The sequence below is a fragment of the Elephas maximus genome, chromosome 1, assembly GCF_024166365.1.
Source record: "Elephas maximus indicus isolate mEleMax1 chromosome 1, mEleMax1 primary haplotype, whole genome shotgun sequence".
Classification (NCBI taxonomy): domain Eukaryota; kingdom Metazoa; phylum Chordata; class Mammalia; order Proboscidea; family Elephantidae; genus Elephas; species Elephas maximus.
This window is the reverse complement of record NC_064819.1, coordinates 189,097,892-189,242,070: the sequence shown is the minus strand read 5'-3', so window position 1 is coordinate 189,242,070 and position 144,179 is coordinate 189,097,892. Positions and strand designations below refer to the sequence as shown.

General features: G+C 38.2%; 2 long non-coding RNA genes across 2 annotated transcripts; one reads left to right on the top strand and one right to left on the bottom strand.

The window, feature by feature from the left end:
- Nucleotides 1–32,707: 32,707 nt before the first annotated feature.
- On the bottom strand, nucleotides 32,708–87,383 carry LOC126085078 (uncharacterized). The gene is made up of 4 exons (XR_007519168.1): nucleotides 87,327–87,383; nucleotides 85,657–85,773; nucleotides 85,125–85,252; nucleotides 32,708–33,037 (listed from the first exon to the last, which is right to left on the bottom strand). It is a non-coding gene; the product is annotated as an uncharacterized LOC126085078 (long non-coding RNA).
- A 16,050-nt stretch (nucleotides 87,384–103,433) lies between these two features.
- On the top strand, nucleotides 103,434–106,220 carry LOC126085075 (uncharacterized). The gene is made up of 3 exons (XR_007519167.1): nucleotides 103,434–103,470; nucleotides 103,881–103,936; nucleotides 104,964–106,220. It is a non-coding gene; the product is annotated as an uncharacterized LOC126085075 (long non-coding RNA).
- The last annotated feature ends 37,959 nt before the right edge of the window (nucleotides 106,221–144,179 follow it).

Sequence of the window (144,179 nt, the reverse complement as noted above, 5' to 3'; positions counted from 1 at the left end):
ACTATGGAAAATCATTAACCAAGCCGTTTGCAACTTTTTAAGATAGAATTTAAATGCAGTTTTAGGCACGCTCATAAAAACAACCTTTATCTGTTTCTGACTGTGACCGATTTTGACTCTGCTACAAAAATCTCAGGGCAGAAATTTCCTGAGCAGACACCAGGTCGTGCTAAATTAGAGCCATCACTCCTGAGGGGTGGCAGGAGTTAAGGAATGTAAATGGATTTATTTCTCATTAGTTATATATCCATAAAGCATTGAAGAGTAACGTTCTAATTTCCCTGTTTTAAAAATAGTGGATCAATTTTTCCACTCAGCTTCTCATAGCAGGACGGAAGCAAATAGCCAAAATGTAGCTTCCACTCTCAGCACGATTGAGAAATGCTTTGGCTTTTTTTAAATAGGAGAAGCAAGTTGTCTTTTTCTTTAATATTTTTCCCAAATCCTTGTGATCTTTTCCATGGTATGTGATCAGGATGTCAAAAGCAGATATATCGTACCCTATAAATGGAATCTAACATTTAGACCTAATTGAGATGCACACAGAATTTCACTGGAAAAAGGGATTTATGCAGACTGAACCACAGCCATCTGTGCCGACCCTTCTTCTCGCCATTTACCCTTGTTTAAGAAAACTAAGCTATTCCTTGGCTGTCTTTTTTTTTTTTTTTTTTCACTACTCACATCAGTGGACATCCTAAAAACTAAAATTTTAATATGGGGAATAACAATCCCTTTAATCTAGGGCTTGAGAGGAGGCCAATGATCAAAGGCAAGGGGTTCTTTTTTTTTTTTAAATGACTCTCATGCTTCTCTCATCTTTTAAAAAGGAAAGTTCTCTTTTGTGCTCCTTTCGTGACATCACTCTTAACTTTCCTTTTTCACCTGCCTTCTTTTTGACATTTTTTTTTTTCCTCCAATCCAATGTAACTACATTCATCAGCTGATGCTGCATAACAAACTACTCAAAGTTCAATGCCTGATAACCTCAGCATTTATTTTCTCTCTCTCTCATTAGTGGTTTGTCTCAGGTGGCTCTGGATTGGCTGGGCTTGGCCCCAGACTTCGGGGTGGCTGCAAGTGGGTTCTGTATATTTCCACATTTTCTTAGGACCAGGAGTTTACCAAGGTTGATCACAGGCAGCCAAGAGGGCAAGCAGGAAACTTGTGATGCCTCTGAAAACCTGGACTCAGAATTCCACACCCATTAGCCAAAAAAGCTACATGACCAAGCCCAGAATCTGTAAGGAGGGGAAATATACCTCACCTATTCTCACGCTTTTTTTTTTTTTTTTATTTATTCTCATGCACTCCCAGGCACATGGCAGGAGAGAGGATAGAGAATGATACTCAGATACTCAGATACACAGTGGCCAATAGGAAGTGATATGGTTGGGTTAAACAACCCAGTGTTTCTTAACTCCACCACAGGCTATGCACTAACCTGATGTTACTTGCCGCTGGTTTTATACATTACTATGGATATCATTCAAACGAAATCAATGCTATATTTAATTTACGAAAATTATTTGCATACATTTTATTAGCTCCAGCTCATAATGGCAATCACAGATAAACACATAGGATTTCGTAGTCATCAACACAATTGGACAAACATTTACACAAACGTTTGTCTTTCACATTCATTCAAACATACTTTACAACTCCCAGTACATCCTTGGGTATTGCAATGACTTTCCTCTTTTCCATCTACTTCACTATTTTTTTAGGTAAAGAATGGAATGAGGCAAGCTTTGCAAAAGAACAGCTGAAAATTCAAGGAAAGAGAAAAGGAGAATGCATAAAAATGGGTGCCAAGTACAATAAGATGAGTCAGCTCAGGTGACGCCCACTGTGAGCCTGTGTAGGCTGGATAGACCAGAATCTGATGTCTCCACTCAGTCTTCAGTGACTCCAAAAAAACCATCACAGTGAAATAGATTCCTGCCATCATCCTAAATCCGGAATTTTTAAATGTGTAGGCAAAACTGGTAATGACAAAGTCCTTATCTGGAGCCAACTCTAGTGAACGAAACAATAATTTGACCCAATATATATCCTGTGCCTGGAACATAGTAAGTGCTCATAAATATTACCCATTATTATTTTTGTTGGTATTATTTTTGTTATGTGCCAGATATTGTGTTAGGCACACAGGTACAGTGGTGTGCAAAACAGGTACAGTTACACTTATGCAAATTGTACAGTAGCTAAGCTCAAATTTTGTTTCCAAAATATCAACTGGACATGTATATAATAAATTTTATTTAAGGGCAGTTTTTGTGGAAGCTACTCAATGGTTTTAGTTCCCTGTGTGGTCAGTTTGAATCAATAACAGGATGTAACTACAAAGAATAATTGCTTTTAATTACAGATGCATTAATACAGATGTATTTCCCAAAACAAGGGCTACAACTATCCTACTTTATTCTTGAGAAGCCAACTGACATGTGGAATACTATATTAAGTTAAGGTCTTCAGGTTTCAACATTAAAAGAAATATTGAATAATTGGACTATGGACAGAGGAGAATACCCAGAAGAGTAACATAGTTGGAAATCAGTTTATATGAGAAAAAAACCGAAGAAACCAGTGGCCTTTATCTTAAATAAGAGAAATTATATAATAAAAAGTCTCTTCATAGATAGTGCTTCAAAGATTTCTGTGGTCAAAATATCTTGGTTTTTATATAGAGGTCAAAATTTAAATAAAAATAGAACTGACTGTCTTTAGTATAACTGTAATCATTGATGTATTCAAGCAAGGGAATGAACACCTATGCAGTTTGATATTTCCTTTCCAAGGAAAGCTGGGGTGGTATTGAGGATTATTTGCAAATTTAATATTCAAGATGTAATTCTATACTTCCAGTTTTCCAAGGGGATATGCTTATATCTTGACCCACACATTTGTTCATTTACTTGTTCATTCAACAAATATTCTTTGAGAATCTACTAAATGTTGTATTCTAATGCTGGTACCAGAAAAACAACAGTAAACAAGGCAAACAAAATTCTTGCCCTCCTGAATGTTACATTACAATAAGGGAAACAGATGATAAACTTGTAAATTTATTACAGTTCTGGCTGTAATAAATTCCATTAAGAAAATAAAACATATGTCTTTAAAATTCTTGTTTTAAGAATGTCAAAAGTGCATATGCTTTCTTTGTGCCATATTCCTCACCCCCACATCACTTTCCATTCTCCTCTCTTTCCATGACCAGATCTAAATATTTAAGTTTTTTATATAGTGTAGTAGAAGAAGGAATATAAATATGCACGAGACAGATCTGGGTTCTTCCTCGGCATGGCCATTTACTAGCTATGTGATCTTAAGTTACTTAGCCACTGTGATCTTCAGTTTTCTTATTTGTAAAATGTTGGGTAAAGGAGGCAGCATTAGTACAAGGACAAAATGAGATGACATGTGAGATAGCTACCCTTTCTGATTATTATTCATTTGTACTCCCACTTCCAGAAGATACAGATTCTCCCTTTCTCTGCCCTACTCTGTGGCCAGGGGTCTGACTTCTCCTGCGTATACTGGGTTACCTTGCTGAGTGGCTTCCAGTTCTGGCAGCTTGAAAAGTCTCTAGTAGTTTCCTGAGGAGCCCTGGTGGTGCAATGGTTAAGTGGTAGGCTGCTAACCGAAAGGTCAGGAGTTCAAACTCACCAGTAGCCCCTAGGGAAAAAGACCTGGAGATCGGTTCCTATAAACAACCTATGAAACCCCCTAGGGCGGCTCTACTGTGTTCCACAGGGTTGTTAATGAGTTGAAATGGACTTGATGGCACACAACAACAACAGCAGTTTCCTTGGTTGGCTGCTAGAGTCTGAATTCAATGAAAATCAGTATTTCATGACCTCAAGATGTCATCCTAATGTGGAGGAAAGAATCCAAAAGTTTAGAGATTTGAGACGTTTGAAGTAGATTTATTACACACATCCTACACGCTTTCTTTCTATGTCCTTCAGAAGGTGCTAGAGGACATTCCTTCTATCAACACAATAAGAAATTTTAAAAATTCACTAAGGGGAGAACAGCATGCTTGAAAAGCTCTGTTGTGACTGTCCTTGACAAACTGAAAATAGTGGAAGATTCTTCCATTGTATTGGAACCTCTCACTTCTTGGGATCTTGCATTTCAATGGGAATCATGCAATCCTGGTGTGGCAAGGCCATGTGGTAGTGTTTAACCCTCAGAGACAAGGTGGTTGCAATTACCATAACTGGCCACAGAGACAGAGTGGTAATTAGAGTGTTTTGAGCTGCAGAGATCTGTGGCTATGGCTATTGATTACAATGTTCCCTGAAATAAAATGGATGGGAAACCAATGAGGTATTACTTGATCTATAAATTGGAAAAAGAGTAGCTCCCATGAGTAAAATCCTGACTTGCGTTTCCATACAGGGAATTCGTGACTCCTTATAGCCCCCCATTCAGTTTTCAGAACTACGATATTCACACATCCAGAACTCCTTAATTGAAGAAAAAAAAAAAAAAAGGGACCTCGAAAATCATCCTCAAGTGAATGCTGTAAATCTTCCCCCAAACACTACCCAGAAGAATCTATGGTCAACTCATCTGGGTGACTCTGCCCTGGTAAAAGGAAATACCTAGACCTTTAGAGGCTTTTTTTTTTTTTTTTTTTAGAGGCTTATTAGATACTGGCTTTAGTTGGTGCTGATCTCCAAGAATCCAAACATACTGGGTCCACCAACCAGATTAGAACTGATGGAAAGTAGGTGATAGATAATTGAGTTTTTATGTGAGACCATTTCATGATGGGTCTGGTAGATCTGAGGATTTATCTTGTCATTATTTTTTCATTCCAGAATATACCATGGGAATTGATCTCAGTTATTGGAATGTTCCCTATAGCGACTGCCTGCCTATGGAATGAGAGTCACTTTGGTAAAAAAGAACAAGTGGAAACCCTTGGAATTGACTTTCCCACATCATTCCTGGATGAATTTTAGGGACTGTCATTATCAAAGACTTGAAAGATGCAGGGGTAGTGATTCCACTCATGAGAACATGGGTGGAAGGGTTTTAGAGAAATTGTGGATTTTCAAAATGTAATTCAATTACAGATGCTTCTCCAAAAGTGGTATCTTTATTAGAGAAAATTAACACAATTCAGCCTCCTAGGATGGCATTTCTTCATGTGACAAGCATTTTTTTCTCAATTCCTAGTGATGCTGTATGAAGCCAATGACAAGCCTAATAGAAGCATCACAGGACAGACCCATAGAATTTTGGGGCAAAGCGACTATTTCTCCACTTGAGAAGCATCTCTTGGGAGTGTCATTATCACAGTGAGAAAATTGCTAAAATCTACTATTTTTGTTTTTGAGCACATGGATATCTCGCTAGAGACCATATATCCCAGCTGTCTATCATCTGTCTATCATACATATACACACAGATACAGAATAAATTGATTGATTGATAGATAACTTACAAATTCTGGAAGAAAACAACACCAAATTCTTAAAAGAGGTTGAGAGAGTTTCACTTTTAACTCTTTATACATCTACATTGCTTGAATTTTTATAGTTATATAACAATTTAAACAAAAAATAAACTATTAAATTTGAGTGAGCTTAAAGGGTGGAGCCCTAGGTCCTGTTCTGGGAAAAGTCATTCTATATCCAATAATGCATTTCATTAAATATTTTAATAATATAAAATTTTATAATAAATTTTTATATCAATTTATAATATATTGCCTGAATACTTTTGTACTTTTTAGGGAAACTTTATTATTATCATTGGCTAACTTACCCTAAAATTTCCAAATACAAATGATATTTTCTTAAGGTAAGGTGTTAATTCCTCTAAAAATAACAACCAAAAGAAGACCTATGTTTTTAGCTCTGAAAGGATATTTTATATATAATATCTAATGGATTTAGTAAATCATTCTGAATAAATGCCTGAATAAATGCAATGAACATTAGCAACAAAAACAACTAAAACCACCCAAAAGCTTATTTATGTTCACTGCCAAGAATTACATCTATACAGGCCAAATAAAGAAATTATTTGGTATTAACAGAAATATACATTTGCTTTGCCTTATTTGTACGTTTAGACGTTTTCGTCCTTTTTTTTTTTTAATGCTTAAGGCAGAGCCCTGGTGGTGCAATGGTTAAGTGTTCAGCTGCTAACCAAAAGATCAGCAGTTCAAATCCACCAGCTGCTCCTTAGAAATCCTATAAGACAGTTCTACTCTGTCCTATAGGGTTGCTAAGAGTTGGAATCCACTGGACAGCAATGAGTTTGTTTTTTTGTTTTAATGCTTGAGGAAACTAAGAAGGTTACAGAATTCTTATTCTCTACTTCCTGTATTACATAAAGGTTCCACTTAAACCTGGAGTATTTCATCTGAACAGATGAAAATCAAGGGAACAGTCATGAAATGTCTTAATATGGGTATGTATCAGCTGTTTTTCCTCTTGCAGTTAGCATGATAGGTCCTTATCAAGTGTTTAAGAGCAATGCTTAACACACTTTATGAATCAGTGTTTCTCTTGCTTCAGAGGGTGACTAAGATCTTTTTTTTTTTTTTTTCTGTTTCACATATCCACTGTTCTCAGCTTGGATGTAGGACATTTTCCAGGGTGTGCCTTTGGCTTCGAAGTTGCTTTTCCAATCTTATTTCCTTTTTCTTCTGGGAAGATTGAGAGGACCTGCTTTTCTAGTTTGACTTATTCAAATAGGAAAAATATTTCCTTTGTATGTGTTTGAACTTTTTGCTTTTTGTCACTTGGTATTTGCATGAGATTGTTTTGGTTTTCTTGCACATAAACTATTTAATAAGAGAGTGGTTTCCAAAGTGTGGTCCACGGTATGCGGCATCATTATCACTTGGGAACTTGCTAGAAGGGCAAATTCTCAGGCCCATCTCACACTTACTAAATTGGAATCTCTGAATGTTGGGCCCAACAATCTGTGTTTTAATAAGTAAGCTCTCTAGTTAATTCTGATGCACTGCCAAATTTGTGAACTCCTGGCATAAAATAATGTGAAAAGTGGCTTAGTATTTGAATATGTTGCAGTAAAACTATCCTGGGTAATGTGTATCTGAAAGATGGGGCAATGAATTGAACTGAATTCTGAGGCTCAGTATGGGGCCAACAGAAAACATAGTCCTAGTCTTAAATGTTATTGGTCACTGATGGAGAGAGGTGAGTCTGGAAACCAAAGAAGCCAGTTTCTTACCCTCTTGTTTAAAGTACTCCTTTAGCAGGAAGTGCTTGAGCTTTGCTACTTCTAGTGTGATCTGTGGCATAGCACCACCAAATTTACTTGCGAACTTGTTAGAAATTCACCCCAACAGTTTATCTGACTTTTAAGTAGATTTCCTCGTGGTTTATACGCACACTGAAATGAGAAAAGCCATTGACTTGGTGAGAACCTGGTGGCCATAGGATCAGAGGTCAAGGTGCCTCTTCCTGTAAGTGTGTTGATTTTGTTCACACTCCTCTGATACCTAGACAGCCTTGCTGGATTCTGGACTTGTTGCATTCATTGATTTTTCTCACCTGAGATTCATAAAAGTGGAAAAGTTAGGTCAAAGGCTATGTGCCTTTTAACTTTGATAAAAAATAAAAATAGATACTCTAAAATTGTTCTCTATAGAGCTTGTGCTCCTTTATCCTTTCACCAACAGTTTGTGGGAGTTCTAGTTTTTTCTTACCCTCTTCTGTACTAAATATTTTAAAAAGATTTCATCTTTTTTCAAACTAAAGGTGAAAAATGTCATTACATTTTTGTATAAATTTATATTATTAGATTATTAGGTTGAATTTTTTATATACTGTATCATATGTATATATACATATATATTGTCCATTTCTATTTTTTCTTCAACTGCTCATTGTTTATACTCCTCATCCATTTTTCTACTAGTTTGGTTGTCATTCTCTTTTTGATTTACAGGGATTCCTTATATATAATGACTTGGAAGCTTTTGAGTATTATATGTTGGGAATATTTATTGCTTCCAGTTTGCTGTTTTGTCTTTAAGGTTAAGGGAATCTTACTGGATGGCACCAAATTTCTCAAAGAAGTAGAAGGTAAATTCATTTGGTAGGAGTTGGGGCCTTTGTTTTATCCTCAGCCTGGAACATTCTTCTTTCAGACCTTTATAAGGATACAAGGATAGCTGTCTTAAATGTCGCATTCTATCACTTTTCCATCCCTTACTAATTATTTAATTTTGTCTTCATAGCATTTATTACTCACTACCTGATGTTGGGGTCTGGTGGGGTAGTGGTTAAGAGCTACTGCTGCTAACCAAAAGGTCAGCAGTTCGAATCCACCAGGTGCTCCTTGGAAACCCTTTGGAGCAGTTCTACTCTGTCCTATGGTGTTGGTATGGGTCAGGATAGACTCGAAGGCAATAGGTCTCTCTCATACTAGATGTTATGTATCTGTTTGTTTTTGATCATGAGTATACAAAATGTGCTTGATTTAGTCATTGCTGTATTTGCCTCAAGGAGGCCTGGTGATGCAGTGGTTAAAGTGCTCGGCTGCTAACCAAAAGTCAGCAGTTGCAACCTACCAGACACTCCATGGGAGAGAGATGTGGCAGTCTGTTTCAGTAAAGATTTACAGCCTTGGAAACCCAATGGCTCTGTTCTATTCTGTCCTATAGGGTCCCTGTGAGTCAGAATCAACTCCATGGCAGTGGGTTTGGTTTGGTTTGGCATCTGCCTCACCTGGAATAATGCTTGGTACATTGAGTGTTTCTCAATAAATATTTCTTAAGTGAATACCCAAAGGTTTTGATGAGTTAAAAATTTGGACTACCCACTCAGGTGAATGAAAACACTGGTGATGTAGTGGCTAAGAGCTATGACTGCTAATCAAGAGGTTGGCAGTTCAAAACCAGCAGGTGCTCCTTGGAAATCCTATGGGGCAGTCTACTCTGTCTGATGGGGTCACTATGAGTTGGGATCGAATGCGCAGCAATGCATTTGGTTTTGGGTTGGGTACTCAGATGAATAGAAGAGAGAGCTGACAATAGACCCAGGTTTGCCCAGAAATACTCTGGGCTCAGCTAAGATTGTGGTGGATAATGTGGTGGGAATCAGAAAAATTTCATTTTAATAATTAAAACAAGGCTTAATTGTCATTAGAATAGCTAGTCAGATTAATAAAACTAATAAGTAAGCTCAAAAAATTCCCAAGAATATAAACAAAAATTAATTTTAAATAATAAAAATTCCAAAGAGTATAAGTATAGTGTACTTCGGTGTTTTATGTGAAGAAAATACTGTATTGCACAGGATGAACTATCTAGGCATTTAGAAATTCTACGTTTCATACCAGATTTGAACTGCCAACCTTTTGGTTAGCGGGCAAGTGCTTAACCACTGGAACACCTGGGCTGCAATCACTTCTAGAAAGTTTAAATATGTAATAGTAAAAATGAAATATAGCAAAGTATAAAATATGCAGAAAAATAGTTTTAAATTTTAGAGCTGGAATAATTTATTTAAGCTAACGTCAAAGACTAAAATCATAAAGAAAAAAATTAGATATGTCTACATATAAATTTAAATATTTAAACTAAAATATATCATTTTTCTCACATATTTATAAAACTGGGAAATATTTTTAATACATATAACTAACAAAGTTTCTTAATATATAAATATAACTTACTTGTTTTTCTTTCTAAACTATAAATTGTTTGAGAACAGGGGTCCATACTATTTGACATTGGATAAAGTTGCCAATACCTCTTGTTCATAAATGAGTGAATAAACGTCAGAAAGGTCAATATAGATAAATAGTGAAACATTTTGATAGGTTTCTTTGGCTAAAGAGATTTTATTTAAACTGCAAACTATTGGCAAATATACTTGGTTTCATATAAGACTGAGTATATATTCAGTGACATACACATGAAATATTTTTTTAAAGTTGTGCAAACAAACACCTTTAACAGCATCTAAAGAACAATTGTGGGTTTGGGCCTTGATGATATTTTGGTTTACAATTTTCAGAGGCAGGTTTCTTACAATTAAATAGCTACATAAAACCCAAGTGTCATGAATGGGCATGTCATCTTATGAAAGTAAATGGTTTTCATATGCTGAACATTTGGAGTTTTTTTTACATTTCATTATGTCGAGCTTTGGGATTAAGTGTAAGTAGCAAGTCATAAATAACTTCGCTGCTCATGCCATTTTGGTGGTGAACCATCTTCCCATCTATGCCATAAATCATGCTTTTTATTGGGTTTAAGCTTAGTCTTTTATCCTCAGAAATACAAACCCATCCATTGCTCTGATCATAAATAGTATTAATGACTGACGGCACTGCTCCAGCTTGCTGCGTAACTTTGGGCAAGAGACTCTATTTCTTGTAATCTCATGTTTGCCACATATAAAAGTTTATTTTTAAAATAAGTTTATAACACATTATTCTTGAATTGTTAATCTACTCACAAATCCTTAAAGTCGATACAACAACATAGAAAGAGGCCAATAGAGAATCTTCTCTAAATTACAGCCTTTTCTCTCCAGAAGATTTATTTCCACTCACCAACTAGAAATCTTTAAAATTCTCTCAACTATCTTTATTAACAAACTCAAAAATATAAAAACTAGTTACTCAGAGCATTTAAAGTACTGGTATTTTGACCATGAATTCTGCTTTCTGGTGTTCAGAAAGTAAATGTGGAAATGGCCAAATATGGTATAACTTACCACAGCTTTGCCAATTCCTTTCTGTCCATAGATTTTGATAAAGGTTCTTTATAAACTTGTTTAGTTCTCCAGTCTGCCATTGCCTTAAGGGATCCACTCTATTTGGCAAGACCTAAATTAGAACTAAGGAGCCCTGGTGATGCAATCATTTAAGCGTTCAGCTGCTAACCAAAAGGTCGGTGGTTGGAATCCACCAGCAGCTCCACAGGAGAAAAGACCTGGCGCTCTGCTCCTGTAAAGATTAAAAAAAAAGAAGGAAACCCTGTGGGGCAGTTCTACTCTGTCTTATAGGGTCACTGTCAGTTGGAATCAATTTGACAGCACATAATGACAACAACAAACTAGATCTGTGGGGTCCCTGGGTGCTGAAAATGGTTAAACACTTGGCTACTAACCTAAATGTTGGCTGTTTGCACTTTGAGCCCACCCAGCGGTGCCTTGGAAGAAAGGCCTAGTGATCTATCTGAAAGATCACAGCCACTGAAAACCCTATGGAGTAGCTTCACTCTGAAACACATGGGGTCACCGTGAGTCAGAAATGACTTGATGGCACCCGCTTTAGTTTTAGTTTAAATTAGATCTGTCATTTTGGGCAGTGTCTGCTCTCATATTCCCATAGATTTAAGAGTTTCAAAGTTCTCGTGTCCTGAGGCTGCTTAGGCAAGGAAGTGAATTCTGGTTTCTGTTGTCATGAGTCAACCTTATACTCCCCTGTACATGGTCTCAACTTTGTGACCCCAGTACTGAGATATACCCCTGCTCATGCATCCAGACATATACATTCACACACACACACACACACACACACACACACACACATACCCCTAAAGTAAATTCAGGAAAATCTATAACCACAATGACAATAGTAGTAATGCTCTCTATTCCTTCTCCTTCCCTACTGGGGAGGCCACATAGTAGGTCCACTGTGTTGATTTTTCTAAAACAAAGGACGTTTCTTAGCTATGGTCACAAGGTGAGGGAACAGAAGATGAATATCAAAAAGATGCTTGAAGGAGAGCACCAAGTCAAGTCAGAAGGAATAAGAGGTTGCTTACCTTTCTCTCCCTTTCTATTCTTACTGCTTTTTATCCAATCTGCACTGCAGCCTGAGTTAGCACTGCAGTCTGAATCTAGACAACTAGTTCCCCAGTTTAAAACACTTTAATAATGCCTTCTTCTTGGTCTTGTAATAAAGTTCAAACATTAAAGGAACCTAATCAGAACCTGCATGATTTGTCCTCCTAAATGTTCTCACCACCTTCACTCTTTGCCCTCCAGTTCTGAAGCAAACTTCAGATTACATCACTGCCTGGCTAAAAAATCTTCAGCAGTTCCCTATTACGTGCAGAATTCAAAGTCCAACTTCCCTGCCTTACCTAATCTCAAATTTATTCCCCATTGTTTCCTTTCATATCCTTTGCTTTGGTGAACCACCCTCACCTGCCTACTTGTTCTCTTTTTTTTTCCTTATTCTCCCCTTACCCCAAACTTTGCATGTCCAGAACCTGTCTGGTAGAGCTTAAATCCTATTTCATTCATGTGTCTTTTTTAACTCTTCCTGTCAAGAAATAATCTCTTCACTGTTTGTATTGTTATAACATTTACCATGGCACTTTACCAGTTGCTTTTTTGAGTTGTAGTATGTATATATTTGCCTTTGTCTCATCTCCCCTTCTTGCCTGAACACTGCTTCTACATCTGATTCATCAGTTGTTGCAAAGCACCCGGTTTGGTGTCAGGAACCTTAGTTGGCACTCACTCATTAAAACTTTGTGCAAAGCATGACTGTCTACAAGGATCAGAAATTAATCTCTTCAAGAATCTACACAATCAAACTACTGCTCACTTCTTTTGTCTATTGCTGGGTTAGTGGAGATAGCCAAACAGTCCTGAAATAAATGAATTACGTTCCAGAAGATGAAGAAGCACAAAACAAGGAGAACAAGAGGGAGATGATCACACAACGTGCTGACTGTTTTGCCCAGAAGGCTTCATGGCCTTTAATTAAACAGTTTAACCATGGGAGGCAAAAGATGGAATGTGCTCCTAATTAATGGTTTGACCTCATTATGCTTCCAGGCCAGGGACTATAATAACTGCATAAGAATTTGGAAATTATTTCTGCAGAGATCGTGGCAGGTTTTTTGTTTTTTTTTTGCTGTGAATCTCAGTCACTAAGCTTCAGAGAAGCCTGTGCTATTAGCTGAGCTGATGTCATGAAACAAAACGAGGCAAGACTTAAAGATGGGATTAGTATTTAGATATATTTAGATGAAAAACATCACCTCCCTCAAATTTCCTTTTTTTCTATCTTAAAATTTCATAAAAATAGTGCATAGACACAGACACAGACACAAACACACACACACACATATACACACACCAGTTATCATGGAGTTGATTCTGACTCATAGTAACCCCATGTGTGTCAGAGTAGAACTGTACTCACAGGGTTCTCAGTGGCTGATTTTTCAGAAGTAGATCACTAGGCCTTTCTTCTGAGGTGCCTCTGGGTGGACTCGAGCCACAAAAGTCTTGATTAGCAGCCAAGTGCTTAGCCATTTATCCCACCCAGGGACTCCAATAGTGTAGAGCATTGCTGTAATATATTCAATGATTTGGTTTTAAAGATATTTATAGGGGAAAAATGGTTATGTCAAAGTTACCCTTTAAATTGTACGTAAAGTATAGTAAAGATGGTTTTGGGACTTCTGCCATCTCTTAGGAAGTTCACTACAGTAAATTATTCCTCCTTAGTGTAGAGATATCTTGAACACATCCCACCTGATTTAGAGACCATCTCAAGGATAGATATGATGCACTAAACACTAATGACTGAAGACCAGGACAGTTGTGGGATGACATCAAGGACATCATGCACAAAGAAAGCAAAAAACCAAACCAAACTAAACCCACTGCCATCCAGTCGATTCTGACCCATAACTACGCTATAGGACAGAGTAGAACTGCTCTGTAGGGTTTCCAAGGCTGTAAATCTTTATGGAAGCAGGCTGCTACATCTTCCTCTCACGGAGCAGCTGGTAGGTTCAAACCACCAACCTTTTGGTTAGCAGCTGAGTGCTTTAACCACTGTGTCACCAGGGCTTCTCAAAAAAAGAAGAAAGCAAAAGGTCATTAGGAAGACAGGAAAGAATGAAAAGACTAAAAAAGATGCCAGAAGATATTATGAAACTTGCTCTTAAGAGCGGAGTAGCTAAAGTGAATGGAAGAAACAATGCAGTAAAGGAGCTGAGCAGAAGATTTTGAAGGGCAGCTCAAGAAGCAAAAGTAAAGTATTATGATGAAATGTGCAATGGCCTGGAGTTAGAAAACCAAAAGAGAGGAACAAGATGGGCATTTCTCAAGTTGAAGTGAACTGAAGAAAAAATTCAAGCCTCAAGTTGTACTAGTGAAGGTTTCTGTGGGCAAAAAATTGAATGACACAGGAGGCATTAAAAGAAGATAGAAAGAATACACGGAGTCTCTGTAGCAAAAAGAACTGGTCTATATTCAACCATTTCAGGAGGTAGCATATGACCAAGAACAACTGATAGAGAAGAAAGAAGTTCAAGCCGCACTGAAGGCATTAGAGAAAAACAAGACTCCTGGAATCGTTGGAATAACAATTGAGATGCTTCAGCAAATGGATGCAATGATGGAAGTGCTTGTGCATCTATGTCAAGAAAACTGGAAGATAGTTACCAGGACAACTGACTGGAAGAGATCCATATTCGTGCCCATTCCAAAGAAAGGCGAGGAAGTGGAATGCAAATTTTGCTGATGTCAGATGAATCTTCACCAAAAGCAGAGAATATCAAAAAGATGGTTACCTGTGTTTTACTGACTACATGAAGACATTTGACTATGTGGATCATAACAAATTATGGATAACATTACAAAGAATGGGAATTCCAGAACACTTAATTGTGCTCATGAGGAATCTGTATATGGATGAAGAGGCAATTGTTTGAACAGAACAAGGGAATACTGAATGGCTCGGAAGGGGAAAAGGTATGAGGCAGGGTTGTATCATTTCACCTTACTTACTCAATCTGTATGTTGAACAAATAATCTGAGAAGCTGAACTATAAGAAGAAGAACATGGATGGCATCATGTTTGGAGGAAGACTCATTAACAACCTGAGCTATGCAGGTGATACAACCGTGCTTGCCTAAAATGAAGACAACTTGAAGTACTTACTGTCGAAGGTCAAAGACTACAGCCTTCAGTATGGATTACACTTGACTATGAAGAAAACAATCTTCACAACTGGACTGATAAACAACACCATGATCAATGAAGAAGAAACGGAAGTTGTCAATAATTTCATTATATTTGGATCAACAATGAAAGCCCGCAGAGAAAGCAGCCAAGAAATTGAACAATACATTGCATTGGGCAAACCTGCTGCAAAAGACCTCTTTAAAGTTTGAAAAAGCAGAGATGTTACTCTGATGGCTAAGGTGAACTGGATCCAAGCCATGGTGTTTTCAGTTGTCTCATATACATGTAAAACCTGGACAGTGAAAAAGGAAGACATAGGAGGATTGCTGCATTCTAACTGTGATGTTGGTGAAAAATATTAAATCTGTCATGGACTGCCAGAAAAATTAATGAATCAGTTTTAGAAGAAATACAACTGGAATATTCCTTAGAAGCAAGGGTGGTGAGACTTCAGCTAGATTATTTGAACATATCATCAGAAAAGACCAGTCACTAGAAAAGGACATCATGGTTGGTAGAGGATTGGCTAACATGAGGAAAAACCTCAATGAGATGGATTGACAGAACAGCCAAATCACTAGACTCAGATATACCAATGATCATGAAGATGGTGCAGGACCTGGCAACATTTCCTTCTGTTATACATAAGGTCACCACGTGTTAGACCTGACTTGGTAGTTACTAATAACTAACAAAAACGTGTAAGGATAGATTATTGTTTCTTTGAAACAATATTTGGAGAGGAACTGAGACCTCCCTCCAGCAGCAGCACCAGCACCAGCAGCAGCACCAGCACCAGCACCAGCACCAGCACCAGCACCATCTCACTAGTCATGTGAGTGAGTCAATTCTAAGTGGATCATCTAATCCCAGTAAAACCTTCAGATGCCTACAGTCAGAGCAGATATCTAACTGCAACCTCATAAGAGAGCCCGAGCCAAAACCACCCAGCCAACCCTTTTCTGCATTACTGACTTACAGAAATTCTGAGAGATAGTAAATGAGTATTGTAAAGGTATTTTAAGCCACTAAATTTTGGGGTAATTTGTTATGCAACAACGGATAACTTATACAAGAGTTAAGAAAATGAACTCAAATAGACATACGAGAAGTACAAAAACATGTTATGAAGGGTCAAAAGAGAAAGTTCAAATAAAATTTCAAGAAATTTAGCACAGACTGTGGGCTAAGCACTGTGCTAAGTACTTTTTGTATATATGACATAAATATATGACATATATTATGATCTTCCAAACAATTATATGAGGCGGATATTATTATCAATAAGGGAAGATTTCAGTTAAGAGGTAGTCTTTTTGATGATCGTTGAAGGATATATTATGTTACTGTCGATATACATTTTGAAAATAATTCACCATTTATGCATGTTGTATTTTCAGAAGGTAAATTATGATTTTCTATATAAAGTATAGTTCCCTATTTTATAATTATGAACAAATAACATCTTTAAAAAAATTAAACTACTGAGAGAGAAAGATAAAGAACTTTTGTTTTAGCTGCCTTTTATTAACAAGTGGCTTTTAGCCACCAGTTGCCAGTAACTCGATTTCTACTCATAGCAACCCCATATGTGTCAGAGTAGAACTGTGCTCCACAGGGTTTCCAATGGCTGAGTTTTCAGCAGATTGCCAGGCCTTTCTTCTGAGGTACCTCTGATGGACTTGAGCCACCAACCTTTTGGTTAGTGGCTGATCATATTAAGCATTTGCACTACTCAGGGACTTCGAGTGGCTTTTAGATGAACGTCAAAGAAAAATGTGATTGGAAATAATATTTTCAGTGTTAGTTTCCTGGAGGGTTAAATTACACTGTCCTATTTTTTTTTTTTATAGTGGTGGATATCTAGTATTATGGTTAGGGAAGAAGACTCAGCCAAAGTCGGATGGAGGAAGTTCCCCAGGAGATGTGTGTTGAGGCAAAGGAGAACGATCACTAGGATACAAGAGAAATACCAGGTGCCAAAATAATACACCACTGTTAGGGGAACAGGCTTAAAAATTTATTTTCACGGGCAAGTATTTTTCTATCTTCAATGATGATCCTTCTTACTTTGCAAAGTTCTAAATAACAACAACTAAACACTTGGCCAAAAAGACTCAACAAGCTCCAGAGATGCCAACTTTAATTTGGCAGTGATATTAAGCGGGTCTGGAAGCTAACTACCTTGGACTGATTGAAATGATGAATAATTTGGAAGTCGATGCAAAAGTTTCTGAACTCTTCTTTAATCACCTGCCGCTATAGTCAACAATTATAAACCTTTCAAAGTCTGCTGAAATATGCTCTGCTTTAAATTTTGTGATTTTATTTCTAACGATTAAAATTAAACAAAACAGTCATAAAGTGAATCCATTTTCGAACATAACAAGTACGTTTTGAATGCTTGATTTAATGAACACTTCTAAAATTTTCTTTATTTGTGATCCAAATACTTAAGAAATAACATAGCTTGTATGCACACACACATACACACACCACACACAAACAGAATTAAAAAAAGAAATTATTGAAAAAATTGTAGCAGTAGTTTTCTTTCTTATTTTGGTTTTGTAGGAATACTTGTCTTTGGAAAGATGTCAACTGCTAGCAAAATAAATCAAAAAGGAAATCAAAACGATTAAATTAATGGGGGAAGGAATGTTACATATTGCTTAGGAATTGAGCTTTTGGTTCTGTTCAAAACAGAGCAAAATGTTGTTTTCACTCTACACTTATTTAAAGTGCTCAGTGTGGTGTTTCTGAGCTCAGAAGAGGCACTGCCCCTATTTGCTAAGAAAGGTTGGTTTGATATCTACTCTAGTCTCCTCAGCCCAAATCTAGATACCTCTCCTTTTTGAATTCTACATGCCAGAGACAGTGATACGGCTGGGAGACAAGCTCGTCACCCCAGAAGCTGCATTAAACACGCCGTAGTGCAGTGCAGTGCGCACAGGGGCTAGCTGCTGGGAAAACGGAGTCTTGACAAAGCTGTGCCCGCAACTTGCTGTGCAGTCACTTGATATCTTTGAGCATAAGTTTCTTCATCTAGAAAGTAATATGATTGAATTGTGTGATCTAAATTCCCTTCAATTCAACTAGTCTGTGACTCTGAAAGTTCCTGCCCTTGAGATGACTATACCCTAATATAAAATTACAAAGTCTGGATTTACTGAGCAGTAGCAGTTGTAGATAATTTTTTTCCTCAGTTTTTTTTTTTTTTATTTTAAATCATGGTATATTTTCCCACGAAGGCAGTCGTGGTTCAGTGGTAGAATTCTCACCTTCCGTGAGGGAGACCTGGGATTGATTCCTGGCCGATGCACCTCAGGCACAGCTACCCGCCATCTGTCAGTGGAGGTTTTCATGTTGCTATGATGCTGAACAGGTGTCAGTGGAGCTTCCAGACTAAGACAGTCTAGGAAGAAAGGCCTGGTGACCTACCTCTGAAAATCAGCTAATGAAAGCCATATGGGTCATAATGGTTTGATCCTGTTGTGCATGGGGTCCCCCTGAGTTGAGGGCTAATAGATAACAGCTAACAACAATATATTTTCCCACGAAGTTAATATCCAATGATACTGAAAGCTAACCACTGTTTGAAGTGAACCATAAGTCACTATAATTTAATGACATTGTCTGAGAGTAGTGAAAAACTCTATGACCTTTGTATTGTTGACAAGGTCTTGGTTTTAAGTTACTATATATGTGTGATGAGTTGTTTGACATCCTTGTCACAAAAATATAAGCTTGTGAAACTATGCATGAAGGTAAATTTTCATGAACGTTCATTTCTGTCACTTAGCATATGTTACTTCACCAGATACTCTCCTTTGATTAATTATTTCAATCACAAGTCATGATAGAGCTGGCATAACAAAGGGTATCTGTTTGTATTCAGAGGATCACCTCTTTGAATGAAAATATAATTTGTATTTTGTGTCAGATGGTTTTCTGCTCTAACAGAAGATAGTAAAAAGCAAAACAGTCATGAGGCTGGCTTCTGGCTTTCTTCTAAGACCAAACATATTTGTCAGCTGATAATTTCACAGCCCAGGGAGGCATACAACTCTTTTAAATACACTAGAATAAAATAGGGTTTAGATTCACACACTTTAAAGGCATTCAGCCTACTGTAGGGGTGGAAAAACAATTGTATATGAATAAAATTATTTTTATATTGAAAAAGGTTTTTCTGTGGCTTTTCTTAAAAAGAAAAGCTTCTTTTGAAAATATCAGATTAGCTGTCTTAATAGGTCAGAACTCCTCAGATATTCTTATTGGTTTTCTGGCTTTTTAAATAACTTTTTTTTTTTTTCCAGTGTTTCCTAAAAAGAAAACAAAAGTGAGCAAGTTTTCTGAAGTGGAACATTTGAACAAGTGTATACTACTTTTATAGCCTTCTCCCTTTTTATCCTTAACTTACAAAAGAATCAGGTTTTTAAAAACCCTTCCAAGTAAACAAAGTTGACTAAGAAATCTAAAACATCTGAACAGGAGCCAGACATGTAGGTAAAATGCATCTTAAGCCATTTGATTCACACATGTTCTTTCTCTGACAAGACAAGACAAGCCAAACAGCATCCAGCAGCATTCCTCCGTTTTCCCTGTTGTTGTTTGCCAGTTAATTTTTATTCACTCGAAATGCCAATTTTCCACATGCTATTCAATGTGGTGTGCTTGTTTGAAAAGAAGCAAAGAAAAAGAACTAACGATGCTGAGGACTTAACTAATTCCTTCCTTCTCTTCCCTCCTTCTCCCCATCAAGTCTCCTTTCTTCTGGGCTTAATGAGAAACAAAAGCCGGCTCATTTAACCTCAAAATTTGAACACACACCAGGTGAAATATTTTAGTGGGAGTTATCCTCAACTCGGCCGTACTGTATAGGTGGGCCTAGTTAAATGGTTTTTGTTGGCTACTCTCATTATGATTTTACAGTCACACCCTCTGTGCCAAAGAACAACTCAGCGAAGCATCTGCCTGGGTGGGGGTATGTATGTGCTTTGTTCCAGAATGTAGAGCTAAAGAAAATATAAAGTGTTAGAAATTGAGGAAACTCATTATTTCAGAATACATTTCACCTACAAGGAACCTTTACTAACATTTCATCTTTAATTTATACACCTAAGAATCAGCAGCCTTTAGGCTTCCATATTATTTTTTTCCTAGTTAAGTAAACTGGAAAAGAAAAAAAAAAAAAATGTGTTGAATCACTTGCTTCAAGTCAGGTTGAGAATTAGGATAAAAAACAACAGTACAAAACAGAACTTTCACCTTGAATTCTTTTGCCTGCATGACCAGACAAGCCTCTCCCTTTGGAAGAATAAGGCAAAGTTATGCAAATGCTGTGATCCAAAAAAATCTTGTATACCTCTGGAGTGATCTCACATACTCCCTTAGTCAGAGTTGGCATGGAATATGGACAGTTACCAGCACACATTTAAAAAAAAAAAAAAAAAAATTCTGCATGTTAATGAAAAGAGCCTAAAGAAAAGTGTAGAATCCAAACCTTCTTGAATGATCAGTAGTGATGAAATGTAAATTAATACATTTTTTTGTAAACATGTTCCATAGATTCCTAGCAGTGTTATGTTAATGGAGATAACTAATGCGTGGATATTGCAACGATATCTTCTGTAGCATTTTAGAGATGGGGTAAGCCTTCAAGATCAGCTGGTTCAACCCCTTCATTTCACAGATACAGAAACTGGGGCCCAGCAAGATTAAGTGATGCATCAAATGTCTCATGGCTAGTTAGTGCAGGATTGGGATAATGATGTGGTTCTCCTGACAGCTGGCCAATTCAACTCACCCAAATGTTGGACCCATCTTTTATGTGGTAGATCCATTTCTTACCGACTCAAGAAATGCAAATCTATATAAGCCACAGTCCCTGCCTTCAAAGAGAGAATAATGGAAGAATAAAACAAGTATGGAGCCCTGGTGGCACAGTGGTTAAGAGCTTGGGTACTAACCAAAGAGTCAGCAGTTCAAATCCACCAGCCACTCCTTGGAAACCCTATGGGGCAGGTCTACTCTGTCCTATAGGGTCACTATAAGTCGAAATCAACTCAAGGTCAACAGAAAACAAACATAAAACTAACTGTAATGCAAAGCAAATGAAGATGTAAATAAATGTCTATAGCGTTCAAAGGATGAACAGGGTAAACTTTTCACAATTTCTCACTACCCTATAGAGTGTACAGAGTAATGATTCATTTTCCACCACTATTTTTTTTTATAATAAAACAGTTATCTGAAGAAGACCTCAGAAAATCTACTGAATTCATTAGGTGGCTCTCCAAACTAATGGTGACCAACTTGTGGTTCTAGGATGTACAACTCTTCAGAGTTTGGGGTATACTCATTGAAGCAGGAGGGGTAAAACTGATATTACAATGAAGTAACACTAATTTTAAAGTTTTATATGCATTTTTTAAATAGACCTCAAAGCAATAACAATGTAAGGAAATATCACTATCTCCAAATAACCAATATTACTTTTTTTCTCTTAGCAATAAAAAATACTATATGCTATTGCCCTTGTTGATTCTGTACTCTAGTATAATACTGATCACCTTTGGACAAAATCTTCTAGAACATGTAATCATGGGTACAAGAGTCCTCACCATTTTTTCCACTAAATTTCTCTTTTAATATCAACCTTTTTTTTTTTTTTTTTATTGTTTGGCCTTTCTTCTTATGATTTATGCTTTTAAAACAAAAACAAATAATCCTGTTGTAAATTGGGTTGCTGTGAGTTGTAGCTGACTCAATGGCACCTGACAACAACAATATAATTCAATATAATGAACTTCATTAGATTTTTATAGAATTTTGCAAAGTATTAAGACCAAGTTTATATCTAAACTTGTAGTTAGAATTGGCTACAAATTTTATAAGCAAATTCCTAATTCCATATTAAAGTCATCAATAGAGATGTCAAATAGATATTATCTTTATAGGAAAGTAACCTTTCCTGTGAAGTTCATCACTGGCGGGTCCAACATAATCATCTAATTAAGAGGATGTCATGGATTGAATTATGTTCCCCCCAAAATGTGTGTATCAACTTGATTAGGCCATGATTCCCAGTATTCTGTGGTGGACCTCCATTTTGTGATTGTAATTTTATGTTAAAAGGATTCAGGTGGGATTGTAACACCCTTACCAGGTCACTTCCCTGATCTAATGTAAAGGGAGTTTCCTTGGGGTGTGGCCTGCACCACTTTTTATCTCTCAAGAGATAAAAGGAAAGGCAAGCAAGCAGAGAGTTGGGGACCCCGTACCACCAAGAAAGCAGCACCAGGAGCAGAGCGTGTCCTTTGGACCTGGGGTCCTTGCATCTGAGAAGCTCCTCCACCAGGGGAAGATTGAGGACAAGGACCTTCCTCCAGAGCCGACAGAGAAAGAAGGCCTTCCCCTGGAGCCAACGCCCTGACCTTGGACTTGTAACCTACTTGTTAAAGCCATCCACTTGTATTTCTGTTACGGCAGTACTAGATGACTAAGACAGAGGACTGTGGTTAAGATCGTGTTTCCTAACTTTTAAGAGTGTATGTGTGTGTGTGTATTAGGTGAAAGTTTACAGTGCAAACTAGTTTCTCATTCAAAAATTTATACAGATATTGTTTTGTGACATTCACAGCAGTCCCCGCAATGTGTGAGTACTCTCCCCCTTTCCACCCTAGGTTCTCCCTGTCCATTCGTCCAATTTTCCTGTCCCTTCCTGCCTTCTCATCTTTGCTTTTGGGCAGGTGTTGCCCATTTGGTCTCATATACTTGACTGAACTAAGAACCAGTTTCCTCATGTGTGTTATTGTTTGTTTTATAGGCATGTCTAATCTTTGGCTGAAAGTTGGACTTCAAGAGTAGCTTCAGCTCTGAGTTAGCAGGATGTCTGGGGGCCATAGTCTAGGGGGTTCCTCCAGTCTCTGTCAGACCAGTAAATCTTGTCTTTTTGTGTGAAGTTGAATCTTGTTTTACATTTTCTCTCTTTGTCTGGAACCTTCTATTTTATCCCTTTCAGAGCTGTCAGTAGTAGTAGCTGGGTACCATCTAGTTCTTCTGGGCTCAGGTTGGTGGAGGCTATGGTTCATGTGATCCATTAGTCCTTTGCACTAATATTTTCCTTGTGTCTTTTGTTTTCTTCATTCTCCTTTGCTCTGAATGTGATAGGACCAAAAGATGTATTTTAGATGGCCTCTCCCAAGCTTAACAGTCTTCAGATGATACTCACCAAAGTAGGATGCAGAACATTTTATAAACTATGTTATGCCAATTAATCTAAATGTCCCCTGAGACCATAGTCCCTGGCTCTTAGCCCCACTAACTCCACCCCTCAAGGTGTTTGGATGTGTCTTTTGAATGTGTCTAGGAAGCTTCTATGGCTTTTCCTTCATCAAGCTGTGCTAACTTCCTCTGCATTTGGTGGTGTTTTTCCCTTCACCAAAGTTAACACTTATCTACTATCTAGTTAATGATTTCCCCTCTCCATCCCTCCCCTCCCATGTAACCACCAAAAATTGTTTTTGTTTTTGTTTTCCTATGTTTAAACCTTTTCCTGGGTTTTTATAATAGTGGTCTCATACAATATTTGTCCTTTTGTGATTGACTTATTTCACTCAACATAATGCCCTCCAGACTCATCCATGTTGTGAGATGTTTCACAGGTTCATCATTGTTCTTTATCACTGAGTAGTATTCCATTGTGTGTATGTAACAAAATTTGTTTATCCATTCTCCTGTTGATGGGCATTCAGGTTGTTTCCATCTTTTTGCTATTGTGAATAGTGCTGCAGTGAACATGGGTGTGCATATGTCTATTCCTGTGATGGCTCTTGTTTCTCTAGGATATATCTCTAGGAGTGAGATTGCTAGATCATATGGTACCCTGGTGGCGTCGTGGTTAAGAGCTATGGCTGCTAACCAAAAGGTCAACAGTTCAAATCCACCAGGCGCCCTTGGAAACCCTATGGGGCAGTTCTACCCTGTCCTATAGGGTCGCTATGAGTCAGAATGGACTCAACAGCAATGGGTTGGCAATAGGTTGGTTTTATGGTATTTCTATTTCTAGCTTTTTAAGGAGACGCCATACTATTTTCTGTGGTGGTTGTACCATTTTACATCCACACCAGCAGTGCATAAGAGTTCCAATCTCCATTCAGCCTCTACAACATTTGCTATTTTCTGTTTTTTTTTTTTTCCTGATTCATGCCAGCAATGTTTGGGTGAGATAATATCTCACTGTAGTTTTGATTTGTGTTTCTCTATTTTTTTTTTTAATGTCTAATGATCACAAGCATTTTCTCATGCGTCTATTAGCTGCCTGAATGTCTTCTTTGGCGAAGTGTCTGTTCATATGCCTTTGCCCATTTTTTAATTGGATTATTTGTCTTTTTGTTGTAGAGGTGCTGGATTTTCCTTACAGATTTTAGAGATTAGTCCTTTGCTGGATTTGTTATAGCAAAAAAAATTTTACCACTCTGTAGGCTTTCTTTTTACTCTTTTGGTGAAGTCTTTTGATGACCTTAAGTGTTTAATTTTTAGGAGCTCCCAGTTATCTAGTTTCTCTTCTGGTGTTCATGCATTGTTAGTTATGGTTTGTATTGTATTTGTGCCATACATTAAGGGCTTAGTGTTGTCCCTGTTTTTTCTTCCATGATCTTCATCATTTTAAGTTTTATTTAGGTCTTTGACCCATTTTAATTTAATTTATGTGTATGTGTATGGATCCTGTTTCATTTTTTTTTACAGATGGCCATCCAGTTTTTCCAGCACCATTTGTTAAAAAGAGTGTCTTTTCCCCCTTTAATGGACTTTGGTCCTTTGTCAAAGATCAGCCAACTGCAGGTGGATGGATTTACATCTTGGTTCTCGATTCTGTGTCATTGGTCTATGTGCCTGTCATTGTACTAGTACCAGGCTGTTTTGACTACTGTGACTATATAGTAGGTTCTAAGATCACATAATGTGAGGCCTCTTACTTTGTTCTTTTTCTTCAATAATACTTTGTTTATCTTGGGCCTCTTTCCTTTCCATATAAAGTTGGCGATTAGTTTTTTCATCTCATTAAAGAATGCTGTTGGTATTTGGATTGGGATTGCATTATATCTGTAGATTGCTTTGGCTTCCTAACTTGTTTTTGAAAGTATGTCTTAATTATCGCTTATATATTGAATACTCATTGAAGGCCTAGCCCTTTAAGCACTAGAAGGTATGTAAAATAATGGAGTAAGGAAAACACTCATCTAAATATATTATCTAATGGAGAAAATTATATAATTAATGTATAATCAATATGAGTCATGTGCGAAATTTGACCCTAATGCTGTCAGAAATTAGACAGTACCTGGGAGCAGGCTTATCTGTCCTGTCCAGATGCTGATCAACATTAAGGACCAAAGCCAAAAGAAACTAGTTTGAAAGGGAAGAAAAAAATCTAGTTGTATTAATATAAATAAGAAACGAACTTTAATAAGCATCAGGGTTGCTATGAATCAGAACTGACTCGATGACACCTAACAACAAAAACATGGATAATCACAAAATAAATTAGTAGGTAGAGTCATATCCTACCCAATATTGGACATTCAGTAACGCTCAATATATCTTTGTCTATGTGTGCTTAATAGTTTTTTTTTTTTTTTCTTGAAATGTCAGGGTGCCGTGATTAACTAAATCTTCTAACAAAAGTGACTTGTCAAAAAAAAGGGGCTTAAAATGCATCTGTCACCCTTGAGATGAGAGTAAATAGATTACCCCAGAGAGCATGCAGTCTTCAATGGGAATGTATGGAATAAGCAACGCTGTGCAAAGCATATGAGGGAAGCAAACTCTTCTGAGAAGACAAAGGACAAGGATTTCAGCTTCAAAGACTGCACAGTGAAGACATAAAAAAAAGAAAAAAAAAAACCAAACCCAGTACCTTCGAGTTGATCCTGACTCATGAAGACCCTATAGGACAGAGTAGAACTGCTCCATAGAGTTTCCATAGAGTGCCTGGTGGATTCGAACTGCTGACCCTTTGGTTAGCAGCTGTAGCACTTAACCAGTAAAGACATACCTAGGCTAAAAGTCAGAATTCGGTAATAGATGCCGGAAGCAAAGTTTTGATATCTCAGCTTAGACTAGTCAACATAGAACATGTACAACCCACATTCAGAGAATCCACACTAGACTCTGGCACACTTCTTGGCCATACTTGTACTGGTTAAAAGTTCTCACCTATTCTTCAGAAAAGAAGAAAAGGCATTGACATTCTGGTGTCCACAGCTAATGATTCACAATATCTTGCACATAACTCTGTAAAACCCTCTTAAACTTTCTCATTATACAATATGGATCAAGTATTTCTCAACAGGTCTTTTGTCTCCTTTTTATTCTTATTACTATAATATGGAAAGCTTGATTTGTGCATGATAATGTAATTAGGAGACTCAAATTCTCACTTCTAAAATTGAACAATTCACAAAATAACTAAATATGGGCAATAAATAAATAAAGTGTCACTTTGAGTCGGAATCAACTCGACAGCACTGGGTTTGGTTTTGGTTCGGTATGATGAAATATGATGAAATTCTAATTGGTTTATAATATATCACTCGTTTCATGAGTAGTTCTACTCTGTCCTATAGGGTCACTATGAGTTGGAATTGACTCAACGGCAATGGGTTCTTTTCACGCAGATTTATTAGCATTTGAGCATGGTGACTTACTATATTGAAAATAAGTAAACGTTCCCATTAGTTGACATTTTAGTAAAATATATATTGTTCAAAAGAGGATAGTTCCTTTACTTGTGAAATGCTTAAGTTTGAAAATTTGACATATGTGCCTTCTGGGAAATTATCTCCACATCCAAAATTGAGCCCTGGTTGGTTTAAGTGTGGTCATGTGAACTAAAATCTTTCAGTATGGATGACTCTCAGTACTCTTGCTTCAAATGTAGAGATAGAACCTTCTTTCCTTCTGGTTTTTGTGGTGTACACATGTGATTCCAAGGACTGTGGCAGTTATTTTACTTCCATGGGGCATTTTCACAGCCTAAGATTCTACCCAACACACAGAGCAAATCAGACCCCAGGGAATCATCCACAGAGCTCCTGCATTTAGCTAACCCTGAAGCCTAACCTTCCCTGGACTTATAGTTAAAGAAGTTAGTGCATTTCCTTATCTTTAAGCCATTTACCATAAGATGTTCTGATCCTTGCAACCAAAGCATTAAAAAAAAAGTCCCTATAAATTTCTGCATGAACTGTAAACTTAGCTTTGCTCCAAGCTTTGTGACCTGGTTCCTGACTACTTCTCTTTCTTCATGACTAGTTACTTTCCTATACTTACTCAGTCATAAAGTACCACTTGCAGACCCCCGAACACATAATGCTATTTCAGATCTCTACACCCTTGTATGCGCCATTCCTTCTCCTAACAATGTCCTTGTCTACTTTCTTGGCCTAGCTAATTCTATTTATCCTCCAAACTATTCTCCTGTGCAATGTCATTGAGAAAATTTTCTGCCTTCTCCCATCAGACTTAGTTGCCCTTCCTATGTGTGTCCCTGGCATAACTTACCACAATACTTAACCCATTGTATTATCATTACTTCTTCCAAACTGGATTGGAAACTCCTCAAAAGGAGTATTTATTTCTTATTTTGTTTTTGCATCACCGGTACCTAAACTAACACTTAGCACATAGCTGGTGTTCAAATGTTGACTTATTAATGAATGTGTTCGATAACAAGAGAAAGACAACAAACCTTAATTCCAGGTTAGGTCAGTGTTTTATTTTGTTTGTTTTAGCATTTAAGGTAAGAGCCAGAAAATCTGGTATATTTTAATTATTATGAATGTGTTTCCACAGTTTGGCAGGGTTTATTAACCCATTAGTAGATAGGTATCCAGATAGGAAACTTAATTGCCCATGAGTTACCTTCTCAGATTATTTGTCATTAGTCACCAGAGGGAACAAATGGATCAGTCAAAATCCATCACAGCTATTTGAAAATACTCAAAGCACATGACTTAAATGATGGTGTCATGCTTATTTAGACTGCATATATAAATGTAAAATGAGAAAAGAGGAAGAATTTGGAGGATAACTGTGGTAAATTGTTTTGTATTAATTGGGAAGTATTTTAATTAGAAGTTTTTTAAGATTTCAAAAAGAGGTTATCTTCACTAACAGGGGTATATTCGTAGATAATAGAGAAGCAAAGCAGCGTAAGACACTGTTTCTCCAAAGTGTTACTGTAGATTCCAGCCTTTCCTTGACTCTCATGGAGATTGGCAGTAGCAGCCCAGCATTATTTCAGAAACCATTTGAGCTCAAAACCTGTGTTATCTTAGATGGCCATGTTGATATCTTTTTTTAGAAAAAAACAATACAGGAAAATTTTTAACAAATTTTATTATTATTATCATTTTTTTACAGTGAAGCTTTCCAAATTTGTCTTCACATATTCCAAAGTTGAGTTTGGCATATTTATTAACAGTTTTCTAAGTATCAGTTGGAGTCATCACAGGAAACAGACGGCCAGCTCATATATCAAAGTAACTTGCAAAGGGTTTATTTACAAAGGGACTAATGACCAAGGGTGTGGATGGAGTATAGGAAACAATAAGGATTGCTCAGGGACCTGGGACTAGCAGCAATGGGGTTCTTATTACCTTCTCCCAATCTCTTTCCTCTTTCCATCCCCTATCCAGAGCAGTGAGAGGAGTAGCTCACCAGGAAAGAGGTGAGAGAAAAGAAGGCTACTTAGAGAGGGGCAGAGGTTTTCCATGGAGGGCACAGCCAGCCCTAGGTAACTTTGCCAGAAAGGAGCGAAGGGAATAAATTTCCTGACTTGATACTCTTCTCTCCTTCCTACCTTCTAATGGACTCCCTGTTGGCCCAAAGCCAGAGGACAGTGGTGGCCTTCTGTTGTAGAGCAAAGCAAGATGATTCAACCATGTTTGCCCTTCAGTGTCCATTCTTGTCTTTGTCTATGTCCCCAATCAGGGAATGAGCAAAGTCTCATCAGCTACCATATCATCAATCTGGGTTGATATCAATTCAGTCATATTCCCTCCTGAAGCCTAAAATGCTAGCTATACTGCTATCCTTCATGTAAGGGGGGAAAGGAAGAAAAAATAGAGTGTTATAAAATATAGCTTCTAAGTGACCCCTCCTCATGTAGCTAGCTGACCACTAGCATAAACTGGTAATCATAACCACCAGCTTCCACCTTCCAATTCCATGTTTCCCTTACCCTCTGCCTTCATCCTGCTGAATGAGTTTTTGTTCATTGTTTTGACCTTGTGCAGTGACTAGAATCTGCATTCTTCTTTTTGTGAATAGGAATTATACCCCAGGCTATTCTGGACTCTAACTCTTATTGTACATTATGCCCCATCCTTACTTATCGATTATCTCATTGTCTGACATTTCACACTGATGATAATAGTAAAAAGTATACTCTTCAACTATATTTTAAATTAATGAAATACATCTATTAATAGTAAATGCCAAGGTGAAGGTGAGAATAACACTGGCTGCGATGGTTAAGGTTATGTGTCAACTTGGCTGGTCCATGATTCTCAGTGGTTTGGCAGTTATGTAGTGATGTAATATGGCAGTTATGTAGTCATCCTCCATTTTATGATCTGATGTGATCTTTCTCCATTTTTGCATAATGCCAATTTTTGTATAACAACCCGGTCTTTGGAACCTAAACACGTTGATAAGTGAGGAGAGGGTGTATACATACTAGGTATTACCTGAGTATATTGTTGGTGGATGTGGATCTGAAGATTATCAATATTAGCTTGTGAGGCAAAAGAGGGTCAGGGGTATTCAGAAACTTAGTTCTTAGCTCCATCCATATCTATCAAAATGTCACCATCCAATGTGGCAGCGTTTCATCACCGCCCCATAATTGTCCTTCCCTTAGTTAAGAGATCTGGCAGGTGGGTTTTAAATTAGTGCTACAACTCTACGACCCTTACATTCATACCCTGAGCTTCGTTGTCAGCTATATCTTCCTTGCAACTATAGGAGATGAGGGGCTCCTTCAAAGTTACTCGGGAGACTTTCTAGCTCTCTGTGCACATTCTTAATTCCATGTTCATAGTTTTAATTCTCTTTTTCTTATGTGTAATACCTAGGGCTTTAAGAAAATGTGACTATACAACCTTAGTTGTTATAGCAGCTAGGTACTGCAGGCACTTGATCTCTGTGAGTATATCATTCCACATGACCACCAGTCTTAAGTATGTATGATGCCATAGTATGCCAAGGATTACTCATGACTGATTACCCTCCCCCAGAAAAGAGGCTGTTCCTGTAATCCTCAAATATACGTTCTATCAATCCCAGAATCTCATTTCAAGGATCTGTTTCCTGGGACCACATCTGGTAACAACTAACGTATCAGCCAAGATCCCAGCAGAAACAAATACATTGGTTAATTAGAGGAATTTTTATTTACAAAGTGACAAGTCAAAAATGTTTGGGTGGGGTGGAGGTGAATCACTGGGGTAGGGCAGGAACTAGGACTAGCAGCATTGAGAATGTACCATTCTTAATCTCAAAGCGATGAGGAAAGGAAAAGTTAACAGAATCTGGAAGGAAAAAAAGTTCCAAACTCATCTAGAAACCAGAGTACATGGGGGCCCTGTTGATGTAGTTACTGTAGGTCCATCTCCAAGGCAGAGAGCAGGTAGAGAAGGAGAGAATGTGACTCTGGAAGGTCACAAAGAGGTATCCAGCATACTCCTTTGCCTCCTCTGCAAAGACACCTTCTTATGCTCCTTTTAAACATTTTCTTTGAACTATCTGGTTTAATGAATCCATTCCCTTCAATTTCTCTTTTATTCTCACAGTTCCATGCCAATGTATTAAAATGCACTATTATTCTTTCATTTCTCAAAATGTGATCTAATATTTGCATTTCACCATCATACTGTTATACATGCTAGCATGTCAGTAGTTAAATAATCAACAAAGGACCCACTGATAGCTTTAGAACTAAATATGTGTCTTCCCGGCCAAAAAAATAATTAGCATTAACCTAAGTAGATAAAACAGTGATTTTCAAACACATATCACTTTTCTCTCCCATTTGAATATAAACTTGACCATGTCTTGTCTGTCATTTGAATCATATCATAGAAATGTGCACAATTTATATGGCACAAATATTAATGACTGCTTGAGTTTAAAAAGTGAGAATTTGTAACCGTATTTGGAATTGAGTATGGTTTGAAGAATTGTATCTTTCCTTTCCTTCTTCTCCTTTAATCTAACCATTTTACTTTTGATTTAAAACTTACAGTTTTCGATGCATTTCATCATCTGTATGAAGTGCTGGCTTTGTGAAAATGCAATTTACACAAGTATGGCTTTTTATAAAAAAGGTGGCAAGAGATATTTTTAGATTTAAGAGAATTCCGTGAGTCTTTTTTTAAATCTTGTTTCCATAATACTTTCTGATTTTCTCAATAGAAATTAGAGTTGTATTGTAAAAGTTCCTTTTAATTACCTCAAAAATTTATATGAAACAGAATTCTTCTCCAAATAGAATCCTTCTAAAAAAGAGAGATTATAGGAGGCCCATGACCAAGTTCGTTGAAAAGCTAGGAAAATATATATTCACCATCTTGATATCCGTTTCCAGACAATTTCACCTCTGAACATTTTAAGTGTAAGGATGGAAAACATCAATTTTGTAAACATCATTTTATATTTGCGAAATATTACTGATATAAAGCATGAGGGAGAAATTCAGAGTAATGGTGTTCTAAGTCCATTGTCATTTGTAACAATTTAAAACTTAGATGGCGATGATATAATCACGGATTCCAGACTCTTAAATCACCATAGGCATTTCCACCACTGTTTAATGCTTATTTTCCAAAGATCTCAAATTGATTCACAGATAGGCTGTTAGTGTTTGGGATATAGAGTACTTTTTCATTTTCCAATATGAAAAGGAAAATAAGAACACATTTTTGATATAATTTATCTCAAGTCATATCTATGAGAAAGAAATAAATAGAAACTTAGAAATTGTGATTCTTGATTCTCTACTTTGGCCACTTAGGCTTCCCATATTCCTAGTTCATCCTTTACTGGAATGCCTTATTGATACTTCTACTGGAGGACTCTACTCAGTCCTCCTCACTGGCTTGGCATGTTATAACAGACTTGCCCTGTATGCACTAATTAGGTTTCGTTGAGCATGGTTTAAATAATGCTGGTTTAAAATCTACATGATTATGCGTATGGGATGGCAGGTTTCCATTATTCTCTAGAAACCCAGATAAAAAGCACCGAGTATGTGAAAGCTTATGCTCACTCCTCTTTCCAGTTTTGATAAGTGAGAGCAGATGGGTAGAATGATTTCATTTTCCCTAAATAAAAAAAAAGAAAGAAATCTTACTAACTTGCCAGTAGTTAAATTATCAATGTGGAACCCATCAATAGCTTCAGAACCAAATCTTTTTCTTTCTGGGCAAAAAAATCATAGGTATAAGACTCAGGAGATACAAAAGCGATTTTCAAAATCTCTGCATAAAGCTCGATGTAAGATGATTTTAAATAGAAAGAACATATCTGTTGTTAAAATGACCTAAATCTGAGTTGGAATTTTCTAGTGACAAAGGGCATTTTAATGATGTATTTCTACAGGAAATGGCCATTTAAAATACAATCATATGCTTTTAATTGTGATGTAGTAACACATTCAGTGCTTAACAGACAATGTGGCCAACTAAAATGAGATTGAGCAATAGAGAGATGGAAAAAGAATTAATAGCAGACAAGACAATTTGGAAACTCTTTGAGGAATTTTAGAAGAAAACATCTTTTAACCTGTTTTTGTACTCTTAAGCTGAAGGAACACTGATAGAAATTTGATGAAGTAAAAATGTGGCAGAAATGGTTCCAGAAGTGATTAGAAAGAGGATATAAGGAGATGGCATTGCCTACCATGCTGACCCAAACATAGGTCCAGAAAAGATGCCTCACATTCCGCAGATCCTCCGTTGACTCCCTGTCTCAGACGTTCTCCACTACACCATGCATGTCCAGTAAGTATTGCCTAAGAAAACATTGGGTAAAAGGCCATTTGGATTAGAAAAGGGTTTGTCTGAAGCTTGAGTTCAGTTGTCACCACATCATTCCCATTTGCTCAAAAATCCTTCAGTGGCTTTCCTTTTAAGTGTGATGTGTTAACAAAGCACATCATTCTTTTGGCATTCCTTTTAGATTCTCTTGGTCTTGCTAGTTTTCTCTCCCACTGGAAGACTGCTTGCTGCAGCCAAATCAGTCCATTGCTTAGCCTTTGTGCTCTTCTACCGCATTATGTTAGATCAGCCTGTTCCTCCCACTTGGAACACTCCCTTCTTTCCTCAGGTTATTTCAACTTTGTCCAACATTCAATGCTGGATCAAAACCTGCCCCTTTGTAGATATTTCCTGAAGAACCCAGCCAGCCCCTAGTTTTCCCTTTGTTCTCTGGACTCCTAAAGTGCATACCCCAAGACCCCTTGTTTGGCCTTTATCAGATGCTATCTAGTGTTGTGTGCTGTTTTTTCTGGAAAGCCTTTGCAATGTTGTAAAACCCCAGATCATAGCATAGTGCTTCCACCATGAGGGATTAAATGCATAAGCTCTCTTACAAAGTGATGTATACATTTGTGCTATACAGCTTAGAGAGGGCTTTCACTTATCTCACACCATGAGGGATTAAATAAACAAACTCCCATACTCTCAGAAAAAAAATAGAGGTTACAGAAGGCTTTCATATATAATCTCTTGTTTCACAATGCCTTGGGATGAAGGCCTGACAGATATTTTAATCTTCATTTTACAGATGAGGAAGCTGAACCAGAGAATCATGAGTTACTGGCCTGAGGTTGCACACCCAAGAAAGGGTAGCACAGTGATATAGAACCATCTCTTCTGATTCTGCAATGCTTATTTGGCCCATCGGTTTTCCAGTGCCTCCCAAAACTACGATGTTTTGTAGTTTTAAACATTGTGATTTGGAGTTTAAATGCTAGATAAAGCATTGAAATGATAGATTAAAAACACACTTGATGTTAAGAAAGCATAGGGATAGCAAACTGATAAACATAATAAAGAGGTATGGTTAGCATTTTAAATAACTTGGTAACTGATGAAAAACAGGAAAGAAAGCATCAGAAGGCTCTTAATGTTGAATTAAGTCATGAAGACTAAGCAAATCTGTCATAAAGAACAATGAGATGAAATTCTAGGAATAATGTTTTTGAATTAAATCTGCTTAGAGGGTTTTTGAGGAGCCCTGGTGGTGCAGTGGTTAAGTGATATGGCTGCTAACCAAAAGGTCAGCATGTCAAATCCACCAGCTGCTCCTTGGAAACCCTATGGGCAGTTCTACCATGCCCACTAGGGTCGCTATGGGTTGGAATCAACTCGATGGCAACAGGTTTTGTTTTAGAGAGTTTTTAGTTTGTTTTGTTTTTGTTTTTAAATCACGTATTACAAGAGGAAAATAAATATTATACAAAAATCCATTAAAAATCAGAATATATTCACGACTTGTAGATTCCATTGACTAACCTGCTCTAGTGTTGAATTACTACCATTTTTAAAATGCAAACTGTGTCAGGCACAGTTCTGAGTGCTTTATATGTCTTACCCACCATTCCACAAAACAATGCAAGGTGAGGTGTTATCCTCACCTTACAAAGGAGCTCAGGCAAAAACAGATGTTCGTACAGGTGAGATTTTCAACATTGGTCACCTAAACTGTGTATAATCACCCTTGATTTTCTACTAAACTGTGTATAATCACCCTTGTGGTCAGGAAAATCTTAATCCAATGATTCTAGTCCATTTTAAGTCAAACTAAATATGTTTGGCCTGCATCTTGTTTCATAATGTCCATATGTTAAAAAAAAAAACAACTATTAAGACCCCTTCAGCTAGCTCTTCTTCAGATTCCATATACTTCCCCAGAAAACTTGAATGTCAAGTATGGGACAAAATAATCTCCAGCACAGGGCCCTCTGTGCTTTTCAGTGTCTGTACATCTGTTTGCTGCTACACATGCAAGAAATGAACACATGTGGCTGTGGCTCATTAAGGTTGCCAAACGTCTTTGGCTGTGAAGTGGGACATTTGCTTTAGGAGGACACCTAGATCTAAGTGGTCTCCAGCCTTGCTCAATTTAAACATAAATGCACAGGTTAGCAGTTTGCAGTGATTGCAAACCAGTTTTTTTCCCCCTTAAAAAGGTAATTGTTTCCATTGTGGATGATCCCTCCTTCAGCATTTTTTGTGTTTGTGATCTTCTTTGCAGTAACAGGATACAGTAATAACAGACAGACCTCGGTGTGAACCTCAGCCTTACCTTTACTGTGTGATATGGGGCTTTTACCCAACTTCTCCGAACTTCAGTTTCCTCATCTACAAACTATAGTACTTAGTTCATAGGATTTGGGTGAGGATAAAATGATACAATAAGTGGGAGATTTAGAGATCATGGCTAACACATGATTCCCAGCCCCACCCAGTTGCCATTCAGTTGATTGTAACTCATGGTGACGGCATGTGGGTCAGAGTAAAACTGTGCTCCATAAAGTTTTCAATGGCTGATTTTTCAAAGTAGATCACCAGGCCTTTCTTCCAAGGCACCTCTGGGTAGACTTGAATCTCCAACCTTTTGACTGGCAACCAAGCATGTTAACCATTTGTACCACTCAGGTTGTATGACTCCAACACATGGTAAGTACTCCACAAATATTAACTTAGCAAATAACTACGGAGAAAACAAAACAAAACACAGAGCACATAGATGGCAAATGGATTTTGCTAGACAGACAAATATAAACATACCAATAGAGCTTTTGGAGAATATAACATTATGAGTGCTTTCTTTTTCTTTTTCATTCTAATTTCCCATATCTTCTAAATTTTTCATTAAAAGATAAAATGGGATTTTTGCCACAGTCAATGGCTAAGAAAGACACCATCTTATCAGAAGTAGCAAGAAATCTCAGTACACAAAGGTTGACATTGGTATCCACCTCAGTTCTCCTTAAGGTTTTATATTAAATTCATTTCAGCACCTCATACTCTCCTAAACTCAGTTTTTGTAAGTGTAAAAACATTAGGTATTTCAATGAAAAAAAGTAGTTAAGTGTAAAGAATTTAAGAGGTTAAGTTGGCACAATGAAAATACTGAATTTGAAAAATGTCTGTAGCAGAGTCCAAGGAAACTCTGAGCCTGTAATTTTGAACAGGCTGCCCAGGGCCTTTGGTAAAGCAGTGGTCTAGGATAAGGAAGGCTATTTTACCTGGCAACACCCATGCACAAGAATTGTCAGTCTAGCTGGTAGCATCTGCTTTCCTTGTGGTTGCTAATCTTCTTTTAGGGGAGCATGGCTCTCTTCAGCAGGAAATCCACTCACAGCACCTGCTGTAGCACTCTGTGAACGGCAGCTATGAATTTTTCATATTGTTAAAATAACCCTTAACACAGATAGGTCTTTTCTATGTGGAACTATCTAGCAAGAAATAATGATCTGGAAAAATGAGCAAAAGTCCACTTCTCCACCAGCTGAACCCTCAAGAAAAATTCATGAAATGGATACTCTGAATCATGTTTTGGCATTCTCTCCAGCAATTAGCCCAGTGCAGTTCATTAGATGCAGAAGATGCTTAAAAATTCTTCAGTGGTAGAATAATTGATTCTGGTGTAACCCAAATTGTGTGGGTTGAACCCAAGTGGGACAATTGTTTCCCTGTCCCCTAGAGAGCTGACTATTGAAGTTATAGACTTTTAAAATTGAGGCACAAAGAGATAAGAGAGTTAGCAACTGTGCTAAGCTTGTGATGAGTCTACAAAAAAGTGCATGCTAGATTGCATTAAACTGAAGGATTAATCACAATCACCTTCTCTTTCATTCTTTTCCCCTTGCCCCTTCAATTCTGCATCTGCTACTTATAAACTTTGTGAACCAGCACAGAGCTGGGAGCTGCACTTTTTTGATTGATGCTTCCCATGGTAATTCTAGTTAACAAAGGTGCAACTCAAGACAGCTGTCCTTGAGCGGGAACAGGACAGCTGGTAATATGGAACTCAGGGTTGAGAAGGGATGGTGTGACATATCTTGGGGTTGTTAACCAATGTCACAGAACAATGTGTGTATTAACTGTTTGATGAGAAACTACTTTGTTCTGTAAACCTTCATCTAAAGTACAATTAAAAAAAAAAAAAAAGCTCTCCTTCAGCTGCTTTTCATGCTTCCCTTCTTCTCTCAGTGACTGTTGTGGTTACCAGTGATTTCTCTCTAGGCAGAAGCTCCTGTGACAGTCCTTTCCCAGTAGAGTTCTCTACATATCTGATGTTATGGATTGAATCGTGTCCCCGAAAATGTGTATCAACTTGGCTAGGCCATGATCCCCAGTATTATGTGGTTGTCCACCATTTTGTGATCTGATGTGATTATCCTATGTGTCGTAAATCCTAATCTCTATGAGGTTAAGGAGGCAGGATTAGAGGCAGTTGTTTTAATGAGGCAGGACTCAATCTACAGAATTAGGTTGTATTATGAGTCAATCTCTCTGGGATATGAAAGAAATAAGGGAGCAGAGAGAAGAGGGACCTCCTTCCACCCAGAAAGAAGAGCAGGGAACAGAGCACATCCTTTGGACCTGGGGTCCCGGCACTGAGAATCTTCTAGACCAGGGGAAGATTGATGACAAGAACCTTCCCCCAGAGCTGACAGAGAGAGAAAGCCTTGCCCTGGAGCTGGTGTTCTGAATTCGGACTTGTAGCCTTCTAAACTGTGAGAGAATAAATTTCTGTTTGTTAAAGCTATCCTCTTGTGGTATTTCTGTTATAGGAGCACTAGATAACTAAGACATGTGATATCCCCCAAAATCCTCAGATTGGTCCTGGGTTCCTTTGAAGTTGGAATTCTCACTGCAACTGTCCCTATGGGGCAGTTTATGCTATTTATAATATTCCCTATATCCTCTAAGCATTCACTGAGCACATGCAACATTGTAAGCACTGTGGGTACAGTAGTGAACATTACAGACATGGACTTTGCTACAGGGAGCATACGGTGTGGTAGGAGAGGCTCTTTCCCCTTGAAGTCCAACTGTGTTCAAAAGCTCTCTCTAGTAGCACCAGGAATTTGACCACTGCAATGTCACAGAGCGTTATGTTTTCTTCAGTGCCCTTCATAGCCCAGAAGCAGATTACACTGCCCTAGACTCCACTTTCCCTTATGGTGAGTTCCCATGACCGCTAATGATGCCAGGATGCTCATGCCTTGGGTGTTCCAGGATAGTCATTTATTCCCTCTTAGCCAAGTCAAAACTCATGTCTCCAGCAAGTTGCTGATTTTTTTTCATGTGCCTCAGGATACATGATATATACAGAAAAGGAATGCTGATGTATCTTTGACTTTATTCCTTCAAGGTGGTTATGCGAAATGAACTTGAATGACCCTGGCCATTAAAAAATGGCCTTCCAGATATGATGGGTATTTAACCTGTGTTTCAACCTTCTCCATGAGTCCTGTCCACTGTAACCAAAAGTAAAGAGCTGTGAAAGAAGTAATTAATTAATTTTTCCCCCTGTTGCTTGGCAATTTACGTGTTGAATAAAGAGAGGCAAACAAAGTGAGGAGAGGATGCTATCCAACTCTCTTTTGTTTAATTCTATTTCAATCAGTTTACTATAGATGCTATACCCATACCTTAAGCACGGATTAATCAGTAGTCAAGCACAAAACCATTTGCACCACCCAGGGATCTTAAATATGGGTTGTTTGGGTCAAAGTAGTATTGTTGTTAATTGCCTCCATATAAACAAAATTGGTGTTGTTAGCTGCCATCAAGTTGGCCCTCAACTCATGGTGACCCATGCATAATGGGATAAAAGGCTCCCAAGTCCTGTATCATCCCCATGGTTCGTTGTGGATCGGACCATTGTGATCCATAGGATTTTTGTTGACAAATTTTCAGAAGTAGATCGCTAGGTCTTTCTTCTTAGTTTGTCTTTGTCTGGAAGCTCCACTGAAACATACTCAGCATCATAGCAACATGGAAGCCTCCAGTGACAGAGTGGTGGGTGAGCATGAGGGGCATTGACTGGGAATCCCACCTGAGCCTCCCACCTCGAAGACAAGAGTCCTACAACTGAACATGCAATGTTCCCTTTATAAACAAAATTAATGGGCTGTAATTGTATTATCATATTACTTGCCTTCTTCTAATCCTTTTAGGAGTTATCTAAGTAATTTGCATATCCAAAGTCAAGCACATAAATCCAAATGTATTATAACTCCACATGGAGTACTAGTACAATCTCCTTCATCTTACATTGGCCATCACTGCTTAGATCATTCTAGTTTTATTTGTGCCCAATATATGGTTTTTTTATATACCTCTATTTTATTTTATTGTCTTATATAAACAAACAAACAAAAATGCCCTCGAGTTGATTCCAATACATAGCTAAAACTCTAGGACAGAGTAGAACTGTCCCAAGAGTTTCCAAGAAGCCGCTGGTGGATTCGAACTGCCAACATTTTGGTTAGCAGCCATAGCTCTTAACCACTGCACCATCAGGTCTCCATTATTTTATACGGAGAGCTTATTTTACAGAAGGCAATAGATGATAGATTAGATAGACAGATAGATAAATAGATATAAAGAGAGGTAAATAGATACATAGGCACATGCATCGTGCTACATTCTGCAGAACATCTTTACCCACCACTTTCTAAAGTAGTAATTCCAAGAAAGACATCCCAACTAAGTAGGGGAGCCTACATTATGCTGACATCAAAAAGCGATTAAATAAAATTTTCCAAAGCTTTTAGTTTTGGAACTCTGAAATGCGGTCAACTAAAAATGATTTCCTGTTTCCAAAAAGCTTTCTTTCAGCAAGAAAATCCTCTCTTTGGAAGTATCAGATGTCCTCAGAGTTATTTGATATTACTGCCCAGAAGAATCTGGGGAGCAAAAAGAGAAGAAAGTGGGAAAGGCCAGCAGAGCACAGGAAACCTCTCTTGGAATTTCAAAGGGAGCGAAATGTGGAATAAGTTAGCTACGCCAAGATATTTTATATAGAAAGCCTGAAAAACTGAGTAAAGAAAAGAAACATTTGTACGACGAGCCATGTAAACATTATACACGTGGCTTCATATTATATAAATTAAACTGAAAAAGAAAAAAAAAACTTCTTTCAGAGACGTTTAATAAATATTTAATAAAAAAAATCAATGGATGAATGATTAGAGTGAGAGAAGTATGGAGAAGTCACTTAAACATATTCCTAGAATGCTACGGCTGTTGCTCTTGCTGCTTTTCTTAATTTAAGGAGGCTAGTTGTTATTTTTTAATATGTTGTTATTTTTTAATATGTATCATCTTTTATGTAAAAGAATTAACAGATAATTTTAGAGAAAAAAATCTTTTATGACTCCCAGTTTGTGTTTTCACTTCTGCCATTTTTCATTGATGTTACAAAGGAGAGGCAACTTCCAAGGCAGGTATCAACATAATCATGACAACACCATAGCCCAAAATTGTGCCACCTTCTAGGGTCGCTAGGAGTCAGAATCGACTCGACGGCAATGGGTTTGGTTTGGGTTTTTTTTTTTTTTTTGGTATTTTTAGCCAATAATGGATGTTTCAACAAGCATACTTGGTAGCAAACTTGCTGAAAGTGAGGTATATACTAGAACACTTATTCTTTTCAAACTGGTACTTAACTGTAAGAAACAGTGGTTACTGACTGGAGAAAAACAGCAAATGAAAAATTTTAAATAGAATCTCTTATCTATCTTGTACTTCACCTAAGATTAAAATGTTGAAGAGACATTACCTAAGAAAGAAGAGTTATACCAGAGCTAACAGCTGTGTCAAGATAAATCACTTTGTAGAGTATGTGGCACATAGTAGCTACTCAGTATGGGTTGTTTGGTGTTTAGTTGATGGAATTTGAAGTCCGTGTAAAGTCTATTCAATATTTTGCTAGCAGTTTACATACAGTTCAAATATTTACTTTCTAATTTTTTTCAACATTTTTTATTTCCTTAAGAATAATTTTTTGGAAAGAGATGTGAAAAAGAATAGTGAAAACACTTCTGCTCCATTATATTATTAAAATATACAATTTAAAAAATTTTGAAGCGCAATGATGCTAGAACAGAGGCAAATCATTGTAATATTATGGAAGATCCATATAGAAGTATGGAAGTACTTCCATATGGAAGTACATGTAAGAATGTAATACATGATAGAGGCACCATTTCAAATGAATAAGAAAACAAGTTTTGTTAATAAATGAGCTAGCTAACCCCTTGGGTGGGGGGAGCTGGATCCCTACCTCATGCCATGTAGCAAAATAAATTTCCAAATGGACTAAAATTTATATACAAAAATTGAAACCCTGAAATACTAAAGAAATAACCCACTGCCGTGGAGCCGATTCCGACTCATAGAGACCCTATAGGACAGGGTAGAACTGCCTGATAGAGTTTCCAAGGAGTGCCTGGCGGATTCGAACTGCTGACCTCTTGGTTAAGAGTGGTACTACTTTAAATCAAAACATAATGTATTTGTGAAAATAAGCCATATTTCCAAAACACACAGATTTTAGTGAGAAGAGTGGCATTGCTTTACATTTTTGCAAATCTCTTTAATCTCTGGTTTAATAAAAGGCAGCTGGATTCTCATTCTGCATTCATCTGTGGTGATATCATATGTCACGTAGCTTCCGGAAAACTCCACTGTAAACTTGTGAGAGAATAACAGTGAAAAACAAGCCAGATATATCTTAATATTTTTTATGAAAATAGTTTGACTTTTTAGAACTCCAGAAAGGATCTTTTGACACCAAGGGAACTCTGAACTACACTTCGAAAACCACTGTTATGGAACAATGAAATGTCACTTTTTAAATTGGTTATATTTCTAAGGAATAGAACATATTTTTTTTGCTATGGAGAATACCCATTTGCATTACCTGTAGTTTCCTACAAGTTATCCCTTTCCTACCCCTATAGAGTTGTAAAATAGCCTAGTCAATCAAAGACAAAGGTGCACACTTAAAGAATTTAATAATCCCCAAAAAATGTCTAACAGAAATCACCCAGCACTCTACGGAAAGGACCATATAATCTCTTCTGTCCATTTACAAATTTGTCCTTTCCCCCTGGCAACCTTGCGTCACCAGCCTTTACCATATTAAAAACCAAATATGCAAAGCTTATGAAGAGTCGTGAAAATCTGAGGATGGTAATATAATGAGAAAAAATGGAAATTGAAACTCCTTCCAATGTAGTTTGTCTTGGAAGAAGTACAAGAAGAATGCTCCTTGGAAGCAAGAATGGCAAGACTACGTCTCATATACTTTGGACATGTTGTCAGGAGGGATCAGTGTCTGCAGAAGGACATCATCCTTCATAAAGTAGAGGGTCAGCAAAAAAGAGGAAGAACCTCAACAAGATTGACTGACACAGTGGCTGCAACAATGGGCTCAAGCACAAGAACAATTGTGAGGATGGCACGGGACTGGGCAGTGTTTTGTTCTGTTGTGCATAGGGTGCTTATGAGTTGGAACTGACTCAATGGCACCTAACAACAACAACAAATGTAGTTAATGTAACCAGTCCATTCTGACTTATAAGCCAGCCCACGTGTGTCAGAGTAGAACTGTGCTCCACAGGGTTTTCAAAGGCTGAGTTTTTGGAATTAGATTGCCAGGTCTTTCTTCTGAGTTGCCTTTGGGTGGACTTGAATCTCCAGTCTTTCAGATAGGAGTCAAGTGCATTAACCGTTTACAGCACCAGGGGCTCCAATGAAATGCTGCCCAGTCCTGTGCCATCCACATGATCGGTTGTGGCTTGGGCCATTGTGATCCATAAAGTTTTTCATTGGCTGATTTTTAGAAACAGATTGCTAGGATTTTCTTCTTATTCTGTCTTGGTTTGCAAGCTCTGCTGAAAACTGTTCAGCATCGTAGCAACACGCAAGCCTCCACTGACAGATGGGAGTGACGACAGTGCATGAGATGCATTGACTGGGAATCCAACCTAGGTCTCCCTCATGGAAGGCAAGAATTCTACCACTGAACCACCCCTACCCCCACTACTTCTCATTGGTAGAACTGTATTACAATATATTGTACTCAGCTTTATTCTATTTCAATTTCATTAATTTAAAAATGTGTTGAAATTTGTTTTCTCTCTTGTTAAAACAAAACAAACCTATTGCCGTTGTCATTATCTCATTATAATACGGTGCTTTGTCTTCTCAAGCAGCCCTTTGAAATCTCCTGTTCAGTTCTTTTACTTCATCATTTATTCCTTTTGCTTTAGCTGCTCATCCTTTGAGAGCAAGCCTTTTCAATGACCTCTTGCTTTCTCCGTGTATGATGTCCTTAAGGGAAGAACACACTCAGTGTTTCCCAAGCTAAAAGAACTGAAGAAAAAATTTAGGCCTTGAGTTGCAATAGTGAAGGACTCTATGGGGAAAATATCAAATGACGCAGAAAGCATCAAAAGAAGATGGAAGGAATACATAGAGTCATTATACCAAAAAGAATTAGTCGATGTTCAACTATTTCAAGAGATGGCATATGATCAGGAACTGATGGTACTGAAGGAAGAAGTCTAAGCTGCACCGAGGGCATTGTTGAAAAACAAGGCTCCAGGAATTGATGGAATATCAGTTGAGATGTTTCAACAAACAGTTGCAGCACTGGAAGTGCACACTCATCTATGCCAAGAAATATGGAAGACAGCTACCTGGCCAACCGACAGGAAGACATCCATTTTTATGCCTATTCCCAAGAAAGGTGATCTAACTGAATGAGGAAATTATAGAACAATATTAGTATCAGACTCAAGCAAAATTTTGCTGAAGATCATTCAAAAGCGGCTGCAGCAGTATATCGACAGGGAACTGCCAGAAATTCAGGCTGGTTTCAGAGGAGGGTGTGGAACCCGGGATACCATTGCTGATGTCAGATGGCCCCTGGCTGAAAGCAGAGAATACCAGAAGGATGTTTACCTGTGTTTTATTGACTATGCAAAGGCATTCAACTTGGTGGACCATAACAAATTACAGACAACATTGCGAAGAAGAATGGGAATTCCAGAACACCTAATTGTGTTCAGGAGGAAACTGTACATAGATCAAGAGACAGTTGTTTGGACAGAACAAGGGAATACTGAGTGGTTTAAAGTCAGAAGAGGTGTGCGTCAGGGTTGTATCCTTCCACCACACCTATTCAATCTGTATGCTGAGCAAACAATCCCAGAAGTTGGGCTATATGAAGAAGAAGGGGGCATCAAGATTGGAGGAAGGCTCATTAACAACCTGTGTTATACAGATGACACAACCTTGTTTGTTGAAAGTGAAGAGAACTTGAAGCACTTACTAATGAAGATCAAAGACCACAGCCTTCAGTATGGATTACACTTCAGCATAAAGAAAACAAAAATCCGCACAACTGGACCAATAATCAGCATCATGATAAATGGAGAGAAGACTGAATTCGTCAAGGATTTCATTCTACTTGAATCCATAATCAACACCCATTGCAAAAGTACTCAAGAAATCAAAAGACACATTTTATTGGACAAATCTGCTGCAAAGGACCTCTTTAAAGTGTTGAAAAGCAAAGATGTCACCGTGAAGACTAGGGTACGCCTGACCCAAGCCATGGTATTTTCAATCGCATCATATGCATGTGAAAGCAAGGACAATGAATAAAGAAGACCGAAGAAGAATTGACGCCTTTGAATTGTGGTGTTGGGGAACAATATTGACTATACCATGGACTGCCAAAAGAATGAACAAACTGTCTTGGAAGAAGTACAACCAGAATGGTCCTTGGAAGCAAGAATGGCGAGACCACGTCTTACGTACTTGGGACATGTTGTCAGGAGTGGTCAGTGCCTGGAGAAGGACGTCATGCTTGGTAATGCACAGGGTCAGCAGAAAAGAGGAAGACCCTCAAGGAGGTGGATTGACACAGTGGCTGCAACAATGGGCTCAAACATAAGAATTATAAGGATGGCACAGGACCAAGCAGTCTTTCGTTCTGTTGTGCATAGGGTCTCTATGAGTCGGAACTGACTGGACAGCACCTAACAACAACATTGCTGTTGACTCGATTCTGACCTGTATCGAACCTAGAGGACAGAGTAGAATAGCCCTATAGGATTTCCAAGGAGCCGCTGATGGATTTCAACTGCTGACCTTCTGGTTAGCACCCATATCACTTTAACCATTGCGCCACCAGGGCTCTCTTGTTACATAAATACCTTGTTGTATAAGTACCTACATAATATCCTTGATTTTGCCATTTGGCCCACAAAGCTTAAAATATTTACTATTTTGACCTTTACGGAAAAATATTACTGATCCCTATGCTTAAGGAAGTAAATTTGTATTCTGATTTCACCAGCAGAGTGTGTAGGTAGAAAGAAGGCAGAAAGAATGTGCTGGAGGCCACAGACCAGTGCAGGTAGGGTGGGAGCTGTTTCAAGGACTTCAGGGAAATAGACAGGCTGGAAGTTTCTCACATCTGAGGAACTCTTCACCCAGAAGATGGCAGAGGCCACCACAGGAATTGATTTCAGAATTAGCTAAGGATATGGGGGAAACTTTAACCAAAGATCCCTTAGGAAAGACTAGACCAAAGTTAAGTCCGTTAAACTGCACATGTAAGGAAATGTAATACTACTTCATTTTCAAAGTTTTTATAACCTGACACTGATTTACACATACATGAAAAAATTCTGAAGGGTACACACAAACATGTTAATGTTGGTTATGTCTGGGTGGTGGGTTATTTTGCTTTTTTTTCCCTTTTCTCTCATTTCCCCTCCACTTTTTCGACAGTGAATTTTCCCTATTTTACTCCTTTTTTAATTTTATTGTGTTGATAATATACCTAAAAAATATATACCATCTCAACAATTTTTTGAGTCATTTCAGTAACATCGATTATATTCAAGTTATACAACATTCTCGCAATCCTTTCCCAAATAATTCCATCACCATTTACATAAACTCAGTGCCCCCCAACAAAAAATCTCCCTTTCCCCCTCCTTCCCACCCTTGGTGTTGGTGGTGATGGTGCCATACAATTGGTTCCAACTCATAGCGACCCCGTGTACAACAGAATGAAACACTGCCTGGTCCTATGCCATCCTCACAATCGTTATGCTTGAGCTCATTGTTGCAGCCACTGTGCCAGTCCAACACATCCAGGGTCTTCCTCTTTTCCACTGACCCTCTACTTTATCAAGCCTGATGTCCTTCTTCAGGGACTGGCCCTTCCTGATAACATGCCCAAAGTACTTGAGACAAAGTCTCGTCATCCTTGTTTCTAAGGAGAACCCTTGAAATACTTCTTGCAAGGCAGATTTGCTTGTACTTCTGGCAGTCCATGGTGTATTCAATATTCTTCACCAACACCATAATTCAAAGGTGTCAATTTTTCCATCTTCCTTATTCATTGTCCAGCTTTCACATGCATATGAGGTAATTGAAAATTACCATGGTTTGGGTCAGGCGTACCTTAGTCCCCAAAGTGGCATCTTTGCTTTTTAACACTTTAAAGAAGCCTTTTGCAGCAGATTTGCCCAATGTAGTACATCATTTGAATGCTTGACTGTTGCATCCATGGGCAATGATTTTGGATCAAAGTAAAATGAAATCTTTGACAACTTCAATATTTTCTCCATTTGTCATGATGTTGCTTATTGGTGCAGTTCTGAGGATTTTTGTTTTCTTTATGTTGGTGTGCAATCCATACTTATGGCTGTAGTCTTTGATCTTCATAATGAAATGCTTCAAGTCCTCTTCACTTGCAGTAAGCAAAGTTATGTTATCTGAATATCACGGGTTGTTAATAAGTCTTCCTCCAATCCTGATGCTGCATTCTACTTCATATAGTCCAGCTTCTCAGATTATTTGCTCAGCATACAGGTTGAATAAGTATGGTAAAAGGATACAACCCTGATGCACACCTTTAGTGACTTTAAACCACACAATATTCCTTTGTTCTATTTGAATCACAGCCTCATGGTCTATGTTCAGGTTCTTCATGAGCACAATTAAGTGTTCTAAAATTCCCATTCTTCAAAATGTTGTGCATAATTTGTTATGATCCACACAGTCAAATGCCTTTGCATAGTCAATAAAACACAGGTAAACATCTTTCTGATATTCTCTGCTTTCAGCCAAGATCCATCTGACATCAGCAACGATATCCCTCATTCCACATCCTCTTCAAAATCTGGCTTTAACTTCTGGCAGTTCCCTGTTGATGCACTGCTGCAACCGCTTTTGAATGATCTTCAGCAAAATTTTACTTGTGTGTGATATTAATGATACTGCTCAATAAGTTCCACATTCTGTTGTATCATCTTTCTTTGAAATGGGCACAGATGTGGATGTCTTTCAGTCAGTTGGTCAGGAAGCTGTTTTCCAAGTTTCTTGACATAACCAAGTAAGCACTTCCATCACAGCATCCGTTTGTTGAAACATCTCAATTGGTATTCCGTAAACTCCTAGAGCCTTGTTTTTCACCATTCCCTTTAGTGCATCTTGGATTTCTTCCTTCAGTATCATCGTTCCTGATCATATGCTACTTCTTGAAATGGTTGAACATCGACCATTTCTTTTTGGTACACTGAATCTGTGTATTCCCTCCATCTTTTTTTGATGCTTCCTGTGGCGTTCAGCATTTTCTCCATAGAAACCTTCAACATTGCAACTCGTGTCTTGAATTTTTTCTTCCGTTCTTTCAGCTTGAGAAATGCTGAGAATGTTCTTCCCTTTTGGTTTTCTATCTACAGGTCTTTGCACATTTCATTATAATACTTTACTTTGATTTCTTGAGCTGCCTATTGAAATCTTCTGTTCAGCTCTTTTACTTCACCATCTATTGTTTGCTTTAGCTTTTTTTTTTTTTTTTTTTTAGCTACTCTACCTTCAAAAGCAAGGTTCAGAGTCTCTCCTGACATCCATTTTGGTCTTTTCTTTCTTTCCTGTCTTTTAAATAATCTTTTGTTTTCTTTATGTATGATGTCCTTGATGTCATTCCACAACTTGTCTGGTCTTCAGTCATTAGTGTTCAATGGATAAAATCTCTTCTTGAGATGGTCTCCAAATTCAGGTGGGATATACTCATATTTTGGCTCTGTGGACTTGCTCTAAATTTCTTTAGCTTCCTTGTGAACTTGCTTATGAGCAATTGATGGTCTGTTCCACTGTCAGTCCCCGGCTTTGTTCTGACTAAAGATATCAAGCTCCTCCATCTTCTCATTTTACAGATATAATTGATTTGATTTCTGTGTATTCCATCTGGCAGGACCCATGTGTATAGTCACTCTTTAGGTTGAAAAAAAGGTATTTTTAATGAAGAAGTTGTTGGCCTTGCAAAGTTCTATCATGTCATCTCCTACGTCATTTCTACCACCAAGGCCATATTTTTCCAACTACCAATCCTTCTTCTTTGTTTCCAGCTTGCACACTCCAAACACTAGTAATTATCAATGCATTTTGCCAACACTTTTGATCAATTTCAGACTGCAGAAGTTGGTAAAAATCCTCAATTTCTTCATCTTTGACACTAGTGGCTGGTGCGTAAGTTTGAATAATAGTCATATTAACTGTCTTTCTTATAGGCATATGGATATTATCTTATCACTGACAGCATAGTACCTCAGGATAGATTGTCTTAGGCTGGGTTCTCTAGAGAAGCAAAACCAATGAAGTTTTACACACACACACACACACACACACACAGATTTGAGATTTATATGAATGAATTGGCTCCTGTGGTTGTAGAAGCTGGAAAGTCCCCAGTCTGTGGGTCAGGTTGAAGGCTTCTCCTGACTCATGGAGCTACAGAGGCTGGCAAACCCAAGATCCAGACCATGGAGACTGACAAATCCCAAGTTTGGCAGGCAAGCTGCTAGCTCAAATCCTAAGAACCAGTGGTCAGATGAACAGGAGCCAGTTGCAGGATTTAGAGCGAGCAAAAACCTGTGAGCCTTGACAGAAAGTCCATCTATGTTGGATCCAGGCCACACCCCCAATGAAATTCCCTTTCAACTGATTGGCTACTCACAGCAATTCCATCATGGAGGTGATCACATTATATCAGATCTCATCATGGGGGTGATTACATCATTATATGACTGCCAAACTCCACCGTAACTGCCAAACCACTGAGAATCATGGCCCAGACAATTTGACACACAACCTTACTGATCTCAGTCTACCCCTTGTCAACTTGGCACCTGTACACATCTCCTTAAACCATACATAAAATCTCTGAATAAAGATAATTGTAAAGTTGTACTTGCATCTAACATGATACAACTAACACGTGTACAACCAAAAATGCACTAGCCTTGTTTACATCTTATATTTTATAAGTGAAGAAAACAAAAGCATCTGATACAAACATGCAAGGAAGAAATACTCATAACAACTACAGCCCTTGCTTCTGCAACTGGTCGCATGATCATTACTGGTATTTAAAACTACCTTCTCCCATCACCCACTCTGTATTCCCTTTGCACTCATCAAGCACCTCACCTGGTCATGGTTCTTTGCCTGGTGGAGTGACCCAAACCTTCATTCCTAAAGGGTTTAGGCCATTAGTAGTCATGCCAGAATTGGTTGCTGCAGTTTTCTGTTGGCTTTAATCGCAGGGCATGGTGGTACTAAGAGATGCCATATAGGATGTCCTGCATTCCAGACATACTCCTCTTTACCGCCATTATGTAATATCAATCTGATTTCCTCTTGGTAATCAGGATCAATCACACCAGACAATATGGCAACTCTCTTCTTAGCCTACTTATCTAGAGGCATAAGGAGCCCAAAGTGGCCAGACGGCATTCTTAACTTCCAGTTCAATGGTATCATTGATGTGTCTCCAGGTGGGAGCATTCCACTCTTTGGAACCAAGACTTCTAGACCCGCCAAACATAATAAGGCCGTGGGGACAGGAAGCAAAATCTTCTCAGTGGGTCACTGGGGGTAATAGTGAGCGGTGCCACTGCCGTTTCCACCCCTTGATTCCTGGACCCATGAATCCTGGCTATGGGAGAAATAGCAACATATATTGAACACTGGTTTAGAGCATATACAGCCTCCTGGAGAACATTGCCCCAAGCCTGCATGGTATTGGCACCTAGCTCGCACAGTAATTGTATCCCTAGGAGGCCATTCCATCATTTTGTCAAGTCAGCTGCTTCAGGATGATGGGAAACATGGTAACACCAGTGAATTCCATGAGGATGGGCCCACTGCTGCACTTCATTTGCTGTGAAGTGAGTTCCTTTATCAGAGGCAATGCTGTGTGGGATACCATGACAGTGCATAAGGCATTCTGTAAGTCCATGGATGGTAGTTTAAGTAGAAGCATTGCCTGTAGGGAAGGCAAAACCATATACAGTGTAAGTGTCTATTCCATTAAGAACAAAATGCTGCCCATTCCTTGATGGAAGCAGTCCAATGTAATCAAACTGCTGCCAGGTTGCTGGCCAGGTTTATCACCTCGAGAAGTGGTGCCATATTGGGGTCTCTGTGTTGGTCTCTGATGCTGGCAGATTGGGCATTCAGCAGTGGCTGTAGCCAAGTCAGCCTTGGTGAGTAGAAGTCCATGTTGCTGACCAATCAATAACCTCCAACCCGCCACCATGACCACTTTATTCATGAGCCCATCGGGCAATGGCATGAGTAGTGGGGAAAAAAGATGACTAGTTTCCACAGAATATGTCATGCTATCCACTTGATTATTAAAATCCTCCTCTGCCAAGGTCATCCTTTTGTGAGCATTTGTACAAGACACAAATATCTTCACTTCTTTGGCCCATTCAGAAAAATCTATCAACATACCTCTTCCCCATACCTCCTTATCTCCAATATTCCAATCATGTTCCTTCCAAGTCCCTGACTATCCAGCCAAACCATTGGCCACAGCCCATGAATCGGTATACAATATCACATCTGGCCATTTGTCCTTCTAAGCAAAGTGAACAACCAGGTGCACTGCTTGAAGTCCTGTCCTTTGGGAGGATTTCCTTTCACCACTGTCCTTCAGGAAGTTTCCAGAAAGGGGCTGTAGTACTGCCACTCTCCACTTTTGAGTGGTGCCTGCCTATCATGCAGAGCCATCTGTAAACCAGGCATGAGTTTTCCTTTCCTCACTGAACTGATCATAAGAAACTAACCATGAGGCTATAAGTGCGGACTGGGAGATGGAAGGTAATGTGACAGCAGTGGAGACCAGGAGTATTTTGGCCACATCCTCATGCAACTTACTTGGGCCTTCAGGTCCTGCTCAGGCCCGATCTGGTATATACCACTTTCATTTAATGATGGAGTGCTGCTGTGCATGTTCAACTTTATGAGTCTGTGAGTCAGACAACACCCAATTCATGATGGGTATCTCAGGCCACGTGGCAACTTCATTGCTCATAGTTAAGAATTTGGTCTCTACTAAGGCCCAGTAACAAGCCAAAAGCTGTTTCTCAAAAGGAGATTAGTTGTCTGCAGAGGATGGCAGGGCTTTGCTCAGAAATCCTGAAGGTCTACTCTGTGATTCACCAATAGGGGCCTGCCAAGGATTACAAATGGCATCTCTATCTGCCACTGACACTGAAGTCGCACACCCAAATGAAGGATATGTTCCCTCCAAAATCTAAAGAAGCCCACTAGGTGTTGTGGCTCCTTTTTAGTTGTGGGAGGAGCCAGATGTAATAACTTATTCTTCACTTTAGAAGGAATATCTCCACATGCCCCACACCACTGGATCCCTAGAAATTTCACTGAGGTGGAAGGTGCCTGAATTTTTGTGGGATTAATTTCCCAGCATTCAGCACACGGACAGTTTACAACTAAGCCCAGAGTCATTGACTCTTCTTCCTTAATAGGTCCAATTAGCATAATATCACCAATGTAATGGACTGGTGTGACATCTCATGGAAGGGAAAAGCACTCGAAGTCCCTACTGATTAAATTATGACATACGGCTGGATAGTTGATATACTTTGAGGTAGGCAACTGAAGGTTCATTGCTGGCCTTGCCAGCTGAAGGCAAACTGCTTCTGGTGATCCTTGGAAACAGATATGGAGAAAAAGGCATTAATCAGATCAACAGCTGCATACCAGGGACTGGCAAACCCAAGATCCAGTCCATGGAGGCTGACGAATCCCAACATTGGCAGGCAAGCTGCTAGCTCAAGTCCCAAGAACCAGAGGTCAGATAAACAGGAGCCAGTTGCAGGATCCAGAATAAGCAAAAGCCCATGAGCCTTGACAGAAAATCCATCTACGCTGGATGAAGGCCACACCCCCAGTGAAATTTCCTTTCAACTGATTGTCTGCTCACGGCAAATTCCATCATGGAGGAGATGATTACCTCATTATACAACTGCCAAATTACATCATAACTACAAAACAACCAAGAATCATGGCCCACCCAAGTTGACACACCAACTTAATGATCACGTAAATATTGAAATGTTCTTTTTGATGGTGAATGTGATGCCATTCCTCTTCAATTTGTCATTCCAGGCATAGTAGACCGTATGATTGTTCAATTCAGAATGGCCAGTACTAGTCTGTTTCAGCTCACTAATGCCTCAGATATCAATTTTTAAGTGGTCCATTTCATTTTTGACAATTTCCAGTTTTCCTAGATTCATGCTTCATACATTCCATGTTCTGATTATTAACAGATGTTTGCAGCTGTTTCTTCTCATTTTGAATCACGCCACATCAGCAAATGAAGGTCCTGAAAGCTTGACTCTGTCCATTCATGTCATTAAGGTTGACTATAATATGAGGAAGTAGTTCTTCCCCAGTCATATTTTGATTGCCTTCCAACCTGACGGGCTCATCTTCTGGCACTATATCAGACAATATCCCACTGCTATTTGTAAGGTTTTCACTGACCAATTTTTTTCCTAAACAGACAGCCAGATCCTTCTTCCTAGTCTGTCTTTGACTGGAATCTCTACTGAAACCTGTCCACCATGGATGACCCTACTGGTATTTGAAATACTGGTGCCATGGCTTCTAGTATCACAGCAACATGCAAGCCACCACAATACAACAAAATGACAGATGTGGGCCTCACTTTTGATAATCACTTATAATCTTTCTTTTCTATATATTTGCTTATTTCATATAAGTGAGATCATACAATAGTTGTTCTTTTGTGACTGACTTATTTCACTCAGCATGTTGCTTTCAAGTTTCATCCATGTTGTGGCTTGCATCAGGACTTAATTTTTCTTTATGGCTGAGTAGTATTCCATTGTGCATATATACAGCATTTTGTTTATCAACTCATCTGTTGCTGGACATTTCAGTTGTTTCCACTTGTTGACTATTGTAAAAAGTGCTGCAGTGAACATTGGTGTACAGGTTTCTGTTTGCATTCTTGCCTTCACTTCTTGGTATATACCTGGAACTAGGATTGCTGGGTCATAGGATAATTCTATGTTTGACTTTTTGAGGAACTGCCAAATTCTTTTCCACAGTGGCTGTACCATTTTACATTCCAACCAGCAATGGATGAAGGTTCCATTTTCTCCACAATATCACCAATAACTGTTTTTGTTTTGTTTTTTGATACTTGTCTTTCTAATAGGATTGAGGTGGTATCTCATTGTGATTTTGGTTTGCATCTCATTAATGGCTAATGATGCTAAGCATCTTTTCATGTTCTTGTTGGCCATTTGAATATCCTCTTTGGTGAAACTTACTTTTATTTTTATCTCACTTTTCTGATTTTTCCCAAGTGAGTAAATTTTACTTATTTTAAAGTTCATACTTTTAAAAACTACTCCATTTTAAAAGCTATTGTCTTATTGATTAATGTCCCAAAATCATCATAGGTGAGGACAAATGTCTACTATTCATTTTCAGATTTCTTGTAATGAAACAAGATTGTAGTTGAGAACAAGAGACTTGTTTTCTCTGCAAACGTTTCTAACATTTTACTTCTTCAAGAAAATAGGGCCAGATTTGAGAGGTGGAGCCAAGATGGCGGAATAGACAAATGCTTCCAGCAAGCCCTCTTTACAAAACAGACCCTTGAAAACAAGTGAAATGAGTATATTTACGACAAGCTAAGAGCCCTGATCATCAAAGGTAATCTTAAAAAAATGAACAGAGGGGAAGGGGGAGGAAGAGACAGCTCAGAAGCAGAGAAGAGTTACCAGACCTGAATCGCAGGGACCCCTCAGGCACCGTTCCCGAGGGCAGCAATGGTGGGCTGGAACTAGCCTTTGGCTGCAGTTTCCTCAGGTAGAAGCAGCCAGCCACACAGCCTACTCACACATCTGAAACCAGAAAAAAGCTGAGTACTTGTGTACATTTTACTGTGGCACCCCTGCCCCCACTCCCAAGCTTCCCTCAGTGGCTGTTGATACCCTGGGCCTGAGATAGGCCCTGCTGAGCACCTAGAGCCGTCCTCTTGGGCTTGGAGAAGGAATGAATTTGCAGGGGGGAAAAGATAATTTGCCAGCTCCACTAACTGGGGGAGCTCAGGACAGAAGCGGCTCATGTCCAGTCATAAACAGTCTGTGGCCTTTGAGTACCTTTCCCCTCTGCATGGACCTGTGTGGGCCTATTTCAGGAGAATAGGCACCTTGTTGGCAGACTTCAACCATTTCAGCTGTGCAGTGGAGAGGTGGGTGTTTGATGTTTGACATTGCTTTGCCTATTAAATAGGGTCCTCACCCACCCACATCATGGACCTAAGGATTGGTGGCTCCATTCAGGTCACCCAGCCACCCATGAAAGGGGTCCAAGGATAACTGGTACCTCCCAGTCCTTACAACCAAAAACATTGGGTGTCCATGGTCTGTCTGCAGAATCCACCCACCTGTATGCTCTAGGAAAGAGGGAGATGATTTCCTCAGAGACACATGGGGATGATTCTCAGCCCCCTGCCTTGTTCAGAGTGCGACCCCCTGCTGCAAACAGATACCAGTACTTACACCAATCACCCCTGCCCCTCTAAGACTGTAGGACAGAGTCTGTACCACATACTTGATGATCAGCTACCTGGACACCTGAGCTGAATTCATACAAGAAAACTGAATGGACTCCTAGACTGATGTACCTTATAACGGCTGTACGCATCTGGGGACAGGACGTCAGCACTCCAAGGATGAAAATAATCAAGCTGGCTCTCTCAAGCAACCCATTTGGGCATATCAAAACAAAACAAAGCAAGAATCTATGACACAGTAAGCAAACATAAAATAAACTAATACAATAACTTATAGATGGCTCAGAGACCACAGTCAATATCAAGTCACATAAAGAAACAGATGATGATTGCCTCAACAAGCTCTCAAAACAAAGAATCAAGGGATCTTATAGATGAAAATACCTTCTTGGAATTACCAGAGGCAGAATACAAAAGATTAATATACACAACCCTTTAAGACACTAGGAAGGAAATGAGGCAATATGCAGAACAAGCCAAGGAACACACAGATAAAGCAATTGAAGAAATAAAAAGATTATTCAGGGACATAATGAAAAATTTAATAAGTTGGAAAAATCCATAGACAGACAGCCATCAGAAATTCAAAAGATTAACAGTAAAATTACAGAAGTAGACAACTCAATAGAAAGTCAGAGAAGCAGATTTGAGCAAGTGGAAGGCAAAATTTCTGAACTTGACAATAAAGCACTTGGCACTAATATACTTGAAGAAAAATCAGATAAAAGAATTAAAAAAATGAAGAAACCTTAAGAATCTGTGGGACTCTATCAAGAGAGATAACCTATGAATGATTGGAGTACTAGCACAGGGAAGGATAACGGAAAATACAGAGAATTGTTGAAGATTTGTTGGCAGAAAACTTCCCTGATATCGTAAAAGATGAGAGGATATCTATCCAAGATGCTCATTGAACTCCACATAAGGTAGATGTTAAAAGAAAGTCACCAAGACATATTATCATCAAACTTGCCAAAACCAAAGATAAAGAGAGGATTTTAAGAGCAGCTACAGATAAACGAAAAGTCACCTACAAAGGAGAGCCAATAAGAATAAGCTCGGACTACTTGGCAAAAACCATGGAGGCAAGAAAGCAATGGGTTCACATATTTAAAAAATTGAAAGAAAAAAATTGCCTGCCAAGAATCATACATCCAGCAAAAACTCTCTCTTAAATAGGAAGGTGAAATTAGGACATTCCCAGATAAGCAGAAGTTTAGGGTATTTGTAAAAAACAAATCAAAACAATAAGAAATAATAAAGGGAGTTCTTTGGTTAGAAAATTAATAATACCAGGTATCAACCCAAGACTAGAACACTGCGTAGAGCAATCAGAAGTCAACCCAGACAGGGAAATAAAAAAAAATAAATCAAGGTTAAAAAAAAATGCTTAAAACAGGGTAACCGCAGTGTTATTAAGCAACAAAAGACAACACCAAAACAATAAAGAGAGACCAAGAAATGTGGTCATAGATCTTACATATGGAGAGGAAGATAAGGCCATACAAAGAAATAAAAGTTAGGTTTAAACATAGAAAAATAGGGGTAAATAATAAGGTAACCACAAAGGAGACAAACTATCCTACACATCAAAATAAAATACAAGAAAAAAATAGAGACTCAGCAGAAACAAAATCAACAACGAACATAAGGAAAGGACAATATGTAAAGGTAATCTACTCGGCACATAAAATTAAGTGGGAAAAGAAACTGTCAACAACATACAAAAAAAGACATCAAAATGATAGCACTAAATTCATACCTATCCATAATTACACTGAATGTAAATGTACTAAATGCACCAATAAAGAGACAGAGAGTGGTAGAGTGGATTAAAAAACATGATCCGTCTATATGCTGCCTATGAGAGGCACACCTTAGACTTAGAGACACAAACAAACTAAAACCCAAGGATGGAAAAAAATTTATCAAGCAAACAAAAATCAAAAAAGAGCAGGAGTGGCAATATTAATTTCTGAGAAAATAGACTTTAAAGTTAAATCCATCATAAAGGATAAGGAAGGACACTATATAATGATTAAAGGGACAATATACCAAGAAGATATAACCATATTAAATATTTATGCACCCAATGACAGGGCTGCAAGATATATAAAACAAATTCTATCAGCATTGAAACGTGAGATAGATCTGCATTAACAGTAGGAGACTTCAACACACCACTTTCGGTGAAGGACAGAACATCCAGAAAGAAGCTAAATCAGACATGGAAGATCTAAATGCCACAATAAACTTACATGACCTCATAGACGTATACAGAATGCTCCACCCAACAGCAACCAAATATACTTTCTTTTCTAGTGCACATGGAACATTCTCTAGATAGACCACATATCAGGTCATAAAGCAAGGCTTAGCAGAATGCAAAACACTGAACTATTACAAAGCATCTTCTCTGACCATAAGGCCATAAAAGTAGAAATCAATAACAGAAAAAGCAGGGAAAACAAATCAAACATTTGGCAACTGAACAATACCCTGCTCAAAAAAGGCTGGATCATAGAAGACATTAAGGATAGAATAAAGAAATTCAGAGAATCCAATGAGAATGAAAACACTTCCTATCAGAACCTTTGGGATACAGTGAAAGCAGTGCTCAGAGGTCAATTTATATCAATAAATGCACACATACAAAAAGAAGAAAGGGCCAAAATCAAAGAATTATCCCTATACAGCCTGAACAAATAGAAAGAGAGCAACACAAGAAACCCTCAGGCACCAGAAGAAAACAAATAATAAAAATTAGAACAGAACTAAATGAAATAGAAAACAGAAAAACAATTGAAAGATTAACAAGACCAAAAGCTGGTTGTTTGAAAAAGCCAACAAAATTGATAAACCATCGGTCAAACTGACAAAAGAAAAATAGGAGAAGGAGCAAATAACCTGAATAAGAAATGAGATGGGTGATATTACAACAGACCCAACTGAAATTAAAAGAATCATATCAGATTACAATGAAAAATAGTACTCTAACAAATTTGAAAACCTAGAAGAAATGGATGAATTCCTAGAAACACATTACCTACCTAAACTAACACAAACAGAGGTAGAAAAGTTAAATAGACCCATAACAAAAGAAGAGATTGAAAAGGTAATCAAAAAACTCCCAACAAAAAGAAGCCCTGGCCCGGACAGCTTCACCGCAGAGTTCTAACAAAGTTTCAGAGAAGAGTTAACACCACTACTACTAAAGGTATTTCAGAGCATAGGAAAGGATGGAATAGTCTCAAACTCATTCTATGAAGCCAGCATATCCCTGTTACCAAAACCAGGTAAAGATACCACAAAAAAAGAAAATCACAGGCCTATATCCCTCATGAACACAGATGCAAAAATCCTCAACAAAATTCTAGCCAATACAATTCAACAACATGTCAAAAAAATAATTCACCATGACCAAGTGGGATTCCTACCAGGTACGCAGGGATGGTTCAACATCAGCAAAACAATTAGTGTAATCCATCATATAAATAAAACAAAAGACAAGAATCACATGATTTTATCAATCAATGGAGAAAAAGCATTTGAGAAAGTTCAACACCCACTCATGATAAAAACTCTCAGCAAAATAGGAATAGAAGGAAAATGCCTCAACATAATAAAGGGCATTATACAAAGCCAATAGCCAACATAATCCTAAATGGAGAGAGCCTGAGCATTCATTCCCTTTGAGATCGGGAACCAGACAACGATGCCCTTTATCAATGCTATTATCCGAGATTGTGCTGGAGGCCCTAGCCAGAGCAATTAGGCTATATGAAGAAATAAAGGGATCCAGATTGGCATGGAGGGAGTCGAAGTATCTCTATTTGCAGATGACATGATCTTGTACACAGAAACCCTAAGGAATCCTCAAAAAAACTGCTGAAACTAAGAGTTCAGCAGAGTATCGGGATACAAGATAAACATACAAAAATCAGTTGGATTCCTCTATACCAACAAACAGAACATTGAAGAGGAAATCAACAAATCAATACCCGTTTACAGTAGCCCCAAGAAGATAAAATACTTAGGAATAAATCTTATCAGAGATGTAAAAGACTTATACAAAGAATCTATAAAACATTTCTGCAAGAAACCAAAAGAGACCTACTAAGTGGAAAAACATACCTTGCTCATGGATGGGAAGACTTAACATTATAAAAATGTCTATTCTACCAAAAGCGATCTATAGATTTAATGCAATTCCAATCCAAATTCCAAGGACATTTTTTAATGAGATGGAGAAACAAATCACCAGCTTCATATGGAAAGGAAAAAGGCCCCGGATAAGTAAAGCATTACTGAAAAAGAAGAACAAAGTGGGAAGCCTTACTCTACCTGATTTTAGAACCTATTATACTGCCACAGTAGTCAAAACAGCCCGGTACTGGTACAACAACAGAAACATAGACCAATGGAACAGAATTGAGAATCCAGACTTAAATCCATACACATATGAGCATTTGCTTTTTGACAAAGCCCCCAAAACAGTTAAATGGGGAAAAGACATTCTTTTTAACAAATGGCACTGGCAGAACTGAATATCCATCTGCAAAAAAAATGAAACAAGACCCATACCTCAATCCATGCACAAAAACAAGCTCAAAATGGATTAAAGAACTAAATATAAAATCTATAATGACGAAGATCACGGGAGAAAAAATAGGGACAATGTTAGAAGCCCTAACACATGGCATAAACAGTGTACGAAACATTACTAACAAAGCAGAAGAAAAACTAGATAACTGGGAGCTACTAAAAATCAAACACCTATGCTCATCCAAAGACTTCACCAAAAGATTAGAAAGATCACCTACAGACTGTGAAAAAGTTTTTAGCTTTGAAATATCCAGTCAGCACTTGTTCTCTAAAATCTACATGATGCTGCAAAAACTCAACAACAAAAAAAAGACAAATAACCCAATTAAAAATGGGCAAAAGATATGAATAGGCACTTCACTAAAGAAGACATTCAGGTAGCTAACAGATACGTGAGGAAATGCTCACAATCGTTAGCCATTAGAGAAATGCAAATCGAAACTATAATGTGATTTCATCTCACTTCAACAAAAAAATTAATCCAAAAAACACAAGTAATAAATTTTGGAGAGGCTGCGGAGAGATTGGAACACTTAAACACTGCTGGTGGGAATGTCAAATGATACAACCACTTTGGAAATCGATTTGGCACTTCTTTAAAAAGCTAGAAATAGAACTACCATAGGATCCAGCAATCCCACTCCTTGGAATATACCCTAGAGAAATAAGAGTCTTTACACAAACAGATATATACACACCCATGTCCATTGCAACACTGTTTACAATAGCAAAAAGATGGAAGCAACCAAGGTGCCCATCAACGGATGAACAGATAAATAAATCATGGTATATTCACACAATGGAATACTACTCATGGATATAGAACAATGAGGAATCTGGGAAACATTTCACAACATAGAGGAATCCTGGAAGGCATTATGCTGAGTGAAATTAGTCAGTTGCAAAAGTACAAATATTGTATAAGACCACTATTATAAGAACTCAAGAAATAGTTTAAACAGAGAAGAATATATTCTTTGATGGTTACAAGAGGGGAAAGGGAGGGAGGGTGGGAGGGGGTATTCACTAATTAGATAGTAGATAAGAACTACTTTAGGTGATGGGAAAGACAACACACAATACAGGCGTGGTCAGCACAACTGGTCTAAACCAAAAGCAAAGAAGTTTCCTGAATAAACTGAACGCTTTGAAGGCCAGCGTAGCAGGGGCAGCGGTTTGAGGACCATGGTTTCAGAGGACATCTAAGTCAATTGACATAATAAAATGTGTTAGGAAAACATTCTGCATCCCCCTTTGGAGAGTGGCATCTTGGGTCTTAAACGCTAGTAAGTGGCCATTTAAGATGCATCAGTTGGTCTCGACCCACCTGGATCAAAAGAGAATGAAGAATACCAAGGACACAAGGTAATCACGAGCCTAAGAGACAGAAAGGGCCACATAAACCAGAGACTATATCATCCTGAGACCAGAAGAACTAGATGGTGCCCAGCTACAACCGATGACTGTCCTGACATGGAACACAACAGAGAACCCCTGGGGGAGTGGGACAGCAGTGGGATGCAGACCCCAAATTCTCATAAAAAGACCAGACTTAATGGTCTGGCTGAGACTAGAAGGACCCCTGTGGTCATGGCCCCCAGACCTTCTGTTGGTCCAGGACAGCAACCATTTCCAAAGCCAACTCTTCAGACATGTATTGGACTGGACAATGGGTTGGAGAGGGATGCTGGGGAGGAGTGAGCTTCTCGGATCAGGTGGACACTTGAGACTATGTTGGGATCTCTTGCCTAGAGGGGAGATGAGAGGGTAGAGGGGGTTAGAAGCTGGTGAAACGGACCTGAAAAGAGAGAATGCAGGGAGGGAGTGGGCTGCCTCATGAGGGGAGAGCAATTGGGTGTATGTAAGTTTTTGTGTGAGAGACTGACTTGATTTATAAACTTTCAGTTAAAGCACAATAAAAATTTAAAACAAACAAAAAAAAGAAAATAGAACCAAAAAAAAAAAAACCTGAAGGAATGCGCACTTACAGACTAGAAATAATGCTGTTAGGTAACTGAATATATCCATATCATTAACAAACACAGAAAACACTATTGTTGCTAAAAGAAATATGAGAGTGTTTTCTCTTAAAAATTAAGATACATTTTAAGAACAATGTAGAGAAAAGGAATTAACTGGCCTCTTGTCACAATAAAAAAAAATCCCTTTCGTGAAATAAAAATTACATCTCTGTGCATGCATAAAAAATTAATTTATGTTAAAAACTAATCCGCTTACATTATCCCACCCTGTTCAGAGTCCTGGTAGTTATGAATTCCTTTTAGGTTATGATTTCATGATTTGCCAAATGCCTTCCACATGCTGATACAATCACGTGTATATAACTATGAGCCTAAGAAAGCACTGGGCTCCGAAAGAAATTAGCAGTCCTAGACATGTAGCAGTGGGGCCAGGATAATCAGGCTGTCATGCGCCAAAATATTGAGACACTATCATTTTTCCTTCCAGTGACTTTCCATTCGTTTCCATGGAGTTATATATTCGTAGGGAAACTATGTTTGTTCTAAACAGATGTTTATGTGCACTTCTCCTGTTGACACAGAGAACATTTAGAAATTGTGGATAATTTCAGTGTTAAGAGATGACATTGGCCAGTGTGGGTATCATTAAAGCAAATTGTAGGTGCCTAATAAGTTGCGTGTATAAAATCACAGGTTTACTTTTCTGAAATTAAGGTCAACTCTTAATGTCTTTTTATTATCTTCCAATCTTTTCACAAAGAAATAAAGGTCTGGAGAAAATCAGAACAGGGACTATTAAAACAGGCTTTTACTTCATTTTCCCAACTTCTTAGAAAAAAGACACAGACTTTGTACAGGCCAGTGTGAAAAGATTATGTCTTGTTTGAATATAACCAGGCCAGGAAAATAGCCACTTTCCGCTCAGTACTTGTTTACAGGTTCATAATCAAAAAGGTGATATTTACCATTCCTAGCTGTTCTTCAAATATGTGCAAGAGGAAGGAAAACTTTTTTTATAATCATCTCTATGCGGGAGAGGAAGGAAGACTTTTTAATAATAATCTCTTTAGAATTTTTTTAGAATAGGTTTCCATGTTAAGGAAGCACAGAATTACCTGAACGTTTTTTTTGCCTGCATACCTCTGGGAGGTAAATTGGGATTAAGCATACTCTAATTTTTTTTTTTTAATCACCGTTAGCTGACAAAGGTGAGTTTTGAATTTTTGTGTTCAAACACAGAGTTAGCTCATGTATTAAAAAAAAAAAAACTCCAAGTTGTAGTTAGTCTTTATAATTTGTCTGGCAATCAACCACATACCTTTTATGGCAAGCTGTTTTTTTGTGTCCACAGTATTTACTTTAATATACTTTATAAAAACACGAGATATGTACTGAAAATGGTCTGATTCCTTAATTTTCTTTCTTTCATAACTTTTAAAGGGTAGCTCACTTTTTTAAAAAAATTAATATTTTTATCACTTTTTATTTCATTTTTCTACATATTAAGTCTTTACATTATAGGTGCAACATAATGAAACCACATAATAGTCACAGAGAGAGACTTTCCTGAGGATTGGAAAAATACCAAATCCCATTCATGTATTAAATACTTTGCTATGCTTCATAAATACCTAAGACATTTAGTTTAGCCAATTATTATTACTTTAAAGAGCAGCTTTTGGAATATAGAGTTTAGGTAGCTATTTGTACTAAATAATGAAAAGAAGGTTATGGATCTTAAGTAGATTTAGCTTCTAATTCAAATTCCTCACTCTTAAAGATCTTTAATGTCAAGTTTGCCATAGTGGAAGCAGCTTTCACAGACAGCATGAAAGGTGAGGCTTTAAAAGTAGTAAGTAGGGAGGAGAGTGGATAAGAGGCCTAGCACAAAGGAACCCTTTTACTGAGGCACATCATGTGCAGTGGAGTCAGTGGGGAGAGGGGTACAAAGTAGAAAATCTGTCCTCCTGGTTGCAAAAATTTTCTTGACAAAGTTTTTATCAACCAGATTTAGTATAGTCTTCCCTTTATTTCTCTCTACATCTAATCAGTTATGAAATCCTGATGGTTCTGCCTTAAAAATGTCTTTTAAATACATTCATTAAATATAGAAACGTATTAGTAAATAAATTGATTAGTAAATGAACAAGCGAATGAATGAATGAGGCATAGTAGTAGAAGGTCCCTTTAGTTATTGTTTTTAAGGGATAGTGAGATGCTGCATCCTGACTCTGGAAGAGCTATTCGGTCACATCAGTGTGCCAGATGGTGGACTGGGCACAAGTTATAGCAATCAGGTTGCAGCCCTTGAAAAAGGGAAATGATTTAATTCAGGCTGAATATCAAAAACCGAACCAAACCCATTGCCATCGAGTTGATTCCTACTCACAGCGACAAGGCCTCCATAAAACAATAATGTATCCAGGGGAATTGGGGCAGGAGAAAATGTTGAAATTCAGAGACTAAGCTTGGCTTACCTAATGTGCACAAAGCATCATGTCTTGTTGGTGACATAACTTGAAGTGTCACCCAATGGAGGGCTGAGTTTCCTGATACACTTCCTGATATATTTCCTAAATTGGATCCACAGTCAATGCACATGGAAGCAGTAGTCAAGAAATCAAATTGTCTCATTGGGCAAATATGCTGCAAAAGAACTCTTTAAAGTGTTGCAAAGCAAAAAAGTAACTTTGAAGACTAAGGTGTGTGCCTGACCCAAGCCATGATATTTTCAATGGCCTCATATGCTTTTTTTTTTTTTTGCAAAAGCTGGACAATGAAAAAGGAAGACCAAAGAAGATCTGATGCATTTGAATTATGGTGTTGGCAAAGAATAATGAATATACCATAATGCTTGGTAAAGCAGGAGGTTAGCAAAAAGAGGAAGACAGTAAATGAGATGGATTGACACAGTGGCTGCAACAATGGGCTCAAACATAACGATGATTGTGAGAATGGTGCAGGACCAGACAGCATTTCCCTCTATTATACACGGAGTTACTACGAGTCAGCACCTAACAACAACCATGATTAGCTCAGTAGGTACATATATGACCACTAGGGGATGGAGTGGCAGGAGAGTGGGGAAGCTAAAAACAGGAGACACCAGGGAAAATCCAACCAAATGAATTTAACTTCAGTCACTCTTCTTGCTTTCATAGTATCTTACCTATGTTTAACACTATATCTTCTTTTTTATTATCATTGTTTTAGAATTTAAGTTACTATGGAGCTTGTGTTGACACATAGAAAAATCTTTTCCTTTTTATTTTATTTTTGGTGCATAACTAATTTCTTGACCATTTTATTTGGTCCACAAATGGAGCCCTGGTAGCTTGACTGCTAACCAAAAGGTTGGCAGTTTGAATCCACAGGCTGTTCCTTGGAAACCCTGAAGGGCAGTTCTACTCTGTCCTATAGTGTTGCTATGAGTTGGAGTTGACTCAACAGCAACAAGTTTGGTTTGTTTGTTTGCTTGTTTTTTCATCAACTAATACTGCCCAGTGGCTGAGAGTGGAGGTACAGGATGACTAGGCAGCTACTGTGTAACATAATTCAATGTAAGATGATGGCTGAATGATTGAAGCACTCCTAGAATTTAACTATCTGGTTCATTGAAATGGGTAAGTTGAATTCAATCTCATAGGTTTACCATGTTATGTTGATTCATTTTTTCCATGGCCTGTAGACCAGATTTACTTGAGAGGATATGCATAAACAAGAGGCACTAGTTAAGTAAGTATTTAGTGTGTGTCATCTATGCTCTGTATTTATTATTGCCTTTAACTTGAGGAAGAAAGGAAATGATCTTGCCGGGTGCCCTTTTTGCTTTTCTTAACTTTGAGGAAGAATGTTGCTAAATTATGACAGTGATTTTCCTGTATTTTATCATTTTCAGTTAATGCTCAATTCCCTCTCTATAAAATGGATTGCAGGGCAATTATTTGTGTTAACTAAACAAAATTTAGCTTGATTGAAGGTTGTGGTTGTTAGGTGTCATTGAGTTGGTTCCGACTCATATCGACCCCATGTGCAAAAGAATGAAACACTGCCCAGTCCTGAGCCATCCTCACAATTGTTGCTATGTTTGAGCCCATTGTTTCAGCCACTGTGTCAATCCATCTCGTTGAGGGGCTCCCTATTTTTCACTGATCCTCTACCAAGCATGATATCCTTCTCCAGGGATTGGTGCCTCCTGATAACATGTCCAAAGTAAGTTAGAGAATCTCGCCATCCTTGCATCTAAGGAACATTCTGACTCTACTTCTTCCAAGACAGATTTGCTCGTTCTTCTGGCAGTCCATGGTATACTCAATATTCTTTGCTAACACCATAATTCAAGGGCATCAATTCTTCTTCAGTCTTCCTTATTCATTGTCCAACTTTTCCATGAATATGAAAGAACATGAAGCAATTGAAAATATCATGGCTTGAGTCAGGCATGTCTTAGTCCTTAAAATGACATTTTTGCTTTTCAACACTTTAAAGAGTTGAAAAGCAAAAATGCAGCACATTTGCCCTATGTAATACATGACTTGTTTCTTGACTGCTGCTTGCATGAGCATTGATTGTGCATCCAAGTAAAATAAAATCCTTGACAACTTCAATCTTTTCTCTGTTTATCATGATGTTGCTCATTGGTCCAGTTGTGAGGATTTTTGTTGTCTTTATGTTGAGGTGTAATCTATACCGAAGGCTGTAGTCTTTGATCTTCATCAGTAAGTGCTTCAAGTCCTCTTTGCTTTCAGCAAGCAAGGCTGTATCATCTGCATATGAAGGAAGAAGAGCCTTCCTTCAATCTTGATGCCAAGTTCTTCTTCATACATTGCAGCTTCTCAGATTATTTACTCAGCATACAGATTGAATAGGTATGGTGAAAGGATACAACCCCGATGCACACTGTTATGAACTGAATTGTTTCTCCCCAAAACATCTGTCAACTTGGCTAGGTCATGATTCCCAGCATTGTATGATTGTATACCATTTTATCATTTGGTAAGATTTTCCTATGTGTTGTAAATCCTATCTCTATGATGGATTAGTGCAGGTATATTGATGAGATCTACAAGATTAGATAGTGTCTTTGCCAACTTCTTTTCAGATATAAAATAGGCAAGCGAGCAGAGAGAGAGCAGGACCTCATACCATCAAGAATGAAGAACAGGAGCGTGCTTCCTTTGAACCCTGGGTCCCTGAGCTGAGAAGCTCTTCAACCAGGGGAATATTGATGACAAGGACCTTCCTCCAGAGCCAAGAAGAGAAAGCCTTCCCCTCGAGATGATTCCCTGAATTTGGACCTGTAGCCTACTACACTGTGAGAGAATAAACTTCTGTTTGTTGAAGCCATCCACTTGTATTTCTGTTATAGCAGCACTAGATAACCAAGACACACACCTTTCCTGATTTTAAACCACGCAGTATCCCCTTGGTCTGTGTACAGATTCCTCACGAGCACAGTTAAGTGTTCTGGAATTCCCATTCTTCACAGTGTTATCCATAATTTGTTATGAGCCACACAGCCGAATGTCTTTGCATAGTCAATAAAACATAGGTAAACATCTTTCTGGTATTCTCTGCTTTCAGCCAACATCCATCTGACATCAGCAATGATATCTCTTGTTCCACGTCCTCTTCTGAATCTGGCTCGAATCTCTGGCAGTTCTCTGTCAATGTGCTGCTCAATTGCTTTTAAATTATCTTCAACAAAATTTTACTTGAGTGTGATATTAACGCCAATGTTCATTAATTTCTGCATTCTGTTGGATCACCTTTCTTTGGAATGGGCACAAATACGCATCTCTTCCAATAGGTTGGCCAGGAAACTGTCTTCCAAATTTCTTGGCATAGTGCTGTATGTTTGTTGAAACACTTCAATTGGTATTCTGTCAGTTCCCGGAGCCTTGTTTTTCACCAATGCCTTCAGGGCAGCTTGGCCTTTTTCCTTTACCACTGTTGGTTCTTGATCATATGCTACCTCCAGAAATGGTTGAACATCAATCAATTCTTTTTGGTACAGTTACTCTGTGCATACGTTCCATCTCCTGATGCTTCCTATGATGTTCAATTTTCTACCAACAGAATCCTTCAATATTGCAACTCAAGGCTTGCTTTTTTAATTTGTTTTTTCAGCTAGAACCCTTTATATTTGCTCTAGGCATCTCCATGAATTGCAAAGTTAGCATTTTTTTTCAAGAAGTTCTTTGACCAGCTAGTGCTGGAAGTGAAGGTGTCAAAATACTATCTTTTTAACAATTTTTGTTGATTTGTACTTTTCAACATATACGTTGCAATTTGTAGTTTTTTATTAACTTTAAAAAATATTTTTATATATTTTAATTTTATAGATGTTTTAGGTTTACAGAAAAAGCCATCTTTTTTAAATCTCTCGGAATACTTTTTACTCAGCTGGAAATATGAACAATAGAAAAACTTCACAAAACTTTCATAGGAGTTTGAAATTTGAGGGGCTTAGGTAACTCAGATATATGTCCAAATGTACCAGTGCTTGACAAATTTAAGCCCTTTTCTTCTTTTTCTCTTTATTGTAGCAGTTAAAGAAAATCTGTTCAACCTCTGGGCAGGGTCTTGCTTTCTTTCATACCTATGAGCTGGAAATTAGAAAAAGAAACATTTCCTATGAAATACATTCTTGAAAGATGTTTGCGAAAACACTTTTTCATGATAGTATTAATGTTTTAGAGACAATATCCATAAGAAAGGTAAGCAAGCTTTGTCGGAGTGTGTGTGTGTAGGGGGGTAAGAGTGGGAGGCTAGTATGACATGCATGATACTGTCCTTTCTGGTTTATTTCACAATGCTATGCTCTGCTAAAACAATGTTCACCTTGATTTCGGGTTCCTCATCTTGTCTTCCTCTTCCTGGCTTGGCTTTAACTTTTAAACTAAAAATAAAAATACATGAAAGCAGAGAACAATTTTTACAAGCAAATGTCTTACAAGAAATAACTCTAGTCTCAAAAAGTTTTATCTTTTTTGATTTGTTGCAATTTGAAATGTAATAAAAATATAAGGCAAGGCTTAACATAATGTCCCTTAATCTAAATCCAGCACTTTTCTGCCTACCTTCATCAATGTAACTTTCAAATTTTCTATTTAGAATTTAAAATCTTAGCACTGAAGTATATTCTAGAATTCCCCTGACAAGTTTTGCACAGGGACAGAGACTGCACGTAGGAAACTTGGCAGCAATTCTAATGTCACCAAATTAGATAATGTGTGACAGAATGCCCCATTTTCCAACAAATGCCATTTTTAACAAATACCATATTTGAAGAGAATCCACGGAAATGTGAAGTATAATATTCCATATCAGATCTAAGATTTTACATATATACACATATATAAAAAAAAATATTCTGCAAACTTTTAGTTTCAAATATGTTTTATAGGCTAGCATTTTAAACATATCTTGGGTACTTAATATCAAGTTTTGGAAAATCATGTGGTGAGGTTTAACTTTTCCCAGTGAATTTGTAGTCTGTAAACACTGACTGAACTACCAAGAAAATGTTCTGTTTCTTTGGAATGTAATATATTTTTAAATCAAAGACTTATTTAAGAAAAACATGATACCCTTCTCCTCACAGAGAGGGAAAAAAATCTTACAGTCACTGACATGTGGGCAATATTAAGACAATAATATTAGTAATCTCTTAACATGCTACCTTAATATTTGATCATTTTCTGCAAGGAATGGAAGTGTCTGCTTTATAAAAATTTATGTAAACAGACTGATCTTATAATTTACATATTTTGTATACTAGAGAGAAGTTGAAATGGTCTATGAAACTTGTTAAGTCTTTCGAAACTAGCAATTTCTTGGCTAAAAAACAATATCCACTTGAGACCATTCCTTCCAACTGAGTCACTAATTCAAGGGACGAGCATGGTGTTTAAATGCCAGTGAAGACGTAGCCCTCTGATTGTGATCCTTATTTTCATCATACATATTCATGTTTTGAATACTTGCATTGTTTTAAAATACAAACCATGTTTATTTATCTCTATCCAAGAACTCCTTATGTACAAATACTATGTCCGATTCATCTTTATATTTCACCAAGGCTCTAGAGGTGCAAAACCCAGTGTCCATTGAATTAAATTCCTCTAATGTAGCCTTTCTTCTCTACTTATAACTTCACCTTGTAACTTCTACTTTGCTTTCTTTGTTGTGTGTCTCTGCATTAGATCACAGTTTACTAATATCTGTACTACTTAACAGCAATGGGCCAGTACAATAGTGATTTACTCGATCCTAAGCCTGAAGTGAATAAGCAGCAAAAAATTAGAAAGCTCCAGAAAGGGCTAGGAGGCAAAAAAAAAAAAAAGTGCTGTCAGGGACTTTTCTGTTTATTGAGGAATTTGGTGCAACAGAAGAGAACACAGGTTTTTCAGTAAGATGGTCTGATTTTCAAATTTCTATTATTTCTGAAGAAAAGAGACAACTTCTTACTGGCTTTTGGTCTGTCATCTGTAAAATGGGAATAACAATGTTCACACTTCGATGTCAAATGTCTAGTCTTAGGGAAGATAAAATAAGATATTGCATATACAGCATTCACAACACTAAACACACAAATGGTAGCTATTAAAATTTGTAACAGAACGATTATGGTGTTACACAATAACAGATTTCCTTTAGGTCAGATTTCTAGCTGTGAGTGACTCACTGTGGCAAAAGAAGTTTGAAGTGCCCCCTTTTACTTCAGCGATATGTGAAGAAGGCGGATCCCATCCAACTGTCAAAGAGAACACAGCTGAGAGTGCTCCCCCATTATATGGAGCAACTCCTTGCTGCCTCCAGGCTTGGTGAGCTGTATCAGAGGCTGCATTTCTGATAAGCATGTTAAAAGAAAACAGCATCTCTTAGAAATCAAAATAAAGCCCTTAGAAATTCCTCTGATAAAAGACAAAGGGTCACATAGGATTTTAAAGGAAAAGAGCCTTCCTAAACTAAAATGATACTGTATTACCAAAAAAAAAAAAAAAATGGAGAGACAAAAATTCATTAATTGAATAGAAACCATAAGAAATCCTAGACAAAGGATATTTAAAAGTACAATTAAGTTCCAGGAGGTAGAACTTAATTTCCCTTCCCCTATCTTGAACATCCACCAGTCTTCTGTTAGTTTGCCCTACTCTGGTGGCTTGACTGTTGCTGTGATGCTGGAAGCAATGCCACCGGTATTTCAAATACCAGCAGGGTCAACCATGGTTGACAGATTTCAGTGGAGCTTCCAGACTAAGACAGACTAGGAGAAAGGACATGGAAAACTACTTCTAAAAAAACTGGCCAGTGAAAACCTTATGAATAGCAGCAGAACATTGTCTGATATAGCTCCAGAAGATGAGTCCCTCAGGTTGGAAGGCACTCAAAATAAGACTTGAGAATTGCTGCTTCCTCAAAGTAGAGCCAACATTAACGACATGGATGGTGTAAAGCATTCAGGACCTTCATTTGCTGACGTGGCATGACTCAAAACGAAAAGAAAGAGTTGCAAACATCCATTAATAATCAGAAAATGGAGTGCAAGAAGTATGAATCTAGGAAGATTGGAAGTCATCAAAAAAGAAATGGAATGTATAAAGATCAATATCCTAGGCATTAAAGAGCTCAAAAGGACAGGTATTGGCCATCTTGAATCACACAATCATATGGTCTACTATGCCGGGAATGACAAACTGAAAAGGAAGGGCTTCACATTCATCATCAAAAAGAACATTCCAAGATCTATCCTGAAGTACAATGCTGTCAATGATAGGGTAATATCCATATGCCTACAAGGAAGACCAGTTAGCACAACTATTATTCAAATTTATGCACCAAGCACTAATGCCAAAGATAAAGAAACTGAAGTTTTTTTTCACCAAATTCCCCAGTCTGAAATTGATCAAACATGCAATTAAGATGCGTTGATAAATACTGGTGATTAGAATTCGAGAGAAACAAAGAAGAAGGATCTGAAGCTGGAAAATATGGCTTTGGTGATAGAAACAACAATTTTGCAAGACCAATGACTTACTTATTGCAAATACCTTTTTTCAACAACATAAATGGCATCTATACATGTGGCCTTGCTTGATGGAATACACAGGAATCAAATCAGCTACATCTGTGAAAGAGTTGATGGAGGAGCTCAATATCATCAGTCAGAACAAGGCCAGGAGCTGACTGCTGAATAGACCATCAATTATCCATATGCAAGTTCCAGTTGAAGCTGAAGAAAATTAAAACAGCCTGCAACCCTGAGGATATCCCACCTGAGTTTAGAAACCATCTTAAGAATAGATTTGATGCATTGCTGTATTGAAGGATTCCATGGGCAAAATATTGACCAGCTCAGGAAGCATCAAAAGAAGATGGAAGGAATACACACAGTCACTGTACCAAAAAGAGCTGGTCAATGTTAAACCATTTTAGGAGGTAGCACATGATCAAGAACTGACAGTATTGAAGGAAGAAATCCAAGGTACACAGAAGAGATTGATGAGAAAAGAAGCTCCAGGAATTGACAGAATACCAACTGAGATGTTTCAACAAATAGAAGCAATGCTGGAAGTGCTCACTCATCGATGCCAAAAAATTTGTAAGAACAACTGGAATATGGCCAACCCAATGGAAGAGATTCATATTTGTGCCATTTACAAAGAAAAGTGGCCCAACAGAGTGCAGAAATTATTGAACAACAGCATTAATATCACATGCAAGTACAATCCTGCCAGAGATAATTCAGAAGCAGTTGCAGCAGCATATTGACAGGGAACTGTCAGAGATTCAGGCCAGATGTAGAAAAGGACGTGGAACAAGGGATATCATTGCTAGTGTCAGATGGATCTTGGCTGAAAGCCGGGAATACCAGAAAGATGTTTCCCTATGTTTTACTGATTACACAAAGGCATTCGACTGTGTGGACCATAACAAATTATGGCTAATATTGAGAAGAATGGGAATTCCAGAACACTTAATTGTGCCCATGAGGAACATGTACATAGGCCACAAACTGCACGAGGGAATACTATGTGGTTTAAAATCAGGAAAGGTGTGCATCAGGCTGTATCCTTTCACTACACTTATTCAATTTGTATGCTCAGCAAATAATCTGAGAAGCTGGACTGTATGAAGATGAACATAGCATCAGGATTGGGGAAAAGCTCATTAACAACCTGTGATACACAGATGACATGACCTTGCTTGCTGAAAATGAAGAGGACTTGAAGCACTTACTGATGAAGATCAAAGACTACAGCCTTCAGTATGGATTACACCTTAAAATAAAGAAATAAAAAATTCTCACAACTTGACCAATAAGCAACATCATGATAAACAGAGAAAAGATTGAGGGACTTCATTTTACTTGATCCACATGTAATGCTCATGGAAGCAGCAGACAAGAAATCAAATCATGTATTGGATTAGGCAAATCTGCTGCAAAAAATCTCTTTAAACTGTTGAAAAACAAAGATGTCACTTTGAGGACTAAGGTGCTCCTGACCCAAGCCATAGTATTGTCAATTGCCTCGTATGCATGCAAAAACTAGACAATGAATAAAGAAGACTGAAGAATAATTGATACCTTCAAATTACCGTGTTGGTGAAGAGTATTGAATATCCCATGGACTGCCAGAAGAATGAAGAAATCTGTCTTGGAAGAAGTAGTGCCAGAATGCTCCTTAGAAGCAAGGATGCTGAGGTTTCATATCATGTACTTTCAACATACTATCAAGAGGGACCAGTCCCTGGAGAAGGACATCATGCTTGATAAACTAAAGGGTCAATGACAGAGAGGAAGACTCTCAGTGAGATGGACTGACACAGTGGCTGTAATGATAGGCTCAAGCATAGCAATAATTGTGAGGAAGGCACAGGGCTGGAGAGTATTTTCTTCTGTTGCACATGGGGTCATTACAAGTCAGAACTGACTCTATAGCACCTAACAACAACAACCAATCTTGAACATAGGCTGCTTTTAATAACTTGCTTCCAAAAAAGAGAGTACTTAAAGTAACTTTACAATGAGGAAATTTGGAAACCGCTACTTCAGCCAGATGATCAAGGTTAACATCAGCAGTGACAAGTCATGGTGATTACATATACCTCTGCTACAGTGTAATAGAGTCGCTCTGAGTCAGAATTGACTTGACTGCTTTGGTTTGGCTTTTTATAATGTGACGAGCAAGAGCACTGACCTTTGTGGTGTTCTTCCGCAAAATCTATAATTTCATTCTAACCATGAGAAAAACATCAGAAAAGCCCACATTAAGGGACACTCTACAAAATATTTGATCATTTTTCCTCAAAATTGTCAAGGTCATGAAAAACAAAGAAAGACTAAGAAATTATTATAGACCAGAGGAGATTGAAAAGACATGACAAATAAATATAATGTTGCATTCTGGATGGGAGCCTGAAACAGAAAAGCGACATTAATGATGAAAGTGGTGAAACCTGAACACCATCTGGGGCTTAATTAGGAATGATGTACTGATGTTGGTTTCTTAGTGTGACTAATGTACCATGATAATGTAAGATGTTAGTAATAGGGGAAACTGGTGAGGGATACAAGGGACTGTCTGTATTATCTTTACAGCTTTTCTATAAAAGCAATACTACTCTCCCCCACATGTCTGTCAGTTTGTTGTACTGTGGGGGCTTGTGTGTTGCTGTGATCCTGGAAGCTATGCCACTGGTATTCAGATACCAGCAGGGTCAGCCATGGAGGACAGGTTTCAGCTGAGCTTCCAGACAAAGACAGACTAGGAAGAAGGACCAAGCAGTCTACTTCTGGAAAGCATTAGCCAGTGAAAACCTTATGAATAATAATAAAAAAAAGCAGCAGAAAATTGTCTGATATAGTGCTGGAAGATGAGCCCCCCAGGTTGGAAGGCACTCAAAAGATGACTGGGGAAGAGCTGCCTCCTCAAAGTAGAGTCGACCTTAATGATGTGGATGGAGTAAAGCTTTTGGGACCTTTATTTGCTGATGTGGAACGACTCAAAATGAGAAGAAACAGCTGCAAACATCCATTAATAATTGGAACATGGAATGTACGAAGTATGAATCTAGGAAAATTGGAAATTGTCAAAATTGAAATGGAACACATAAACATCGATATCCTAGGCATTAGTGAGCTGAAATGGACTGGTATTGGCCATTTTGAATCGGACAATCATATAGTCTACTATGCTGGGAATGACAACTTGAAGAGGAATGGTGTCGCATTCATCATCAAAAAGAACGTTTCAAGATCTATCCTGAAGTACAACGCTGTCAGTGATAGGATAATATCCATATGCCTACAAGGAAGACCAGTTAATACGACTATTATTCAAATTTATGCACCAACCACTAGGGCCAAAGATGAAGAAATAGAAGATTTTTATCAGCTGCTGCAGTCTGCAATTGACTGAACATGCAATCAAGATGCATTGATAATTACTGGTAATTGGAATGCGAAAGTCGGAAACAAAGAAGAAGGACCAGTAGTTGGAAAACATGGCCTTGGTGGTAGAAACAATGCTGGAGATCAAATGATAGAATTTTGCAAGACCAACGACTTCTTCATTGCAAATACCTTCTTTCACCAACATAAACGGTGACTATACACATGGACCTCGCCAGATGGAACACACAGAAATAAAATTGACTACATCTGTGGAAAGAGACGATGGAAAAGCTCAATATCATCAGTCAGAACAAGGCCAGGGGCCGACTGTGGAGCAGACCATCAATTGCTCATATGCAAGTTCAAGCTGAAACTGAAGAAAACAAGAGCAAGTCCACCAGAACCAAAATATGACCTTGAGTACATCCCACCTGAATTTAGAAACCATCTCAAGAATAGATTTGACACATTGAACACTAGTGACCGAAGACCAGGCGAGTTGTGGAATGACAACAAGGACATCATCCATGAAGAAAGCAAGAGGTCACTGAAAAGACAGGAAAGAAAGAAAAGACCAAGATGGATGTCAGAGGAGACTCTGAAACTTGCTCTTGAGCATCGAGCAGCTAAAGCAAAAGGAAGAATTGATGAAGTAAAAGAACTGAACAGAAGATTTCAAAGGGCCTCTCAAGAAGACAAAGTAAAGTATTATAATGACATATGCAAAGAGCTGGAGATGGAAAACCAAAAGGGAAGAACACGCTCGGCGCTTCTCAAGCTGAAAGAACTGAAGAAAAAATTCAAGCCTCAAGTTGTAATAGTGAAAGATTCCACGGGGAAAATATTAAATGATGCAGGAAGCATCAAAAGAAGATGGAAGGAATACACAGAGTCATTATACCAAAAAGAATTAGTCGATATTCAACCATTTCAAGAGGTGGCATATGATCAGGAACCGATGGTACTGAAGGAAGAAGTCTAAGCTGCTCTGAAGGCATTGGCGAAAAACAAGGCTCCAGGAATTGATGGAATACCAATTGAGATGTTTCAACAAACAGATGCAGCACTGGAGGTGCTCACTTGTCTATGCCAAGAAATATGGAAGACAGCTTCCTGGCCAACTGACTGGAAGAGATCCATATTTTTGCCTATTCCCAAGAAAGGTGATCCAACCAAATGTGGAAATTATAGAACACTATCATTAATATCACACACAAGCAAAATTTTGCTGAAGATTATTCAAAAACAGCTGCAGCAGTATACCGACAGGGAACTGCCAGAAATTCAGGCTGGTTTCAGAAGAGGACGTGGAACCAGGGATATCATTGCTGATGTCAGATGGATCCTGGCTGAAACCAGAGAATACCAGAAGGATGTTTACCTGTATTTTATTGACTATAAAAAGGCATTCAACTCTGTGAATCATAACAAACTATGGATAACACTGCTAAGAATGGGAATTCCAGAACACAATTGTGCTCATGAGGATCCTTTACATAGATCAAGAGGCAGTTGTTCGGACAGAACAAAGGGATACTGATTGGTTTAAAGTCAGGAAAGGTGTGCATCAGGGTTGTATTCTTTCACCATACCTATTTAATCTGTATGCTGAACAAATAATCCGAGAAGCTGGACTATATGAAGAAGAACGGGGCATCAGGATTGGAGGAAGACTCATTAACAACCTACGTTATGCAGATGACACAACCTTGCTTGCTGAAAGTGAAAAGGACTTGAAGCACTTACTAATGAAGATCAAAGACCACAGCCTTCAGTACGGATTACACCTCAACATAAAGGAAACAAAAATCCTCACAACTGGACGAATGAACAACATCATGATAAACAGAGAAAAGATTGAAGTTGTCAAGGATTTCATTTTACTTGGATCCACAATCAACAACCATGGAAGCAACAGTCAAGAAATCAAAAGACGCATTGCATTGGGTAAATCTGCTGCAAAAGGCCTCTTCAAAGTGCTGAAGAACAAAGATGTCACTCTGAAGGCTAAGGTGCGCCTGACCCAAGCCATGGCATTTTCAATCACATCATATGCATGTGAAAGCTGGACAATGAATAAGGAAGACCAAAGAAGAATTGACGCCTTTGAATTGTGGTGTTGGTGAAGAATATTGAATATACCATGGACTGCCAAAAGAACGAACAGATCTGTCTTGGACTAAGTGCGGCCAGAATGCTCCTTAGATGAAGGATGGCGAGACTGCGTCTTACATACTTTGGACATGTTGTCAGGAGGGATCAGTCCCTGGAGAAGGGCATCATGCTTGGCAGAGTACAGGGTCAGCGGAAAAGAGGAAGACCCTCAATGAGGTGGATTGACACAGTGGCTGCAACAATGAGCTCAAGCATAACAACGATTGTAAGGGTGGCGCAGGACCGGGCAGCGTTTCGTTCTGTTGTGCATAGGGTCACTGAGTCAGAGCCGACTCGACAGCACCTAACAACAACAATACTACTCTAAAATTAAAAGATTATTTTTAAAAAGAAAAATATTTATCAGGACAGTATTTTATGTGTTGAAAAATGTACAATCCACAAGAAAGTTACAATAGTCATGACAAATATGAGCCTATTATGAAGACATATAGCATCAAACTATAAGCCAAAATTTAGAAATACAGATAAATGGGTAAAAAATACAATTGTAGTGGAGAACTTTAATACTCCTTTATCAGTCTCTGATCTCAAGTCAACAAAATTAAAAGTGAAGGAATTTCATTTCTAAAATTGAAGATAGATACAATTAAACACTTAATACAGTTGAATTAAGGTACTCTATTAAAGTTTGTGCAATAGATAGTCATATGACAGGACAGAAAGAAAACTATATGTTTCCCAAAATTGAAAGTGAATAGACCAAATTAACTGACTTCAATAAAATTAAACCACAAAACATGAATAAAATACTACTAAAAATGTTTTTCATGTTTTAAAATGTTCTCTGGAAAAAAAAAGAATTAAAAAAATTATCAAGGTAGTAACGCAGGTTGTTTTGAAAATTAAAACAATGGAAACATCATATAAGAAAACTTATGGTATGTGGCCAAAGTTGCATTTTAACAAGAACTCAGTTTTAAATACAGTACCTATTGTTTTTAATTTTGAAAGGTTTAAAAAATATAAATGTATCAGCCATGCATTCAACTCTAAAAGACAGGGAAAAAATATAGGATAAACCCAAGGAAAGAAAATGACAGATATTAAAAAGGAAATCCAACACTGGAAATACAACCAGATTTTCATATTAAAAAGAATAGTCCGGCTTCAGTATGGAAAACGGAAGATCACTAAGGAAAATACTGTAATAATTCAGGCACTAGGAAAACCACTGTAATAATTCAGACAAGAAAATATTATAGTTTGAAGGGAGGTTGTTACAGTGAAGATGGAGAAAACTGTATGGAATAGGAATTAGAAGAATATAACCAAACCTGTGCAGTCACAAAAAAATTAAAAGGCAAAGACAAACTGGGTCATGTGTATATGCAATGAATATCATAGACTAAGATTTGATGTCCTTAATATCTAAAATGCTCTTACAGATAAAATGAAAATTATTAATATTCAGAAGAAAAGCGGCAAAAGAGTGCACATATATTACCCAATGAAACACAGAAGTTCCATTAAAAATTATCAGTGACTTTCAAATTAAATAAAAAAAGGAAATATCTTTATTAAACCAATCACAATTGGAAAACAGCCTTTTTTTAAAATAATTTTTATTGTGCCTTAAGTGAAAGTTTACAAATCAAGTCAGTCTCTCACACAAAAACCCATATATACCTTGCTACACATTCCCAATTACTCTCCCCCTAACGAGACAGCCCACTCTCTCCCTCCACTCTCTCTTTTCGTGTCCATTTCGCCAGCTTCTAACCCCCTCCACCCTCTCATCTATGCTACAGGCAGGAGATGCGAACCTAGTCTCAAGTGTCCACCTGATCCAAGAAGCTCACTCCTCGCCAGCATCCCTCTCCAACCCATTGTCCAGTCCAATCCATGTCTGAAGAGCTGGCTTTGGGAATGGTTCCTGTCCTGGGCCAACAGTAGGTCTGGGGGCCATGACCACCGGGGTCCTTCTAGTCTCAGTCAGACCATTAAGTCTGTTTTTATAAGAATTTGGGGTCTGCACCCCACTGCTGTCCCGCTCCCTCAGGGGTTCTCTGTTGTGTTCCCTATCAGTGCAGTCATCAGTTGTAGCTGGGCACCGTCTAGTTCTTCTGGTCTCAGGATGATGTAGTCGCTGGTTCATGTGGCCCTTTCTGTCTCTTGGGCTTGTAATCGCCTTGTATCCTTGGTGTTCTTCATTCTCCTTTGATCCAGGTGGGTTGAGACCAACTGACGCATCTTAGATGGCTGCTTGCTAGCATTTAAGACCCCAGACGCCACTCTTCAAAGTGGGATGCAGAATGTTTTGTTAATAGATTTTATTATGCCAATTGACTTAGATGTCCCCTGAAACCGTGGTCCCCAGATCCTGCACCTGCTAAGCTGGCCTTCAAAGCATTCAGTTTATTCAGGAAACTTCTTTGCTTTTGGTTTAGTCCAGTTGTGCTGACCTCTCCTGTATTGTGTGCTGTCTTTCCCTTCACCTAAAGTAGTTCTTATCTACCATCTAATTAATGAATACTTCTCTCTCACCCTCCCTCCCTCCCTCCTCTCGTAACCACAAAAGAATGTTTTCTTCTCAGTGTAAACTATTTCTCAAGTTCTTATGACAGTGGTCTTATACAATATTTGTCCTTTTGCAACTGACTAATTTCACTCAGCATAATGCCTTCCAGGTTCCTCTATGTTATGAAATGTTTCGCAGATTCCTCAATGTTCTTTATCAATGTGTAGTATTCCATTGTGTGAATATACCATAATTTATTTATCCATTCATCCATTGTTGGGCACCTTGGTTGCTTCCATCTTTTTGCTATTGTAAACAGTGCTGCAATAAACATGGGTGTGCATATATCTGTTCATGAATACAGCCTTTTAAAGTATAAAACACAAAACTAATAAGGATGAGGTTAGATTGGTACTCCCACATACTACTAGTGGGGTTGTGTTTGATACTAGAGGGCAATGTTTCGGCAATATGCAGAGTAAGCATTAGAAAGTTTATTTACTTGATAATTCCATTCCTAAAAACATATCCGAAAAAATAAATTTAGAGAAGTAGTTAAACATTTATGTACAAGAATGTTAACTGAAACACCATTTTTGTACAAAGATGTTAACTGATGCATCATTTCTAATCAAGAAAAACCGTGGACAGCCAACATGTCCAACAATAAAGGAATGGTTAAGTAAATTATGAGACAGAACGGGATGAAGAATTTAAAAGCAAATAACAGTTAGCCTTTAATAAAATAGAAATGCAATCACAATAAGACGCTAATTGAGAAAAGCAAGACTTAAAACTATGGAAAATATGATTCTGATTCATTTGAAATATAAACCCAAAACCCAGTGCCGTCGAAAAATATATACATATTAAAATTCAGAAGGAAATACATCAAAATGTTCACACCATTTATCTCTGTGTGATCCAGTTATGGGTGCCTTTTATTTTCTCCTTTATTCAACTAGCTTTTTCTTTCTTTTTCCACCCACAAGAAGCACGTATGTATTAATTTAATAAACAGAAAACAATACAAATGAGCTTAAAAGCTTTTCTTTGCCCAATTGCACAGACTAAGTACTTAGTAGTAAAGGCTCTAAGGAAAAAGTGGACATGCCAGCACAGATGGCAGGATAAAAATGCAATATGGGAAGCACAGAAAAAGGATTCAGACTGAATCAAAACAAAGACAATTCCCTTAGGTGGGTGGTTTTCTAAAAATTTGGCAGAGAAACCATTTATTTAGACTAGATCTTGCCCAGAAGCATTGAAAGAAAAACAAGCAGAGCTGCTCTGGCTGAAGACAGATCCGGGGGTCTGGAGTCCTGCAGCTCACCACCCTTCACCCGCGCTCACCACCCTCCCCTGCCCCAGAGGTCCTTGGAGCGGACTCTGCAGAACCATTAGGCCTAAGAAACACAGTTTGAAAAATCAAGAAAATCATCTCCTTGCATTAAAATTTATCACCAACCATTCCTTAATAAAGATGAGCTGCAAATTATCAGAATCCACCAAATAGACCTTCATGGTTTATTACACAACGAAATGTGAAGAAACATAGGCAGTTGCCATGACAGCACAGGTTGATTCATTAATTCTCCACAAATTCATTGGTCCTCTCTATTTAAACTTCAGTTAAAAACATCTTTCTAGGTGCTTACATATGTAGATACTTGACCTGGAGGGATGTTACCTGATATTCAGAATTCTCCAGAGAAAGGAAAACAAATGTAAGTCTAAACAGGGCTGTGGCACTGAGATGGTGAAGCTGTTTTGGCCTGATCACCCTTGGCTGTACCTTACGCTGAAGCAAAAGAATCTCTCTTATGCCTGGGCTACACTGCAGCCTGGACAGGGAAGTGTAATGATAGCAGCAATAAGAACAGCTGCTTCAGCCCAGCTGAAAGCAAAACTGAACTTAACCCAGCAACTGCAGCTGTGGCAAGCAGGGCTCCGAAGAGAAGTGAAGCATTTGGACAGATCTTACGGAATCCACTCAAAATTATTCAAGTGGCCCTTCCTCACTAGGGCACCCGCGGCTGCAACAGAGGCAAATGGGGAGATCTCCTCTGACTCTATAGGGAACAAAAGCACAAAAGCACATTCTAGAACTCTGTTGCACAATACGTGTCTGCCACATGTGAATATTAAGCTCTTAAAATATGGCTAGTCCAAATTGAGATGTAGTATAAGTGTCAAGGAGTCCCTGGGTAGTGCAGTTAACATCCTCAGCTGCTAGCCAAAAGGTTGACGGTTTGAGTTCAACTAGAGGTGCCTCAGAAGAAAGGCCTGGGGATCTACTTCCAAAAATTCAGGCATCGAAAACGCTATGGAGTGCAGTTCTACACTGACACACATGGGGCTGCCATGAGTACGAACTGACTTGATGACAACTGTTTTGTTTTGTTTTTTTGGTATATTGTAAAAGCGTACCAGGTTTCAAAGACTTAATACAGAAAAAGAATGTAAAATATCTCTTTAATAACTCTTTGTATTAATCACATGTTGACATTATGTATTTTTGACATGTTGAGTTAAAAAATATATTACTAAAATGATTTTCACTTGTTGCTTTTACCTTTTTGACTGCGACTACTAGAAAATCTAAAATTACATATATGGCTTGCGTTTTTGGCTGGCATTAAATTTCTACTGGGCAGCATTGTTATAGAACAAACAGAACAGGGGCTGCAGTTGTTATGCCTCAGCTCTTATTTGGGATATTTTTTGTGGGACGGGAAGATTCCTTGTTCTGTGAATGAAGAGAGAAACAACAGCCCTGGCCCCTGACATTCTTGATGCATCAACTAGGGTTTGAACTTCTTTCCCAATTCATGAAAGCAGGAAATACCAGTTACATTCCATAATACATGAGAGAGATGTGGACTAACCCAAAAATGCACCCAGAATGAACCTCTTCCCTTTGGCTTATGCAATGGTTAGGAACTGTGCTGAGTCCTTAGGTCAGTCTGATTGCCAACATGAAGTGGAGAAAATTATCTAAACAAATTTCAACAAAGGAATGTGAGTACTGACCATCAAAAAGAGCTTAGGAATGCTCTAGATAGTGAGAGCTGGTCTTGACTTTTATCCAGGAGTATGTCCCTTGTATTTAAATCTAAGCCTTTATGCAGAGTACTTTTCTCTAAAATTGAACATTAATCTTCTGAAACTCATGGATTCTAATGTTAACATTAAGTTATATATTTCCCTGAGAGCATCTTCACTCATCATTTAAATATATTTTGAGAGTCTGAGTAATATAATAGTGGATTCTAAGATGGAGTTTACGTTACATAGCTCCAAACTTTGAAGAGCCTTCATATTTTCATTCTTTTATTCAGCACATATTTACTGAGCACTTGCTATATGCCGGGCACTCTGCCAGGCACTAGGGAAGCAAAGGGAAACAAAAATAGAACAAGATCACCAATCTTCTGGAAATTACATTCTAGTGTAGGAGATGGACATTTATCATATAATCGCATGTGGGGGTTCTGAGAAGCAGGGAGCAGGAAGAATTCGAAGCTCAAGCAAAAGATAAGATGTAGATAGAAGGTACAGCTCCTTCGAATGTAACAGGAAGAGTGATGTCCTGAACCCAATTAGCCAGAAAACAAGCCAAGGTGTTTGATATAAAGTGTGAGAGAGGAGAGCAATCTACCTGAGAAGCTTAATATATTATCTTATATCTCATTCTCTAGGCATGGCCAATTACTCAAAGTAAGATTTAACTTCAGAGAATGTCCAGGATTTAATAATAGATTCATCCACTAGGGTTGACTTGTGTGTTGGTAGGGAGCATGCTCAGCCAATAATAACACAGGCAGATAGTTGGCAGTATAGAAAGGTTTGTAGTGCAAATGGTTAACACGCCTGGCTGCCAACCGAAAGGTGGGAGGCTCGAGTCCATTCAGAGGCATGTTGGAAGAAAGGCCTGGTGATCTACTTCTGAAAAAGAATCAGCCACCGAAAACTCTGTGGAACACAGTTCTACTCTGACATTCATGGGGTCACCATGAGTTGGAATTGACTCCACAGCGACTGGTATTGTATGTGTCATCACCACTTAGGAAATCCATAATGTACAAAGACTGACCTTCCATACTGGTGAAGAGACCCTACAGCAGGTCTAAATAATGAGGCATGATACCATTGCAAAATCTTGGAAACATAGATCAAGGCGGAAGTCTGGAGACTGGGCATTCAGAATGTATGGAAAATAGGGGGTGGGGGGTGGAAATGAATAGGAAAGATAAGACTAAGGATGGAAACCCAGATACAGAAGCTTTGTTATCATGAATATTTAGGAAGAACTTTGATGTGGAGAACACTGTGGAAACCCAGTAGCCGGTATTGGCCATCATCTAGGTTAGATCAGTAAGTGTGGTTAACACTAGAACACCATGATCAAGGTTAGTCTGTCAGGAAACCTTGCTTAGTACCAAGTTCCTAGAATTGGGAGAGGTGGTAAAAACTGCTAGTCCCTAGTTTTTCTGCTTTAAGTCAGTATTGTCCCAAGTGATTTTGATATACATTGAGAAGCACTGGCTTAGATTCAAAATTTTCCTAATAATATTTTGTATGTGCAGTTGGGTGAGGGGCTTGGCTGGGGTTACATACTTCGGAGGAGATTCCTCCTGGTAATTTTGATATACATCCATTCCTAAAAAAGTACAACTACTCTAGGAACTGAGACAGACAAAGATTAATGGATCTCACAGCTATAAACTGGGGAAGGCAAAGGTAAAAGGGATGAAGGAAAAGAGATACAATTAATGGTCATGAAAACGTTTTATGAAGGAGTGGTACTTTCTATGTAAGTTTGAAGGATAATCACAATTTAGAAAGTTAGACATTGACAAGAATGGACAATTCCATGTGTAACAAATTTATAGCAATTTAAATTAATATAAAATTTATATTTGTAATATCTATGCAAAATATATTTCTAACATAAAATATATAATATAGCTTATACTTTTAATATCTAAATCATGTATTTAGATATAGGCACACAAAATACATGTATAAAATGTATACATTTTACTCTCCAAATATATATTCCCTAAATCTTAAGTATAGATTACTTATAAGTATTCACATTTGTATAAAAAATCATTTGTCATTCTAATTATTTTAAAATTATTTATGTAATTTCTGATTGATAGAGCTAACTAAATGATGCTTTTTTGTTAGCCATGCCTTTGAATAGAAAATCCTTCCAAAGACCTTTCGATTACATGAAGGTCGTTAGGTGACCTGGGGATACTATGAGGAACCTGACAGTGGAAATTCATCCTGCTGCCCCATTTCAGCTTTTGACTCTCCTTAATCTCTCTCCACCCACTGTCCAATAGCAAAGAACAGTGGATCTTCGTCAAGAGTCTCCTGACAGAAATATGGAAGCCAGAGGGTGATGAAAGAGGATGAGAGGGAGAAGGCAGGAAGAGGGTATGAGGAGGTTGATTATTGGCTGATTCATGGTTACCTGAGTTGAGAGTATACGTGTTTTATCTGCGTTGCTCCACTAAAGAAGGCAAGATGATTGCTTCCCCTCAAAGACCAACAGGAACACAACTGGTGCTGGTGTGGAGGTACCTGGTTGAAGCCAAGTTACTAAGCAAGACAAGTGCAGAAGGGAAAAGAAAGGAAGAGAAAAAATAAAAACGAATCGTAATTGCCAACAGGCCCAGCCAGGACCAGTGCTAGGGAGAGTGTGGGGACAGTCACCAGCGTGACTGGGGAGGGGCAGAATATCTTGATGTTTCTCTTTTCAAAAACTGGCCATAGGGCTTGTGGCAGGGACAGAGTGTAGGCACTCGCTGTCTCTTCTTGCAGCACGCATTCTTCTGGCCTTTAAAAGGAATCCCAGGAAGATACACTCCTCATAAAATGCCTCACCTTGTGCAGGGATAGGCAGCGCCTCTCCTGGGAAAATTTTCTAATAGAGCAAAGTTTCCCAGTCATACCTGAGCAATCACTGTTGCAACCTGAGGGTTAAGCCTCACTTGAACACTTACCTATGCCTCAAGTATCTTCTAAGCTCTTCGGCCACTACCTGGATGTATAGAGTAGTTCCTCCTCAACGTGGCTCTCCCAGTTAAGAACATTTGAACTCAAAAGAAACTCCCCAACACCTAAAACAAGTAATAGAATGTCTTCAGCAGGCCTCTCAGTTCTGTGCTCTAGTGCCCAAACCAAAACAAACAAATCCTGCATTGCAGTGGTGTGTGTCGTTTCTGAGAAAAACCACATGTGCTGGAATTAATTAATTAATTTTAGTGCTTATCACATTTACTACTGGACAGTTTTCCAACTGGTAGGAAAATATTTCAATATTTAATACATGATGTGACTGACTTCAATGAAGTGCATTCGCTGTGGATTAGCCCTGGTCTGCTCTATTCAAGAGAAACAGACTCAGCACTCAAAAGAACAGCATTACATTAATTCAACCAATGAGAAATTTTAAGTAAAAGATATGTAAATACACACACACACATACATATACACATATATATTCTAAAGTGACACTATTTTAAATGCTTTCAGTGTTTCTGAGTATAGAAATAGCTTTCTTCTCACAGATTTGCAGTCCCAAGTGGTGAAAGTTCTCCATGCCAACGGGAATCCTCTCCCACTCAGCATGAAAAGCTCTTTGTTACTGTGTTCTTGTGCTAGTTTTCCACTTAGTTTGTTGTGGAATACCAGAGTTATTCTGTACTCTATTACAAATAAAGGTAAAACAAATGGTGTTTCAGAAAGTTGGAAGAAGCTAAAAAGTAGAGGAGAGTCATTGCAATCAGTACAGGTATTTATAGACCCCTTTATTTACAGAGAATCCCAAGGATGTGTCTTCCAAAATAATAAGAATATCTGTGAATATTAACAACGCACTTTGGGATCTTTACCTACAATTAAGTGCAGTTCCTTTCCCCATAATTCCTTGGGGACCTCAAGGGCATTCTAGGAAAGGCTCCAGACTGCAACAATCCCAGGAGCTACTGCAGAGTCAGAGGCATCTGTTCCCCACTCCCGACATGCTTTATTTGGTTCCTTTCAGCAACCACAGCATGTTTGCTCTCAGCCCACGTCGTTTAGGTAGGGCAATCCTGCACCCTGGCTTTAGAAGTGGTTCCTGACCCCAAACCAAGCTGATAATATTCAATTTGAGGACATTATTAGGATCTTTTTTGAAAGAAACTTTTTCTTCCTCTGGAGTTGCCAAGGTTGTAAAATCTAAGTCTGAAGCTTTTGGTGAAGTCCTTCATAACTTTTGGAGAGCTTCAGAATGAAGTAAGCACATAGGAAATAAAGCAAAGTCAAAAATGGTGCTGTAGACACAGAGATGTGCCATCTAGATTGCCCTTCAAGGATTAGCTGCCCAGGTATAGACAGTGTGGCCAGCAGACTGCCTCCAACTGTCAGCTCCTTTAGGGTCTTCATCAGCTGTTTCAGAAACAAAGCAACAAAGAGTTGCTTTGCCATTCCTGGATCAGCCCACTCTGGTGACAGACCAAGGTAGGGTATAAAGTACAGTCATTTCAGCCCACCTTGGGACACTTCTGAGGGTCAGTAGTTGATCCTGAGCTTCCCATTGGATTGGTCAAAGTCTTGTAAGGCCTGCAACACAGTTTCACTTCTCTCTCTGCCCTTCTTTTCACAAGTTGTACTCTAATAAACAACTTACACTCTGAAGTCAGGGAAGGTCCTTGTCTCTTCTCAGCTTCAATTTCTCCATTCTTTAGTGATCTTCGTGTGGTGTGGCATTTACCTTCCCCCATCTTTGCTTGCTTGCAGCTTGCTTAATCTACCCTTTTAAATCTCAAAAGGGATTGATTTAAAACACACCCTACACTAACATTGCTCCGTTAACATAACAAAGAAAACTATTTCCAAATGGGATTATAATCACAAGTGTAAGTGTTCCAAAACCGAAAAACAAAACCCACTGCTGTCCAGTCAATTCTGACTCATAGTGACCCTATAGGACAGGGTCCTAGAACTGCCCTGTAGAGTTTCCAAGGAGCACCTGGTGGACTTGAACTGCCGACCTTTTGGTTAGCAGTCATAGCTCTTAACCACTATGCCACCAGGGTTTCCAGTATAAGGGTAAAACCCACTGCATGGTGCAGTGGTTAAGAGCTAACCAAGAGGTCTGCAGTTTGAATCCATCAGCCACTCCTTGGAAATCCTATATGGCAGACCTACTTTGTCCTATGGGATTGCTATGGATCAGAATTGACTCGACGGCAACAGGTTTACAGATAGGGGTTAGGACTTACAATACATATTTTTGGAGGACACAATTTAATCCCTAACACTGAATATCTCCGTTTTTTTTTTTTTTTTTTTGCATTTCTAACCACCAACCAAGGAGCCCCAGTGGCACTATGGTTAAGAGTTTGGGTGCTAACTGAAAGGTCCATGATTCAAACCCATCAGCTGCTCCACAGCAGAAAGATCCAATGATTTGTTTCCGGAAAGATTACAGCCTAGAAAACTCTATGGGGTAGTTCTAATCTGGAATCTGGAATCAACTGAATGGCAACTGGTTTGCAGTTTTTTTTTGTATCCACCAATCTTTTCATTCTGCTCTAACTAATCTGGTAATCCATCTTAGTCTCAGTTTTATGAGAAATGAGATCATGCCACCCAAATTACTGAGCACTACATAGGACATTACATAGGACATTAATGGCAGAAGAACCAATATGTCCAGCTGTAGGGAGCTCTGCTGGTGCAGTGATTAAGAACTTGGTGGCTAACCAAAAGGCTGGCATTTCTAATCCACCAGCTGCTCCCTGGAAATCCTATGGGGCAGTTCTACTGGGTCCTGTAGGATCGCTATGAGTTGGACTCAACTCTAAGGCAACAGATTTTTTTTAAGGGATCCAAATAAGGCACAGATGGAGGAAATGATATGAGCTAACATTCATCTCCAATTTATAGTTACTTCTGCCCACACATTTTTTCTGTCTTCCACTGTCTTATGGGGATCCATTCTATTAAGTTCAGGCTATCCATTTCCTGAAATGTTTATTCACCTCTTGCTCTATTAAAAATCTACCTATCTAATGATAATACAATGCTATCTCTGCCATTTCCTATATAGTCCTCGCTTTAGTACTACACTTAGGCCTTGGCAAGAAGGTCCCCATACTGAACACCAATAACTAGAGAATTTCACTTAAGTTCTTCAACCACACCTCTCTTGATGAGGTGACTTGTCTATGGAGCCAAAACATGCTTGTGCTTCTCTTTCTAGACCATATTCCAGCATTCAGACACCCGAGAATTTCATGTTCCCTTCGTACATCTCTTCCTCTGGCCATGCTCCATAGCATAAACTACCCACTGCTGTTGTGTACAACTGTAGACCCAATGGGGCAGCCAAAAAGTGGTTATTTTAGGGGGATGAGGATAGGGCTTGCTCATGTACACTGGGAATGGGAGGAGAAAATGGACATGCTATATAGCAGAAGCCAGCATAAGACTCCAAGGAATTCCGGAGTTCTAAACTGGAACTGGGCCATGTGGTAAAGAGCAAACCTTTCATTATTGTCATTCTTCTTCATTGCATGGAATATTCTTTCCCACTACTTAAATGTTTTCAGGAACAGTAGCTAAGCTTAGTGATGAACCAAAAAAATTCATAACCTCGACACACAATGGAAGGCACCTCTATGACAGGTATATACATCAGCAAGAATAACCCAACAATAGTGCTGAAGCACTGTCTATCAAACTGTGCAGGCTCAATTCTCAGCATTGACATTGTGTGCTAGGTTGAAGCAATGGCAGAAGAGGTCTAACTGGGCATAATTCTCTTTCTGCTTGGTGTTGGAATCAGGATAAGCCCTCACACTCGCTTTCTTTAGGCTGAGTAAGGTTCTAGGATTCTTGGATAATTTGGTGAGGAGAGCTTGAGGATAGATACTGAACTTTTTTTTTTTTGGTAAAAATATGTGTAAGGGATTCAGTAATTAATTGGGAGAGCTGGGAGGGGATGCTATGGCCAAATTTATATACTGAACTTTGAAGCAAGTCATCCTTATTTCTTGTCTGTACATGTTTGTCATTCTGTTAAAACTCCAGTAAAGCAGAACTGTATGTTTCTCTGTAGGATGCATCCCTGAAAGCCAAATAAATAACTACCCCATCAAAACTTAAGCCAAGTGCACTGTTGCCTTGCTCCACCTTTAAACACAAAACAGATTTCTCACTACTTCCCAATGCAAACATGGGCTTATAAACTAATGAAAATCAGGAAGCTTCCTCTGTTTCTCCAAGTGCTTGCTAACTTCATTCATATGGGCTAATTTTTTGTGACTTAGAATTAAAAACGAAAACACTTGGCCCTTAATTAAGCAGACTTATCAAATAGCACTTCAGCTAAAGAACAAAGCCTGGGCTCATGGCAAACAAATCATGATACACAATACTGGAACTCCAATAGATGCAATTATCAAAGATCTCTTTCATGATAATGAAATGTTTAAAGGAATTTACCTGCCCTGCAAATGGGCAATTTTCTATTCAAGAACTACAGAAATAAATACAATTTTTAACATCTTAAGTAAGTCTGTCAGTTTGGAAGGGGGTGGGGCTCACAGGACGTTAGAACTCTTCAATGGAGCTTATTGTTTTTGATTGAATTTTCACAACTGTGCTGCCTTTTTGTAAGCTGTCACAATGTAACTTCTTTCACTCCTGAGGCAATCACAGTAAAAAAGCGTATTTCTTTGTCATGAAAAAGTTCCACACAGCCGAGATTTTAATGGTGTACCCAGTTGTTTATTAAAAGAAAAATAATCTTGGTCTTAATTATTCACAGTTCTATATAAGAAAAGAACTATAAGCAACTACTGTGATTACTTGGGGAACAGAAAAGTCTCTCCATGCTCCCTCTAAACAGTAACATTGCATAAGATGAAGAAAGTATCTATTTCATCTTGAAGTAAACCTCAAAAGGACTTGCCGGATGGGATTATAAGAGAGTCCAAGTTGGCCTGAGAGTTGCTTAAGCTAGTACTACTGCGAGAATAGAAAAGAACATTAGGTTTTTGTTTTTTTTTCTTTAAAGAGATCTTAGGGCAATGCCGTTGAGCTTTAGAGAGGCTGCATTCAGCTGCTTGGCTGAAACAAAGGCAGGGCTACGTCCACACTCTGAAGTGGATACAGAATGAGTAAAGAAAATGCCTGGTATTTAAGAGCCAACTCTCAACTGGCCTTCAGGATTGCCCTTTTTTGGTTTTCAGGGCCAGAAGAATCTACAAATGCTTGAGGAAAAAAAAAAAAGTGTTTATGATTTCAGCTGTATTTGAATGGGTCCTTCTTTGCTTATCTGATCTCCAGTGAAGAAAAAAAAAAAAAGCAGATCAAAGAGAGAAAGAGATCACCAAAAGTAAGTTTTCCCTCACTTTTTGGATTGTAATAGAGGTCAAAACGGAGCTGGAATATTGAAATTATGGGAGCAACAGAAAAAATAACAGCTGAAAGAAATGGTGATTTTTGTTCACACCATTAACCACCAGCCCCTTGTTCAAAGTCCCACCCAATCTTACCTCTGCCATGACACCTTCTCAGAAAACCTCAGTTCAAATGATCTTCTATATTCATAGCACTTAGTGTTGGTAATGCTCATTTAACATTAAATATTTATTGCCATGAATTATCATTTGGGTATGTTGGATTTGAAGGGATTTTGAGATGTTCTAGTGGAGAATTTCAGCAGAGATTTGGAAGCATGTATCTGTTGCCTAGGAAAGATCTATTCTAAAGATATAAAGGTCGAAGTCTCTAGCAAATGGGTGCTGACTGAAACCAGGAGAATGAATGGGAGTACAGGCATAAAAAGAATGTGAAGTGAGGAAAGAAGAGGGTTTTGAAAGAATCCTGAGTAACACCATTGCTTAATAAATATGTAGCAGAAAAGCTATTGAAAGAGAATTTTTAAATGTCAAGAAGGCAGGAAAAATGGTTGCTTTGTGCCCCAAAGAAAGAATTGATGATGATTTCTGTATTTTCCAGTACATCTATCATGATTCTATGCATATGTTGTTGTTCTTAGGTGCCATCGAGTCAGTTGCAACTCAGCGACTCTATGTACAACAGAACAAAACACTGCCTGGTCCTGCGCCATCCTCAAAATCATTTTTATGCTTTAGCCCATTGTTGCAGCCACTGTGTCAATCCATCTCATTGAGGGTCTTTCTCTTTTTTGCTGATCCTCTACCAAGCATAATGTCCTTCTCCAGGGACTGACTTCTCCTGGTAACATGTCCAAAGTATGTGAGACGTAGTCTCTCTATCCTCGCTTCTAAAGAGCATTCTGGCTGTACTTATTCCAAGACAGATTTGTTCATTCTTCTGGCAGTCCATGGTATATTCAGTATTCTTTGCCAACATCATAATTCAAAGGCGTCAACTCTTCTTTGGTCTTCCTTATTATATATATTTGTTGTTGTTAGGTGCCGTTGAGTCAGTTCTGACTCACAAGCAACCCTATGTACACCAGAAGGAAACACTGCCCAGTCCTGTGCCATCCTCACAGTCGTTGCTATGTTTAAGCCCATTGTTGCAGCCACTGTGTAGGGCCTTCCAACCTGAGGGGTTCATCTTCCAACGCTATATCAGACAGAGTTCCACTGCTATTCATAAGGTTTTCACTGGCCAAATTTTTCCAAAGTAGACCGCCAGATCCTTCTTCCTAGTCTGTTTTGGTCTGAAAGCTGTCCACCATGGGTGACCCTGCTAGTATTTGAAATAGTGGTGGCATAGCTTCCAGCATCACAACAACACAAAAGCCACTACAGTAGGACAAACTGACAGATGCATGGTGGTTCTGTGCATATAGAAACTAATAAATGTTTAAATAGTGAACAAGACATGAGGAAGAAATCCACATAATTACTGCTCTTATTTTTCTTTCGATTATTTTCTTAGCATCACCAACCCCAGTACCATCCCTTTTCCCACGTACTTATCTTAACCGCTCTTCAAAGACACTGACAGCATTGAGTCTGTTAGTGTACACTGTAACCTGTAGGAGGAGCTCAAGGAGAGGAGTACTGAAAAAGGGTCATGACCAAGACCTTATTGGGTCATGGTGGAGGTGGATGGAGCTTTTGATGAATTAGGGAAGTGATCAAAAGTTCCTGCCTCCACATGCCTGAATCTTTTGTTCTTCTTTTGAAATAAAACTACTTTTTAATTTCATGTGACCTCAAGCCAATTTAGATTTGACTTCCACTTGGAAAAAAATCCTAACCTGGAAATACTAAAGAATAAACCAGGGTAGGATTCCCGGATTAGAACCAGCGGCCAAAGGGCTATCTATATATAGCTACTGACATGTTGATCCTAAGGTATGTGACTACGTGTGCGTGTTGTCAAAAATTTGAACAACTCTGAAAAAGGTATATACTTACCACTCAACCACAGCTCTTACCTCCCTACTACTTTTTCATCCAGCACCTGGCCAGTTTCACATATTTTGGTTACCTTTTTGGTCACTATAGGAATTTGAGTTTGCAAATATTGCCTAAGTTTGTAAAAGTACATTTTTACAGAGTATCCTCTTCAACTTTCTTCATGGCTAATATTTAAGTGCTTAATGTATCAGAAATTACAGCATAGCTCATCAGAAAAAACAGTTATTTCCTTTCTCTGAAGACGTGTTTTGCTCCATATTGGGGAGATTAGGTAGATGGTTCTGAGAAAGTGCTGCAGAAATTGCCAGAGTCCAATTTAACTCTCTTGTTTTGGGGCCCAGTCTCTCTACTTCTTGTGTTCATCTCAGCATGCTGAAATCATGCGAACATCCTCTTAAAGGGAAAAAAATATGAAACCTACTTTTGGATTGAGAATAATTTTTGTGTTATTATCACACACACACCCAATAGAAGAGATAAATAGGACCTGAAAACAAAGTATCTAGTACTGGACATTAGTCAGACCTTGTTTTTCTTACATTTGGGGGGAAAAAAAAAGTGTTCTAAAGTGAAATCCCTTCTCTACAGCTGCGTAATTATAGCCAAGGCAGAACACTTCACATCCCAGCACAAATGAGCATTCCAATGCAAGAGGGGCTAGACAATCTATACAAAGTATGTACACTACCATTGGGTAGAATTTTTCCATTTGCTATCCTAAAAACACAAACACTATAGGGTTCACTATGAGCAATTAGGAAAATCAGGTTGAAAAGGGTCTTCCTAAAAAGTAAACCGACTATTTGTTTGAGCCACATTTGCAAACTTAATAAATAAATCTGCTGCTTAATTCATCTAACCAGAGAACATTTATCATGTGTCTACCATGTGGCTGCTAATCTAAAGGCTGGAGATTTAAGTCCAACCAAAACACCGCAAAAGAAAGGCCTGATCAGCTTCTGAAATATTAGCCACTGAAAATCCTGTCGAGTGCAGTTCTACTCTGACACACATAGGGTCGCCATAAGTCAGAATTGGGTTGGGCTCGGTACCTGCACAGAGGTCTAAGACAAGGTCCCTGCCCTCAAAAGCTAATAGCCCAGTGCTGGTGGTAAATGTAAATAGATCTCCTGTTTCCATTATGATCCACAGCAACGTTTTGTTTGAATCCATTCACTTGAGAGCACTGTGAACCCACTGACTATAGGTTCTATAGTAAGAACAAGTATCTAATTTTAGTTCTCAGGTAGGAGACATTCCAGACATATTTTTAATGGTAATTTTCAGGGTCCCATGCCAAAGCTTTTAAATGGATTTGATCAAAAGTCAAAAGGAGCCCTTTCACATGTTCTTACTGGAGAACTTGGCATGGGGACTGTACCTAATTGAGAGGCTTTGTTGGCTGAAGCATGTTGGCTTCAGGCCCAATCATAGGACCCCTCAGAACAATGACTAAGGACATTAGTTTGCATGCCTAATCTCAAGTGACCTTGTGTGAGTTTCCCTCTTTTTGGGGATTTGCTGGTCCCATGGTTCTGTAGCATGGGAGAGTGACACGTTAATCCTGTTTTTTTTTTTTTCTCTCTCTCTCATCTTTAGGATTGCTACAGGCTACTAGCTGTCCTGTAATTGGAGACTGAGTCATTTTTTATTTTTTCAGCAACTTGACAGTGAAGCTTACATCAGAGCTTGTTAAAGTTACAGGTATTATTACTTTTGAACATCAACCTGGCCATATTTTTTTCTCTTGGCCTTGGTAATACCAATCTTTTTTACAAACACTACTTTATTAAAATATATTCCAACCAAGGCCGGTTTAAATGCTATCAATTGAGTTTTTCAAATTTTCCCTAACTATTTATTCTTCTTCTTGAGTCTTAGAGTCTTATTATATATTTGATGGGTACAATTTTTAGTATCTACAGTACAGAGTGACTAACCAGTATGCAATGGCCAAAAACCAAAAACTAAAAACCAAACCCAGTGCCGTCGAGTCGATTCCGACTCATAGCCACCCTATAGGACAGAGCAGAACTGCCTCATAGAGTTTCCAAGGAGCACCTGGTGGATTCAAACTGCTGACACTTTGGTTAGCAGCCATAGCACTTAACCACTACACCACCAGGGTTTCCATGCAATAGCTAGCTGTCTTAAATGGTTGTTCAAATAGCTGGCTGAGTTAACATTTAAATATACCTAGTTAATTTCCCAGAGGTTCCCTCTATATTGTTGTCTTTAAAAAGGCAAAAGCAGCAGGGTTCCTAGGTTATACAAACAGTTAAGCACTCAACAACTAGTCCACTCAGGTCCTCAGAAGACAGTCCTGGCAATCTGCTTCCGAAAAGTGAAAGCCTTGAAGAAACCTTATGGAGCAGTTCTGTTCTGCACACATGGTGTCGCCATGAGTCGGAATGAACTCAATGACAACTAAAAACAGCATGGGTTAAAAAAAAAAAAAAAAGTGCTAAAAAAAAATAGGCCTAAAGCAGTAAAATCTTTTAAAGTAATAAAAATGTATTTGTTTTTTCCTTTAGGTAAAAGTAAAACCTGGGTAAATGTACATTATCTAAACCCTATTCCTCCATTTTCATAGATTGGTTTTGACAACTGGCTCTTGCCAAATTGTCCCCGGTTGTTTGGAAGATATTTCTAGAAAATAATTTGTAGGAGTGGGGGAAACAGCTCTCTATATAAAATTCATTTGAATGCGTACTGTTGTTTAAAATCATTAGCAGATGGGTTATAGTAAATCGGTAGGCTCAGAGTGATGGCAACAGACTTTAAAATGGAGGTTCCCGAAGGTTTTCATGAAGTAAAGGACTCTCTCCCTGAAGCCTGACTGGGGTTGGAGAAATCTGACTTCCTGTTGGAAGTTTGGTTACTGAAGACTGACTTCCAGTGAACTGAATAAGGTGATACGACAGTGATCGTGTTGTACCAGAAATCCACCATGGTAAACTTCAAGGTGTTGCATTGAATTGTCAGGAATTAGATCTGTTTAAAACTTGTGAAAAAGAGGCTCTGATTTAGGATCAAATGGGAAGCGTGGGGTTTATCGGAGCAAAAACCAAAGTGAAAGTTATCTTGATATTTTTTAAGTGGAATAAATTACGAGTCGCAATGAACAATTATACCTGTCTTTCTAAAAAAATTAACCCACTGAAACATTTGGCCTTTGCGTGGGTAATGAATACAGAAAGAGCAAGTCTCCTGCTCTGAAGACACTAATCCATCTGAAAATGCTTAGAAATCATTAGTTAAAATACAATGATTAAATGCAAGTAAGGAGATGTTACAACAAGCTTTATTCTGCTCTACGAATGGAAAGCTCTGCCTGGAAGAGTTTTACGTAGCAACAAATAACCATAGTTTTGCCTATGACATTTAAAACTCATTATTTATGCAATAGTTCCCATACACCCATGCCCCCCCCAAAACAATTACAACTCGTTTCCCCACTCCCTGTCCCCCCTCCCTGCACCTATAAAAGGCTGAACTTGAACTACATACAGGTGATGGTCACAAAGGCTTATATGTCATTAGAGTTATTAGAAAGACTTCATACAACTAGGCTCAAAAAGCTTAACTCTGTAGCTGAAGTAGTTTATATGAATCAATCTTTTGCTGTTTATGATAAAAATGAAATCTTGCTTTTATTTTAGTGCTAGATTGTTTTTTAAATCTAAGTTCAGTTAAAAAAAAATTGAATCAAAATGTATAAAGAAAATACAGCTTCTTTATTGAAAGGCACATCAAAGAAACTAAGTGCTTATTGAATGTTAAAAAACAAAAGCTAACTGATACTATGAAAGTTTTATCCTACAATTTCTAGAAATTGGGCAATATAATCAGGAAGAATAGAGTAAGGAAAGACTAGATAGAAGAGACGAGGAATATTTCTGATGTTTGTCACATAGAAAAATCACTAAACGCTTGTAGATAATAGTAAAAACAACAACACATTGTTCAAATAGATGATTGGCTTAACATTTAAAAGTATTTCCTGTTTTAGTGCATACTCTTTGGTATATTCTTTTTCGTTTCTACTTGTAAGAACTTATAAACTACCTTTTCAAGAGCTATAACATTTCACCAGGAAAAATAAAAAAATAAAACCCCAGTGTATTATTCATTTACAAATAGAGAATCTAATTACGAGAAATTCCCTTATAAAGAATAGTATCTTGATATTTTTTCCCCTAGAAAGTCAAATACACTTTTAGTCACAAATGTGTGCTCCCTGTGAAAGGAAACCGGGTGAACTGTTTCTGAGCACCTTTTATTGGCTCTGACACACCATTGCTCCTGTTTCTTTAGAAGCACGGGGAGGACATAAATGAATCTCAACCCACCTCACCACAGTGAGTGTCCTTATCGAATAAAGGTGCGGGGGGTTCTGTTTGCGTGCTGTCTAAATTTCCAGCACATTTATTGGAGGGGAGGGAGAGGTACTGTCATCAAGTCCTGCTTAGTGGCTACTGCCATTCTGCGCTATTTTAGAGATTTTTGACTCATTCATAATTCAAGGTGACAAAAATAGAAGCCACTACATTGGGTTTTGAGTTACAATAAATGGAAAGTGCTGTTACATATATAATAAATTATAAGAGCCTCTAAAAAGGTAAATTGTTTTCTACTGAGGCTACGAAAACAATACCAGAAAAAACCAGTCACAGTTTTTGGTGTAATGTAAAAATATAGATTTTTTTATTGATAACCTGTTTGAAGCAGATATATTTTCTTTTCCTTGGACTATAGTAACGTGACTTTCTGTTTTAGATTTCCCGTGGCTACATCAAAGTTATTACTATCACCCTTCAGCATGAAATTTCTTCCTGAATTTTATTCTTGTCACTGTTTTCAGCTTCACTAACTCATCTTTAGTCCCATCCACAGGTAGTGAAATATAGTGTTCCTAAAGCCCTCAAGCTCACAGGGACTGTATGTACAACAGAACGAAACACTGCCCAGTCCTAAGCCATCCTCACAATCATTGTTATGCTTGAGCCCATTGTTTTAGCCACTGTGTCAATCCATCTCATTGTGGGTCTTCTTCTTTTTCACTGATCCTCTAATTTACCAAGAATGATATCCTTCTCCAGGGACTGATCCATCCTGATAACCTGTCCAAAGTTTATGAGACAAAGTCTGACATTCTTGCTTCTAAGGAGCATTCTGGCCATACTTCTTCCAAGGCAGATTTGTTGGTTCTTTTGGCAGTCCATGATATACTCAATATTCTTCATCAACACCATAAGTCAAAAGTATCATTCTTCTTTGGCCTTCCTTATTCATTGTCCATCGTTCACATGCGTATGGGGCAATTGAAAACGCCATGGCTTGGGTCAGGAGCGCCTTAGTCTTCAAGGTGACATCTTTGGTTTTGAACACTTTAAAGAGGTCTTTTGCAGCAGATTTGCCCAAAGCAATGTGTCTTGTCTTGACTGCTGCTTCCATGGGTGTTGATTGTGAATCCAAGTAAAATGAAATCCTTGACAACTTCAATATTTTCTCTGATTATCATGATGTTGCTTATTGATCCAGTTGTAAGGATTTTTGTTTTCTTTATGTTAAAGTGTAATCCATACTGAAGGCTGTAGTCTTTGATCTTCATAAGAAAGTGCTTCAAGTCCTTTTCACTTTCAGCAAGCAAGGTTGTGACATCTGCATATCACAGGTTGTTAGTGAGTCTTCCTCCAGTCCTGGTGCCCCAGTCTTTATATAGTCCAGTTTCTCGGATTATTTGTTCAGCATACATACTGAATAAGTATGGTGAAAGTGTACAACCCTGATGCACACCTTTCCTGATTTTAGACCGCATAGTATTCCCTTGTTCTGTTAGAAGGACTGCCTCTTGGTCTATGTACAGTTTCCTCATGAGCACAATTAAGTGTTCTGGAATTCCTATTCTTCGCAGTGCTATTCACAGTTTATTATGATCCACACCATCAAATGCCTTTGCATAGTCAATAAAACACAGATAAACATCTTTATGGTATTCTCTGCTTTCAAGTCAAGATTCATCTGACATCAGCAATGATATCCCTCATTCCATAAAGATTACAACCTTGGAAAATATGGGGCAGTTCTACTCTGTCCTACAGGGTCTCTGAGTCAGAATCAATTCCATGGCAATGCGTTTGGTTTGGATTTATTCTATCAGGAACTGTGGATAAATTTTGGGCAAGAGTGTGTTCTGGAAACTGCAGGTACCTCCCTGTAACTACAGCTGAGGACACAGTGAGGAAAATGTTGAGATACAAAGCAATGAGGTAGAGGAGGCCTCAGTAAGAAATATCTTGTGTACCATACTGTGGAGTTCAGTTTTTGTCATGAAGGTGGTGAATGTTGTAATTAAGAGAGTGACATACTCAGGTTTACTCTTTTAAAAAGATCAGATTATGTTAGGGCAAGAAAAGAAAGGGTTGCCACAATAATCAAAAGTATTTTGAACACCAAGAGTACAGCCCCCAGACACCTTTTTAACTCAGTACTGAAGTCACTCCTGAGGCTCACCCTTCAGCCAAATGATTAGACAGGCCTATAAAACAAGCAATAACGCACACCATGTATCTGAAACTACATGAGAACACCTGCCTGGGCAAGGATGAGAAGGCAGGAGGGGAGAGGAAAGCTGGACAAATGGAAATAGGACACCCCAGGTAGAGAAGGGGAGAGTGTTGACACTTCGTGGGGTTGGCAGCTAATGTTATAAAACTATATGTGTATTAATTGTTAAATGAAAAACTAATTTGCTCTGTAAACTTTCACCTAAAGCACAATAAAAAAAAAATTTTTTTTTTGAAGGCTTGAACTGAAGCAGTGACAAGGGGGATGGCTGAGTTTAGATTTGGGAGATATACAGTATATAAAATCTCTACAATATGGGGACTTTACATATGGAGAGTGAGGCAATGGGATATATCAGTGATAAAAATCTGCCTAAAAATTCTGGTTTGGTGGAGAGTGGTGTTACAAAAACTCAGAATGTGGGAGATTGGGGGAACTAATAAATTTCAAGTCTGATACATTGAATTTGAGCTTCACTATTTTTTTTTTTATGAGTCAGAATTGATTCGACAGCAACGGGGTCACGAGTTTAGAGAGCACCTAAGAGGAGCAATGTAGAGAAGTATGGTACACAGCATTTTAGTTTGGATTAGAGATATGCGTGGTATCAAAACTTGGAAACTTGGAAAAGATTACTTTGGGTTAGAATGAAAATTAATAGGACAAGTCTGGGAAGTACTGTTTGTACAAATAGTTAAAATATTAAAGAATCTATACCTAAATATATTTATACAGGAAAAGTCCAGATGACTATATGCTGAAATGTTAACACTGGTTTCTCTGGAGACATGGGATTAGGAATGATTTCTTATCTTTTGTTTTTTGTTTGGCATAATTTTCTAAATTGTCTATAAATTCTCTGACACTTTCTGCATGTTTTGCTTTAATGGCAAAAGAAATATATTAGTATATTCAGATCATATATCTTCAACCAATACAGAAAAGCATATGCAAAAAGTGAATATTCACTTTCAACCACCTCTAATCACATACCCGTCACAGAATCAACATTATAAATTTAACTTGTATTCTTCACATAGTTTCCAGTGCATTTACAAATATTTGATAGAAAGGTGGAGAGACTTTTTTTTTTTGTTTGTTTGTATGTTTTTGTTTTGGTTTTGCTTCATCATAAATAGATCCTAAACCCTCTTCCCTCCTTTATCTATATTCTCTACTCATGATTGCTCATTGTCCCATGGTTTTAAATGCATCTAGGTGGCTGATAACAAATACAGTTATGTGCCCAAGCCCTGGTCTTTACTCAGAGCTCCAAACTCATTCATACAACCTGACTATTTGAGATTTCCACTTGGCTGTGTACTAGGAACCTTGAACAAAATATGTTCAAAACAGAATTCTTAATGACTGTTCCCTTCTCTGGCAGCCAACCTCCTCATGATCTCAGAAAAGGGTCCATGCCTTCATCTAACCAGGCTAGGACTAAAAATCCAGGAGTTGTCCTTCATTCTTCAACTTCACATCTGATGCATGAGCAGAGCTTCGTGTGGCATCTTGGCACTACTAAAATATATTCTCTACCCACCTACTTTTTTCCATCCCTAATGCTACACCCTAATCTGAACTATCATGTTCACTTATCTGGGTTGCCTTATAACCTACTTCTCGTCTACTTGTGTCTCCTTAGAACTCATTTACACACAGAGAGGTGATTTCTAAAAACACCTAGTAGTTTCTCATTACTCTTAGAATAAAACCCAAACTGCTTACAGTAGTCTGTAAATCCCTCCATGACATGTGCCTCCATCTCCAACACTCTGGTCACATTCATTGGCTTTCCCTCTATTTTTAAAACATAGCAATTCACTCTGGCTGTGGGACCTTTGCATTGCTGTTCCATCTATCTGAAAAAGCTCTTTCTCTAGATAAAAGTAAGCCTGGCTCCTTCTCAGCTTCAGGTCTAAACCCCAATGTCATTTCCCCAGGGATTCCTTCATTGGCCTGTAATGTTACTCCTTCATTCCTAGCCATTATACATGTTTCTACCCAATTAAAAAAAAAAATTTAGGGTGTCACAAATCATCACTATCACAAAGTGTTTGTTTATTTACTTGGACCCAGGACCAGCCATATACCCACACTACAGTGTAAACATATAAAGCAAATACAGCCTCTTTTCTTAGTTACTCATGGCCTGTCCCAACCCCACCAGCTAGGTAGCAAGGAAAATAGAAATTACATGTAATATGGTCCAATTTAAAACTTAATTAAACTTAGTGGTTTAAATCATCTTTTTACATTTGGTTCAGTTGCTTTGGTATAGTTAATTCATCTTTACACATATATCCTCAAACTCTTGCTTTTCTCAAGTTGGGGAAGGAAAATGTAGGGATTTATATGACTTCATGGTAATAGGGAAAGGAGACTCCCTACACTCATGCTGGTTCTTTGATAATACAACCAACATTTAATGAATAATGATTATAATCCCAGCATTGTTCTAATTTGATTCTGTCCATTACATAATTTGGAAACCCTGGTGGTATAGTGTTTAAGATTTTGGCTGCTAACCAAAAGGTCGGCAATTCAAATCTGCCAGGTACCTTGGAAGCCCTATGGGGCAGTTCAACTTAATTAAATCCTCACAACAACTCTGTGAGGCAAATACTTTTATTTCTTCAATTTTACAGTTGGGGATACTGAGGCAGAGAAAGGCAATGCTATTTGTGCACAATTACCACATTGCAAATGGCAGAACTAAGAATGGTGCCCAGGCATCCTAGCTCCATAACTCATACCTTTAGTACCATCCTATGTTGCTTTGTTTGTGTACTGGCTGGGGTCCAGTGAGCTATGGTTGCCTCAGACCAATCCTTAGGTTTTCTGCTGGTGTATTCTGCTGACATCTGTGCTTAATAAACTTGTGGTTGAGTCTGCTTGGCTTGTCCAGGGATTGGGTTGTCAAGTCAGCATTTACAGTACATAGGACCTGGGGGAGGCCCAGGAGGCAAACAAAACTCTGTCTCAGACTGTCTGTGTCACTCCACCCACTTACCTGGTGTGGGCCATTCCATATTTTTGTGTGACCACTTTGTTTATATGCCCCAGGGACCCAGTGGGGTTTATAGACAGAAACCTTCTGCCTTTGGTTTTTCTTCCTGGACACCTCCATGAAAATTCCATGTCTGACTATTTCTCCCTCTTACCTTTGTCTTATATATTCTTTCCCTTTTTCTGCATATAAGCCACTGGACCCAGGGGTTGGGCTGGCTGCCTACTTTGTGGCATAGACTTTCACCACTGCATGTCTTCCTTCTGCCTGAAGTGTCAGTTCAACAGAAATACTGTGATGGAACATGGTTCATGGTTCATGGACAAGATGGATAAAACCACATTGGTTTAGTATTTGTTAAATATTATGCACATTTCTCTTGTATGTTTCCCTAAGCAACACACAGGCTTAATGACAAAAGAGGCTTTGACTGACCTTGTCTATAGACCAACTTGCTTACTTTTAAATCTCAGCTGTTTACTGCCTTAAAATATATAGTCTATCATGGATGTGACATTAATAAAGGCACTACTTAGAAGAGTAAATGCTTAAAAGAGTAAAATACATCGTAAGATATTTTATTCATCAAACGTCTGCCATACTGTGTGCGTGTGTGCGCGCAAGTGCGTAGATATGCTGACTTTGCTTTTTCAGTATTTAAACAGATGTTGTTTTTGTTGTTGTTTAGGTGCCGCTGAGTCAGTTCCTACTCATAGCAACCCTATCTATGTACAGCACAAGGAAACACTGCCTGGTCCTGTGTCGTCCTCACAATCATTGCTATGTTTGAACCCATTCTTGCAGCCTTTAAACAGGTAGCGTGATGCTCTGGTTACCTTTCCTACATACCTCATTCTGTGCTGCTCCTCATGACTTCAGTCTTTCTCGCCTCTCTCTGAGAGAGAAAAAAAAAAAGCTGTGAGTAAGTTAATGACTTGAAGTAGTTTCACCTATTACCACTGTTCTTTGCTGATACATGCAAGCACAATTATTATTCACCTGGCCTGGCAGTATGACAGACATTTGATGGATGAAAATGTTTTACAATACATTGTAAATACATTTGTTTTTAATACATGGTAAAACATTTTCATCCACCAAATATCTGTCATACTGCCAGGCCAGGTGAAGTAATAGTGCTTGCATGTATCAGCAAAAAACAGAGCTAATAGATGAAACTATTTCAAGTCATTAACTTACTCATAGTTTTTTTTTTTTTTGTCAGAAAGAGGCTAGAAATGCTGAAGTCATGAGCAGGAAACCATGAGGCACATAGAAAAGGTAACCATAGCATCACACTGTTTAAAGGCTACAACAATGGGTTCAAACATAGCAACGATTGTGAGCATGGCTGGGGACCAAGCACTGTTTTGTTCTGTTGTAAATAATGTCCTATGAGTCAGAACTGACTCCATGGCACCTAAGAACAACAATCTTCACAGCAGATGGCTTCTATCTAGTAGTAGGTCAATCACTCCCCTAATCCCCACCTTCTACTAACTAGAGAAGGGAAAAGGAGCAAGAGGAAGACATGCCCTTTTGAGACATCTAGGGGGCCCTGGTAGTGCAGTGATTAGAAGCTCCGGCTGCTAACCAAAAAGTCGGTAGTTCGAATCCACCAACTGTTTCTAAGAAGCCCTATGGGGCAGTTTTACTCTGTCCTCTAGGGATGCTATGAGTTCGAATCAACTTGATGGCAATAGGTTTTGTTTTGTTTTTGGGTGGCAAAAAAAAAGCCCTGGTGGTGCAATGATTAAGAGCTCGCCTCTTAACCAAAAGGACAGCAGTTCAAACCTACCAGTGCCCTGGGAGAGAAAGATGTGGCAGTCCAATTTCTGCCTCTATGATGATTACAGGCTTGGAAATATTCTGGGGGCAGTTCTACTCTGTCCTATAGGGTCCTTACTAGACAGCAATGGGTTTTTTTTTTTTTTTTTTTTTGGTTAGTGGCTCCATGGGGTAAAGACCTGATGATCTGCTGCCATAAAGATTACAGCCTAGAAAACCCTATGGGGCAGTTATACTCTGAGTATGTATGAGTGGAAAATTGACTCACAACAACAGCACCAATTTAAAGCTGAAATAAAAGGAAAAAAAGAGACAGAGAGTAGAGAAAGAGAGAATGGGGATGTTACAAAATTAACATATGAGCAGAGCTTATAGGATCAAAAATATTTACCTGGGAAAGAAAATTTCTCTCTGGGTAGCTCTCCACAATTGTTTGCATGGGCAGGAGTCTCAGAATTTATGCCAAAGCTTTTTGGAATCCATACCTAAATTTGTTCCTCTTCTTCATTCTCTTCTTAAGCCTACTTCATAAACTGAGTGTTTGAGATCCATGAAAAGAAGAGGTTCTGGCGTGTGGGAAAATAAATGCCACTACAGAAGACACTCTCTTGGAAGAAGTACAACCAGAATGCTCCTTAGAAGCAAGGATGGCAAGACTACATCTCACATACTTTGGACATGTTGTCAGGAGGGATCAGTCCCTGGAGAAGGACATAATGCTTGGTAAAGTAGAGGGTCAACAAAATGACGAACACCCTCAAAGAGATGGATTGACACAGTGGCTGCAACAATAGGCTTAAGCATAGCAACGATTGTGAGGATGGCGCAGGACCAGGCAGTGTTTTGTTCTGTTGTACATATGGTCTCTATGAGTCAGAACCCACTTGATGGCACCTAACAACAGAAGACACTACAGAATTTAATTTCTTATTAGAAACACCTGCAGCTGCTTCTCTAACTTGTAGATTCTAAGACTGCAGCTTTGAGCTACTCTCACAGCTACCTAAAGAAAGCATCTCACCTCTATTGTAAAGCATAATGTGCACTTTCTTGAACTTAGTAGCTTACCCAATAATCTATATATAAAAAAAATCTATAGCCTATTTAAATCATATTCATTCTGGATCTGATTACTCCTCATAAAGATTATTTCTCAAGATGTTATCAATAAATGCAGGGCTTGGAAACTTAGAACAGAGTTAAACATGTTGCTGTTCCCCTTAATTGGACTCTTCTCTTTAATCTTTTCTGACCCCAATCACCAATATAACATCAATTCAAACATCAACACAGAGATATCCGTTGGCATCATTCTCACATTTTGCCTCTATTCCCTTTGCCAAGGGATAACTTCTCCTTCTGCTCTCCATAAAGGCGGTATGAACACATAGCCACACACACACACACACACAAACACAAACATCAGACTCCTACAAAAGGAAGAGAATGCATAAGACAAGCAAACTTCAGTGACAAGAAGTTGGGCTTTTTTGGTCCAAACTGGGCCAAAAATAGCCCTTCCATACAAAAGACACCAATTCCATGCAAAAAAAAAAAAAAAATTACCATCTGGTTAGCGTCAGGTCAGCAAGGATATAAAAAAAGATTCTGTTTTTATACTTTGATTTATTTTTCTTTTGCCAAACATGTTGGGTTTATTCCCCACTCAGTTTATTGTGTCTGGAAAAGGCCAATTCAGTCCTCCTTGTCTAGATAGTCTTAGCAGAGCTATATCCAAGCACTATCATCATTTTGTCCTTATCACACCTCAAATATGATAAGCAACATTTGATAGAGTTTCAAATTCTGACAGAGACTAGTTCTGACATAAACAGTCTTTCTTGTTACTTTTCTGCAAATTAAGACCATATAACTTCCTAGCTTAATCAGCAAGGACATCACGCTTGGTGAAGGGTCAGCGAAAAAGAAGAACCCAGTGAGATGGATTTACAGCTGCTGCAACAATGGGCTCAAACACAGCAACAATTGTGAGGATGGCACAGAACTGGGCAACAGAGCCACCTCAAGGGCACTTAACAACAACAAGCTTAATCATATGTTTCTACACTGAGCTTTGATACCAGATAAACTGAACTAACAATTCCAGAAAAGAGTAAAGCTCTGAACAGTGACCAGGAATCTTCCCCAGTGGCCATTTTTTAAGATGCTCAGGATGTAAATCCTGGTTTATACTGCCAGGTTTTCCAGCTCCCTGAGTATGGAGGCCTTGTTGAGAGCTTCCCTTGCACACAAGCCCAGTACAGCTGCTCTTATTTCCCTAATAATGAAAATAGCAGGAACACATCTGTTTTCATGCTTCACTGTTGATTAAAAAAAAAAAAAATTTTTTTTTTTTTTAGTTCACCGAAAAAATGAGCATCCAGTAGTTTTTATCCAAAAAGACAGATACGTGTTTGGTCCAAAATACGGAGAGGTTGTACGATGTTTTGGTTTTAAGTTTGTACAAGAAATTCAATTTTTTCATTTTCCGTCATGCCTGGTACAAACCCCTCTCAAATTCTGACAATATTCTTAGCGAGGCTCCACAGTACTTCCTGCTGTGTTACTGCACTGTGTTGAAGCTCATTCCTACTTTTGATACGATGTATTTTGAGAGAGTTATTTACAAAAATGAATTATGTGAAGTATTCCAGTCTTCAAAGGAGCAGAATGATAAAGAAGTTCAAATGCATGTGTAATGCATATATGATACAATCAAAAGATTTAAACAAAGAAATATTTACTTCTTTATTGTTAGTTGGCATATCTGCATTTGGTCTTTCTTCAGTCCCCCATCCCCCCCCAATAAAAACCAGCTTAATAAAAAATGTTAATATCTTCTTTGTTTTCTTTGATAAAACCCTTGCATTTGAAAATTGGTTCAGTTTAATAAGTGAATATTTTTCATGGTCTTGAAATAACAAAACATGCACTGTGATTTTACCACTCATAAAACAGAGAGAGAGAGGAAGAGGCAGAAAGAGCAAAGATGCATGGCATGTGAAAATTTTGTATCTCTCAAAGAAAAAACTTTTTCAAACATGTCTTTTCAGCACTGTACTTTCTTAGTGGGAACTGCGGATGAGTGTAAACGTGAATGGCCATGATCAATTGGGAAGGTTTTTAGAGGAGAATGAAGAAATTGAAGGCTGATGGCTTTCATCTTAGAGTTTGTTTCAACTACCTCAAACAGACATTTAAAATAAATAAGCAATACCACTTAATAATAATAATTATGCCATTATTATTAAAATTTAAAATGATTAGAATCAAAATATTTTAAAATACACATTGAACTTGCCATCTATGCTCAGAACTAAATCTTATGCATAACCTTTTTTTTTTTTTTAATTTGAGGTACTCCTGGTACAGCGGTTAAGAGCTATCGCTGATAACCAAAAGGCTGGCAGTTTGAACCCACCAGTCACTCCTTGGAAACCCTGCAGGGCAGTTCTACTCTTGTCTTGTAGGGTCTATCTGAGTTAGTATTCACTTGACAGCAATGGGTTTGGTTTTTTTGTTTTTTCCACCTCATAGTAACAGCTAATTGATTGCCAAGATAAAGAATATGTTTTTGTTTGTTTCAAACGGAAAAACTAAAGAACTTGAAGAAAGCACCGTGATTATCCATACATATCCCAAAAGTTTATACAGCAGAAGAACCTGTAGATACTTAAATGGACTGTTGAAAAGAGTCAAACTGCTAACGTACAAACAAATGATGGATTTTTAATGCACTGCATTACTTTGAAGTAAGGTTTCCATATTTTCACTGCCAGAAGGACCAATTAATATAAAAAGATTTAATGTCCTGGTGGCACAGTGGTTAAGAATTTGGCTGCTAGCCAAAAAGTCGGCAGTTCAAATCCACGAGCCATTTCTTGGAAAAATTATGGGGTAGTTCTACTATGTCCCGTCAGGTTGCAATGAGTCAGAATCAACTCGACAGGACATAGAAATAATGCCATAATAGCAGTAGTACGTAGAATTATTCAACTGAGCTTCCGGTTAATGTTTTTTGAAGAGAAGTAGAAGTTTTATTTTAACACATACTTTAGTCTATGCTCCTTTTTATTAAGTCAACAACAATCTATGATCAATGTGAGTTCCCTAACCCACATGCATCTACTTGAACACATTGAGACTCAACTTTAGGTATGATTCCTATATTCATTTGACAAACTTTTATGAACTAATGAGCCAACAGTAAGTAGTCACTGCCCTTTTAAAATTGCTTGTTAAAAAAAAAAGCTAAATTACCTTGCCGGGCGAAACATTTGCCAAGCATTCCCATGACGTACCCTGCACAAAACCCATGGGTGATGATGCAGTTCCTTCTTTCCAGATGCTTAAGATCTAAACCTAAAAAAGACGTCCCAAAGCTAGCCTACAGGGTTAAAATGGAAAGAAGTATTACAAGGACACACTTACAGATATGAGCGGATAGGAAAGAGGTACTAGCCTCCCACCTTGCCGCTTGTAAGGTAGGTGTGAGGGGCTAAAACAAACAACAAAGCCCATTGTCATCAAGTTCTATTTTGACTCATTGTGACCCCATATGTTACCAAGTTGAACTGTTCCATAAAGTTTCTTCCGCTGTAATCTTTACGGAAGCAGGTGGTGGGTTCCAACCTCCAGCCTTTTGGTTAGCTGAGCACAAACCATTTGCACCACCGTGGACCATAAGAGACCAGTAGTTTCCTTTTTTCTTGATCTATCTTATAATACTGGACACTTCATATGAAAGGGAAAGACTAGAAATGAGAGTAAAGAAAGATTTATATAATAACCCACTTTCAGTTTTTGGTGAACTTGCCAGCTGGCTTTTTCCTTACCATTTTGCCTTGAAACATTCCTTACTGGATATTCTCTGTGACTGCTCTCTGTGATCTTGTTCACACCAAATGAGTCAGGCCAAATGTCCAGAATTGTGTTCTGCTAAACATTATTCTCTGTGATGATTCACCCTTTATAGAAAAGAAGGGGTCTGTTTAGAAGGGACCCTAAGAACCAAGAGATCCAATTCTAATTTCTCCTTTAATTAGGAATTCATTTTGGCCAAGTCCACTAAACTACTCCATAACTCATTTTAACTCCTTGATAAAATGCGTATAGAGTCACGTGCCACATAACATCTGTTCGGGCAACGTCCGACAGCATGTACGTCCGCGGTCCCAAAAGGTTATAATAGAGTTCAGAAATCTCAATTGGAGAATGGGACATAGCAAAAGTAACACTTAAGAATCACTTCCAAACTGTGCAGTGTTTTCATGAGCATCGCAAAGTAGCTCATGCATTCATCATTATGAGCCAGTGTATGTATTTAACTCAAATTTTTAGTCTAATAGGCTTTATGGTGGTCCATTTTTAAGTACAAGTTCTACATAATTCAAATGTGTGTAACCCCGGGGACTGCCAGTATATAATACGCTGTTTGCACAATGTCCAAATCACATAACATCCTATTTCACAGATCGTATCGTCAACATTAAGTGACTCATGACTGAAATAATATTTTCATTACAAAAATGTTGAAAATAGAGAACATTTTGTACATTACATGTGCTTCATATTATTATTGCTAGTAAACCTGCCAAAAATTAATTATGGATTTAACACTGGAAGCCACAAATGAACTTTTTTTATTTACTCAGTCACATGGAATCTTGAAGCATAGTTAAAAGATCTGTAAGTGACCCTAGAAAAAAACCAATGAGCCCTTCCAAATATTGGGAGTTCTGAAAACGTCTCTGTGCCTCCAGCCATACCATGCTTCTTCCTGTGCCCTCTCAGGGCTTTTTATCTAATCAGTGAATTCACTGATTTAAATCCAGATTTAAGAACAAAGTAGTGAGTCCTTATTTTATGGTTCTTTCCTCCCTCTCCAACCACATCTCACACAGCATTCTACCTCTCTCACTGGGCTCCAGCCACACTGGACTCTTTTTTTTATACCAAGCCCTTGTCGTGGTGTCAGGAGTTTTCCGTTTGGACTGTTCAACGCTGTCCCATATCTTCACATGACCAGCTCATTTTCATGCCTCAGATCTCTGCTCAAACATTACCTTCACAAAAATACTTCCATAACCACACTATCTCTACATAAAGATGTGTCTCCTATTTTCCCTTATTACATCATCCTCATAGCACTTACCAATTTTTTTTTATAATTTTTATTGTGCTTTAAGTGAAAGTTTACAAATCAAGTCAGTCTCTCACACGAAAACTTATATACACCTTGCTACATACTCCCAATTACTCAGACAGCCTGCTCCCTCCCTCCACTCTCTCTTTTCGTGTCCATTTCGCCAGCTTCTAACCCCCTCCACCCTCTCATCTCCCCTCCAGGGAGGAGATGCCAACATAGTCTTAAGTGTCCACCTGATCCAAGAAGCTCACTCCTCACCAGCATCCCTCTCCAACCCATTGTCCAGTCCAATCCATGTCTGAAGAGCTGGCTTCAGGAATGGTTCCTGTCCTGGGCCAACAGAAGGCCTGGGGGCCATGACCACCGGGGTCCTTTTAGTCTCAGTCAGACCATTAAGTCTGGTCTTTTTATGAGAATTTGGGGTCTGTATCCCACGGCTCCCCTGCTTCCTCAGGGGTTCTCTGTTGTGTTCCATATCAGGGCAGTCATCGGTTGTAGCCAGGCACCATCCAGTTCTTCTGGTCTCAGGATGATGTAGTCTCTGGTTTATGTGGCCCTTTCTGTCTCTTAGGCTCGTAATTACCTTGTGTCCTTGGTGTTCTTCATTCTCCTTTGATTCAGGTGGGTTGAGGCTCATTGATGCATCTTATGAATGCTTTCTAACGTTTAAGACCCCAGAAGCCACTCTTCAAAATGGGATGCAGAATGTTTCGTTAATAGATTTTATTATGCCAATTGACTTGGATGTCTCCTGAAACCATGGTCCCCAGACCCTGCCCCTGCTAAGCTGGCCTTCGAAGCATTCAGTTTATTCAGGAAACTTCTTTGCTTTTGGTTTAGTCCGGTTGTGCTGACCTCCCCTGTATTGTGTGTTGTCTTTCCCTTCACCTAAAGTAGTTCTTACCTACTATCTAATTTATGAATACCCCCTCCCCTCCTCTCCCCTCTCGTAACCACAAAAGAATGTTTTCTTCTCAGCTTAAACTATTTCTCAAGTTCTTATAATAGTGGTCTTATACAATATTTGTCCTTTGGCAACTGACTAAAAAATTTTTCTGTTTTTCTTTTTTTAATTTCACTCAGCATAAGGCCTCCCAGATTCCTCCATGTTATGAAATGTTTCACAGATTCATCACTGTTCTCTATCGATGCATAGCATTCCATTGTGTGAATATACCATAATTTATCTATCCATTCATCCGTTGATGTGCACCTTGGTTGCTTCCATCTTTTTGCTATCATAAACAGTGCTGCAATAAACATGGGTGTGCATATATCTGTTCTTGTAAAGGCTCTTATTTCTCTAGGATATATTCCAAGGAGTGGGGTTACTGCATCACAGGGTAGTTCTATTTCTAGATTTTTCAGGAAGCGCCAAATCGATTTCCAAAGTGGTTGTACCATTTTACATTCCTACCAGCAGTGTTTAAGTGTTCCAATCTCTCCACAGCCTCTCCAACATTTATTCTTTTGTGTTTTTTTGATTAATGCCAGCCTTGTTGGAGTGAGATGAAATTGCATTGTAGTTTAGATCTGCATTTCTCTAATGGCTAACGATCACAAACATTTCCTCATGTATCTGTTAGCTACCTGAAGGTCTTCTTTAAGAGTGAAGTGTCTATTCATATCTTTTGCCCATTTTTTAATTGGGCTATTTGTCTTTCTGTAGTTGAGTTTTTGCAGTGGTTATCATGTAGATTTTAGAGATCAGATGCTAATCAGAAATGCCATAGCTAAAAACTTTTTCCCAGTCTGTAGATAGTCTTTTTAGTCTTTTGATGAAGTCTTTGGATGAGCATAGGTGTTTGATTTTTAGGAGCTCCCAGTTATCTAGTTTTTCTTTTGCATTGTTAGTAATGTTTTGTATACTGTTTATGCCTTGTATTAGGGATCCTAGCATTGTCCCTATTTTTTCTTCCATGATCTTTATCATTTTAGATTTTATATTTAGGTCTTTGATCCATTTTGAGCTCATTTTTGTGCGTGGAGTGAGGTATGGGTCTTGTGTCATTTTTTTGCAGATGGATATTCAGTTATGCCAGCACCATTTGTTAAAAAGACTGTCTTTTCCCCCCTTTAACTGTTTTGGGGCCTTTGTCAAATATCAACTGCTCATATGTGGATGGATTTATGTCTGGATTCTCAATTCTGTTGTATTGGTCTATGTATCTGTTGTTGTACCAGTACCAGGCTGTTTTGACTACTGTGACAGCACTTACCAGCTTTTTATCTCATTTATTTGTTCATTTATTATATGCTCAAATTAAAATAGAATCATCCTTGATTCTTCTCTTTCCCTAACTCTGCACCCAATTTATCAGCCAGTCACCTCTATCTCCAAAAATGTTTTCAGTAAATGCTCATTAGTCTCCATCTCTACTGTTATTATACAATCTAGCCACCAATATCTCTTCATTAGACTATTGCAATACCACTCTAATTAGAATACCTAGTCCACATCCATCTCCTTATACTCAATTTTTCATGAAAACCATATGATATTTTTTAAAAACTGAATCAGATTCATCATGTACCCACTTAAAATCCTCCAATGGCTTCTCGACACTTAAAAGGAAATCCAAACTACTTACCATGGTCTATAAGGCCTGCCCACATCTCTAACCTCACCATCTACTCTACCTTCTCACTCTACCACAGCCATACTGGCCTTCTTCCTGCTTCCTTCAGGCCTATGCCTGAACACATGTCCCCTCTGGCTTTCACATTACTGGCTGGTTTCATTACTCAAATCTCATTCTTAGAGTTGTCCTTCTTGACCATCCTCTATCTCCTTCACTTTCCATCACATTACTGACATAAGATAGCACTTACCTCTATCTGAAATGATCCTATTCCTTTATTTGGTTACTTGTACATTTTCTAACTCTTCCACTAATATGTTGGCTCTTTGAAACCAGAGGTATTCTTTGTCTTATTCATTATGATTTTCCCAGTACTTCAAGAAGAATATACCAAAATAATAGCTGTTGACTACAAATATTGGCTAAATGAATTAATAGTTTATTGACTGTCTTCCTCACAAAAATGAGGGAGGGAACTTGCCTGTCACATACACTGCTGTATCTCCATCACCCAACATAGTGCTTGATGAGTATTCATTAGTTATCTTTTTAAATATTTGCTGAATGCAAGAATGAATAAATTACTGGGTTTGAAGAACCATTCCTAGGCTACAAATCAAAATTTATTTGTAATGAACGTGGTGGTAGCAGAAGTTAGAAATCCTAGTATCTTTTGGCAGCCTATTGGAAGGGCAAGTAGCCAAGAATTTATTTTGAAAGATGTAATTGGGTCAGTAAGCATGGGTTCTTATTCCAGACCAAAGGACTCAATTCCTCATCTACTGAGATCATTGCCTACTGATGGCTCATAGCTGAGTTCCTGCCCAGGCATCGGCCTCTGCCAAAAAGAGCTACCTCACCCAAGGTGAAGCCCCTCCCAAAGAGTCCTCATCCAATGATTGCTAGATACTGGACCACAACTGCATCGCTATATTGAGCACGCTTCTTCCTTGTCTTGCTTTTCTGTTTCCTTTCAAGATGTTCATTCACTTAAATTTCTATAAAGGACTATTCCTTGGGAAACTAATATAATATAATATAATATAATATAATATAATATAATATAATATAATATAATATAATATAATATAATATAATATAATATAATATAATATAATATAATATAATATAATATAATAATAATAATGGAGTTGGCTCTAGAATTATGTTCTAAAATTCGATTTTCAAGTTGACTCAATCACCATCCAGCATCAGTGAAGACCTATCACTGAATTAGGTGTGTTCGGATAGCCCCTAGCATGTTATCACAGTGCAGTTGTTGAAACTTTTGCCAGCGATGAACTGAGAAGGGAAGGATACTAGTGGAAGGGAATATACTGATCATAGAAATATCTCAGGTGTTTGAGAGGTTCAGGAGAGGTAGTAATTATAAACACATATACACACACACACAAAAAAAAAACAAAGCAAAACCTGCTACCATTGAGTCTGACTCATAGCAATTCCATAGGACAGAGTAGAACTACCCCATAGGGTTTCCAAGGAGAGCCTGGTGGATTCGAACAGCCAACCTTTTAGTTAGCAGCCATAGCTCTTAGCCTCTATACCGTCAGGGTTTCCTAGTAATTATAAAGTTTATGGAATCAGATGATTGTTGCTAGAAGCTGCTGATACCTCCAGAAAAGACTGTAAGATGTTGAGGGTAATTTATTACCAATTCAACTGAAATGTGAAGCCAGAGGGCCTCCTTGGCAGTAAATAAAGATACTCTCAGTCCTACAGCCGGAAGCAGAAAAACCTGAGGATCAAGCCTTGCATTTACATGAGGGTATATTACAGCTTCAGAGAAGGGCATATTCTCAACCCTGGCAAGTTTCCTACAGGCACCTGATAGGGAAGGTGTAGGACTTTGAGACTTGGGATGAGGACATCACGGTAAATATACTTGAAAATCTTGAATCCCCAGATTCTCTTAAACCTTCTTGGCCTGTAAAAGAAATCTACTATTCCCAGGTGAAGACTGGTGATTGACGATTATGTTGAAGTCTCGGTCTTGCAACATAATAAGGAGAAGCTATTCCAAGATGGAGTGAACTTATTTACAAAAAGAAAAAAAAAAAAAAAAAGGATCTGAGCAGTGCATGGTGGAGGGAGTAGACTGCACTATTTACCTTGGAGCATTGCCCATGTCCCTTTTAAGGGTCAAGGCATTCATTCCCTTAGCTAAGTCCTCCGTAGGGCTTACTCTCCACAGAAAGGAGCTGGCTCCCCAAGTTTATGCTTGCTCCTAAGGGGCGTTTGTACTCAGTGACTAGCTGATTCAGGGGTACAAAGTCCCAGTCTTCCTGTCTCATTGTGGAACATCTCTGAGGTGAAATCACACTTTCAGAGCTCTCTGTGGGATTAGTTGAAGCCCCTTTTGTACCTGCATCACAATTCAACTTCTCCCTGTGCCCATTCCTGCTTCTCTTACCCTTCAAAGTGCTGTTACCAACCTGTAACCCGTTGCCATTGAGTGAATTCCAACTCATAGGGCCCTATAGGACAGAGTAGAACTGTCCCATAGGGTTTCCAAGGCTGTAAATATTATGGAAGCAGAGCTGCGTATTTCTCCCACAGAGCAACTGATGGGCTTTCAAAACGCCCTCTAGGTTAACAGCTGAGCTCTTAACCACTGTGCCATCAGAGCTCTGGAGCAGAAGCCAATAAACCACCTGGATGTAAATTTTCATCTCAGAATCTGTTTCCAAGACAGCCTGTCCTCTACCTTTATTGAACCAAAAACCAAACCTGCTGCGATCCAGTCGATTCCGATTTATAGTGACTATTTTTTATCTTAGTCATTTAGTACTGCTGTAAGAGAAATACCACAAGTGGATGGATTTAACAAAGAGAAATTTATTTTCTCGCGGTCTAGTAGGTTACAAGTCCAAAATCAGGGTGTCGGCTCCAGGGGAAAGCTTTTTCCCTCTGTCAACTCTGGAGGAAGATCCTAGTGTTCAATATTCCCTTGGTGGAGGAGCTTCTCAGGCACAGGGACCCCATGTCCAAAGGACACGCTCTGCTCCCGGTGCTACATTCTTGGTGGTATGAGGTCCCCAACTCCCTGCTTGCTTCCCTTCCCTTTTATCTCTCGAGAGATAAAACGTGGTGCAGAACACACTCCAGAGAAACTACGCAATGCTGGGAATCATGCCCTAATCAAGTTGACACACATTTTTTGGGGGGACACAATTCAATCCACTACAGTGACCCTATAGGATGGAGTAGAACTGCCCTATAGGGTTTCCCAGGAACGGCTGGTAAATGCAAACTGCCAACCTTTTGGCTTAGCAGTGGAACTCTTAACCACTGCACCACTAAACATAGGTGGATTTATGAAATATAATTTGATTTTGAGTTATCACGATTATCATTATTTTGTGTATAGACTGCATTAAGTTTAGTGTTTGTGACAGATGGACCATTTTTGAGGACTTGGCCCTCTTCACTTTATGGGTTAAATAATAATAGTGCAATATAGCTATAGAATATGGCTGGATAAACAGAAGATTTAGAAAACAATGAACAATCAAATAGGTAACAGAGGTATTGATGTTACTGATCTGCTTCCGAGAGTTCACAGCCTTGAAAATCCACTTGATTCAACTGGGAATAGATGGTAGAACTTTGTATTTTTAAAGTGCCCTTATTTGGCAAAAAAAAAAAAAAAGTTGGTAGCACTATTCCAGTACTCCTCTTTATGTTTTTAATGTTAAAGATCTGTGAATGCCACAAGTCTGGGAGCTGCTGATTTAGTCCTGCTTTTTTTCTCTGTTAGGCAGGTGAAGAAATTGAGGCCCAGGGAGATGAAATATCTTCAGGATCTCAAAACTAATTAGTGGCAGAGCCCAGTCTAGACCCCAGCCATTTTCAGTCTTTTATCAATGATCACTAGCATAACTTTTTTGTCTTGTGTCCTATCCAGAGTTTTGACACTTTTATGTAAAATAGGTAAGTTATTAAAGAAGTTTCAGTATTAATTGGCTTATCAAAACTATTATACATGTCTAAATTAATTTATAATTAAACAGAAAATGTAATATAAAAATATGACTTTTCTACTTCTGTTTACTTTAGTGCTAATTTACCCTTTCAGGAACGCCTAACCCGTCAGGCAAATCTATCCAAACTAAGTGCCAACATATCAACCCAGCAGGTGACAAGCCTTACAAACATTCACATCCCAGGAGCGCAAGTCCTTAGTATTCTCAGATGGATTTTAAGTGGTTTGGAAATGCTAGCACAAGTTAGAGATTCTTTCTAGTATATGTGGCAGCTTATTGGAAGGGCAGGTAGCCAAGAATTTACTTTGAAACATACAACTGGTTCAGTAACTATGAGCGTTTTGGGGTTGTTAACGGAGCTAATGGTAAAGGTAAGCAGCATTTGTTTAGAGGTAGTGTAAACATCCCTGCCCTGAGATGTGCAATTTGCATATCTGGAGAGAAGACAAAAGGCAGCCTCCCACAGAGACCTGACACTGGCTTTTCCTGGCCTTCAGAAGTGACAGAGTTTTTTCCTAAGCTCCTGGGAAGCATTATAGTAGATGGACTCTTAAATAAAACAAGAGGATGTAATTTGAATCCACAGGACTGCTGCACCTATATAGGTTTACTCCTGTTGTCTGAAAATGAAAGTTTTTACAATTGTGTACATAATGCCTTTGAACTCTGAGCATCAGCCTGAAGCAGCTGTTTGTGATTAAAATTAAACCAAAGCTTTCCACCAGTGGACCATCTGTACCAGTGGACCATCTGTAATAGACAAAAAGAAAAAAATTATGGGTGCTATAGGGACTCCTCAAGGTTCAACTTCCTTATTTTCATTCAGATTATGTGCCAGAGACCCCTGCTTATTTTATCTCCAGAAATGGGAATTTAATGTTAAAAGTTGGAAATCATCTAAGACATAGGATCTCTTTTCTGGATACAGTGCTGCATCTTAAAGCAGTTCACTAATAAAAGTTAAAAAAAAAAAAATCAATTCTTCAACAACAACAGGAAATCAATGAGTAATTGACTTCTTTGAATGGTTTTAGAAGCATTTGTTATGCTAAGCTTCTTTTGTTGTTGTTAGTTGCCATTGAGTAGATTCCAACTCATGATGACCCTATGTGGGCAGAGTAGAACTGCCCCATAGGGTTTTCAAGGCTGTGACCTTTCAGAAGCAGATCTCCAAGCCTTTCTTCAGAAGCAGTTCAGGATGAGTTCAAATTGCCAACCTTTTGTTTAGTAGTCAAGTGCTTAACTGTTTGCACACGCAGGAATACATATTCCCAGTGGTGCACTGGTTAAAAGTTTTGGCTGCTAACCAGAAGGTTGGCAGCTTGGAAACCCTATAGGGCACTTCTACTCTGTCCTATAGGGTCAGTATGAGCTGGAATCGACTTGATGGCAATGAGTTTGCATTTTTTTTTTTTTGGTATGGCTAATTTTTTTTTTTAATACTTAAGCCATACTTTCTAAACAATAAAACATTTTTTCCATAGATAAAAAGTTATAATAGTTACAAAATGGCTATCAACAGTCATCATAAGCCATCAATTGCTGTAAATTAAAATCCTGTCATTTATCTAATGTGCCATCAACATAATTTTTATTTCTGGACTCTAATTTTTCATCAGTTACCTCATCTTCATTTGTATTTTTGATTGGTTAGTTATTGTGAGAAATTAAAGATCACTGAAGCAATTCTTTTAAACTTATTTCCAAAAGAAGAGATTTATCCTACTGTAAGTGGTGGAAAAGAGGCTTGCATGTATTAAACTGTGGAAACTATTACCCATCAATAATAAAAGTGTTCAAAGAACCTCCCTCCACACCAATTCCAGTAAAGAGAACAAGGGGAAGAGAGAGAAAGGGAGAGAGAGAGAGAGAGATGAAGAGATTGGAAATAGCTTTACATGGTTTCCTAAAACTACAACATACTACTTACCTGATGTGGGATCTTGGGACACAGAAAAATGTGGAACATATCAATTCTGAAATGATAAACGGTGACATAGTCAGGGTCAGGCAGAATTCACCACAGGGAGTTTTCTGAAGGAGGTAGAGATTTTACGTGAATTTTGAAAGAGTTCAGGGACTGAATTGTTGATGGACAGAAAACATATAAGTGGGTGGACATTCCAGGTAAATGTGCACACCTATTCTGCTAGACTATTTAAGGATAAAATTATCCCATTAGAGAGGCTGATCACCTAACATCTAAATCAGAGCTTACAAATAGGTTTCATAGGTAATTTTAAGGCAACATTATAACAGTGCCCAAAATAGATCCCAAAGAAATCTATCAGTTAAGGTATTTGAATCATTACAACACAAATGTCTAAATATTTTCTTTAGCATAGATATTTTCTTTTCATAGACATTGTTGTTGTGAAGTACATTCCAGTTGGTTGTGACTCATAGCAACCGTATGAACAACAGAACAAAACACTGCCTGGCCCTGCACCATCCACACAATCATTGCTATGTCTGAGCCCATTGTTGCAGCCACTGTGTCAATTCATCTTGTTGAGGGTCTTCCTCTTTTTCACTGACCCTCTACTTTACCAAGCCTGATGTCCTCCTCAAGGGACTGGTATCTCCTGATAACACGTCCCAAGTACTTAAGATGAAGTCTCACCATCCTTCCTTCCAAGGAGCACTATGGCTATAGTTCTTCCAAGACAGATTTGTTTGTTCTTCTGGCAGTCCATGGTATATTCATTATTCTTCGCCAATACCATAATTCAAATGCATCAATTCTTCTTTGGTGCTCCTTATTCATTGTCCAGTTTTTGCAAGCATATGAAGTAATTGAAAATTCCATGGCTTGTGTCAGGTGCTCCTTAGACCTCAAAGTGACATTTTTGATTTTCAACACTTTAAAAAGTCTTTTGCAGCAGATATGCCCAATGCAATATGTCATTTGATTTCTTGCCAGCTGCTTCCATGGGAGTTGATTGTGGATCCAAGTAAAATAAAATCCTCTATAACTTCAATATTTTCTCCATCAATCATGGTGTTGCTTTTTGGTCCAGTTGTAAGGATTTTTGTTTTATTTATGTTGATGTGTTATCCACACTGAAGGCTATAGTCTTTGATCTTCATCAGTAAGTGCTTCAAGTGCTCTTCCCTTTCAACAAGCAAGGTTATGTCATCTGCTTATCATACGTTGTTAATGAGTCCTCCTACAATCCTGATGCCTCATTTTTCTTCAGATAGTCTAGCTTCTCAGATTATTTACTCAGTATACAGATTGAATAAGTACGGTGAAAGAATACAATCCTGATGCATGCTTTCCCTGATTTTAAACCACACAGTATCCCCTTGTTCTTTACAAATGGCCAAATGACTGCCTATTGGTCTATGTACAGGTTCTGCATGAGCACAATTAAGTGTTCTGGAATTCCCATTCTTCACAATGTTATCCATAATTTGTTCTGATCCACACAGTTGAATTCCTTTTCATAGTCAAAAAACATAGGTACTCATCTTTCCGATGTTCTCTGCTTTCATCCAAGATCCATCTGACATCAGCAATGATGCCCCTTGTTCCACATCCTTATCTGAATCTGGCTTAAATTTCTGGCTGTTCCCAGTCAGTGTATTGCTGCAATCGTTTTTGAATTATCTTCAGCAAAATTTTATTTGTGTGTGATACTAATGATATTGTTAGATAATTTTTCCATTGTGTTGGATCACCTTTCTTTGGAATGAGCACAAATATGGATCTCTTCCAGTCAGTTGGCCAGGTAGCTGTCTCCCAAATTTCTTGGCGCAGATGATCGAGCATCTCCAGTGTGGCATCCGTTTGTTGAAACATCTCAATTGGTATTCCATCAGTTCCTGGAGTCTTGTTTTTTCACCAATGCTTTTAGGACAGCTTGGACTTCTTCCTTTGATACCATCAGTTCTTGATCATGTGCTACACCCTAAAATGGTTGAACATAGACCAGTTCTCTTCAGTACAGTGACTGTATTCCTTTCCTCTTCTTTTGATGCTTCTTGTATAGTTCAATATTGTGCCCATGGAATCCTTTAAAATTGCAACTCAAGGCTTGACTTTTTTCTTCAGTTCTTTTGCCTTGAGAAATGCCAAGCATGTTCTTCCATTTTGGTTTTCTAACTCCAGGACTTAGCACATTTTATTATAATACTTTGTCTTCTTGAGTTACACTTTGAAATCTTCTGTTCGGCTCTTTTATTTCATCAGTTATTCCATTCACTTTAGCTACTCTATGTTCAAGAGCAAGTTTCAGAGCCTCTTCTGACATCCACTTTGGTGTTTTCTTTCTTTTCTGTCTTTTTAATGGCCTTTTGCTTTCTTCCTATATGAGGCTCTTGGTGTCATTCCACAACCCTGTCTGTTCTTCAGTCATTAGTGTTCAATGAATCAAATCTGTTCTTGAAATGGTTTCCAAATTCAGGTGGAATATACTCAAGGTTGTATATTGGCTCGTAGACTTGTTTTCATTTTCTCCAGCTTTATCTTGAGCTTTAATATGAGCAATTGGGGGTCTATTCCTCAGTCTGCCTCTGGCCCTGTCCTGACTGATGATATTGAGCTTCACCATTGTCTCTTTCCGCAGATGTAGTCTGCTGGATTCCTGTGATTTCCATCTGGTAAAGCCCACATATGTAGTCCCCGTGTATGCTGTTGAAAAAGGTATTTTCAATGAATAAGTAGTTCATTTTGCAAAATTCTATTATGTGATCTCTGGCATCATTTCTATCACCAAGAGTTTGTTTTCCAACTACTGATCCTTCTTCTTTGTTTCCAACTTTCCCATCCCAATCACCAGTAATTTTCAATGCATCTCGATTGCATGTTTGATCAATCTCAGACTGCAGAAGTTGGTAAAAATCTTTAATTTCTTCATATTTGATATTAGCAGTTGGTGTGTAAATTTGAATACTAGTCATATTAACTGGTCTTCATTATAGGCATATGGATACTATTCTATCACTGACAACGTTGGACTTCAGGACAGGTCTTCAGATTTTTTTTTGAGGATGAATGTGACACCATTCCTCTTCAATTTGTCATTCCCGGCATAGTAGACCATATTGTTTTTAGGTGCCGTTGAGTCAGTTCTGACTCATAGTAACCCTATGCACAACAGAACAAAACACTGCCCGGTCCTGCACTGTGCTCACAATTGCTGCTATGCTTCAGCCCATTTTTGCAGCCACTGTGTCCGTCTACCTTGCCAAGGGTCTCCCTCTTTTTTGCTGACCCTCTCCTTTATCAGGAATGATGTCCTTCTCCATGGACTGATCCCTCCCGACAACATGTCCAAAGTATGTGAGACGTAGAAGTAGACCGTATTATTGTCTGATTCAAAATGGCCAATTCCAGTCCATTTTAGCTCACGATTGCCTAGGACTCAATGGTACTGGGTCTGGGTATTGCCTAGGACATCGATCTCTATAAGTTCTATTTCATTTTTGACAACTTCTAATTTTCCTGATTTGTACTTGGTACATTCCACATTCCAATAATTAATGGAAGTTTGCAGCTGTTTCCTCTCATTTTGAGTCATGCCACATTAACAAAGGAAGTTCCTGAAAGCTTGACTCCATCCACGGGACTAAGGCCGACTTTTGAGAAAGCAGCTCTTCCTCCGTCCTATTTTCAGTGCCTTCCAATCTGAGTGCTCATCCTCTTGCACTTTATCAGGCAATGTTCTGTTGCTATTTATAAGCCTTTCACTGGCCAATATTTTCAGAAGTAGACTGCCAGGTTCTTCTTCCTAGTCTGTCTTAGTCTACAAGCTCAGCTGAAACCTGTCCACCATGGGTGACCTTGCTGGTATTTGAAATACCAGAGACATAGCTTCCAGCATCACAGCAACAGGCAAGCCACCACAGTAAAATAAACTGACAGACACATGCGAGTCATATAGGTGGAAACAATTAAAAGCCATTATAATAGTGGCATAAATGCAAAGAAAAGTACTTAGTTAAGTAACACTCACATCCCTTCTGTAGATGTAAGAATGAAGGAATGTATGTAAACTATTAAAATAACATACACATACAAATAAATTTTTAAAAGTTTCTGCACGCCTTAGCTTCTCACAGGGTCATGCTAACTGAAATTTGTAAGTTAGATTGGTGAGTTAAAAATCAGTTTATCAGTATACTGCCAACACTAACAATTTACATTGTCTAACTTGCTGTTTGTGATTAAATCATTCTGAGCAACCTCTCAATTATAATTTGGTACTCCTTCTATTTACTGTTAAGTAAACATGAATATTCTGTCCTGTTTGGTAGTTTGATATTTCATTACAAGGTATTCATTGAGCATTCTTTATAAATCAATCTCCAGGAAGTTTATGTGAGTCAGTTCATAAAACTCAACTCACCATCTTGAAGCATGACAAAAAAAAAAAAAAAAAATCAAACCCATTGCCATCATTGCCATCACAGCGACCCTATAGGACAGACTATAGGACAGAGTAGAACTGCCTGATAGGGTTTCCAAGGAGTGGCTGGTGGATTCGAACTGCTGACCTTTTGGCTGGCAGCCGTATCTCTTAACTACTGTACCACCAGGGCTCCATCTCCAAGTATAAAAATAAATTCTAAGGATTTAGAATGCTGGGGACCAATGTTTCGAACATGATGACTATTTTCAATCTATCCCTTTGTCAACTCTCTAAGTGACCAATTGGCCTACCAAGACAAAATGTAAACATGAGTCCTCCTAATTATTTTCTCCTTGCACTTTGACTGAAATCAGATTATAACTAGTAAAGATCAAAATTCCAGTGTGAAGAAAATAGGAGCTTCTATTTCAGGGTCAAAAGAAGAAAAACTGTTTACTTTCTGACTGAGGAGACTTAACCTTATATTTTCTTTTAATGATCATCAATATAATATATGGCTATCTAATTTTTTATATTTTGCATAGTATATCATGAAGATTAAGATTAAGAATTTTCAAATTCTTATTTCGGTTCTAGCTGCAACCCTATCTTTTGTGTGGTGTTAGAACATTACCTCAATTTTCTAAGCTAGTTTCCTTAAATGTAATAACTAGTGCTTTAATTAGATTATCTAAAATCTCTCTCAGGGTGAAACTCATTTGATTCTCCTACAGGCTACTGCTGAAAGTCTTTCAGAGAATAACCGAAAAACCCCAAACCCATTGCTGTCGAGTTGATTCCGACTCAGAGCAACCCTAGAGAAGAGAGTAGAACTGCCCCATAGGGTTTCCAAGGAGTAGTTGGTGGATTTGAACTGCTGTCCTTTTGGTTAGCAGCCTGAGCTCTTAACCACTGCACCACCAACAGAAGAATATAAATTAATTCAGTAAAACAAACAAACACAAAGAAAAACTAAACAGCAACAAGAAGACGTTACTGCCAGGAAAGGTGGCGGGCGGGAGGTGGAGTGGGGGGGCGGCTGTAATTGCTATTGTAAGGGGGGGCGGCTGTAATTGCTATTGTAAATTTCACTACTGTGTTTTAAAGCATTCCATAATTATTATCGAGCCTCCTAGTTTATACCATCCATACAGGAATCACAAAGAGGAACAGAACAAAATTGAGGCCAGAATTCCGGTAGCTGAGATTTTATACGCCAAGAGTTTAAAAAAGTTCCCAGATTGTTAGAACACATGTCCAGGGAAACCAGCCAGTTACCGTTCATTTTTAAAGCACACCTTGCCCATCTCCATTAATAGATTCAAAGCTCCAGAGTGGCTCCCAGGCATTTGTACAAAAAAAACCTTCCTGCAAATGCAGGGTCACTCTAACCCTTTAAAAGAGTCACCATGTGCTTCTTCCTTATCTGAAAAATCTTAGCTACGTCTTCAAGGTTGCTTTCTAGAGGGGTTTATAAGAAAATGCCTCCCCTCAACTGCCTGCCTACTGCATGACCCTATGTATGTGACAAGCATCAGCATTTTGAACTGCTCTGACGTCTTTGTAAACAAACTTGTCTGGCCTCAGACCCCAGATAACCATGTGTGTTTTTCATTTGTGGGGAAAAAAAAAAAAAATCACCGGATGACTTACGAGAGTTGGGAAATTTGCAGAGAAACGTTCCTCAGTTTTTAAATGTACCTTTCTATCCTGTAATTCCTTTGATTTTAGTAAGTAAAATTACATTTTTCTTTCAAAAATATTTTTATCCTTTTGGAATAGAGCTTAAATCGCTCTTTTTTTATGAAAAACACATGTCGTCTGATTTTTCCTTGAATCAGAAGCATTTCTCAAGTTATCCCAAGTATATTTTATTTCCTTAAAAGGTAGCTTGGGGGGCAGATGGGGAGGATAAAAACCCTTTATAATCATTAAAAGCATTGGCTTCCTGTACAAATTTTCCTGTCAAGTGTCTATCAACATTTCTATCAAAGAACCTTTTTTTTTTTGGTAGAGACTTTTCCAAATTTATGTTTTGCATATTATAGTAACAGAAGTTCTATATACAATGATATACCTGTTGCCATCAAGTCAATTCTGGCTCATGGCAACCCCAGATGTCATTAAGTGAGTGTGGCTATATTCTAACAAAATTTTATTGACAGACACTGAAATTTGAATTTCAAGCAATTTTCATGTTATGAAATATTTGTCTTCTTATGATTTAAAAAAAAGTTATAATATAAAAATCATTCTTAGTTCCTTGACTGCACAACAGACAGCAGGCCACAGTTGGCCCACACATTGAATTTTGCCAACCCTGACATAGAATAACAAAATTAAAGTGACCCAGCTTCTATATCTTCATCTTTCCAAATCACTGTGTTACCATTATTTAAGTCAACTGTTTAAACGCAGGAACATGTAGCACTACAAAGATTTGATACAGGAACTGGGATGGAAACGAGCTCAAACGATTGTTAAGAATTTATTCTCAAAATTAACCTATGTAGCTGAGTCTGTGTTTGGTGGGGCCTCTGTTTAACTGGGAATTATCTGAATTTACATTTAGAATACAACATTTATTTAAAGATACCATTGCTGATTCTGACTCAACAATCCCACAGGACAGAGTAGAACTACACTACAGGGTTTCCAAGGCTGTAAATCTTTACAGAAGCAGACTGCCACATTTTTCTCCTGTGGAGCAGCTGGTGGGTTTAGACTACCGAGCTTTCAGTTAGCAGGTGAGTGCTTAGCCACTGTGCCACCAAGGCTCCTATTTTATTAAAATATAAGTACTAAAAATTTACTAACTTGAAGTGTTCATATATTATTAAAACTCAGCAGAAACTGCAGTTAATTATTTAGACCTTAGACCAAGGTTCCACAAGCTACAACCTGTACACCAAATTCTGTCTGCTTCCTGTATTTGAAAATAAAGTTTTATTGAAACTCAGTCACATTCATTTACATGTTGTCTATAATAACTGCTTTCGCTCTACAACGGCAGAGTGACATAGACCACATAGCCTTCAAAGCCTAGAATAATTACCATCTGGGCCTTTATGCTGGTGGCATAGTGGTTAAGTGCTGTGGTTGCTAACCAAAAAGTCGGCAGTTTGAATCTACCAGGTGCCCCTTGGAAACTCTATGGGGCAGCTCTAGTCTGTCTTATACAGTCGCTATGAGTTGGAATCGACTCAATGGCAATGGGATTTTAGTAAATAATAAAAAGAAGAGCAATCATTGAAAATATGCACATTTATTGCTTGTGCCCCCCCTACCCTAGTACGTCACTGGTGCAAGTAAGATTTTGACTGGGTAGGGACTAAGGCTCAGACCTTGTAGACATTTTGAGTTGTACAAACCTTCACACAACATGTTGATGGCCCTTATATTCTACCTGCCTGAATCCATATAGCTATTTGAGTACATAAATATATTTAAAAAAATGGGGTTAAAAGAGCCTTCTATGAGAAAAGTATTTGAAGTGCAAAATGACGAAGACAAATGACAGACTATTTCTCTTTTATTTACCGTTGCTTGGGATATATTTACAGTAAGACTGGGGAAGACCTAAACCAGGAGAAATATCAAGAAAAAATGATAGGGCTGAGAGTGTGGAATGGAGAGTGTTGGTTCTGGTCACAGTAGGGACTGGTATTAATTCCCCACCGAGGCCAGCTAGCCTGGAATCTTGGATAAACTTGGGGGTAAATGGACGATCTGAGTGAATCTAAAGGCCCGCCTCACAAAACCTGTAATCCTTGGGGCCCAAGTGTGTGTATATGTGTGTTGAACACTCCTGACTGAAGTTCTTCCCTTGTGTCTGAGAATCCACCTCATTTCGTGGAGTCTGATTATTCAGTGGTAGCCAAACCTTTGCTTTAGAAGACTCAAAAACCAAAGCTTCAATGGCAGTGAGCCTAAGGATGGACCTGAAGCCAACAAGAACTAGGTCCATGAGGTTGTCAAGACTTGGCTCTCAAGCTCCCACCCTAGGGAGACACTAGTAACAGAAGCCAGGAGACGGTGGAGTGAGGGCATCCTGAAGACAGTGACGGAACAGTCTGCTCTTTGGGAAAAAGTGATAGAGGGGGCCGTAAAAATTCTTGTTTAGCAGGCAAAACAATGAGCAGAACTGATTGCTGATTACTGAAGGGTAGCAAAATATTCGGTCAAGGGAGTCCTGTGAAAGACTGGAATTCCTACAAGAGAAGTGAGTAGAAGCTCTAAGCCGTGGCAATTTGATTTCTAATGTGAATGTAACATACTTCTTTCATCACTGAGCATTCATTCAGATTAGGATATTTAGGTTATATAGTAAAAGATATATTCAGACATAAATATGTAAGTAATCATTATCTGTTGCTTAATAATATCAAATTCCATCATTCCTCTCTTCTAATTCATAGAAATGTGATATAAAAAAGAACCTATTGTCTGATACATTTGTTTTTGGAAGTTAATATGAATCTTTACTGGTATCAGATGGCAAAGATGAATGATATAAGCTCAATGTGACCTCTAAAGGGAATCTTTTTTTTATTAATACGTTACCTAAAATGGGTTTTTGTGCTCTGTTTTTGACACTGTCCAAAAAAAAAGAACACATGTATTATCCATCTTCTATTATTTGCTTTTGGTTCTATTCTTGTGTAATAATAGGCTTGCTTTGTAAATTTGCCACAATAGGGCAAAAGAGTCATAACTTTTAATCTTTTTATTTTGTATACTTTGTAGGTTTTTTTTTTTTTTAACTTTGTTTTAGGCTGATTGAAATGGTATAACCTTTCAATATCCTTTGGTTGAAATAGTTGTTTTTTATTTCAGATTCAGGACATTGATTCCATAGATTTTCTTCTTGAGTAGGATTTTCCATTGATCACTGAATCCTGTCAGGTAATGGAGAGTAAATGGTTAAAATAAACTAAGTTGTGCATGTCCTTCTGTCTTTTCAAAAATCTGGGAGTGCCTTACTTGAAGCCTTGATGGTTCTGTGATTCTGTGGTTAAGAGTTGCTGCTAACCAAAAGGCTGGCAGTTCGAATCCACCAGCAGCTTCTTGGAAACCCTGTGGAGCAGTTCTACTTTATCCTGTAGGGTTGCTATGAGTTGGAATTGACAGCAACGTGTTACTTTAAAAGCAGATTTTAAATAGTAAAGTCTCCATTTTTGAAACACTGCTACTCCTACTAATCATACTAACTGACATCTAAGCAATGTTTGATTGGGTTTGTCTTTATTACTCAATTAAACCCTGGAAACAACCAAGAGGCATGTGAGTATTATTATCCGAGGACATTAAAGCTTAGAAAAGTTAAATGACTTACTCAAAGTGACAAGAATACATGGCCTCACATAAACAACAGGGGATTCTATAAAATATCAATTTCCTCCAGTATAAATAAAATACTAGCCTAGCTCCATGAAAAATAACATCAGTAGTGCATCTTAAAAAAATACACTTCAAAAATGTACATAAACATAAACAAAAAGAGGAAACTAGAGGAAAAAACATCTATGATAAAAGTAAGAAAGATACCAATATCAAAATCTTAAAAGATTACTTGTCATGTATAATATAATTTGTACCAACTTGAAAGTGGACACTGGAAACTGGCACACACTATTCTAACTTGTGAAGAAGACAGGGCAGTGTTGCAAGGAGTGGATGGAAGAAATATCCAACGGTTGACACCATGCTTGGAAAGGCACTGGCTGGAAGTGTGGGTGGATTGCCAGGACAAGAAATAGCACATATGAGGTCCATTTTCCCTTTGGAAAGAACAGGGGGCCTGGAGGACAAAGTGTTCAATAAAGATGTTACCTCTTTTTTTTTTTTTTTCTGATTAGACTAATGTGGAAGAGTGTGATTTAGAAGATGAAAACCCGACAACGGCAGGTTTTAAACACGTGGAGCAAAAATACATGTTAGCGAACAAAACAATTTGCTGAAGGGAAAAACTCTGAACACAATTCTTGTAAAAATTGCCAGGTCATTAAGGATAGGAGGCTAACTGATGTTGGAAGGATGACTCTCCTTCCTTCTCACTTTTATATTTTCAGAAAGTTAATTTCAACAAGACAAACTTACCTGTAATTTCTGCAGGATAAAATTGAAGTGGTAAAAGGAGCAGAAAGGGTTAGAGAAGTTGGGAAAATATGGTATGGGTAATAAATTGGAAAGCAAGGAAAAGATCTTCTACAGTGAGAAATGCTGTTGAAAGGGCATTTCTCGTTAAAAATCTAGGAAAAAGCAAATGGGTTTTTGTATAAAGGCATAATTAAACGTAGAGCTATATGTTCTTTATTTTCTTTTCATTTGTATAAAATATTCAAATTCTGCTTAATATCCTGATACAGGAAGATTGTTTCATAATCCCTCTTCTCCTCTTTCTCGCCTGTCTTCTTTTTCAACAGTTCTTACCCAACAGTGTTGGGAAATTATAGCCAGATGTCTGCACTATCACGAATAAATGTTTTTTTCCCCCAAGCAAAATTACGATATGAAACCTATTCAGTACTGAGTTTTATGCTGTATTATCTTTACAGCTTTACCTCTCCACATATGAAGTTAAAACTACAAGATGGACAACTCCTCATTTTGTAATGAAAACTTACTGCAACTGTGTTTGTGTGAATACATATTAAACTTCACATTAAGGAAGATTTTCTATCCTACAGTAACTTGAAATGTGCTGCTGTATTTTAATTCTCCTCTGTCTCAGGGAGTCAAAATTATATTTGTTTTTGTTGTGGTTTTATTTCTCAGAACAAGGCCATGTCAAAGGAAAAACAAAACTTTGTTCACAATGCTTATCTTTTTTTTTCACCTAATGTTTCAATAGCTTAAGGAAATCAGTGTTCTGGAAGCACAAATAAAGAAGTAGGTGGAAAAATGAAAATAGGCCTTGAGTTATGTTGTAAAAAAAAACTGGATTTAAAAAAATGAGGATGAACACAAGCCCTGAATTGCTTGGATTTAATTTCCTGTAAAGTAAACCCATGCTCAGGCACCCGTGGATAAGTTTGTTATTTAGCACTTCACTGAATCTCTTTTTGAACTTTACAAAGCAACAGACTCAGGGTCACAGGGTCCAAGGGCTTTGCCTTGTTCTCAGTGGGAGTGTGAACCATCCCCTGACACACAGTTCTGACCCCTTTAATACATGGTAATTGCGTTTTGCCCTTGATCACTGGATAGGAATTATCCATGCAAAGAGAACTGCTTTTGTTAACCTTGGTCATACCGTACATTCCTGGCTAAAACTAAAGAAGGATTACTGGAGACAGAAGATGGAAGAAAAACTGAATTAAATTTTTTTTTTTAATGCTTTTGTCTATGTTTCTATATGCTGCATGTATTTAGTCTCACAAATATAAGTCCTTTGCTTTGTCTTCAGAATTTTGAATTTTCTAATCATTAGTAATTGTTAACATGTTTTGCTTTTATAAACAGTGATATGTGTTCATGTTAGAAAAATAAAATAAAACCCTTAATTAATTACAGCTGGAACATAGTAAATTCACAAGAAGTAATCTAGGTTATCTGCTCCAATCTGTCTACCTCCTGGATGATGCCAGTAAAGAAGGGCAGAGTGGTAGGAATCTCTTCTAGAATCACGACGTTAGGTTCATGGCCAACTGAGACCTGAATCCAAATCTTGGACTCATGGCAAACTTTCTTGTTACCTCTAAGTAGAGTGGATCATTAGTCCTTTTTTTTTTTTCCTGCTAGTCCCCTGATGTTTTATATAATAAACCTCCAGCTTGTACCATTAAGTATACTGCCGATGAAAATGAGGGTGATTTCAGTCAGTGTTTTCTTTCTAGTGTGTTCTGAACTGATGAGGAATGATTCAAAGCAGGATTCTGAAAAACTGTCCTCAGGTTGTCATGAACCTTCTCCTAAGTGGTCTCCAAGAGCTGCATGATGGGGGTCCATCACCTTGGTTAAATATGCTCTCCCTAAGGCCAGAGCTTTGGACTTTCTCTCTCATGAAGTGGGCTCTCACTTCACAGTCTTATTTTCAGAAAAAAGTTACTGTAGAATGGTAGTAGAGAATCATTGCTCTTAGGTGCCATCAAGTTGGCTCCCACTCATAGCGACCCCTTGTACAACAGAATGAGACACTGCCTGGTCCTTCAGCATCCTCACAATCGTTGTTATGCTTGAACTCATTGTTGTAGTCAATGTGTCATTCCATCTCATTGACAGTCTTCCTCTTCTTCAGTGACCCTCTACTTTACCAAGTATGATGTTCTTGGGAGCTCTGGTGGCTCAGTGGTCAAGAGTTCAGCTGCTAGCTAAAAGGTCAGCAGTTTAAATCCACCAGCCACAACCTGGGAACCCTATGGGGCAGTTGTAGTCTCTCCTATAGGGTCACTATGAGTCAGAATTGACTCCATGGAAGTGGGTTTGATTTTAGTTAATACAGAATAAGTCACTATATATTTTTTTACTTTACTCTTTAAAGAATCTTCCATATTACATTTTGACATAGTACAGAAGTATCTAAAATATTTATTTTAAATTTTTCTCAGATTCTCTTCTTCCTGACTCACTAAAAAAAAAAAGATATACTTTGCAATGGTAAAATATTTTAATATTCCATTAAAAAATCTTAGAACTTGGATAAGTCTTAAAATTTCTAAAAAGTTGATATTTGTCTAAGTCAATTTTTTCAATTTGTGTAGCAATCTTTAACTTCAAATTTTAATTTTTATATTTAATTATGCTTATAAAGAAACTTTCTATTAATTTATAATTATAGGTTTTCATTTCTCTTCAGCTCTCAAACTAATCTTTGTGTTATAGAAGAGGAGAAACCAAATAATTTTAAATATCTGCATGTACTTAAATACCTCTTGGGAATGTTATGAGAATTATTGATTTCCAATAGATAAAATCATTTAAATTCTTTGGCAAAAAGATAGTATGAAATTCCAAAGGTATCATTATCAATATATATTTCATTTTTATCAATATTATAAAACAGTAGTTAACATTTTAATGTAGAAAAGAAAAACTGTGGTGAAATTTTAGTTTAATTTTATGTGAAACCAATATATAGCCCAATTTACAGTGAGATATTTGATTGCATTATACAAATTAATAAAAATATTTCAGGGTTAATAGCTGAAGTTATGTGCCGTAAATTTAAAAAACATTCAAAATGGCAATTTTCTTCACAGTTCTGAGCAGTTGTCTATAGCAATACAGTATTTTGTAACAATTCAGCTTAGTAGTCTTTTTACACTAAGCTGAATTACCAAACTGTACCAAATATACCTGCTTCTGAAAGTACATGTTTTTAGTGTTATTTATTTGATGAGGGAAAATATCCCTTCACGGGAATTTAGCATTAGTCAGGAGCAGGAAATCCTGTCAAAGACCTTTTATCCTTGGGACTTCCCCTTTATTTTTATCCTCATTACTATTAATTACTATTGTGACAGGAATTATAGATTCAAGTAACAGAGAAGAGCATATCTTTCCTTTTTAAGTTTTGGCACTACTGTAGCCCTGGTGGTGGCAGTGGTTAAGAGCTTAGGTTGCTAACTAGAGGGTTGGTTGTTCAGATCTCCTAGCCATTCCTTGGAAACCCTATAGGGCAGTTCTACTCTGTCCTATAGGTTTGCTATGAGTCGGAGTCAACTTGATGGCAACAGGTTTTATCGTTGTTGTATTAGTTGATTCTTAGCCAGGGCACCTAGAAGCCTTTGACCCATAGCCTGAAAGGTACTACTAATTCTAGCAGTAAGGCAGAGACTGATGGAGTCAGAAAACACACTTGGCTGGAGGCCTCCATGGGAGCTTCCTAATTTCCTGAGTTTTGTGAATGGAGTTCAAAAGACAAACAAGTGCAAAAGAAGGATAGGTCCTAGGCAAAACTGCAAAGGATGGACAATTAGACCCTTTTTAAATTGCCAGTCAGCTTCTATGTACTTTTTTCCCTCCTTCCCCTACAACTCCCACTTTGTTTTCATCTTCCTTCCTTTGCAGGGAACTGATTCCTGCTAAGGTGTTTTTACTGTTAAGTGGAGTCCAGTCGGTTCCGACTCATAGCAAGCCTATATACAACAGAATGAAACACTGCCCAATCTTGTGTCATTCCCACAATCGTTGCTATGCTTGATCCCACTGTTGCAGCCACTGTGTCAATCCTTCTAGTTGAGGGTCTTCCGCTTCTTTGCCAATGCTCTGCTCTACCAAAAGCATGATGTCCTTCTCCAGGGACTGGTCCCTCCTGATAAGGTGTTAGCTGATATCAGTGCACAGTACTAAATTAATCTCTCACGCTATCTGTTCCTTGATGCAGATTTTTTTAAAGACTTAAGTGCCACTTTCTGCTGCTGCTCCATCCAGCACACACATACACACAGAGGTTCCCCAAGCCACCAAGGCTCAAAAGAACAGACTTTCTGTCTTTGAACATCAGTCACTACAGAAAAGGCAGAATGGAAAGATATTTTCAGGTCGGAGGACTGCTCTCTGGCCTCCAAATTGCACTACACGTGTAAGCATCCTCTCCATCAATCCTGTTTTGTGACCAATGTAAGTGGTCCTTTCATCTCCATTGCTACATCACTACGACCTGATTTATCTGGCGCTTTCCTTCTCTTGCATGAAATCGTAGTGAAAATTGTGTGTACATACAGAAATACAAAATCACTGTCATAAGGTTAAAGTTTTAACAGGTTAATTTTGCGTTATAAATGTTTTATATTTAAAAAAATAAAGGTCAGTCCAGAGTTTTTTATTTTTGTAGGCTTCAACTTATTTTGAAAGCTAGAAGATGGCAAAAAATACAAAATTATGCTTTATGTCAAGGTAAAACAAAACAAACAACAGTGAATAAGAAATTGCTTTTATTCAGGCTACTGCAATAGGAAGAATACCTCAGGTCCAAAGATCAGAATTTCTTGGCAGAGTAGTTTTCACTTAGAATTTATAGGGAGGGGTATACAAGCTATGGAGCTCTGGCGGCACAGTGACTAAGAGCTTGGCTGCTAACCAAAATGTCGGCAGTTCGAATCCATCAGCCCCTCCCTGGAAACCCTGTAGGGCAGTGCTACCCTGTCTTATAGGGTTTCTATGAGTCAGAATTGACACAACAGCAACAGGTTTGTTTTTTTTTCTGTTGTTTTGTTTTGTTTTTGGTATACAAGTTATAGGTCGAGTTCTTTTACAGTTGGGAAAAATTTTGCAATCAGAGAAGTCAGTCAGTTGAATAATAAATATCTAGGTTATTTCAGGGGAACAAACCCAGCTAATCATTTAAGAGACAAAGAATGCGTTGCCTTTTCTGATAATTGTGATTACTTTTCTTTGATACTTCACCAAAACTCAACAACTGTAATTTCTTACGGATCAGACACAATGTGGAATTTGAAAGTGTATCAATAAACTTTTCATAGTTTAATGCATTGTAATCTATTTGTCTAGCTTCCAGTCTGAATGGAACTTTTATCCAGGTATTATTTTATAACATTGCACATCAGTCTTTTGAAAAATATTCTATCGCTGAGTAATGTAGACCTTAAAAATGTTGACACATTTCATTATACAATATCAAAAATTAACATTCATTAATATCACCACTGATTACACTAGAAAAGTCTTTTTGTATTGGAAAGCTCCTATTGTTGGTTACAAGTGTTCCAAAATTCCAGTTTTTTTTAAATATGAATCTTATCATTGGCAGCAAATACTGTCAGTTGTTTTCCTTGAAGTAAAGGCTCACTTTGTTCATTCTTGAGAAAATGCCTGCTAAATACCCAAGTTCAAATAACTACAGTTAATGTGTTAGCCCTTATTTCAAAGAAAACTGATGTTCCACGAAAAAAGGAGCTACTGGAGCCCTTGACTCCACGGCATTGGTTTTTTGTTTTTGTTTTTTCTTTTTTATCACAGCTCCCCAGCACAAACAGTTGCATAAAGTATCTTCCCTGGAGACGACCAATACTCTTCAACATGCAGCAGAGGTGCTTCATGCATATTCCTATTTCTTCACACTGAATATTAAAAAATACGTACCCAAAGGTTGAGATTTAAATTTAATAAAAGTAAATTTTTTTCAAATCTTTTTTTTTTTTTATTTTGCTTTAAGTGAAAGTTTACAATTCACGTCAGTCTCTCATACAAAGCTTAGACACATTGTTAGGTGACCCTAGTTGCTCTCCCTGCAACATGACAGCATGTTCCTCTGCTCCACCCTGTATTTCCCGTGTCCGTTCAACCAGCTCCTGTCCCTGTCTGCCTTCTCATCTCACCTCGAGACAAGAGCTGCTCATGTAGTCTCATGCGTCTACTTGAGTTAAGAAGCACACTCCTCGCTAGTATCATTTTATGTCTTATAGTCCAGTCTAATCTTTGTCTGAGGAGTTGGCTTTGGGAATGGTTTTAGTTTTGGGTTAACAGAGAATCTGGGGCCCGTGACCTCTGGGATCTCTCCAATCTCAGTTAGACCATTAAGTCTGATCTTTTTACTAGAATTTGAGGCCTGTATTCCACTTTTATCCTGCTCCATCAGGGATTCTCTGTTGTGTTCCCTGTCAGGGCAGTCATTGGTGGTAGCTGGGCACCATCTAGTTTTTCCGGTCTCAGGCTGGTGGAGTCTCTGGCTTATGTGGACTTTTCAGTCTCTTGGGCTCATATTTTCCTTGTGTCTTTGGTGTTCCTCATTGTCCTTTGCTCCGGATGGGTTGAGACCATAAAATTAATTTTTTTTTTTATGCCTTCATCAAGAATATTCTTAAGTGTACCTTTTTTTTTTTTTTAATTTTTATTATGGGTATATGGCAATGACAAATAAAATGGCTACTGATACAATTTGGTGCCACCGCCTTGATTTGTACTAAAAAATTGACAGTTTTACCCACCATTGTTTTTGCATCATCAGCGTAAATGTCAACACATTAAAAAAGGCAAAAATAATGTCTTAGTATTATTATGAAAATAATTTTGACTTTGAAAGGATTTTGCAGACCCCCAGGAGCCAAGTCACCAGACCACAATTTGAGAGCTACTGATTTAATGTGATGGCTATGTAAAGCAGGAGCCAAAAAATGGCATTCCTTGGACCAAACACGGGCTGTGGATCTGTTCTGCTTGGCCCCTTTACCTCATGTTTAATGCCCTTAGACAGGCATGCATCCCCTACAGTTCCACTGCTTTCCCCATCTTGACTACTCCTGCTGCACTCACTTATGTTAATTTGTCTCCATAGACATTTGAGTCTGTGACCACTGCCACAAGTCGGCCTTGCCAATTCATTAAGACAAGTCAAAAACTGAGGGATAAATCTTGGAAAGTCACTATTTGCAAAAAGTATGATTGCTTCCCTTGAAAATCTAAGAAAATCATCTGGATAACAGTAATAAGTAGTTAACAGTAATAAGAGTTCAGGAACACACCCAGTTACGATATCAATCAATAATAACCAGTGGTATTTTATACATTAACACTATTAATTAGAAAATATAATATTCCTAAATTTAAACCCAATAAGTAACATGTAAGACCTATATGAAGACCTATATGAAGAAAATTACAAAATTTTATTGAAGGTCTAAACAGTAAATAACAACAGCAACATTGCTTAATAGAGCTCGCATTTGTTGTTTTTGTTGTTGTTGAGTCTACGATGACCTTATGTATAACAGAATGAAATGTTGCCTGGTCCTGTGCCGTCTTTATAATTGTTAGTATGTTTGAGCCCATTGTTGTGGCTGTTGGGTCAATCCATCTCATTAAGGGTTTCCTTCATTTCCACTGACCCTCTACCAAACATGATTTCCTTTTCTAGTGATTGTTCTTTCCTGATGATGTATCTAGAGTAAGTGAGCTGAAGTCTTGCCACTCTCACTTCTAAGGGACATTCTGGTTGTATTTCTTCTAATACTGATTTGTTTGTTCTAGCAGTCCATGGTATATTCAAGATTTTTTTGCCAACACCACAATTCAAATGCATCATTATCCTGTCTCCCTTTTTCATTGTCCAACTTTCCATACACATGAGGCAATTGAAAACACCATGGCTCGAGTCAGGCACCCCTTAGTCATCAGTGTGACAGCTTTGCTTTTTAAAACTTTGAAGAGGTCTTTTGCAACCTATTTGCCCAAGGTTTAATATAGTTCTGTATAACTGGAATGTTTTGCAATGAGAACATGTTCATGCTTACACAGCAAGTATCTTTTATTTTAAATACATATGTATTTCTAAAGAAGTCTGAAAAATGGACTTTTTTCAAACTTTTATTGAATGTCTCTGTCATGACAGGCACAGAGTAAGACATTGAAGGTACAAAAATAAGGTCCTCATCTTCAAGTGTCTAGTGATCTGCCAGGGTAAGTAGATGCATTAACTCACCATGCTAAGGATTGTAATACAGGTGTACACAGTGTTGTGGTAACAAAAAAAGATGGAGGGTGTAACTCACGGAATGAGAAATCTGTCTGTGAGAATCAGGAAATGTAAAACAGAGAAAGTGACAGTGTTCTGACTCTTGAAGAAATGAGAAGTTTTCTAGGGAGTACAGACAAGGAGAGCATTCCTGATAGAAGAAACAAAGTGTGCAAATGGGCAATTGAAATGAGGCAATATGAATTAAAAAAACAAACAAAAAAACCTGTTGCTGTCAAGTCGATGAGGCAATAAGAATACCAAAAAACCAAACCCGTTGCTGTCAAGTTGATTCAGACTCATAGTGACCCTATAGGGCAGAGTAGAACTGCCCCATAGTGTTTCCAAGGAGCACCTGGTGGGTTCGAACTGCCGACCTTTTGGCAGGAAGCCATGGCTCTTAATCACTACACCACCAAGACTTCTGCAATAAGCTTACCAAAAACCCATTGCCATCGAGTCAATTCTGCCTCTAAATTACAGTTATAGGTCTGCTACACATTACACACTAAGCAAAAAAAAAATAATAATAATTTAGAACTCTAATAACTTCAGTGACTTCTTTGATAATTTATTTTGTGGTTTCTTTATTCCTTCCTGCTACTACTCTAAAGAAGTTCTCCTAGCCGGCTTTCCAGATTCTAAACAATCCTAGCTTTCACAGTCTAAGTTTTTCTGTTTTCCTCACCTTCTACCTATGTCTGTTCCACGACTAGTCATTGTTTTAAAGTTGCCTGCCTGGTTTTGTATTGTGTCTTGTAAAAACTCAAATGCTTGGGGGTTTTTATAAAAATATCCACTTCTCAAAAATATGTGATGATCTGTTTTCTGATTAAAAAATGTCACTAGGGGTTATAATACATTTATTCTTAGGAACTAATAAAATATAAACATTTTCAACAAACAGGGCATTAATATCAGACTGTATAAGAGTGTTATATTGGAGACACTCTGTGCTGGTAAGGCCTTAATGAAAGTGAGAAACTCAGTACGGTCACATTCCACAAGAGATGCCATGGGGGACAAGAATAGAAGTCAGGCTGACCTGGGCCAGCTTTAAAAACCCAGATTTCATTTACTTTTTACTGCCCTTTGAAATAATGTTCTTTTTATGTTCATGTGATCAGCAGTAGATTTAAATGAATAATTTCTTTATTGTATTTAATATTTTCTTTAAATAGAGTTAGTGGTTAAAATATTTTGCACCACTTTTGTTTTTTCCATCTTTTATAATCAGGGGATGAATATTTGCCCCACCTAAACTTTTTTTTTTCACATGTTCATTTTTGAGTTAACTTGCAAGTTTTCTGTCTTAAGTATTTCAAGTTTCATTTTGTGTGTATGAAAGAATGTGTATCTCTTACAGTCCTTACATTCCCATCCATTTCTTCATCAATAATAATATTTATCCATTTTTCCTTGGTAACAGGTTCCGTGCTTGGTTTCACTCATTGTGCACTTGCTCAGCCACTGGCATATGAAAAAAATGGATTACACAAATATTCACTTTAACAATACAATCTTCTGAGCAAAAGAAAAGCAGACCTCAGAGTTCCTGTGGGAAGTTTAGACAGTGAATGCCTGGAATCCTGTGCTGTAGACGCTACACTGCTGCCACCACTGAACCAGCCACCGGGACTGCCCAGACAAGCTCTTACCTCTCCCCCTTTTTAAAAGAATGCCAAAGCAAGCACCTCCTAGGTAAGGAGCCCTTGTTCTTTTTATTTTGGAGGAGTGAGTAATTCTTCCCACACATGAAGAAGTCCAAGTCAATGTTATGTTTAAGAATTTTTCTTTATCGAGGGAGGACTGGCTCCATGTGTTCAAATGCCTTATTGAGGAGGAAGGCAGGGAGCCAATGCAGGCCGTTTGATCTTTTTTCCCATTTTATCTTTAAGAATAAGGTGTGATTTAGCTCCGTTTTACAGATAAAGTAACTGAGATTTAGGAACAAAGTAACCAAGGGCACACAGTATTTACATAGCGAATACTTGGGCTCTGCTCTCTCCAGAATCCGTCAAAATTCAAGCTCTTATTACTACACAAGCCCTGACGGTGTAGTGGTTAAGAGCTCAGCTGCTAACCAAAAAGTCAACAGTTCAAATCCACCAGCTTCTCCATGGAAACCCCATGGAGCGATTCTGCTCTGTTCTATAGAGTTGCTATGAGTGAGACTTGACAGCAACAGGTTTCGTTTTTTTTTGTTTGTTTGTTTTTTGGTACCACTACACTAGACTCCATAGGTTGTGGAGAGCATCTAACGCTAAGCCTGCCACATGCCAAGCAGAAAATAAATGTTAGATATCATCATCATGAACAATTTAGATCATCACTATCAATCATCAATATCACCATCATCGTTACCATGATCAGTACCATTATCATGATCTACCTTAATGGCTAAGCATTATTATTTCCACCTCAAAAAGTATACCTTCATATACTTTTTGATGATAAGAAAACTGAAATCCAAAAAGGAAAAATATTTGTTCTTGATACATAACCACTTTTTTTCTAACTGCAAAGCTCTTTCCTCTATACCACCTTGCCTTTCACAGAATTGTTTTCTGCTAATCGAGGACTGCATTTTTCATGGTTTACATTCATGTGCCATTTCCTCAGAAACAGAAGCCAGGGGACTGTGAAGTAAGGTAGTGGTTAAAAACTGCATGCACTGAGTCAGGGCTTCTGGCCCTGACTGTCCATGCATGTGGGTTTCCACGTAGATTATCTGTGCAAAGAATTCATTAGTCGCAGAAATTTTGTTTGCTGTGGAACCCTAAATGAGATATTCTCCTTTTCAGCATTACTTATTCCATTTGGGGGTATTTATCCTCCTTTTTTTTTTTAAATCTCACAAGCATATTTGTGAGAAAATATGGCACCCTTTATAAATCGGTTCCAAATCTTGAGTTGCAATTTACCATGAAAAACAGACACATATATCCTTAACCATCGAAGGACAAATACCAAAACACTCTGCCATTGAGTAGATTCTGACTTATAGTGACCCTATAGGACAGAGTAGAACTGCTCCATAGGGTTCATAGGGTTTCCAAGGAGCCAATGGTGGATTCTAACTGCCAACCTTTTGGTTAGCAGCCAAGATCTTAACCACTGCACTGGACCACCAAGGCACTTCATAGAAGGACTACAACTCCCTACTTACTCCTTACTTGTAAACTATGTGTGTTTTTAAATCATACTCAAAGGTCTCGTCCATGATCACAAGCAAATTAGATTTAGCTGGTCCATTTGTTCCATATACTGTGGGGTAAGATGGATTGCCACAGTGGCGGCACCAATGGGCTCAAGCATAACAACAGTTGTGAGGATGGTGCAGGAACGGGCAGTGTTTCGTTCTTTTGTACGTAGGGTCGCTATGAGTCAGAATGGACTGGACAGCACCTAACAACAACAACACTGTGGTGTTTAACAATATACTAAGGCCAAAAAAAAAAAAAAAATCTAAGCCCATTGCCGCAGAGTCGATTTCGGTCCCACAGGGTTTCCAAGGAGCGTCGGGTGGATTTGAACTGCTGAACATTTTGGTTAAGCAGTGGTAGCTCTTAAGCGCTATGCCACCCGGGTTTCCACTAGGGCCACAGCAAATATAATAAACCAGTTATTTCAGCCCAGTTCAGTTCTATCATGGTTGTGCAAACAGCCTGATTTTCATAAAAAATTAGAGGAGCCCTGGTGGCACAGTGATTAAAGTGATTGACTGTTAACTGAAAGTTCAGCAGTTCAAAACCACCAGCAGCCCTGGGGGAGAAAGATGTGTCATTCTGCTTTGTAGAGATTTATAGCCTTGGAAACCCTGTGGGGTCGCTATGAGTCTCCAGTGGGTTTGGGTTTTTTTTTTTTTTTTCTTATGACTGTGTCTTAACTTGTCATTTCTGACCAGTAATAAGCCACTTAGTTCATTATCCACACCCACAGCTTGTTTTCACATGTCTTCAAAGAGTTTGTGCTTCTTTTTGAATTTAGCACTAACAAATATCTGTAGGTATTGCATGCTTTCAAATATAAGAATAATTTTTAAGGAAGCTATGCAATTTGTATAGAAAAAGTTTTAGTTATCATTTTTTAGTAAACATATAAAATGGTTCTAGTCTTTTATGCTCACCTCATGGGCAGGCATGGTTTAATATATTCATGGTCATGGAAAATAAAAATAATAAACTGCATGAAAGCAAGGATTATGCCTTCCACCTAGCCTGATGCTAGCACACTAAATAAGTATATGCTGAATGAATAACTGACTGACTGAATACAATTGACCTTGTATTGGTACAAAATACCAATGATTTCAGCAATTCAACAGCTCACCTCCTTTATAATTTAAAGTGTTTATAACAAAGCAGGAAAACGCTGATGTCTTCCTGGGTTGTTAGTAATTAGAAACTGTTTTGTTCTTGGTAAGATATGGTGTTGTGCATGGGTATTTTAGAGGGCTTCTGGGTTTTTATACAGTCTTTAAAAAAAAAAAAATTTTTTATGTAATGTAAATAAAATTTTTAAAGATCCTTTCTCTTTCCTACCGTCTTAGTATATTTTGATTGTTTTATTTATAGCCTTTCCTTTTTTAAAGAAAAATAGAAATACCACAGGACACACGTCAGTATCTATAGAATTCGATCTGCCATGTTTGAAGGTGGTTGCAATTTCTGTAGATCAGTTACACTGACCTCAGACTGGGTATGGCAGCTGAGGATTGCGGTGGAGCGCTTACCACATAGAATGCAGTGAGTCAGCCCTCTGGGTTTTCATTCCGGGCAAAGTCACTGCCTCATGGTGTGACCTTAAACAATCCTTTTGTGACTCAGTTTCTCCAGGGAAAGAAAATAGTGCTCACAAAATGGAGGACAATATTAGGAGCCACAGCTGAGGTTAATAGGCATTTTCAAATTGTAGAAGGCACAGCATAGCTTATTTTTACAATTTGATTACTCTTTCCTTCACAGGTAGATAATTTAAGGTCACAACATATTTGTGTGTGTGTGTGAGGGATGCAGGTATATGCACATTCATTTTTTGTCAGACAAGATTTGTTTGTACCAGGTATACTAAGAATACTTGAAAATACACAACCTTTAACCCCTGAAGGCTGTAATTATGTCATATTGACAATACTGATTTCTGATATTTTGAATAATTAATAACTAAAATAAATACAGTATGCTGTATTTATATAAACTGTATGTATTTGAAAGCCAAAAAACGTTTACTTAACTTGTCTGACAACTAAATGTTTCCTAAACCTTATGGATAAAATCTGTCTTTGTTCTCTTTTCTTTTAATATAGTAAGCGCAGGAGTTTGATTTTGCAAAAACTCCTTCATACCTGTCTTTATACCTTTAAAAAAAATTCTTTAACTTTTTCATATCTACCTTTATTATACCTTTTAAAATCTCCATTAATATTAATTGAAAATTATCCCCAAGTTTTGAAACCATTGAACTTCCATGCCTAAAGTTCATTCATCCATTCACTCATTCCATGAAATTTGTTGATGTACCCCATAGGACGGGCCAGTTCTAGATGCTGCAAATGTCATGATGGACCTGACAGAAATGGCACCATCCCTAATGAAGCTCATCTGCTAGTAGGGAACAAATGGCAGGTGAATGGCAAATAAAAATAGATAACTGCAGTTTGAGTATGTGTGAACCAAGAATTAAAATAAGGGTTGTGATAGAGAATAAGGGAGGAGAACCTTTTTGAAAGGGTGAACAGGGATAACATGTTTCAGGGAAGTGATAATGAAACAAACCCAAATGGAAGAGAGAGGGAGAGAGAGAGAAAAAAAAAAAAAAGGCTTTCCCGGAAGAGAGAACTGAATGAACAAAGATGCTGGGGTGTGCAAGAGTGTGGTGTGTTCCTGGTACTGAGATAAAGCCAGTAGAGCCAAACTGTAATGAGAGGTAGACAGGTGCTGGGCCATGCAGGGACCTGTAGGCTGAGGGAATCCACGGAATTTTATTTTAAATGCAATAAGCAGTTTTCATAAAAGTTTACAATAAAATATTTCAGTTATTAGTGTTACATGTATTTCTTCTTTCTGATGGACTTCAAATTGTCATTCTTTTCATTTCATAGCAAATCAGTCTGGGCAGTTTTCTTTCTTTATCTCCATTTTATTTTTTTCCTTTTCTTTCCCAATACCCACCCCCACTCACCATTCTGTCTCACCTTGCAGACATCCCCTCTACTGTACTTGATGTAC